The sequence below is a fragment of the Simochromis diagramma genome, unplaced genomic scaffold (genome assembly GCF_900408965.1).
Source record: "Simochromis diagramma unplaced genomic scaffold, fSimDia1.1 OVJJ01000325.1, whole genome shotgun sequence".
Lineage (NCBI taxonomy): Eukaryota > Metazoa > Chordata > Actinopteri > Cichliformes > Cichlidae > Simochromis > Simochromis diagramma.
In genome coordinates, this window is record NW_024387291.1 from 1380129 (window position 1) to 1524307 (window position 144179).

Sequence of the window (144179 nt, forward strand, 5' to 3'; positions counted from 1 at the left end):
TAGCAATTTTGACAAGATCCCCACAGCTCTGGTTGAAATGCTGCCCCCCCAAAAGGACAGAGCGTCCACTGGGTTTTACAGGTGGCTGTAGACACTCACTGTGATACCTGTAGGCACTGATTTACAGTCCAATCGTTTTTTTCTTTTCTCTTCCCTTCCTTAAAAATGGTTTCTTGTCAGCCACCCGTTCACTGAAACAGTTTCTGATGAGGTTTCGTTCGAACAGCAGATGGATCAACGAAATGACTTACAGATCGTATTCATCTTGTGTAGATATTTTTTTAGGCCTGTTACTTCACATCTTGTCCTCCTCTTATCCAGTGTCCTCACATTTTCTAAGGACACACTAAACATATTGCTGGGATATGCCAGCAACAGGTCTTTGCAAATTATTTTACATGTTTTATTTCTATCATTCACGGGCTTAGTGGCTTAACAATGACACGAAACAAAAAACATTTCTGTGAAAATAGTCGTGCACAAAGACTGGACGGAAAATGAGGTTTATAAAAAAATAAATTAATTAATTAATTAAAAAAAAAAAAAATCACTCAATGGCAAAAGAAATACTTTGAAAGACTGTCAGACAGCATGGAGAACTATTGCTGATGTGGGGGTGGCTCAAGATTTAACTTCTAAATGTTGTATCTCTCTTAGACCTTTATAGAGAATGCTGAAAAACATCAACTTTTCACCTGGGGTGAGCTTACTTATGCAGGAAACGTTTATCCATTTATTTTTCAAAGCTGTAAATGGTCACAAGCAGGCTGGTTAGTCCACTATTTATAAGACACAGCTCCCCCTGCTGGCAGGTGTTTTACCCGCGAGTTCAACTGCAAGACAGCTTTTAATTTAGTGCAGTTATTCAGCTTTTTGCTTTTTTTTTTTTTTTTTTTTTTTTAAACTTGCTCTTTCTTTTGTTTTATTTCACACTGTTAATGTACTTTTAAAATTGTTAATTCGGGAAGAGTAAAGCTGCTAAGTGCATGTGTGGCTAATTTTATAATATGGAAAAATAGATAGTCCAAGCACAAAATACTAAATTAAGAATGTGTGCTACTTTTTGGAAGGGCGATTGAATATATAGAAGTTTAGTATGGTAGTTTAAGAAATTACAATCACAATAAACATAAAAAGTGTAAAGCAAAAAGTGGTAGGGAGAGGTAGTTTATGGTAAACACATGGTGGCGGTATTGTCAAAGAAATCCGGTTCAGCAAAAAAGCAGAAGTCGGGAGTTTTTCCTTCCTTTCTTTTTGTCGTTTTATTATTTATTTAAACAGTTTTTTTCCAGTTTATTATTATTTACTTATCTTTTCCACTTTATAAATGAGGCAAATCAAAAATGTATTATGGAAATACAAAGCACGCTTAGAAAGAGATTTTAAAAAAGCCCAAACAAACAAACGAGCTTGACGTTATATGCTGCCTTCAAATACCATCAGAATTGCTGAAGCAATTTAGCATACGAGTGTAAATCTTACCGTCTCCGATATCCTTCAAAGGACGCAGCCCCTGAATTTGGATCATGGCTCACAGACTTGCATGTGGAAGAATTAGGAAAGACGGGTATAAGAAAGCAAGACGTGTATGCAGTTCCTGTTGTTAAAACGCGATAACAATAATTTTAATATGTGAATACGTTTCATATCCGTATACTACCTGGTAATGGTGAATTTAGCTGTCGGTTTAGATATATATTTTTAGTTCACTTTTACTCTCGCATAGCTTGCCTTCCAACTTCAGACTTTGAAGCTGAGATTTTCTACCTCTGTGCTGAATCGTGAACGTAACGAGTTCCGTTCAACATGGCGGCCCAGCGTAGGAATTTGATGCAGAGCGTAAGTGAAAGGCCTGCCGTTTGTTACTCTCAGTAACTCAATATGTGCAAAGTTCCTCTGCTTTTGAAGACTGGCGTCTTACAGTCTTTTTCTCGGTGTTCATCGCTGGTTGTTTGGTCCAATGCTTCCTGTGTAGCTAATTTAGTTGAGCTCATGGAGTGTTTGGCTAACAGTTAGCTAGGCACCTTAATTGAAAAAAAATGGACTAATACGATTGATTAGCGTCTGTATTCAGCACCGAGAAACGCTATCACTTGAAGCAGGAGGAGACAATAACACGACCGATGCTATTGTTGCAGTTGCAGTGCCTGGGATATGGTCCATATAACCTGTGTGAATTAGCTAAACTTGAGAGTCACAAACTGGTAATTAGCCATATTGTGAACAACACAAACCACTTTTTCCGAGCGACTAACTTTTCTCAGTCGTTTTGTGAGTATGTAGATATCTTATGACACTTTTAATTTTACATAGACTGCTTCCCATTTGCCCTACGCGGAGATGCTATCGGTCTCTGCTGGGCGTCAATGATTCACATTAAAACTTTAGGCAAGGTAAGGCAGATACAGGTGTGGTAAAACGGAAGTACACCGTTTATCCTTCTGAGCAGGTAAATACAACCTCAGATGAACAACAACACATGACAGACACACTGTTATTAGTTCTTCTTAAATAAGTTCAAATGTAGAAGCAGTCTGAAAGCGACCACGATTCAGTAGCTTGTTGAACCACCTTAAGCAGCAGTTGTTGAAGTTTTGTGTACGACTTTATCACTACCTCACATCATTGTGATGAACTTTGGCTGACTTTTCTTTGTTTGACTTCATTGTTCGGTTTATTAGTATCTCTTTATGCACATCCCCCACCACAGCATTTCAGTCAGGTTGAAGACTGGACTATTGCAACAAATAAATGGGCTGGCTCTTAGCGCATTTCTGCTGTATTTGAGCACTGAAAATGCTTCTGTTATAAGTGATAGCCACTCCATCTCTCTTTCTCTCACACACACACTTATAAAGTTCTTTTGTCTACACCTAAGTGTTAACACACACTCATCGAAGTCGAGAATTGATCCACCAACCTTCCTATTGGCAGGCAGCCCACTAAAGCAGGGGTGGGCAACTCCAGGCCTCAAGGGCCGGTGTGCTGCAGGTTTTAGATGTGTCCTTGATCCAACACAGCTGATTTAAATGGCTAAATTATGTCCTCCGCATGTCTTGAAGTTCTCCACAGGCCTGGTGAACTGGTCATTTGATTCAGGTGTGTTGACCCAGGGTGATATCTAAAACCTGCAAGACACCGGCCTTGATGCCTGGAGTTGCCCATCCCTGCACTAAACCAACTGAGCCACAGCCCCCACACCTTTTCCACCATTTTCCTGTAGACTTGTTACTTGGATCATTGTCCTCTTGAGTTGCATTTGTGCTGATATGGTGTGTTTGGTTTTGTCCAAACATGTCACTGTGCACTGTGGCAAAACCTCAGAGTATTAACCTGCCCGTGTAGATTATAATCTGCTGTATCGATATCACTATAAAGACATTGGCTTATCTGTAATAGAAAGTGTCGTTCACAGTCACAGTGAAAAGTAAACACACCCTCTTTCAGTCCTAAAGTTGCATGTATCACGGGCGTTAAATGGCATATTATACCACAGTATAATATAATATTGTACCCAGTTTCAAATTGTTTAGAAAAGAACTTCTAACCTTTCCAACCATCCCCAGACTGATTGAGACAGAACTTACTTCTCTAAGATCATCGCTAGCGTCTTTCCTTATGCGTGTCACACACATCTCAACAGCCAAAATGTCTGATGTTATAGAGGTGTTCACTTGGAAGCAGTGTAAGTAACGGTGTGCTTAGTTTATTCACACACAGTTTCTCCATTTTGGCTTAATTTGTGTAAATAATAAAAACTTAACTTTATAATAATAAAACTTTAGAATTGAAAGAGGATGTGCTTTGTTTTCACCACGACTGTGTACGACACTTTCCATTACAAGTATACTGAATGTGTTTATAGTGACTGACACCAGGAACGTCATCTACAATGTTAACAGTGAAATGTGCTTAAGAGTAATTTGCGCCATAATGCAAAATAAATCGTATAGTATAGTATAATAGGAGCACCTAATGATGAATGACCTATTTTTCTGGCTCAGGGAGGCTGCAGTACAAACAAAAGCACCATCGGTGCTGAGTGTGTTGCTGCATCTGACAGAAGTGTTTGTAATTTCCTGTTGGACCATTTAATAAATTCAAATGTCAATGAAACCTCATCATATCAAAGCTGGTTGTCTTCATTATGGCAACTTTATAGGATAAAGGTGTAGGGAAAATATCTGTGATGACAGTTTAATTAATTTCTGTGTCGGTTTAAATCTTTTATTTTAAACAAATATTGCTTTCAAACTTGAGTTTAGCACGTAGGCCAAGTATTTGTTTGATTTTTCTTTTTTGATTTCTTTTTTTTTTTATTAGCAGCATCAAAGCTGGACAGATGACCTGCCTCTGTGTCAGATGTGTGGGGTCGGAACAGCACCCAACTGTGTGTACGGCCCTGATGGCAAAGGAACTCAGAGCCACCCCAACGAGGATGGACACCTCAGGTTCAGGTACACGATTCGTCCAGTGTGAGACAAATAAGGGTTCATCGTTTTGAACTGTGACTTGTTCAGAGCTGCTTTAGTAAAGTGCAAGAATTAAACTAATACTGAGCAGGGAACATGCATAATGCATCCACTTTGAGTTTGTCTGTTTACTTGGGCCAGTCCTTGCTAATGTTGTAAGGAAACTTGCTGACTCATTCACTTAAAACTGTACTGAGATTTATGATCAAACTTGTTGGTAGCAGTGTTTCTTACCAGTAAAATCCTGAATAGTTTCTTATTTAATCTCACAGAAAAACAAAGATCTTGGACTTAGCAGGAAAACACAGCAATGCCTGGGCAGAGCACATAAACATGTAGCTTTAAATGTGCACTGGTAATGTCTGAGTCACTGAAGCGGTAAAGAAATAGGTAGTTGGTATTTGTCCCTTTTTATAGAGGTTCAGGCTCTGCCAGAGAAATGTGTTTCATCGTTGTGACTTTGCTCGTCTAATTATTTGTAAATGGATCATTTTTATACAAATGTTCTTACATCTACAGTTGTTACTGCAACAAACACAGCGAGAACGTGAAAAGATAGCACGGCTCTGAGAGTAATTCATAGTTTTTTCAAACATAGGTGCCATGTTTGTTGAGCTTTTCTTTTTTTTCCCACAGAGGTGACGATGGCTGTTTCCTGTACGGGGTTTTTAATGGTTACGATGGCAGCAGAGTGGCCAACTTTGCTTCCCAGTGTCTGACAGCGGAACTGCTCCTGGGGCAGCTAAACTCCGGTCACACAGACAACGACGTCCGCAGGATCCTCACACAGGTCTGTTAAGTTAACTGCTGTAACTGTTGAGGAAAGAAACTAGAAACATTTTCTTACTTTTGCAGTCTGTTAAGGCAGAGCTTGTGACAAAACACTGCACACACAAAATGAATCTTTAAGCCTCTTTAGCCCAGTCTGTGTCAGCCCTGCTTCTGGTCCCAAGCTCTTACTGCGTTTAATAACCAAATATATGAGCGATCCATGAAAGAATCATTCTGAGGCTTTCAGTTGGAACATGTAGCTTAAGATCAGGAATTTTTTCACAGCGAGTCATCAAAACCGTGCACAATGACTAACCTTGTGTTGGTGGCAGGTGGATCAAAGTAGAGCTGGTAGAGCTCCTGGTAGAGCAGCCACACTGATCATTTTATTGACGATGACAGAATTTGGGTCATTTTTATTTTTATTTTTGTACATTTGATCATCTCTTTGTCACCCTCCTCTTCTTCATCTGCCTCCTCCAGCTCCATGCTCACCTGAAGCCCCATGTCCTGAACTGAAGACAGGGATCTTACACGCAAAAATGTTTATGAACGTTCTTATTTATTCCTAGTATTGTTGTAGTTGCTGATTTTCAGCAGATCAGACATGTGACCCCTCATGTCTCCCGACAGCAGACAAGAGCCAGCTGTGACGGCAGTTGCTAATTATAAGCTAACGTTATGCCAGAAAACATTAGGCTAGAGTGTCCTAAAACAGCACGCTTTCCCTCTGCTAAACAGTTTGATTACATTCTCAGGTTGTATGGGAGTTTATTCACTAAAAGTCCAAGTCCAGCCTTGTACTTCCACTTTGAAGGAGGTTTCAGTAACACAGGCTAACAGCAGCTAACAGTGCCAAAAACAGCAGCACACACTTACGGAAAAGTTCTGGAAATCCTCAACAACTCAGTTCAGTATTGCTGTGTTCAGGAAGAAGTGAGGTTCACTGACTCAGCGACTTGTATCGCTTTCCTTTCACAAGCAGCCTCCTCCAGAGTAAATAGTTGTGGACGCTCCACACCTGGTATTACGAGGTAACCGGTGATCTGAGAGCCTCTAGAAGAAACACTGACCGCAGTGTTTGAGGTGCCTCAGGGGTAAAACTGTGAAAGATCACAAAATATTTCATCTTCACGTTTTTATTTTTAGTCCTGATCCTTTGCTAAGTGTTGATATTATTCAAAAATGCTAAAATACAGGGTGTTTTATACAAAATCATAGAAACGCACTGGCCCACCGTGGTCGCTATGTGAGGGTTAAATGTTTAAACTACCCTCAGATATGTTTATAATAAAGCTACATTGAAGTTATTACCTTTTAGTATATAAATAATACTAATACATTATAAACAAGGCTTTATTTTCATATGGAAAAAAATATACTCAGACATGCTGTATAAAACTTTTCTGAAACATGTCATTAATAAGCTAATCTGGAGAAACGCCAGCCTTATCATTTATTAAAATAATCAGCGCAGTTCCTTGAGGCAGAAACTGCGCTGATTATTTTAATAAATGAATAAAAGTGTAAAATCTCATTCTTGCCTCGAAGACATTGCTTGCGTTTGCTGCCGCTACATATTTTGATTTAATACTTAAGCCAGCGGTTTTATTTCCCCCCACATTACAAAAACATTTATGGATATTAATTAAATCATAGTTAATGTGAAATGCCTGTTTCACTTTTTAACGATCGTTTAATGCGACTTAAAGCTTTTTGCGTTAAACAAAAAACGAAACATAACCGCGCAGTGCATGTAAGGGCTAGTCAGATTATAGACATTTATGCACTACTGTGGCATAAATGAACCGTATTCATACACTGTGCTTCCCTCACATAGCAGGTCTCCCAGGTGTTTTTCACTTTTCACTACTCAGTCAGTAAAAATTCTCTGTTGTAGTTTACAGATTATAGATTTTCTGTGCACATATGTAATAAGTATTTTTTTGTGTGAACGCGGGCTGCATGTGTGTTCTTATCTTATGTTTCCCGACCGTGGCTCAGGGGGTTGGGAATCGCATCTGTAACCGGAAGGTCGCCGGTTCGATCCCTGGGCTCTCTGTCCTGGTCGTTGTGTCCTTGGGCAAGACACTTTACCCTACCGCCTACTGGTGTTGGCCAGAGGGGCCGATGGCGCGATATGGCAGCCTCGCTTCTGTCAGTCTGCCCCAGGGCAGCTGTGGCTACAACTGTAGCTGCCTCCACCAGTGTATGAATGTGAGAGTGAATGAATAGTGGTATTGTAAAGCGCTTTGGGTGCCTTGAAAAGCGCTATATAAATCCAATCCATTATTATTATTATGTCTTCAGTGCCATCTGTAATTCATTCAGTAGCAGACAATCCCCTCGTTGCTGTTCTGAAAGTTCATTCTCTACTTCCTCTACCTGCTGATCTCGTGGTCCTTGTTTTCATTCATTGAATCTCCAATTGTAGCTTCTTGGCCTGCAGCTGGCAGTGATGGTCCTTGTTCTGCTCTGATCACAAGCAAAACAAGGACCATCACTGCCAGCTGCAGTCCAGGCCCATTAAGCCTGAAGTTGACATTTCAGTAGCATTAAGTGTTCAGTAGTGACGCTCGCTCTCACGCGTGTTGACACTTGACATTATACACGCTGTTGTTGCTGCACTGCAGGCCTTTGATGTGGTGGAGAAGAGCTACTTTGAAACCATAGATGATGCTCTGGCTGAGAAGGCTAACCTGAGCAACTACCTCCTACCGCACAATGAGGTAGGAACACTTTTCTTTTCTCTTTTGGTTTCCATAACAACCACAGATTTAGGCTTTGATGTGAGCTAGTATTTAGCCACGGGAGAATGAGCTTGTTATTCTTTTATTTGGGCTCATCACTCTCTTTCGTCAGATAAGATACTCAGCTCTTATTCTTTTCTTGCTTTTTTATCATTTGTCTAATTCTCTCTTTTTTCCCTTCATTTCCTATCATCTGTCCTGCTCCTACTTGCTTCATTTTCCTCTTCCTTTCCATCTTTTACTCTGTGCCTTCACCTCTCGGCCAATCAGAATGTTCCGTTCCACCAGCTTTCTCCTCAGAGTCAAAAGGTGATGGAGCGGCTGAAGGAGCTAGAGCAGGAGGTGTCAGGAGGCGCCACGGTTGCGGTGGCGCTCATTCTCAATAACAAGCTCTACATTGCAAACGTTGGTAAGTTGACTCTGGTTATGTCAGCAATGACGCTTTGATTTCCTGTTTAATGTGTGATCGCACTCGATCATTTGCAACAGAAACAGTTGGCAGCAAAACCATCAAAAGGCCAGCCAGTAACAGACAGCCATGACACAGTCTGCTTTGCACCAGCAGATGTCAGGCTTCACACAGATTTGTGTTTGGTTACTGGCCACTCTGTGAAAATGACCGAGGCCGCTTTCAGCATGAAAATCCATGTTAGCTCCACAGTGTCAAAACTGGCTCAGTGGGCAGCTGCTGCAACAAGAGACTTTAATGTTCATGACTGTTCATGTTTTATCTCATTAAATAGTGAAGTCTCTATATATACTTATGGAATGCACTTGTTCACTGATGGAGAATAATGCCTTCCTTATTAAAGGTTGGAGAAATGGCTGTATTGCATCCTGATGCAGTTGAGAGCCAATATAGTGTTACATTAGGGAATAATAGTTTGTGTCAAAGGATGAAGCAGTGCAGTGTCTACACATAACAACTTGATAAAGAATTCATTTTAAATTGTATCTTTAGGCACTTTGTTACTAGAAGCTTGGCACTAAAACACAGAATTTGTTCCCATTTCCTAAACTGAACTTGCAAAGAAATGGTGAAGCCTCATCAGAGATGGTCTCAGTGGAAGGCTGGCTGTCAAGAAGGCATTTTTGAGGAAGGGAAACAGGAAGAAAAGGATGAGGCATGCCAAATTACACAATAAAAAACCGTGGCAACACAAAATATGCAGTGATTAATCCATTTGAAATGTAATATCTTTGGTTCAAGTCATCATCAGTATGTACAGAGAAGGTCAGGGGAGAGGTACAACTTCAAATCAGCCAGTGGTGTTGGGGATCTGCTAGATCTGACGTTTGGAAAACTGATCACAGAGGCCTTTCCCACCTGTTGTTCAGACTTTTTTTTCGAGTGAAGCTGATGAGAAGAAAGCTGTCTGAAAGGGTGGTGCTAGGAAATAGCATAATAGTCCCACTTTAAAGTATTCTTATTTAAACAAAGCAAACGAACACAAGCAGGGAACATTTTTGTGTCATTTCATTGCCTATCAACTAGGTAAAGGAGGGGAAAAATGAGTTGTTAATCCACACGCAGAAAGGTTTAGTGAAGACAAAACATACATATAAATCTATGCCAGCTGCCATGGAACTTGATAGCTACCTGACAGCACTGAGAAAAAATCGTAACACTCATAAATAGTAGATTTAAACTTGTGTGGCAGATTCTGCAAACTCCTATGTGACTTCTCTTTCTAAAGAGTGCTGCCAGACTCTCTTTTAAAGCCATGAAACCTCCATCTCTTCATAGAGGGTATTTGGGGTTTTCTTGTTTTTAACCAACTATGTGAGCTAATGCTGAATGCTCAGCATCAGCTGTAGGTACTAGGAGTAGTCCAGCTGAAATGTTCTGCAGTGCAGATGTGTTCTCTGGAGTAACGAATCACACCTCTCCGTCTAGCAGTTCTGATGGACAAGCATGGGTTTGGTGGTTGTCGGGAGAACGTTACTTGTCTGACTGCTTTGTGCCAAGTGTAAAGTTTAGTGGAGGCAGGATTATGGTGTGGGGTTATTGATCAGGAGTTGGGCTTAGTTCCTGTAAAAGGAACTCTTAATGCTTCAGCGTACCAGGACATTTTGGACAATTTCATGTTCCCAACTTCATGGGAACAGTTTGGAGATGGCCCCTTCCTGTTCTAATATGACTGCAAATAGGTACACAAAGCAAGGTCTATGAATAAGCAAATTTTAGTGGGAGAACTTGACTGGCTTCTACAGTTTCCTGACATCAACCCAACAGAACACCTTTGGGATGAATTAGAGCTTAGACTGTGAGCTGGGACTGCTCGTCCAACATCAGTGTCTGACCTCACAAATTTGCATCTGAAGAATGGTCAAAAATTCCCATAATCACTCTGAAACCTTGAGGAAAGCCTTTGCAGAAGAGTTGAAGCTGATATAGTTGCAAAGGGGTCAACATCACGTTAAACGGGAATGGGATGTTACTCGAGTTAGATGCATGTAAAAGCAGTCAAACATAGTTTTGGCAATGTAATATATGCTATATATCAATGCTGAAGCCTCGTCAGAGATGGTGATTTGGTTAGTATATAACCAAATGCCATCACTGAACGTTTATTTCCACGGGAAACGAGGAATGCATTTCCACATGCTGTGTTTCCAGCAGCCCACAGACAGATGGAGTTATGGAATGATATTGACTCTTTTAATTCAAACCATACCAACAGTGTCCATCAATATTTTTAAATCCCAGCTTGCCGACTCGGCTCCCGCGGACAACAGCTGCAGTACTAGCATCATAACAGCTAGTTCTGCCTGCATGATTTATTGTGTGTGTTTATGTGTTCTTTAAGCTTCAGAGTGGAAAACGAGCATCTACTGTTAATATCTGAATACACAAACCCGCAGGCCATTTTAGATCCTTAACTGTAAGAAAGTTCAAACAAGGCAGCAGGGCGCAGTTCTTCCCACACAGACGCACCAACTTTGAAGAGCGACAGCGATTTTCCCCCAGAAGGATTTCAGTTTAATAATCATCAAAGCTGCTGCCAAAGGCTGCTGCATATTGAGCTTTGTTTCAGATAAATGTGAACACTGGATATTTCTATTTTTGGTGGATTTATTCACTAATCCAGGGGATGAATCTTACCTATTGGAAATACCTCAGTTTTGCAAAACCCTTTAAAAGCACTGCTTCACGTTTCTTTCTTTTAGCTTCCTGATTTGATGCTGGGGCACACACAGGAAAAGAGCCCCTCCCTCTCAGTTGGATTTTTCTTTTGTCCTTGAGGACGTGGAACAGGGCACAATATGGGGAGGTGGGTAGTAATTAGTAGATGGTAGAAAGGAGGGACTGTTGTCCCCTCTGGTGCTTTGTGTGAGGGGGGGGTCAAGAGTTCAAAGTTGACAGAACATGAGGCCCAGGGATGTTTAAACATAGGAGTAAGTGTGCTTGAAAATCACTCCCAGCTGTGTGTTGATGTGAAACGCAGTTTGACAGTTAAGGTCATGTGAGTCACAGTTTGAGCTGCAAGTTGGAGTGTTTGGAGAAAGGGGGAAGGGCGCCGATATGTAAACGCTCAATATCAGAAATGGTTGGCTGCTCTTTACAGATTAACAGACGTGCGTTTTCCTGACTATCACATCAGATTTAAACCCAACACTACCTGATTAACACAGAAGGTGACACGGACCCCTCCCTGTGTATTGTGGCTGATCTGGATGCCCTTATGTGCGGATTACATGAATAATGCACACATACACACACAGCCGAACATAAGATTTGGCCGGAGGCGGGGGCAGCATGGAACTGCACCGTGCTTCGGCTCAGCGGCCCCAAACTATTAATATAAAAGTGAATTAATCATTGATCTCTCCCTGCTCAGCTTTTGTGTGGTTGCAGAGGCAAATAATTAATATTTAGCTTTTTAAAAGTACCACAGTGTCTTAGCTCGTTAATTGGTGGAGAGTCGGACCTGTGAGTAACCTCAGAGCAACATCAAAGCCTCTGCATGATTAATGCGTGCAAAAATTAGAAGCCCAAATGTCTCATGAATATGGATAGGGGCTGAGAAAGATGAGACAGTATTTTTTTTTGTAATTAACATTTTTTGTCTTGTTTTTATTTCATAAAACTTTTTTATATAAACTTTTATATGGAAGTTGCACCTTATGGCACCTGTTTATTGACATGTATATAATATTTTAAAAGCAATCCTTTGTTTTTGATGCTAAAATAGACATGTTAGCTCTGTGGTCTTTTTTATAAAAAGCCTACACCAAAGAGCAACCAGCAGGGCTGAAGAATAAAGAAAATACAGATGTGCCAAAAACTGTGCAGCTCCTTTGACTTGTACCGTATTTTTGGACCGTAAGACGCACTGGATTATAAGTCACATTAAGCAGTCAGTAACCCTACAAACATCACTGCTGTTTAGTTTTCCGTCTTCATTTATGTTGGAAGTGATAGCAGAGCTGTACATTTTAATTTTTTCAGAAATCTCTCAGTCAGAACATGCTATATGTTTAGGTGGAAACTAGCGAGCTAACATCCTTCTAACGTCTAACTCTGTTAAATTTAATATATTCTGTTTTCATGGACTCCTGGATGTTAAAATTAATTTTTACACCTGGTAAAGCAGCAGCGCTGATCATTTTATTAAAGATGAAAGAATTTAGACAGTTTTTAACTCACAGTGTGCCGCAGTGTTCGTTTGACTTTGGGACCTGAAGCAGACGGAGTTTTGGACCCAGATTACTCCACAAGGCTCCTGACTACAGTAGCCGTAATGCTCCGACAATCCATCAAGCGGTGCGGCTTCTTGCTTACCAAAGTCGTACTAAAACATTTTTTGACAGATTTTTGAGCGCCGTGTACCACATAAAATCGGTTTGAGGTCAGTAAGCACAACCAGAATTCATACATAAGGCGCACTGTCTATTTTTGAGAAAATTAAAGGACTTTAAGTGCGCCTTATAGTGCAGAAAAAACAGTATGCTAAAAGGCCCAATTTTGCCTCAATATGCTTACAAAGATGCTTTTGGTCATTACAGCTTATTTTACCATTTGATGACTTACCTCTACAACCTTTAAAAAAAACTAGTTTGTCGACCAGATGTTCATTAGTTTGGAGCCAACGCTGAGTAAAATTAATTAAAATTTAACAGGAATTAAGTCAGCATTAGCTTTGGTGAGTAATGAAAACACATAAGTGCTTTTTACAGATAGTAAAAAAATAATAAAGTATTGTTCGTGTGTGTGTGGTGCTGTTCTCCTTGTAAAAGTAACACATACAACCATTCAAAGTTTGGTTTGACAAGAAACACTGAAATTAGTTTTCAATATGATTCAGCCCAGTAACCACAACAACTAAAGTCGAAAAAGGCCTGGAGGTGAATCAGCTCTTAGCTGAGAGCTTCAGTGAAAACATCGGAGGCACAATGGGGCCTTGTTAATAGCAGATATTTAGACTTGTTGAACACAGGGTAAAGTATAACAATAAAGGCTGCTTTCAGTTTCATGATCCAGTAGAGCCTTAATATTTGCATAACATTTAAATGTCTTTAAGCAAAAAAACAACAACATAGGAGCAACTAATACTGTTAATGTTTGCTGTGTTCCAGTTCACTGTTAGCTGATCCACTGATCAAACATACTTTATACCTCGACACATCAGAGGGAAATACAGTCATTTGTATTACTAACTGCACCTGTGATTGAAAGACCTCAGAAAATTTGTCTTCTTCTGTTTGGGAAAACAGATCATCTATACAGTTTAGTGTATCTACTTCAACCAACTCAACTAACAGTTTTACCTCTTGCTGATTTCAAGTTACCTTCAAACATGTTTTCCTTGGGTTCCAGGGACGAACCGAGTCCTGCTGTGCAAGTCCAGCAGTGACGGCCAGAACCAGGTGCTTCAGATCGGCCGACCGCACAGTACTGACAACGAGGATGAGCTGCAGAGACTGGCTGCACTGGGTGAGACACATTATCTGTGGCATAGTGGAGAAAAATCATTATTTGATCCCGAATTTGCTGCTGAACATGTACGTTTACTCACTTACAAAGAAATAAACAGTCTATTTATTTTTTTTAATTTGAGTTTTATTTAGAGAGACAGATTATCAGCCAAAGATCCAGAAAATTAATCATTACATTAAAGTTATAAAGCACATCTCATTAAAGTGAAACAGGTATTTGATTTCCAAGCAATACATGACTCAGTTCTTGATGGAAAAACCCTTGTTGCTAAGCACAGCAATAAAAAAAAATTGTATTTGCACACCAGGTTTTCACACATCTTAGGAGGGATTTTGAACCACTCGTCTTTACAGAAAATCTCTAAATCGTTTAGGTTTCTTGGCTGCTGCTTCACAACTGGAAGCTTCATCTCCCTCCACAGATTTATTATAGGACTGTGGAGACTGGCTAACCACTACATAACCTTAATGTTTTCTTTATCTACTCCTTATCTACCCTCTGGGTCATTGTCATGCTGGAAGACACATCTTCACTTTTGTTCTGGTTAAGAGAAGGAGGCCCTCGTCAAGATTTTTCTTTGTTTGACCCCTCAGTGCACTGAAGTCTTCCTGTACCTCATACATTATTGTTCCCACCTCTGTGCTTGACTGTATGGATGTTCTTTGGGTCTTCCTCTAAACACAGCACTTTGAGTTTATGCCAAATAGCATTATTTTGGTTTCATCTGACCCCAGAACCTTCCCTGCACCCAAGCCTTTCGAGTCCATTAGGTGTCTAAAACTTGTAACCAGTGTGTTACTGAATTTGTTCTTGGTGACTGTGGTCCCAGCTGCCATCAGACCATTAGAAAGGTCCTCACGTGTAGTTTTGAGCTAATCAACCACCTTTCACGTGATTATCCTCCATCTTCGGGCAAGATCTTGCATAAGCTCAGACAGAGTGTGCTTGATGTTCATTTTATATTTCTATTTTCAGATAATCACACCAGCAGTTTGAAGCTTCTCACTAAGCTTCTTGCTGATGGTCTTGTAGTCCATTCCAGCCTGGTGCTGGTTTACAGTTTGGTCCCTGACGTCCTTTGACAGCTCTTGGGTCTTGCACATGTTTGTGATGAGGTGGGAAGAAGCTGCATCTGTGGACAGATGTGCTTTACACACACACACACAAGTTGAGACCAGGAGTATTTGTAAGTGACTGATAGTAATAGTGGCACACAGCCAGGCTGTGGGAGCCAGAAACCTGACTGCATTGTTATACTCATCATCCGTGTTATAACTTTTATGTGATATGTGTTTTTCTAGATTTTTGATTGATATTCTGTCTCTCCATTATGACACTACCATAAAAATGAGAGACTGTTCATTTCTTTGTAAGTGAGCAAACTACAAATAACAACAAATTCCTCACTGTATACATACTTGGATATCCCTAAAACTAAACTGGAAATAACAGCAAAACAAGAAATTTTCCATAAAACAAACACTAGAATTAAAAAAAAGAAGCTACACAATAAATAAAAAGAGTGAAATGCTGATGCTCAGTATGTGAGGTTGAGGGCTTTAAACTGGACCCTGAATACAACTGGGAGCCAGTGAAGGGACGCAAGTAATGAGACCATCTGTAAGACCGAGTTAGCAATGCAGCAGCATCCTGAAGAGCCCGCAAGTGACCTGGGGCTCGCTTACTAAGTGAGAAGAAAAATGCACAGCAGTAGCCAATAGGAAAAGAGAGATGAGCATCTCTAGCTGTTCTCATGAAAACTATAGCTCTCAGTTTACTGGTGTTTATTAGATGGGGGGAAATAAATCTGGAGCGCTGCTCGGTGTGGGTGTATAAACGATGAACTTATCACTCAGAGTTTAAGTACTTTTCAGATACAGTCAGGGGATCTTGACATTTCTTTTTAACTCTTCTTGGTTCTGACTGATGGACAGAAATAGCTTTTTGGCACATTACTATTGGAGGGTTTTGGATTGACAGTGTCAGACACACCTCGTCTTACATTCCCTGCATGTTGTGCTTGATATAACGCTCAGCACAGACACAGCCATTAGAAAAAGCACACAGTTGCTCATCCATGGTGGACAGAGCAGGCTAATGGTCCAGTAATGAGGGTTGTGTATATAACAGAAAATGCATACATCGTAATTAGCTTTGCCAATAGAGCAGTAGGTGCAGCCTGGCCTGTAATGGATGAAATGGGGGAACGGACGCATTTTTGTGTGTTTTTGTTGTGTGTGGGGGTGTTTTCGCCGTTTCACAGCACACCATTAGAGGAGACCGAGCTCTCTGCCTTGCTTTGTTCTCTGGTCTCTTGCTGGGATTCACATTATTATTCCATTGTTCAGGTCCTTCTCTTAATGATTGAAAAAAATGACAGTCGTTCCATTTACCCAGACCAAGGTGACCTCTCCCCCCTCGCATTTTCATCCAGGCTCAAACACACAGATGCACCCCTCTCCCTTCCCGTCCCCACCTCTGCTTCTGCTTATCGGTTGTGTGCTTTTGCTCCATCCTCCCCTTCACCTCTTCTGCTAAATTTTCCTCTCTCTTAAAATCATCTCCTATAAGCATTCACCGTCCATGTGTCCGTTTTCCCTCATCTCCTGCAGGACTGGATTCAGCTCGGATAAGACAAGCGGGCCAGATAGCAGGACAGAGCAGCAGCAGAAGGCTTGGAGACTACAGAGTCAAATTTAACTACAACGAGATTGACCTGCTCAGGTGAAGCCGAAAAAACACAAAATATGCGTTTTCTTTCTTTCAATTTGTCAAATGCAAAAACTTGAAAAGGATACACTAAAACACCAGGCTGTCTAGAAATATTCAACTATCTGTGTCATTGTTTTCTTCTCTTTGTCTTCCTCCATTCTCATTCTTCATCTGCTTAGCTTGTGTGCCTGTGTTTTGAGGTTATGATGAAAGATTAGAAGAAATATCCAGTATCACAAGATAAGATGTGGTACACAATCAACAAAAACTGTGAAGTTTGACCTGTCACCATGTGACTAGTTCAGCTGGCACTGCAGTCCTGAGCAAAGTGTATAAAAAAAATCCCTCAGACTGCTCTAGATGCTCCGTTTTCACCAGTTTTTCAACTCTTGGCTCTGCATGAGGTCACTGAGAGACAGTAACTTGGATTTACTAAGCGTGGTGCGTCTATTTTAACCTGCTTGCTGTCGTTTCCAAAGTCTGTGTTTTGTTCGATTGTGCCCACATGAGATTATTCAGTGACTAATGGACCATTTCCTGTTCTATGTTGCATGTGAAAAAGGGGCAACACTATACAAATTCAAAAGTTTAGAGGTTTTAGCATTCAAGCTTTCAAGAAATGTGCGAGTCATTTCCTACTGCTGCCAGCCTTTGTGTTAAGCTTAGCTTTTGGATATAGTTTGAATTTGTGCAGCGGGACAGTAGTATCGATCTCCTCAAACCCCTCAGGCAGTGAAAAAAAAAAATGACTTTGTGCTTCAAAAGGAAGTCGGCCAGATACTGGAACTTTTTAATGTATCGTACCTTCTCTGTGTGCCGTGATAGCAACAGCTCCGTCTGTCTGACTGTGGAAGTTCCTGTTAAATTTGCTACATTCATTCACTGTGACTCATGATTAACTGATTTAGATTTTAGTGTTTAAAAGATCAAAGCCACAACATCCGCCCAGTTTTTGTGCACACAATAGCTGAAGAACGCCTGGAGGGAATTTCATTAAATGCGTCATAAGCGTTGGCTTGGATTCACAGTTTTCCAGTAAAAGACCGAGGTCAGCATGACCTCCAAAAATCCACTTTTGGACAAATTTAAGGACATATTTCCAGTGGTATAATAGTGAAGCAGTGAGGCTGATCTTGGGTGCCCGTCTTGAAACCTCTGAGCTGAGCTGTGTGTGCGTGTGCGCGCGTGTGTGTGTGTGTGTGTGTGTGTGTGGCATCCTGATTTTAGAGCTGTTTATTGGGGGTTCTTTTGATATTTTTTTAAAATGGGAATTTGCACTCATTGGCCACTTCATTAGTTACATCTGTTCATCTGCTCGTTAATGCAAATCTCTAATGAGCCAATCAACTTGATGTGTTTATGCATGTAGACATGGTCAAGTCTACCTGCTGAAGTCCAAACAGATCATCAGAATGGGGAAGAAAAATGATTTAAGTGACTTTGAATGTGATTTGGTTGTTGGTCTGACTATTTCAGAAACTGTTGATCTACTGGGATTTTCCCCACATGGCCATCTGTAGGGTTTACAGAGAATGGTCTGAAAACCAGAAGATGTGCAGTGAGTGACAGTGAAAATGATTTGTTGATGCAGAGGTCAGAGAAGAAGGACCAGTCTGCTTCGAGCTAACTGAAAGGCTCAATTGTTATAGAAGAGTTAGGCTAAAGAGCGTCTCTGAACGCACAACACTCCTCTCATCTGTGAACGGAAAGAGGCTACAATTCACACAGACTCAACAAAAATGCACAACAGAGGACTGGAAGAAAAGTATGCCTCGATTTCTGCTGTGACATTCAGCTGTAGGGTCAAAGTTTGGTATACATTAAAGCATGGATCCATCCTGTAACAGTCCTCCTCTCTACCTCCTCTCTACCAGTGGAGGATTGTTTAAAAGCCGCAGTCATTGTCACAAAGCTCAGATCATCTTAAACTGGTTTCTTTACCTCAACGATAAGTGTCCTGTACTCGAATGGCCTCCACGGTCTCTGGATCTCAATGCTGAATAGCATCTTTGGGATGTTTAAATGAGGGATTTACATCAAGGACGCGCTGCAAAACCTGTGAGGAATGTTTACAACCATGAAGAATTAAGGCGCTTCTGAAGGAAAAAGGGGAGTTCCAGCTCAGTAGTAGCAAGGTGTAACTAATGAAGGGGCTGGTATCTACGTTTGTTTGTTTTGTTTTGTTTTTGTTTTTTCTTGAGTCCCTTGTTGACATCTCACATGGTGTCAGTTTCCTGTTATGTACAGCAGTGATCATTATGCTTTAGATCACCTTATTTTTGCAAACTTAACAACTTAGAGCTGTTGCTTCACCTTTCAAGGCAGACAGTCAATATTCATTACACGTCCACCAGCTTGAGAACTGAAACACCAGAGATATTTTAATAGCTTTATTCACCCCTACAAAAAATACCTGTCAGACGCTCTGTGTCAGCACTGCTTCACAAACAGAGGCTTCGTTTGTGTCCAGAACTCAGCTCAAATACTGAGATGGTCAGAAAGCTGTGTGCAGGCTCTGCGTAGGACCAACACACCATTTCATTTTAGTTTGATAATTTTATGTGAGAAATCACGTTTATCTCAGGCAGACTACATCCTCTATCCTGTGACCTGTGGTTTGGAGGTGGACTACACTGAATAAATCTCATGAGATTGTAGATGTAAAGCGCAGCTTCACCAGCTGGTGGAGGCATATAACTGCACGGTGGTACTTCTGTATAACTATTATCAGATCAGCCGCTTCCTTACCTTCAGTTCACCGAGACCCTCAGGAAAAGGTGGAGGCGTGGCCTCTGTTTTAAAAACAAACTTAAAGTTCAGCAACTGTCCTCTCCTACTTATTCTAGTTTTGAGGTTCAACTACAGGGAGTGCAGAATTATTAGGCAAGTTGTATTTTTGAGGAATAATTTTATTATTGAACAACAACCATGTTCTCAATGAACCCAAAAAACTCATTAATATCAAAGCTGAATGTTTTTGGAAGTAGTTTTTAGTTTGTTTTTAGTTTTAGCTATTTTAGGGGGATATCTGTGTGTGCAGGTGACTATTACTGTGCATAATTATTAGGCAACTTAACAAAAAACAAATATATACCCATTTCAATTATTTATTTTTATCAGTGAAACCAATATAACATCTCCACATTCACAAATATACATTTCTGACATTCAAAAACAAAACAAAAACAAATCAGCGACCAATATAGCCACCTTTCTTTGCAAGGACACTCAAAAGCCTGCCATCCATGGATTCTGTCAGTGTTTTGATCTGTTCACCATCAACATTGCGTGCAGCAGCAACCACAGCCTCCCAGACACTGTTCAGAGAGGTGTACTGTTTTCCCTCCTTGTAAATCTCACATTTGATGATGGACCACAGGTTCTCAATGGGGTTCAGATCAGGTGAACAAGGTGGCCATGTCATTAGTTTTTCTTCTTTTATACCCTTTCTTGCCAGCCACGCTGTGGAGTACTTGGACGCGTGTGATGGAGCATTGTCCTGCATGGAAATCATGTTTTTCTTGAAGGATGCAGACTTCTTCCTGTACCACTGCTTGAAGAAGGTGTCTTCCAGAAACTGGCAGTAGGACTGGGAGTTGAGCTTGACTCCATCTTCAACCCGAAAAGGCCCCACAAGCTCATCTTTGATGATACCAGTCCAAACCAGTACTCCACCTCCACCTTGCTGGCGTCTGAGTCGGACTGGAGCTCTCTGCCCTTTACCAATCCAGCCACGGGCCCATCCATCTGGCCCATCACGACTCACTCTCATTTCATCAGTCCATAAAACCTTAGAAAAACCAGTCTTGAGATATTTCTTGGCCCAGTCTTGACGTTTCAGCTTGTGTGTCTTGTTCAGTGGTGGTCGTCTTTCAGCCTTTCTTACCTTGGCCATGTCTCTGAGTATTGCACACCTTGTGCTTTTGGGCACTCCAGTGATGTTGCAGCTCTGAAATATGGCCAAACTGGTGGCAAGTGGCATCTTGGCAGCTGCACGCTTGACTTTTCTCAGTTCATGGGCAGTTATTTTGCACCTTGGTTTTTCCACACGCTTCTTGCGACCCTGTTGACTATTTTGAATGAAACGCTTGATTGTTCGATGATCACGCTTCAGAAGCTTTGCAATTTTGAGACTGCTGCATCCCTCTGCAAGATATCTCACTATTTTTGACTTTTCTGAGCCTGTCAAGTCCTTCTTTTGACCCATTTTGCCAAAGGAAAGGACGTTGCCTAATAATTATGCACACCTGATATAGGGTGTTGATGTCATTAGACCACACCCCTTCTCATTACAGAGATGCACATCACCTAATATGCTTAATTGGTAGTAAGCTTTCAAGCCTATACAGCTTGGAGTAAGACAACATGCATGAAGAGGATGATGTGGACAAAATACTCATTTGCCTAATAATTCTGCACTCCCTGTATTGGAGCTTGCTGGACCCCCAACGATTTTATGTGCTGCGATTTATCGACCACCTAAATATAATAGGTCTTTCATTTGTGAATTTGCTGACTCCTTAGGTTCATTTTTATTAAGTTATGACTAAGCTCTTATTACTGGAGATTTTAACATACATATTTGTTGTGCTGATGACCCCCTAGCCAAGGATTTCCTTGCCCTAATTGACTCTTTTAACCTTACACAGTGGGTCAGGAAACCAACTCATCTTAAAGGCCATACCTTGGATTTGGTCCTTGGATATTTGTACTATGGACATTGATAATGCTGGTATTTCTGACCATTTTTTGGTCATGTTTGATGTTGAGCTATTTGCAATTGATTTAAATTCTAAAGGCTGTCATCGCCATGTACGTATCATTAACTCTGAGACTGTGGCTAACTTCATTACGGCCTTTTTAAACTTTGCCTTTTTTGATACTGATACAAATTGTTACACGCCTCCCTTGGTTGGTGATTTTGCCAACGCTATGTTATCCACCTGTTGTTCCATCTTATACTGTGGCCCCTATAAAGATGAAATGTCCCAGAACTTCTCATCAACCATGGCTAAATGACACTATACGAGCCTTACGTCGTGTCTGCCGTCAATCTGAAAGGAGGTGGAAAAAAGACAGGCTTCAGATATCCTATGACATTCTTTGTAGGAGCCGCTTTCTATACCAGAACTCCGCAAAGGCAGCTAAAGCAGCTTTCCTATCAGATATTATTGAGACTAACAGCCACAACCCCCGAATGTTATTCAAAATTTTTAATTCAGTGATAAATCCCTGTCCGGACTCTTCGAGCTCGGCCTCTCAGGCTCTCTGTGAGCAATTTCTTATTCATTTTAGTGGAAAAGTTTTATTACTGAAGGCTTCACACTCTCACTCTCCTGTGTTGAACCCTGTTCCGGTTTTAGGATGCATGTCCACCTTTTCTCACTTCCCACTCTTAAGGGAATAATTGAACAATTGAGAAGCTCAAATTCTGTGCATGATATCCTTCCATCCCGAATTATCAAGGAAGGTTTTGAGGAAACTTGCATCTTATTTTTAATGAATTTATCATTGTTAGTGGGCTGTGTCCCGACTGCCTTTAAACATGCGGTAGTGCACCCTGTTCTGTAAAAAAGTAATTTCGATCAGAAAGACCCTGCCAATTATAGGCCAATCTCGAAACTTCCGTTTTTATCAAAAGTTCTAGAGAAAGCCGTCTTTCTCCAAATACAGGCTTACTTAGTTGCAAATAATATTACTGACAAATACCAGTCTGGCTTTAAGCCACACCATGGCACTGAAACGGCCCTGCTAAGAGTCTATAATGATCTTCTTGTATTTGCTGACTCTGGTCGCCCTGCCGTTTTAGTTATACTGGATCTGTCTTCAGCCTTTGACATGGTTGATCATAATATTCTCTTGAGGAGGCTAGAGAGCATGTTGTAGGCATCAAGGGTTCTGCCTTAACTGGTTTAACTCTTACCTCACAGATAGATCCTTCTCTGTTGTGATGGGAGGATACTCTTCCTCTGTTGCCCCTCTCTGCTGTGGTGTGCCCCAGGGGTCTGTATTGGGCCCTTTATTATTCTCTTTGTATATGCTACTCTTGGGCTTCATATTTGAAAAATATAATATTTCTTATCACTTTTACGCTGATGACATTCAAATCTATTGTCAACTGACTGATGATTTGTCAGCATCACTGAACTCCCTGTACGATTGACTGAGAGAGGTCAAAGATTGGCTGTCAGATAATTCTCTCATTTTAAATGAGAAAAAAAACTGAAGTTATGGTGTTCGACAGCCATATTCCTCGAGACCAGCTTGTTGCCCTGCTGGGGCCCCTAGCTAACTCTCTCTGATTCTATGCGTAACCTGGGTGTCTATTTGGATAGCTCCTTTAAGCTCGATAAGCAAGTATCATCTGTAGTTAGATCTGTTTTTTTTTTTTTTCTTCAACTGCGCCACATCTCTAAAGCTAAGCATTATATACCACACAGGGACCTGGAAAAACTTATCCATGCTTTTGTGACCTCCAGGTTAGATTATTGTAATTCTCTCTACTGTGGTCTCCAAGCCTTCTCTCTTCGAAGGCTGCAACTCGTTCAGAATGCTGCGGCTCGCCTTCTTACTGGAGCTAGGAAATTTGACCCTATTACTTCGGCTCTTGTTGATCTACACTGGTTACCAATCAAATATCGCATTGAGTTTAAAATCTTGCTACTCACTTTTAAAATCCTGAATAACATTGCGCCCAGTTACCTCACTGACCTCCTCAATCTGTACACTCCTTGTCGCCCATTAAGATCATCAGGTCAATTACTCCTGGCCCAACCTAAGTTTAGACTGAAGACCAGAGGTGATCGTGCCTTTGCTTCAGCTGCACCCAACCTTTGGAACAGCCTCCCTGCTTCTATTCGAGCCTTGGACTCTATCCAATCCTTTAAATCAAGATTGAAAGCATATCTATTTGACTTGGCTTTCATGACCAGTTAATACCCTTTTAAATCTTTTAAACTTTAAACTTTTAAATTGTTTACATTTTTTATTAAATGTTATTAAATGTTATTATTTTATTTTTAATTTTACTGCTGTTTTTGTCTTCTTAGTGGATTTTGTATTTATCTAACTCTTCTGGTCTGTTAGTGCCTCTAATCCTGTCTGTGCTAGTGCCTGATCTGTACCCTGTTATTGACTTACGTTGATTTTCCATATTACTGTGAAGCACTTTGGTGTGCCTTCAGGATTTAAATGTGCTATATAAATAAAACTGTATTGTATTGTATGAAATTCTGTTATCCGGGGGCCCCGTGCTCTCTTCTATCTCACACCTCTCTCTTCCTATTGTTGTCGAGGCCAACGGAATAAAAAAAAAAACCCTTGAGTCATTCCAATTATGATCCTCAATAAAACACATAATAGAGTCTGTATAGAATTTCCTCCTTTGTAGCATCAAAGGGAGTGCAGGAAATGTGATGTGAACAATGTAAGCGCTTCTTTGGATCTATAAGATTAGTTTATTATATGGAGGTCAGGGGCTCTTATGTCTGCTTTTCATCCTGGGTTCTCCCTCTGTCGCCTTCCCCCAGCATATCTTGCAGACTTGACCCGTACCGTCTTTCCTTTTATGTGTCTAATATTAATTTAAGTGCTGTCCGTCTCCTACGACAGCGCGGCCAAGTCAAAGCCAGTTGTTGCGGAGCCAGAGATTCACGGCGGCCAGTCTTTGGAAGGCGTCACAGGCTTCTTGTTGCTGATGTCAGAGGGACTGATAAATGCCCTCGAGTCCGCCCATGGTCCCGAACAGGCTAATCAGGTTAGCAGATTCATTCTGATAAGCTACTTTCACCTCATTTATCGTCATTCCTTCCTCTTCTTCCTTACTTTCACTAATATTTTTTTCTTTCGAGTTTTGTTTTCTTGCCTAGTTTGAGTCTATTTCTGTTTCCTTTATTCTCCTAGGCTCCTTTTTCTGTCCTTAGGTCTAATCCTTTTCCTTACTTCTTCCACTCTTACATTAACCTTTTCTTTCTCTGACCCCGCTGTCTATTGTAGGAAATTGTTGCCATGGTAGCAGCAGAGCTAGCCCAGCAGACCAGTCTGGAGGCGGTGGCTCAGTCTGTGGTTGATCGGGTCAAGCGGCTTCACCACGATGTGTTCGTGTCCGGCCGTCAGAGGGCGACTTACTGCTCTCGACACGAAGACATGACCCTGCTCATCCGCACGCTCAACTACCCACTGGCTGATGCAGCGCTCACGCCCACGCAGGGTAGGATCTGGCATTTAGGCATTGATTCATATCTCAAGGAAAGCACGTCTAAGAAGCGGCCTTCTGCTGTAGCTACACCAACACAGTTTCCTCATTTAAAACTTTAGCGAGTTAGTCACATTAGAATGCATTATTCATACTGTACCGTTAAAAAAAGGCTCCTGACTTCAGGCACAAGTGTCAGGCGAAGGATTTTGCATGTTGTTGAGCAAACAGTTGTTTTAATTGTCGTCACAATATAGCTAAAGAAGATTCCCCATACAAGGAATATCTCCGGTTTACTTCCCTGGTTGTCTGCCGCTTTCCCTGTGCGGGTGTCTGTCTTTGTTGCTATAAACATATTAACTTCTGTTTACTTTACCCTCATGTGTTTGAAAAGCAACATCATGGGGTGGTATGAAGTGGCTCATGCCCCAGGCCAGTCTCTTTGAAGCAAGACTATCTAGGGTCCTTGTTTGTGTTTGTGCACTTGGCTTGTCCTTCCTGTGCTTCTGCAGGCGTTCCTTGGTAGGATCTGGTTTCAGCCGCCGTGTAAGGTTGATGCCGGAAATCTTGTTCTTGTTCTTAGGAGGTTCATTGAATGTTAAATAAAATTTTTAACCCAAGATCAGATAAAATTTTTATATTTGACGATTGTGCATTGGCATTTGTATCAGAAGAGGGAGCAGTGTATCAGTGTGATCCCAAAGCACCGGATCACAGATATCAGATACCCAGTTTAAACTCAGACCGGTTTCCTGGAAAATAATCAGAAAATAACATCTGATCCTTGAGTAGAGCTGTTAAAAAGAATATCAAATAGAGCCTAAACAATCAGGCTTTTGAGAAGAATATCGGGTTTACTCCCAGAGCCAGGACCTTTGCTTTTCTAAAGTCCTTGTTGAAATTATTTAGCGGCTCACAAATATACATGACTCAGCTTTCTTCTACTTCTTCTTTCAGGCGGCCGTATCTGTCCCGTGTCTGTGCCCTACTCAAACAGCCAGAGCACCAGCAAAACCAGTGTCACCCTCTCGCTGGTCATGCCCTCACAAAGCACCCTGACCAATGGAACCAACACGGCCTCCACCCTGGAGGAAGGCACCCCGACACCTGGGTAAGCCTGCATTGTGTTGAGTCCCTGCCTGCTCTGGGTCCTCACTCCTTCTCCCCTGCTGGGCATACTTTGAATTAGCCTCTTTTTCACTTTGACTCACCTCTGCCCTGTTTTTGTTTCATAAGCTCAATTTTAACTCCCTTGTTTGCACTGCTGTGGGGCGGATCCTCTGTGCGAGCTTTGTTCTGCCTTCACTCTTCACTCCCTGCTGTTAGGTTTATTTTTGCTGTCTTTTAAATAAGCAGAAAGTCCTCCCTCACATGCTATACTTATTTTGAGTCTTTAGGTCTTATTTTCACACACCCTTGTGTTCCTGCACTGCTATGCTTATTTATGTGTTAGCATGGCTTTCACTCTGCTGCTCTGCTGGTGGGATGGCACGCCATGATTAATTTCACTTGAAATTCAGAAGATAACAAGTGCAGATAAAATGTATTTTAAAACTCCACTTCCTCATTCCACAGCTTGTTTCTTTTGTTTTGCTTTTCTTTCGTTTTAGATGTCAGTGTAGAGATAGAGATAATGCGGGCGCCTGTTAATACTTTTTCCAAGAAATTGAGTGTTGCAGAACAAAAGCTGCTTAAATGTCCTCAGTCCTGCTGCCACTGCTGGCTGACGGGGACAAGCAGTCCCGCACAAGCTGTGCAGCAGAGATGAATGAGATGCAGACGGAAAAGAGTTGTGTTGCACCAGCGCAGAGGGGTTGCACTGCTGAGAGACTGAATACGGGTACAGACTATAGGAATATAGATCTGGATCATGTCAGGTGGAACAGCTGGAACTGCATACCAATTTGGGAATACTGACAGACAGAATTTATAATAATGCTTATATTTATGTTCCAGAGCAGTCTATGTGGGCTTGATCAGCCAACAAAATACCTGTAACCTGTACCTGCACCTCACTGTAACGTAGCATGATGAAGCAGTTTCCTTCTTCTTTTTGGGACGTTAGTACATGTGCTGCACATGCAACAGCGTGCTGAACAGTCTGAATAAGAATTATAGTTTTGTCATTTCAAGTTATATTTACTTTGTTTGGACTTTTTGCTGTTTTTGGTTTTCTTTCAGTTTCAGTTGTTTTCCTGAGGGAGTTTGATAATTTAATGTAGTTTTTACAACTTTTATATAGCGCTTTTTTTATTCTAATTAAGCAAAAACAAAAACAAAAACAAAAAATATATGTGTGTGTGTGTGTGTGTGTGTGTGTGTGTGTGTGTGTGTGTGTGTGTGTGTAAATGTTAGTGAACTAAAATGTTTTTCCCGACATGTAGTTTTATTTTGTAGTTTAGTTTTAGTTAACTCCAATAACTTTGGTCTGACCGCAGCCTTTGTCAGGTTGTAAATTTAAAGGATGTGCTCAGCTTCTTTTGGTCGCTGACTTATTTTTAAAAACCTAGTTAGAACCAAAACACTTGGGGTGGAAAAATCACTCTAGAAGAGCAGAGTTTGATGCCTTTAATTTTAACTGCAATTATTTTCCAATTTTTGTCCAAATCTTTTTCTTTCTTTTTTTAAAGTTGCATATTTAGATGTGCTTACACATATTTACTTGGATCAGGATGTCAGTGCACTAGATCTTGTTTCCTCTACCAAACTTGATGCTTCAGTTCCATCATTTCTTAGCACCTTCTTGGATCCCGTCATCCATCATCAGCACACTCATTCTGACATATTTATAGTCAAGGTCAACATATAGTGTCAGAAACAACAGCCATTTATAACTGACAGTGGTAATACATGTTATTGACGTTTATGACTTAGATCTGCACTCTGCCCTAAAACGTTCTTGTTGAGCCACAGAGGCTATTTTTTCTCCTCATGTAAAACTCTTTTGCTGTGTGCATAGGTGGTAATTGTGCTTTGTTAATTATATATGTGCTTACTGGAATGCATGGATGATTGACAGCCTCTCCTAGCATACCTGAAGTGTGCACTTGCCTTGTCAGACTACTTGCTCAAAACCGCCTGCTTTATAAAGTGAGCGAGCATGAAGAGCTCTCTGTGTGCGAGTGCATTTCCTAAACGTTCCCGCTGCTTTGATTGATACAAGTGCACGTTTTGATTCTTCCCTTTGCATCGTCGTCCTCCAAGATTGTTTCTTCAGCTCTTCTTCCTCTATGATTTCCACTCTGCTCCCGTCTGTCACTCGCCGTCTGACTCACAGCCATATTTCTCTTCCTCTTGGTTCCCAACTTGCCAATATCCATCCTGCGCCCTTCACTGTGTCCTTGCCTCTCCGTTTTCCGCTCCTGCAGCACGTTTCACCCCACTACCAGCCAAGCTTCCGTCAACATCCTACAGCCCATAATTGAACTCCCTCTTTCCCCTCTTTTTCCCCTCTCGCCCCTTCCCCCCCTTCCCTCCTCCACCTCCCTCCTTTCTCTTTCCACCATGCCTCGTCCTGCTCGGCCTCTCCCTTCATCCACCTCTCTCCTTTGTCTCTCCACTCGTGACATGGACCTCTTCCCCTCCTCTTGGTGCTTCTCATCCTCTTCCTCCTCTATTCCAACCCTCATACCTGTGTCTTCCTCTTCCCTCATCCTCTCCAACCACCCACCTTTCTCCTCCTCCTTCTGCTCCTCCACGCTCCCCAGCAGTCAGAGCCCCACAGCCACTCTGCAGTCCACCAACACCCAGACGCAGAGCTCCAGCTCCAGCTCAGGAGATGGAAGCCTGTTCCGCCAGAGAGGGAGTCAAGCGGCGCAGCCTGACGAGACGGGCAGGGTCCCACCCTACGTGGACTTCAGTCAGTTTTACCGACTGTGGGGGAGCGACCATGGCGATGGCCAGAGCATGCAAGGAGGCTTGGGACCGCAGTGAGACCCACTGGAGTTTCCAGCAAAGCTGACACATGGATTTTTAAAGGGACAAAGATTTAGGGACGTGATGGGACGTCTTATAATATGCTGTTAATGTAATGTTACTACATATAAGTGACCTAAAGGTGCATGGGGATGAACTTCTCAACAGAAGTTGAAGACAATGAAATGCTGGGAAAACATTGTCACTTCACTCCAAATTGATGTTTGGTCATTTGTAAAAGACAAAGGTGAGTGAGTGAATCCATGTAATCCAGATTGACAAAATTATTTTCAGATGTAAAGGCACCAAAAGGGGAATCTCATGGACTGGGGAGCTTGTGGAGCTGTGAGTTATTATATACTGTAAGGCCTTAAAACTGAATAAATGAATGCTTTATAAAGTACTGTTTAAGTTGTAATGACAGTATATCTCCAGATTAATTCCCATCAGCTTTCATTTTCCCAAAGAGTTCTTCAATAATTCGTTGCTTTGACGTCCTGACCTTCGTTAAAGACCTCAACGGTCTGCTTATATGGTTGTTATGGCAGCAACTAATGTAACTAGCGGTCACACTGCATCATTGTGTTGTCATTTCCACACAGCCCAGAGGTCTATTCAGGGATTGACAGTTTAGAATATAAACACAACATGTACAGCAGGGCTTATTAGGGATTTCATTATGATATTACAACCAGCTACCAGCTGGGACTGAAGCTGGTAATAAATAACTTGCTTTAAAGTGGATCTATGATGCTTTTTATCTACCACGAGTACTTAAAGTTGTGACGCTGTGTAAGATGTAAATAAAGATGAATGAATTTGGAAATGTCATAGACCCATATTTTATCACAATAGAACACAGTAAAAAATATCAACTGTTTCAACTGAAAAAAGATAATTACCATTTTAGAAAAAATCTTAGCTCAATTTGGATTTGATGGCAGGGCCATGTTCACCACTGTGTAGCATCTGTTCTTTTGACAGCAGACCCTAAATTTTGGAAAACTGAGGAGAGCAGCTGGACTTCTGGCAGACGAATATTTGTCCCATTCTTGTCTGATGGAGGATTCCAGCTCGGGTCTGCTTTGTTCTGTTTTGTTTGATCATGTGCCACTTGATTGCTGATGAAAGGTCAGCACCCAAACTCATCTACTACAAAGCCATAGCGTTCCAATGGCTGCAGTTTTGCATTGTCTTTCTGAACCACACAGTCCTTCCCTGAAAAAGGGGGTCTGGATGGGACCATATGGTGCTCTAGAACTGAGCACTGGTAACAAGTAGATATTGTATCTGACCTCAGAACAGTTGTCTGCTTGGCCTGAGTCCATTTTAAATGAGCTTTGGCCCAGAGAAGACAGCAGTGTTTCTGGATCACGTTCACATATGGCTTCTCTGCCTGACAGAGCTTTAACCTGCATTTGTGGATGGCACAGTGAACTGTGTCCACAGGCAGTGACTTCTGGAAGTGTTCCTCAGCTCGTGCCAGTTTTATTGCAGTGCCAAAGATCAGACATTTGGTATCGTTTTGGCCTTGACCCTTGCACACAGAGATTTCTCAAGGTGTTCTGATTCTTGTGATGATATTATGTACTATAAATCATGAGATACTAAAAATCCTCACAGGTTGACAATCATCTGAAATTTTTTTTCTCAAGATGATGCAAATGCAGGTGAACCTCTGCCTCTCTAAGACTCTTTGTACCAAACCATGTTTCTGACCTGTTGGCAAATAACCAAATTAGCTGTAAAATATTCCTCCAAGCTTTTTACTCTCACTTTGACAACGTTTGTTGCCCAACCTTTTTAACCTTTTTGCTGCAATCAAATTTAAACTAAGCTAATAGAGGTTTTTTTAGATATATATATATATATATAAAAGGTTGTTTTTCCTCAGTTCAAACATTCAATTTGTTTTCTGTGTTCTGTGGTTAATGAAAATACTGGTTTATGAGATTTGCTAAACATTGCTTTCTGTTATTGTTTACATTACAGACAGTATCCCAACTTTTTGGGTTTGTGTGTGTATGTACGCACATTTTTAAAATGCAGGATACACGAGTTTCTAATAATGAGGCCCCTGTATGTGTCAGTTACTGACAACTGTTGCTAACAACCAAAGCTCTTTAGCATCAGCCATGAGCACATTTAGTGGTGATGTATTTTAAGACACGCTTTATGTATGAGAAATAGGTAAGCTGGACCATAATTACAGTTTTGAGTCTCGGATACGAAGTGTGGGCCGCTCCATCAACATGACAAGGAACAGGAAGATCCCTGACTCTCCAGCAGCTTCGTGGGACATTGATAGATGGTGGGCATAGTGACTGTAGAAGCAGCACACTGTGCTCGCAGTGCATTGAAGTAAACACTGATGTGCAGCGGTGTGATAGGTAAGGCTGGGGAGGATCTAGAAGAAGAGCTTAGTGAGATTAGTGGAGTAAATGGAGCCATCCATAAAAGTCAAACTGAGCCATTGCTCTTTGCTTTATTGTCCCGTGTCGCCATGATGTCAGACTAAACAATAAGACGTTGCTTGCAAACCTGAAAGTTTAAAATTAAAATGTTCATCTTAATCCAACACTGTTGGAAATCTTTTTTTTTTTCTCCATCTGCTTTGTATTTCGGGATATGCAGACACTTGGCTGACTGCAACTCTGCGTGCCTCTGATTTCCTGTTTTACAAAATTACTTTCAGAGAGCGGGAGGGGCTCTTCGAGCCGAGAAAAGCTTCACATTCTTTCACATATTCTGTCAGTGTCAGATGTACAAATATGCAAACTGTAACTGCGCGGCACTCTGGGGTACCGAGGCCGTGAACCCTTTCCCAGAGAGTCTTACCTAATAGCTGAAAATTCTCCAGCTAGGAGACTTGAAATGTCTTAACGTTGTGTCGTTGTGCGAGTCTGATAGAATTAAAAACGTTAGTACATTTATCATCATGCAGCTTATTTTGCACAGCCCCCCTTCTTGGAAGTCAGGATGTTATCTCTGCCTAAATTAACTTCACACTGTTATGAAGCTCTAATTGGTTTAATCAGAGAAGTGATTAAAACACGAAGAAGCAATAAATGGAAGAAGAATCGTGTCGCATTAAACCCTCAAGTCACAAGTTCAAACTGTACCGCAGCAGAGTGCTCGGTATCAAAGCCAACGCAGGAATGTTGCTAATTGCTCGTTTAAAAGCTCATTTTCATGGAAATGTAAAAACTTCAAGCTGGCAATGAGACTTCTAAATGATCTTCACTGCACTCTGCTTGAAGCCTCTGTTTGTTCTTATGGATGCACTTTGAAAGCTTTGCTCACATAGCAGTCAACAAATATCTGCTCAGCTTTCCATTCACGTCGATCAAAGCCCCAAAAGTCCTGTAGGAGGGTCCGGTTTTATGTGTATAAAGCCAAATCACATCAACAGTCGCCTCAAGGGCTCAGAGAGGGGCAGCCATGTGCCACGACTGGTTTGGGTCCTCGTCAGAGAGGTGATTCGGACGCTAACATTAAATGAAATCCTGACTGGAGGGGCCATATCAGTGCAAAACTAAGCAGGTGTACACGCCTCGCTAATGAAGTGCTGACTGACTTTAGGAACTCTTTAACAAATATTATTTTCTTCCATGTTAAATATAGTTATACAACTGCCATACCTATTGTATGAAAAGTGTTTTGGCTTTGACTAGTGAGTAGTTAAATATAAACTCACTGGCCAATGTTGGATCAGACCAAGCATCAGAAAAAAAGTGATTTAAGTGATTTTGCATCTGACATGGTTGTTGGTGCCAGAGTAGCTGGTCTGAGTATTTCAGGAACTGGGATTTCCAATCACAGCTGTATCTAGAGTTTACAGAGAATAGTAAATAATTCTGGAAATATGCAGCAAGGGGCATTTCTCTTAGTAAGAATGTTTTGTTGATGGCAGAGGTCAGAGGAGAGTAGCTAGAGAGGAAGGAACAGTAACTCAAATGACCACTCTTTACAACAGCTGAAGACCACAACCCGGTGGCAATTACATAGCATCAACTCAGTGCATTTATACATGTAGAGCAGCAGAAAACTGGTGCTACGATTCACACAGCCTCACCAAAATTGAACAACAGATCAGAAAAATGTCGTCTGGTCTTATGAGTCTCCTGAGCTGCTGCAACACTCAGATATCAGGAGCAGAATTAGGTGTAAATAACATAAAGGCATTAATCCAGCCTGTTTTGTATCAGTGATTCAGGCTGTAATGGTCTGGGGGATATTTTCGTGGTACACTGTGGGCCTCTTAATGCTACATCATTTGAACACCACAGCCTATCTGAGTGTTGCTACTGACCATCTTCTGATGGCTGCTTTCAGCAGGATAACACACCGTTGTCACAAAGCTCAAATCATCTCTGAGTGGTTTCTTAAACATGACGCTGACTTCACTGTGCTCAAATGACCTCGACAATCACCATATCCCAGTACAACAGAGCACCGATGGGAACAGGAGATTCACATCTGCAGCAACTGTGTGATCCTATCATGTCAATATGGATGAAAGTCTCTACGAGATGTTTCCAGGACTGTTTCCAAGAACCGAGGCAGTTCTGAAGGCACTAGTGAGGTGCACCTAATGAAGTGGCCATTTCTTCTTCCTATCATATATCTCTGACAAAAAAAATGGTTTTCTAAATTTATGTATAAGGTTACAACAAAGACCCACTTCATGAATTCATATCTGACTAATGGTCACATGTCAACTTCCTGTAACACAACCTTCTGGTCCGCAGATTTTTACACGCCGTTATAGATTAGAAAACAAGCTTTCCCGATTCACCACTTAAAATTATGAATCAAACCGCAGACATATATTGATTATGTACATTGATTACTTTGCAGCCAACCTTTAAAACTCTTGCTTTGTCTTCCAGATGATTCTTACACTCCCTGTACTTGCACATTTTAATTTGTTAATGCTAATAAAGTTATTGATTTTCTTCGCCGGAGGAGTGCATGCTGATATCTTTGGTGGGAAAAAAAAAACTTGCATGCTTTTTCTGAATAATTTTCCTCTTCTTGGCTCTTGTTTTTCTTCCATCTTCAATCACAATTAGCTCAGCGAATGTAATCCAAACAAATTTCAGTTTCTTTGTGGCCGGGATCTCAATAGATTCCTCGTGTGGACTTTCGGACTCTGGACGAGCTTCATTCTTCATTTCATGCCATGAGTGTTATTGGCATTTTGCTACTTTACTATACAATCAACCATTTTTATTTATTTATTTATTTATTTTGAATGTCAGACCCACATCACAGTGCATACTGTGTCCCTTTTGCTGCCGCTGCTTTGCTGAAGAAGCAACGTACTGTGTCGTGTAAAATATGACCGACTGTGTTGTTTGATGCGGTTGCAGGATGAGCCAGATGTAGGCATGTGTGGCCTTGGAGGATGACAGCTGTTCCTTTCTGAAATAATTCATCCACTTTTTTCTCAGCATATATAAGCAATATTTGTCTGCTTTAGTGACCCAAGGTTAGCTCCTTGTTGTCGAGTTTCTAATGTCTAGGTCTTAGCCCAGCTGTACCTGTGAGTCTTGGGGTGACAGTAGCAGGGTCTTATACACCCATGTTTTATTAATTGTCGACTATAATAGAACAAATTTGTCAAATTTTTCATTTGATGGTGGGCCAAATTGTTGAAAGTTAACCCCAGGACTCTTCTACTCCAAAGCCATGCTTTTATATGAGATGCAGCATGTGGTTTTGTTATTGTCTTACTTAAGACTTCACAAGGCCCACCCTGTAAGAGACATCATCTGGATGGGAGCAAATGTTGCTCTAAAACCTGTTTATGCCTTTCAGCAATGATGGTGCCTTTCCAGATATACAAGCTGATGGAAGCGTTTCAGAAATGACCTCGGATAACAAGCCTAATTTCCATGTTCCCAGGAAATAATTTCACAATTTATTCATCTAACTAGAGTTTTCCCCTTTGCTTCAGTCCATTTTAGATGAGCTTTGGCCCAGAGGAGACAGCGGGGTTACTGCATCGTATTAACATAGGGCTTCTTCTTTGCATCACAGAGCTTTAACCTGCATTTCTGGGTGGCACCACAAACTTTGTCACAGAATAATGCCTGTTTTTACAAAGATCACAGGCAGAGATCGTATTTTGGCACTATTTGTCTCTTTCACAGAGATTTCTCCACATTCTGTGAATCTTTTGATGATATTATGTATTGCAGATGATATTCAGTGTCTTCACTTGCAGAAGAAATATGTTCCACCCTTTGTAGAGAGTTTTGAACAGAGGTGAACCTCTTCCCATCTTTACTTCTGAGAAACTGTCCTTCTCTTAGATGCTCTTTTTATACCCAATCATGTGATTGACTAAGAACCTAATTATGCTTGTGTAGCAACATTAAAGCCAGAGAGCAGCAGAATGTGGGGACGCTTAAGAAAGCGAAGAGAAATCGATGTTTCAAAGCTGAATTCTATTAAAGTTTATAAAAATGCTTTTAAAGGCACAGAAACCTTATTAAGGAAACGCATAACGTGTTAAAACACAGATGTACATGAACAGATTGTGTAACCGGACCTCGTTTTAATCTGTAGTTAAATCAACTTTAAACTATGAAGCAGCAGGTCACAAAAAACAGGAAAAACTTGTAGAACATTGAGCCATGATTCATCAGTCTATTATTGTCAACACCTTGTTTCTATTGAAAGCTCTGTGTGTAAAAAGTGGAGCCATTGAGGAAATGACTTTAGTCTGCATTCTTTTTTATACCAAGAGGGAGGCGATTCCTCTGGATAATAAAGAAAAAGGTTTTATAGACATTTATGGTAAAACAAGCCTTTGACTCCCTTTTTATGAGGTAAGGTAGGCAAGTCAGTCATTTCTGCACTGGCTCCATTTTTCCCTCCATCCTTTACATACAGAGTTTTTGGAGGTTTATTCTTTTTAAACTGTCAGTGTGAACAGGTGTCTGCATACAAGTTTTACTTCAAGTAATCTCAGCAATTCGACATAAAGATATGTGCAGTGCTTACGCCGTTATCTTAAAAACAAACCTTTTCAAGATCATCTGATAAAAGTCAGTCAAAAGTGCTGCAAAAAAAACAAGGTGTTGACATGTTTTTGAGTCAAAATACGTGACAATCGATAGTTTTTTGTGTTATTTTTGTGTTGTTGTTTTTATGATTCCTGCAGCAGTAGCTTAACGTTGATTTAACTACAGATAAAAATGAGGTCAGGCTAGCCCATCTGTTCATGTACGTCAGTGTGCGTTTGCTTAATAAGGTTGCTGTGCTTTTAAAAGCTTTTTTAAAAAAATTCTAGTAGAATTAAAAAAAAATTGCTTTGAAACATAAATTTCTCTTCTCTTAAGCTTCTCCACGTGCTGCTGTTTCTCTGGCTTTAATTTTGCTGTTCCTATCAAAAAGTCCATCAGATGGCAATGTGGAACCAGTTTCCCCAAATCTCACAAGGCTATCGTCGAGTATCTTCAACTTTATACACAATTTCCGTTCAGCAGGATCCATAGTGTGACCTAAAGTTTCTGACAGCCAGTATTAATAGAATAGAATAATCCTTTAATTGTCCCACAAGGGGAAATTTGGTTGTAACAGCAGCAAGAAACATACAAACAAACAGGACACAAGACACAGAACAGAAACATACACAATTTTTACATATTTACATCAAGGTTGCCAAAAACAGAGTACTGTAAAATTAAATGAAGTTAAGAGGCAAACCCTGGTTATAGTGTGAGTCTGTTGATAACCATTAACCATTGTGCAGTAGATCAAATATGTTTTCAACCCTCTTCTTTCTGTAATTCAGCATTTAAAAAAAAAAAATAGAAGAGCAGTAACTGTCACCACAGCTCATCATACTGTGTCCTCAGGTTTTGTTAACATTCTCAGGCATGGTGTTAAACAGTGACTTGATAGATCATCACCACGTGGGTGTGTTTAGGGCGTAAGCAAAACCACTGGAGTGTAATATTTTCTGTACTTTGTGACCAAGGAGATTGCAGAATGCTGTGTTTGTTCAGCCCACGCTCACCTGATACTTCTCACCTTTAATGGAAGAGCTCATTACCTGCCTGGAAAAAAAAAAAGAGAGCACAACAGACAGGACGCTGTCTACCTGATCCTGGACCGCTGACTGTGGCTGCGAGAGGCAGGAGAAAACTGGGAAAGGTAAACATGCACCACTTTAATATTTAAAAACGCCGCAAACTGAAATATCTATGTGGAGGAAAAGCGGAGAGCTGTTAGTCCGTGTGTGTAAAAAGATGCAGCCGTGACAGCACGTCTGCCACTATTTTGATAGCGTGAGAAAGTCCTGTGGTTTTTATTCTGTCAAGCATTTTGAAATGCTTCCTGTGTGCTGTAATGAAGTCTGACACTTTTGTCTCTCAGAGTAAACGACACAGCAAAACCTGCTCGTTCAGAGTGTGCTGATGAACACAAAGGGGGAAAAGTCACTGGAAGTATGGAAGAGCAGAAATTAGACCTCAGTTTCTCTTTCCGCCCTTTTGTCTCCCCACTTGTAACGTTTCCCTCGTAATCAAACACCCCCGAGCAATAGTGATAAGCAAGCGCAGGAAGCGTTTCCCAGTCAGCAGTAATCTCCTACACATTGAACACATTACAAATCCACCTACAGATGACTGACTTCCAGGTTTTACGGGACCCTAACCACACCCCGGCTCCATGAAAAAAACAGAAGCAATTAAATGCTTCTCTTCCTGTCTCATAAAGCATTGATCTTTCCCTTGTATTTGGTTTACACACTATATCCGTCTGGAAAGTCCAGTGCTCTCGCTCTGTCTCCATATCCAGATTCCTGTCGCCCTAAAATTGTATCCAAGGAAAACTTGGAACAAAGGTGTCATCTGAGAAGAGTCTTTTGCTGAATATTTTATCCTGCGTGTGTTGCCTTGGGTGCAGACATTCTAGGAAACTTCTGTGAAAATGAGATGCGTGTTGAGAACTGGATCTTTGTTTGTCCCGTTTCTTTTAAACTGAGGCTTTTCTGGCTTTTCTATATTTACAGAGACTGTTTTGTTCCAGTTTCATGAACCGTTTAAATCTGCTGGTATAAAGGTGTGATTGTGTTCTGGATGTGAGATGGAGATTAAATGACTATCTGGTTCACCCGGTAGATTTTCCTCTGGAAAGGCACGCTGGTGTTTCTCCTGTTCTGTGCTCATGTTAGAGCCCTGAACGCGTTCCGTTACATGCAGAACTTCCTAACATCGACCAGGATAGCAGTGACCTGGTTTGGTTCACACTTCTCACTTATTTTCGGAAAGCTGAAAGGAATTATTAACAACTATAAGGCCAAAAGATAACATCTCATAGTTCCTGAAAACACTTGTTTCATTCATGGCTTAAAACAGAACCTAACCATACCAGCTTTTCCAGCGACTTGCAGAAAGTAACCAGGGTAACACAGTTTTGCTGATGTTACAAGGTAAGGCACAAGGGTCAAGACATATATATGTTTTTCCAGAGACAGTTTTAGTGCAGTGAGCATAAAATAATCCCTGAAACCAGCCAACGTACCCATGATTGACCCAGATGAATCAGAGGGTGTAGCTTTGGGTACTTTAACAGAAGCTATGACCCCGACAGCAGAGTGACAGTATGTGTCAGATCTGATTTGGCTCTAGCTATCATTAAAAGCATCTTCATAATCCTGCTTTGTGAGACAGGACAGACTTCTGGTGTGAGCCATAAAATTATAAAAAAGTGTCGCACTCAGACTGCTGACAGGCTGATATCAATATTTAAAGTGCAGACACAGTGTAGGTCTCTAAGCCCCCTCCCCCCACCCCACCGTGGCTGCTGATTGCTCAGAGGGTGAACAAAGTGAGGCTTTGAGGTTGAAGATCTCAGGCTGTTATGAGGGATGTTACGCTCTAGGGGGCTTAGCATCCAGCTGTATTTACTGTATCACTAATAAGCAGAGATGTTGCCAACTTCACTGGCTTACTGATGCAGACACTTGTTAAAAAGCAATGGATCACAGGCTATTTAAAATCTGAACCATATCACAGCTGCCAAATAATGAGCATCTAGACTCCTTGAGCTCCCTCGAGACCCGAGTCTCAGAAAAAGGGACTCAAGTGTAACCTGAAACTAAAATGGAAACGGGTGAAGTCACACAAAGTTGGGGAGATATGTAAATCCTTTGTTACACCTGCTAGCTCCAGGCAGATGTACAAAGGATGAAATACTAGCTGACTTTAGATCTCTCAGGTGTTCCTTTCAAAACCCCTGGACTAAATTTGTGAAGGACAGCGGGCTTCGTTTATCCACATGAAGTAGAAACCAGAGGGCAGCTTCTGATGCTTGACAGCATCTGTTTGTATAAAAACGTTTGCATGATCAACTCATTGAGCCTCTTATTATTGTAACTCACAGCTTCGATTGCTGTAAGGCATCTACACACCGGACGTGTAAGATTCATGAGAAAATTCATGGGTTCAAAATATTTTTCTGACTCACCTGTTGTTAATGCAGCTGTTTACACCCACTGAGTAAACCTTTCCAATTTTTCACATGCAAATAAAAAGATCTGACCAATCAGATCACTGCAATCTGGCAGTGACTGGCAACAAGTGGACTCGTAGATCAAAGTGCACACTGCTACTTATATAGACATAAAATAATACTGTTTTACCCGTGACGCACAGCCAGGCGCTGCTCTCTGGTCAATCAGCTCTCTACCTGCTCTGGTGCTAACTCTGATAACAACAGCTCAAACTACCTCACTGACATTCTGATTTATGACTCTTTCTAAACACGCTTGGCGTGTGAAGGTCTTTAGGCTACAGATCTACATTGAAGCGATGGCGGTCTCGGGTACTGAGGCAAACTTGTGCAACGTGAGCTTGTAATGTGCACATTAGGTGCATTAGGAATCACTTCCCCTGTTTCTGTCAGTCTTGAAAAGAACAAGCAGAGATGTTCTTTCTTCTTTAAGCAAGAGGCTTTCGGGCCTGGTCTCACTGCATGACTTCAGTGAAACCCTGAGTTAAGTTAAGCAATGTGACAAAGAGTAACATTCACCCCTCAGAGGTTGTTTCCTTTTAAGGGTCGGTGCAGTTTATTGTTCCAGTTTATTCAAGCATGCATAGCCACAAATAGCATGAATAGTCCTCCACCCTTTGCCACAGGCACTAGGAGGACACAAGTCGGTAGACATGTTAGAACAATAACCAGCTTATTACAGATAGCCATTAATTTTTGCTAGATTAACTCTTACGCTTCACGCTGTGTGCATGCAGGAATTTGACTTTTTCTCCAAAAAAACCATTTGTGTTTGTTTGAGATTTACTTTGGTAAGCTAATTAAACCAATGGAAACTTTAGATATATATATTTTTTTTTTATTAGTTTTAATTCTCTCTCTGAATTTTCTTATTTTTTTGGCATGTAATGTGTCTTACTAGAGACGTGGGGATAAGGGAGGGGCTCGACATGCAACGCTTGTCCACACTTGTTCGGTACCAGAGCCACGATGTTAGTAAAGTACAAACTATGAAGACTGTAGCTGACGATAACAATGGAGATACAGACTCACACTTTGTGTGCTTATTCTGACTACATCTGTCATTTCTTGGTGCAGAATAACTGAGGATGAAACAACTTTAGCTTCTGCCTGGACTCTCTTGCGTGGCACAGAGTAATCACAAAACCAGATAGACATGCTTTTGTTACATACTAGCGTAGAACATAATCGTGTCATTTAAAAGAATGTTAATGATACACACCAGTGTTTGCACACTCCAGCTCTCAGCAGATGCTAGACATTGCATTTGTTCGCCTGCTGATAGTCATGGTAGCAGACACTCTCTCCTCCTACCTATGCTCATATCCTGAGTGTAATTCATTTGCCATAAAGGGATAAAGAAACATAATCAGCACACTTACATTAAATCTGACCTGAAGCATTATTATTAAAGGGATTTTCAGAAAAAGAAATACATCACCCCACGCCTTCAGCTCTTCCTCGTTTACTGCAGTTAAAATGGTGGAAACTTATATTTAACATACATCAAATTTGAAGTTTTGAAGTCTGCATATGTGCAAGCTGTGGCGTATAGAGGACGCAGAACACTAAATCAGAAGTGAGCCTTTGTTGTAGCTGATAGATATACCCAAAAAAATACACAAAGTCTACATAATATCTAAACATTGCCAAAACAAAGAAAAAAAACAAGAAGACCAACAGAAATGTGCAATCTACACAGGCAGAATGAGCACAGAGGTAGCGATCAGCCAGAAGAAAGGAAGAGCACGACAAACACATGGGGAAGGGAATTCAGGATGCACGCACACGAAACACAGGTGCATGCAATGAGCAACAGGTGGAAGCAATCAGGGAATCAGGGGCCAGACAGGAAGTACCAGTAACGGTAACCTCCAAAATAAAACAGGAAGCCAACAAAAGTGACTGATAGAATAACTTTGGAGACAAAGAGGGACAATTGGAAGCAATGGGGAGATTGCTGCTACTCCTTCTACTACTACTAATAGTAAACATTATAATAATAAAAGGCAGTAGAATTAGAAATTAAAAGAAAACAAGCCAGGGCGAAGGCAGGGATTCAAAAAACAGAGTAGAAATAGTTACGGGTGAAAATAGCCTCTACGGATTAAAAATGGTGTGTGTGTGTGTGTGTGTGTGTGTGTGTGTGTGTGTGTGTGTGTGTGTGTGTGTGAAGGCAGGTGACACTGGGCAGTGTAGTGTGCAGGTTTACATCCAGCTCTGCACTTAATGGTGCCTAAAGAGCCAAATATGGATTTGTCATAGCAGCAAAGCGGCCGTTCAGCTATCTAAACACATGTGTAATGGATAGTATTATACTGAACTGGGCCAGCATTTTAACCCGCTCGTGACAGAAAATCACATGTTATTACTTTAAAAAAAATACTAAAACTGAGAGAAAAATTCCCTGTGTTCCACTTTTTCCACTATTTACACATAACCAGCTCCTAGTTCAATAACACTGAACGAATATAAGAGCTGCACCGTTTGCGTTTAACTGAAGGGCAGCATTGCCCGAGGTGAGCTCCGAGTTACAACCTGCTATTTCTCTGGCGCCCCCTTCAGGACATACATCACATTGCCTGAGCAGCAGTCGGTGTGTGTGTCTCCTCACACTGTATCCGTGCAACAGGGTCTGGTGTGCCTCACGGGGTCCCTGCTATATGGACATACAGTTTTCTTGCAGTTCTGCAGAAAAAAAAGGGGGTAGTGTCTTAAATACAGGCAGCGTTTACAGGCGAGCTCTGCGTGGATCACAGGTGAGGTCACAGCAATAACAGTCTTATATGTTCCAGCCGCTGCACGGTCATATCTCATTTTTCATATCTCATGATGGCGCCCCCTCCGTCCCGCTGATAAGCAGCATAACGGGGGGAGGAGCTCTCTCCTCACGGGGCTCCTCCTTCCGCTCCCTTAGTTTTCTTCCACTTGCTCCCCCCCAACGCCACCCACCCCCCCTACACACACGCACGCACACTCATCTGCACCTCCTCCTGCTCTTCGCAGCTCCGATCGAGAGGAATAGAGGGCAGATTATGAGAATATACGTGAACGCCGAGGAGTAGCGGGGTTTCTTCTCCTCCTGTGAGCGGAAAAGGCGTCGCGGAGGACGGGAGAGAGAGGGACGCATCGTGGACAGAGACCGAGGAGACGGAGGGAGGAGGCGACAGCGGCTCGTAAACACGACGGAAAACGGCGATCAGCGCGGCAGAAAGCAGCTATCACCCCCTCTATCTCCCGCCTGGCACCACCAGCACCATCGACACTGGTGACACCCCCGAGTCCCTTCGCATCATTCCGTCTCCATCCTATTTTTGTACGTTATTGCTGTTTGGCTTTTGCTTTCCGTGCCTCTGCTGTGAGTATCTGTGGGGCGAACCGCTGCTCGTGTCTGTCGGAGGAGCAGCATCAGGGGCTGAGCTAGGAGAGGAGGCTGTGAGCCATCACCCATAGGATCCCCCCGCCCACCCCCAGTCGGGTCCAGCTTGGGACGATTATCTGCACATCCGATCCGGCGGATAAAGGAAAAAAACAAAAACAGCGAAGGCGAGATGACCGCACAGTAACCCGCCTTCAGCACAGTGAGAGAGAGAGACCCCTGCCCCGGTTATCAGCCAGTCTCCAGCATCACCGATGCGATGGCATAGTGGCTTCTGCAGTGCAACCGACAGGCTCGACTCCGATCAGCAGGGCTCTCATCCACCATGACCCTCTGAAAGACATCCGGCACAGGCACAGATGGGTAAGAGATGCTCCACTCTTTTTTTTTTTTCCTGTTGTCTTTTCCCTTTATGTTGATTCCGGGATGTGGAGGTTGGGCGGGGAGTGTGCAGGGGTGGGGTGGGCAGGGGCGGGTTGTGACGTGTAGAAGACCCCTGCCATTGCACTGAGCCCAGGGTATAAGACTGCAATGTAAGAAGGTGTGTGTGTGCCCGAGTCAGGTTGTGGAAGTTGCTGAAAACAGAAGAAGACAGGAGCAGATGTGTAGACATGATTGTTCCTTACTGGGTTCATTGGAAATGTTTTGTCCTGTGTATGTTAGACTTGATGTTCAAGCACCATGACAGGCTAGTCGGTTGGCCATTCTGGGCACTGGAAGGAGATGCGAAATATGTGCAGAGATGTATCAGCCTCAAAGAAGCAGCGATACAAGATGCTAAAGACTAAAGCTGAGGCTAATCGTGCTCACGTTTCACGTCACTCGTGGTTCTAAGGGGCTCAGTGGGTTGACGGTGCACTGGAACTTTAAGGTTTTGGCATTTGATTCTCATTAAGATACATCCATTAGATTCCCAACAGTACTCTTCTTCAGGCTGTCTAAATTGTGAGGTAAAGATCGGGCAGCATTACGGAAGGAACCAAGTGGCAATCAGCTGGCAACAGAAGAACTCCTCTTAACAGGAAGAATGAGAGCGGAACCTCCGTAGAGGCTAATTTCAGCTGTTTCAAACACCTGAAACGATGGAAGCCGTGAGTCTTGTCACTGCTGCTCACAGCTCAGCGTAAAGTTCTCCCAGCACATGACCTTAGAGGTCTGAATCATCCTTTTCCAAGCAGCTGACTTCTGTTTGCGACAGCTGAGGCCTTCACTGAATAACTCTACTTTCCATGTCTCGTCAAAGTGAAACCAAAACCAGAACACAACCTCTGCTAGCTGAATTCTTTTCTAATTTCCCACAGGAGTGAGTCTGCTGCTCCCTGACTGGTGCTTTGGGATATCCAACCCTGCTGCGGTGGGGGTGCGAGTACTACGGGGTTGAATAAGCCGATCCACCATTGGCCAGGCTTTGCGTGAGCTTGATCGAAGGTTTTGACTATTAGAGTTCTGTGGAAAGAAAACAGTAAACCTCTTCCTGTTTCAATACGTCACCCGTTACTCTGGAGCATAACAATTAATCGGCTTTAGCTCCGTTAGAGACGCTCTGTGGTGCAACAATAGCAGACTGCACTACCTGGCAGATCCCAGGTGTGACTACACGAAGCGATGCGTCAGTGATGAGCACGCTCAGTCTGTTCCCCGAGGATAAAGATGCTTCTTTTGGGCTTTTTTTTTTTTACGATGTCTGTTTAGTAACGACACAAATTTGAGAAGTTCTAAGTTGGTCTAAGCAGGTCTAAGTTGAATCCACAGTGAGATAGTGGGCTAACACTTTGACTTTTCCTGGCGGCTGTTTGGTACCAGATCAGTACCTGGCAGGGTGTAAAGAGAGCAGGCAGGAAATGAATTTGAGCTAGAGAGCAGCAGGAGGTTTCTCACCATGCTTACAGCTTACAGAAGGATTTCTGCTGCTGCGGTTGTCTGCAGTTATCACGACGTGCGTTCAAATGGTCCACCGATGTCCTAACAAACATCCCCCAGCCCCACGTTTCAAACAGCAGCATCAACAAAGACAGTCTCTCACGGGAATGCTGGCCTTTTAACTTCACAGTTGATGCTGATGCTGAGAGACAGGGCCTCGTGCAAGAGTCTGTGAGGTGTGTGTGTGTGTGGTAACGGTGGTAGTGTTTGCAGGAGGAGGAGCAGAAACTGAAAGGGTTTGAAACACACTGCAGTCAGAATGAAGACGTGCAGCGAGCAAGACAGGGAGCGAACGGATGCACTGGATGACTAGTGAGGATGAGGGAATAGTACTCGGTAGGCCTGGGTGGAGAGAGGGGGGCCCTTAAAAACTGCCTGGACTCGGCAGATCCACCTGAGCCCCACAGCTGAAGCTCGCATCATTTGCCAGATTTGATTAAGAGCACACTCAAGAGATTTCTCCCGCTGTCGCTCATACGCTGTCAGTTTCTCTTCAGGTCTGCTTTACTGGCACGTATAAGAGAGAGGAAACCTCGGATAAGGGAGTCGAAAACGTGAAGCGTGCTGCGACCGTTACGGGAAAATCCTAATCTGCCAAATCTCACGTTTTGTTTTTTTTACCCTGCAAATGCAGGAACCCCTGACTTCTGTCTAACTCCTGACAAAGAGGCGAATAAGCGTTGAACCTGTCGTTTAAGGCCGCGAAACGCAGACCGACAGATGATTTGTCCTCTGTTTTTCCCAGCGGCAGCAGAAAACAAACTTCGCTGCTGGTCCCATCATCCGCCCGGTTTCTAATACGAGGAATGCTGAAGCTTTTTCAAAACGTGATCAAATTTTAGGTTATAGTACACACAAAACCTCTTCTCTGTAGTTCAATCAGCATGCATCCTTTCATCCTTTTCTCCTCTCATACAGTTTTTTCATTAATGCGTGCCCTCTATCTTCCCCCGCCACCCCCCCACAGCCTGCGACTCAGGTTGCAAGGCCGAAACAAATGGCTTTGCTGGCACACAGAGAGGCTGTCAGTTAAAATTGCCAGGGGTGATCTGGGTTTACGCGCCCAGATCAGCAGCCTTTTTCCTGTTGCACTAAATCCTGTTTTGCAGGCTCTCCCTTTTCTTTTCTTCTTTGTTCTTCCTTTTTTTGTTAGGAAATCAGCTGTTAGTGCCAACTCGCCCAAGAGTCAAATGTCTTGTAATGATAATATTGCATTGACTGCAGATCAAGTTCGAGAAGGATTTTGATGCTCTCGAATCTCAGAAGGAAACGGCAGCCTCTCCGTTGCTTCTTGAGTCAAATGCGCTGAAATTTGTAATAAGAATTTTTTTTTTTAAAAGCGAGAATGTGTGCAGGAAACGGCCACAAACCAGTCTTGTTGTTATAAGCAGATGGAGGCGGACATCTGATATCCTGCAGTGTGCGAATGCCACTGAAGGACAGCAAAAGGGCAGTGAAGACAGATTTGCATGAACGAAGGAAAATCCCAAACAAAGCAAGAGCTGGCTGACTTTTGTTCACTAGGATTGGCTTTCTAGTATTGCAGTAGAGTGGATGTAAACACGGGTAGTGCAACAACCCACAAAACACACACAAAGGAATACTATTTTCAGAATTAGGGTGGAGCCACCTGCATGTGTTGCTTTAGCTGCTGGCAGTGGGTGTGCCCAACAGGTGTGATCATGTTAGTGGCAATCAGTCGCTCACAACCCAAGCTAACAGAGCTTTGATTAGCACTCAGCATGAACCAGGCCAGCTGCCTGCTGCCAGCTCTGTTCATGCGCTAACTCGCCGCCACCATCGTCACTTCCTGATGCCCAACAGCTGGCTGCACATGCAGCTACTTCGACCTCTTGTTTTGTTTTTTTCACAGATTGCTTGAAAAGTTCCGCTTTTCTTGGGTTTCAGCCTAAGAAGTGAAAGCAAAAAGTGACAAATTCACAGTTCAGCGTGACCGTGTGTGAGGGCACAGAGCGGGTTGAGGTAAGAAGCCTGAAAAATGTTTGTGTGAATCCCTCCTCAGGGCCCCTTTTTAAAGTGGCCTGCAAGGTGGACCTTGGGTCCAGAATGTTGCGCCGTTTAAGCAGAGCTGTTTTCAAAGTGATCTGAAACGGGTCTTGAAGGGATCTTTGAGAAACGTGTGCATGTGCAGTGAGGGATGAAGTGAGAAGTGTCAAAAGTGGTAACCAAAAAGTGTTGCAACTGAAACTAGTTCTGCTTCTGGAGCATGCAGTTTTAGCCCGTGCCACATTTTCTGCACGCTCCTGAAGTGGAACAGTTGTAGCCCGGTTCAGCAGCTGCTGGATGAATGTAAATGGATCCCGGTCGCCATCACTCGTTTGGGGGAAGCAAGTTTCCTGCTGAGCGGGTTTAAAATGGAGAACGATGTTGAAGGGAATGTAAAGGATGACTGGCTCCTGCTTAGAGTAACTCTAGCTCACCTCCACACTGAGGAGTGCTGCTGATGAAACTGGAGCTGAGGGAAGCCGAATTATGCTGGAGGCCACGTTGGTCCCTGCAGTTACTGCTAACATGATCTTTATTCCGTTTGTTGTGAGTGCGTTGTTTTCAGTGCTGAGGCACTAAAGCAGTTAGAAGCCATTGTCTCCTCCAGCCGGGGGGTAAACGACTCAGCAACATGGCAGGAAAAGCTTCAAAATAATCAGTGTAAATGTACCTGGATCATACAATATCTATGTTGCATCATTACCGCCGTGGCTGTAATCTGTGCTGTGCACAAGCTGGGGTCGTCCCAGCTTCCAGGATGTGAAGATCGTACTGAGCTCACCCCACTAGCAGGTTACGTGCACAGCTTGCCTCTGCTGCTGCTGGGGGAATTGAGCTGTGTTCCACCTCTGATCTGGCATCTGTAGACAAACACACACACTCGCTCACTGGGCTGGGCCTGCTGGCTGTGCTCCCACTATTCCTGGAGAGAGTCGGTCTGACAAACACATACATCTCTTTCCTTGTTTGACATCTTATTTCAAGCCGTGTGCATACAGACCCTGCCCTAGAAAAGACTGAGCGTTGCGTGAAACGTGGATAAAAAAGGAGAGCGCTGATTTGGAATCCCTCTCATGTGTTTATCCAGTGTAATCTAATCCAGATCTCCTGCACATACCTGCATCATGATCAGCCCCTTCTGCCCACATGTGCTGCAGGATCAAGTGTTTAAAGACAGCACTCGGGAAGGTGCACCCCCCCCACCTCGCCTTAGGCTTGAGTGTTCCCAGTCCTCATTAGACGGTCGGGGAGTGTTTGATGCCTGGATGAACGAACAGCTACAGAGTTTTCCCGCCACTTACCCGCTGTCACGCGACGAGCTGCGCTGATAAAAATAACATCCCGCAGCTCAGCAGGTGAAAGGTGGCGCTCTGGTGTTCTATGCTGAGAGCTGAGAAGCTATCATGTCAGCTGCACGTGTGTGTGTGTGTGTGTGTGTGTGTGTGTGTGTGTGTTCTTTGGGAGGTGTGCCCTCGAGCAAGCTTTTAACAAGTGTAACTTGTAGGAAGAACTTGTAATTGCATTAAGCAAATTTTCAGTTTGACTTTTGAGTGACAGCAGGCTGAGCTGATGAAAGATCCTGATGTGTGGCGACACAGTTTATTCTTGTAGTTTTGCATATAGTGTGTGTGTGTGTGTGTGTGTGTGTGTGTGTGTGTGTGTGTAATCGAGGCCAGGTCTATCAAATAAAAAAAAAAACAAACGGCGGTTTTAAATTTGTGGAGTTTTTGCTGCATTTGAATACGTTTTACAGCGTTTCCTGTTGATAAAGAGCTGCACTGTGGCCGTTAATGCACACTGACAGGAAATAAATAATGGGCAACAAGCAGCAACGTGACATTTAAATGACGCAGAGGATTCTGTTTTTTCACCGTCTGTTGATGAATCACTAAAAACTTTGTTTCATAAATACAGGACAATCTGGGCGCTGAGCTGCCAGAAGTACTGCTGTAATTTTCTGCATTTGTCATGTAGAAAAAGTGAGATGCGCTGCTGAAATCGCACCTCTATTTTTCTTCTTTAATGTTATCTTAGGGACTCACTGAGTAGCTAAACATCTTTACAATAACAGAAGGAAGCGTTTTCACTCATCGACCCACTTAAGATCAAAGTGGGCTGTGTGTGGCCCACGATGTCAAACGAGTTTGCCATCCCTGATGTAGGCCTGTCGCGCGGCCTTCTTTCAGTGGTCACTTTTATATTAGTAATTCTTACAGGTTCATTCACAGAAACTCTCCACAGTGACAGAGACAGTCATAATACAATATTTGTTCTTCTCTCTTTCTGTTTTTTTGTGTGTTTGCACGCCATATTTGCGCTCATGGCAACGAGTATTGTCAGTATCTAATGACGGATCATGAATGTTCGGTTCTCTGGATCACCCCCAGTGTGTCTGTGTCTGTTTTAATCTCATTGCAAACTAGAAAAAGAGCTCACTCACCACGAAAGACGTGGTGGTTGTTTTGCGTGCCACTGTTAATTTACACGTGCAGTAAATTTGCTGTGCTGAAAGTGACGAGCAAGTGTCAATGTGGTAACTTTCACGCCTCGTACAGAGAAGGCAGGGTTTCCTGATGCTGATCGGTTCATGGTAATGAGTGCAGGATGGGGACGTTCACACATAGCCTTAGTTTGCTTTAGTTGTCATTTTGCGAAAGTTTTATTTTATGTATTGTCAGATGACTTTTGATCACTTGGTTTATTTAGAGTTCATCAAATGCTTTGCAGGCTCTGCAAGTCTTTCTTTTCCAGTTCATTAGATTAGACACCCCACAATTGTTACATACTTCACGATATTATTGCAGTTTTTAATAATCTGTGATTATGCTGTGTATTGCAAAACATATATTACAATTTATCAGCTTTTTTCCAACTACAGATTGTCCACAAAGTTAAACTGAACTTTGTCAACGCGTTAGCATGGGTAGCTCGTTGGCGCCATGCAGCCCCACGCACGGGGCAATCTGCAGTAACTCGCTAACTGAGATTTGCCGTGTTAATGCGGTTATGGTGTTAACGAGATTAACGCTGACAGCACTAATAGAAATATAACCAGAGTACAACCAGCATGCAGACAGTTAAGTAGAGTCCAAGCTGTGCTCATTGACAGACTCATTCACACTGATGGCAACATGTTGGCAATCTGTGTTTACAATTTGGTGGATTATTTGCAAACACTGGACCATCTCTCTGAGAGTGATTGCAATCAGTCCAAATAAGAATGCAACTGTTTGCAGACAGGTTGCTTCCTAGCAGGTAAAACGAGCCCTCTTGTTATCATTAACATTGATATTTGGTGTCCCTGTATCGATACAATGTTACCACACAAAATATCATAATAATATGTTGTATGTATGTACAAAGGTCTCTCAAGCATATAGGATTCTTGCTCACTGGTTATGAAAATTTGAAGGCTTGACTTATCAGCCTTCTGAGCTTTGTGTTTACCGAGACCCGACTATTGCTCGCTGTCGTATGTGCGCTTACTCTGCCTTTGTTTGCTTTGGCTTACAGCAGCATTCAGCAGTCTTTGACTTGTGACATCTGCTAGCCTATAAAGATTGCTGTCGGACTAATTTCCGATGCAAATAGTTTTACGAGAAGCTGAAGGTGCTTTCGTCCTGAACAAATCTTCGGATTAATTAAAAAAAACAACTTGTTCTTCTCAAGTGTGTTAATCAATATTGTACCAACGGGCATCTCTCACAGAGTCTGAGATATTATTCATGCTGTATTTTAAAGCTCAGACTTATAATACAGTGCTGGTTCTAGTTAATAAATCCTCCTTCAAAAGCACACACACACACACACACACACACACACACACACACACACACACACACACACACACACACACACACTCTGTCTCCCAGGCAGGGTCTTTAGGATGCTTGTTGTGATGATTAAATATGGATTTCTGCTCTGGCAGGTCAAACTTGAGTGCGGCTGGGCTGTATGTGTGGGTGTATGAAGAGCACTCCTCGTACCGCTGCTCCTTGTCACGGATGGTACTGACCATCAAAGGAGTAACATTTCCCTTCTCTTGCTTGCTCTCCCTCTCTCCCCTGTCTGTCCCTTCCCTCACACTGTTTGGTTGGTACTCCCCCGTTCTAAAAGAAGGCACTTTCTCCCCTCATGTCCTCACCCCTCCTCTTGCACACAGACACACACGGCAGGCCAAAATAGAAGTTGTCTGTCCCTGAGCATGTATCGCTTCCTTTTTTTTTTTTTTTTTTTTTTTTTTTTTCCTTTCCTTCATCGCCCCATTTTCTCTCTCACCTACTTCTCGCCCTCTCAGTTTTTCTTGTTTTTGTTTTTTTGTTCTTTTTTTTTCCCCCTACCCTCTTCCATGCTCGGTCACCTTAGTGTCACCTTACAGCCACGTCTACGCTGTGGAGACAGGAGACCCACCTAGGTGAAGAAATGGTCCTGACCTGCCCTCAGCCTGGCATGTGTGTTTATTAAGGCTGCAGTGCCGGAATGTACCACTGCCACTGGTTTTATGGGGGTGGGTGTCAGTTGTATGCCAGCTGGAAATGACGCACAGTTCATGCCTGGGTCAGAAATGAATATGCAGATATGTCTCTGTGTGTTTTGCCTGTGCTGTGGACCCAGATGGTTTGCATTTGGCTATGCAGAACAAAAAAAGAGGAAGTTGAGATAATAAAGTATCGAGTTCTCTGCTGGGTAAGCACAGTTTTGGTGGTTTTGCAGATTAAACGACATCCGTGAATTTAGGTGAAAAACTCACTTTGTGTGCAAACACTGTTTCATCATTTCAGTGACTTTATTTTGACCCTTGGGGTCACTTTTGTTCCCTAATGTCATGCAGGTCAAAAATGCATATGTGCACATTTGCGTTACAGAGAAAACCACACATAATAATTGTGTCAAAATTCTTTGAGTGGGTTTCCAATCTTTACGTGTGTCGTTGCGCTGCAGTGTATGCATTCCTACTAGTCCCACTTACCATTTTATATAGAGGAAAATATAGAAAACATAGGCTCAGATACGACTTGGAATGTTTGAGCATGGGTACATGAACAGTAAATTCAACCGAAACATGCCTTAGGTCTGTCAGGGCGAAGCCTCTGACTTTATGCTCCTCATCACTTGCTTTTTGTTTGTAGCTTGCCTTGTCATTATCTACTTTGCAAATTAGCCATTCACTTAACGACTCAGTGATTCAGGAAGTCAGATTTTCATAATATATAAAGATAACCGAGATGCTGCAACAGACTGAGGTTGAAGAGGTTTTTCTGAGGGTGGCGACACCTGCTATTCAGGTGAAGGCCGCAGCCACTCTGACGCGCTTCAGCGCACCTTGACAAATCGTCACAGTGCTGCGATGACGCCACAGTTGTCACATATAACAGTGGATGCGGTGACCACAGATGAGGCTTTAGGCTGGACTTAGGGCTGTTCGATATAACGATATATATCGGATGACGATATAAAAACGTCTATCGTTTCATTTGACGCTATCGTTTGTTTCGTGGTGTCGCAAAATAAACTGTTTACGGCAATATTTTTTCATCTTTTTGATGGTCACTGTAGTGGCTATATTAATTTCTTAAAGTTCTCTCTTTCTCTTATATTTAATATAACCACACTACAGATGGACAAGCGCCTGTTTTTATGCGTTGTTGTCAGCAACAACGATGGTAAAACCACTGCGTTGTCAGCTTGTTTATTAAAATAAACTGAATCGCGTGAAAGTGGATGCAGAGTGTTTACGGATGAGAAGTTAAAAAAAGAGCCGCCAGGTGCTAAAAAATAAACCTTAGACTCAAACGTTAGAACAGGCTTTTCCCCGCAGCACGCCGTGTAATAAATAATCACAAAGAAAACGGCGGCCGTTACAACTTATGTCTAAAAATGTATCGTTTCATGCATCGGTTAAAACACTCGACTCCAGGTACACGAGGCCCAGCTGGAAACAGTTCACGCAAGTCGAGCTGCCCGAGATTCACAGAATTTACAGAAAACGTTACATTTTTGTGATTTATATCGTTGTCGGAACGTCTTATATCGGGATATGAGATTTTGGTCATATCGCACAGCCCTAGCTGGACTGGAAACAAACAAGAAAAAAGGCTATTAGAGCCACAGATATGAGATGGAGGAGGGGATTATGATTCATATTCACCAACAAAGCAGTCCGGTGATTCAATGAGATTTGTAAGGATGACGGTGACGCATGGCTATCACATCACATCATTTTGGCTGTTGAGAGATGCGTACGTCAATGAGGAGGCTGTCACCAGTAATGTGAGGGAGGTGAGACGTGAACACGAGGGTGGGAGAGGAAGATGAAGGCCAACTCTTTGTCTGCGGATGGACGGCCGGCTGAATGGATGGAGAGAATGAGAGGGAGAGGACAAGCAAAGACATTTTCATCAGGATTATCCTCCAGCCCAGAATCTCATCTGGGAAAGTGGCCCAGTGCTTACCGATCACACAAACGCGCAGACACAGACACACACAGACACAATGCCGCAGGAGGCTGCAAAAACTGGAAAAGCTGTACTTCACCTCAGTTTGCCCAGGAAAGCCCCTCTTTAAAGCTGCTTGCTACACGCCCCTCAAGAAATGTTGCTGGATGTTGTGACTGTGTGTGTGCACAGGTCATTTGTTTGTTATCCTCACTGAATCTCAGTGGATTTCCTCCTACCTGATTTTACTGTTTATTCATTGTGTATCTCCAAACTCCTGCCCACCCTCGGTGCACCGCAGCCAGGAGGAAAGCCTTGATAGCAGCTTGCTGCTTTGTATTCTGTAGCTACACGTGGAAGCTCGAGGCCAGGGGCCTCATTAAAAAAGTTCTTAGATCCTGTACTTAAACTTAGTCTTTGGTTAAATCCTGGCAGTGTTCTTACATCCAGTACGGAGCATAAAAACCCCTCTCATGCATGTCTGAAGAATCATGATTCTGTGATGTATAGACCTAATGGCCAAATGTATCTTGTACCATTTAGCAGCACAGTCATTATTGCTTTGTAAGTGGTAGTGACACTACTAGGGTTTGGTACTGTTCACAATTGAACTGATGCCGTTATTTGGTATCGATACCCAGCGGTACCTTTGCTTTTTTGGTACTCTAAGCATTTTTAATGACTATATTCAAAAATTTGTCTTATAAAGTAAATAATTACTTCTCAATTAAAACATGAATTTATGTATTTATAACATTTTCCACATCATAGCACATAGATCAGTGTCTGACAATCTTTGAGACAACAACTTATCCAGTCACCTAATTAATTACCCGAAAAAGAGAAGCTGTCTATGTTTTAATAAAGTTTCATCCGTGGCTTTAACCATAGTATTCACTGCTGACCGCTGGTAGTGACAGCAGCAGGGGTACACAAGGGTTTACAGCATTTAGTGGTACCACCCGGTTGAATGTGGCTTATACGTGTGGTCATTTTTGTTGTAACTCTGGTCATTTATGTTACTGCTACTAGCAAAATATTGGAACTCACTGATGAGTCTACTTTGGTAGCGTTTATGAAGTTGTACAACTGAAACGTGCTTGTTTTGTTTTTTGATAAACTTAAACAAAACTCCTTTTTGTTTTATCAATACTCTCCACCCTGTAAAGATCTTAAAATTCAGAATTGAAAGCCCATTTCACCCTTTACTGTTAAATTTCCCTGTGTTGCTCATAGTTGATGTAATTTAGCCGCTGAGCCTTAGCCTGCTAGTGTTAGCTAGCTATGCAGTCTGAACTTCACTGACATTAGCAGTTCACCATAAACTCTACCTTCATTTTTTTATTAATTTATCATTAATTTCAGCATAAACATACTCTGAAAGTTTTATTATAACCTTGTGTAGCGATATTTTCTTTTTCTTTTTTTTTTTTCTTTTTTTTTTTTTTTCTGAAGGTAGTTGGCTGTGTAGTAGTCGGTATGAGTTTCACTACTGTTGGCTAAAGGTTTCTGTGGTTTTACTGGGAACAAAATCTTTTCTGTTAATATTTTTAATCCACTTCTAGGAAATGTATTTTCTCCCCCCGTACACCCAGGCAGCCTCTCAAGCTGCTCTCAGTTTGTGTATTTCACTTTTTGGGTTTTTCTTATAAATATTGTTGCTGCTCTACACCTGCGGAGAGTTTTCTTGACACTATTTTTAAAAGTAGCATTACGTAGAAATGAAAAGCCTTGTATTCAAATGCACACACGTTACGGAGACTGAGGTTAGTTAACTAAAATTAAAAAGTAATTTGACAAAATTTGCCTTAAGATATTGCATTACCCTTTTAAACCATGTTCTAGGGAGACACTTAAATGAATTCAAAAAGGTGTATTAAGAAACTGTTCTTCTTAGCAGATCCCCAAATTGCATTTAATTTTGGAGTAATTTATAAAACCATAAACTCTGCTGTTTGCTTCCCATTTAGCTGTTTGCTTCCTCCCTAAAGAAAAGTAAAGCTAAAAACTGGAAACTAAGTATTCACAGTTGACTCCTGCCCTTCTGAAACAGTCACTTCAGTAAATTATCAGCCAATATTTGAGCTGCACTATAAAGGCTGCTCCAGATGTTTATATCCATACAAATATTCATACATTTAATTTGAAATGTAATGTTTTTTAAAGTAAGCTTTGGTCTTGACCAGGACTGTTTTTTGTATTTTGGACCAAAATTAAAACACTTCAATGTAAAACTGATCTGGCGTCCATATGTTCAAAATTGGGAAATTTGACAGCACAGACAATCTCAGTGTGACATAATCTTCTGGGAATCCCAACACAGGATACGAGAGAAAACCTTAACAATGGTACATGTTATGCGTGCATAAATAGAGCTTAAATACATTGTTTTATGACCTTATTTTTTGGCTTATGTCAGCTTTGACCTTTGCAGAAGAGCTTTGTCCTGTGATTGTGACATTCTTAACTTAATTTCCTAAGAATTGCAAAAAGAGGAAATGCAGCAAAGTCAGATTAAGTGACATGTACAGCATCAGTCTTACAGTTATGCTAAAAAGTGTACTGATTAAACTTTAAACTTTTTTTGTCCCCTTGGATTTTATACAGTGCGATGCACGTTTCCAGCGAAACAGCAACCCCCGCGCAACAATCCTGCGCTTCCTGTTTCCTTTAAGTTATTTTTTTATAATGCTTCTTAATGCTTACCACACAAAGTGCAGTCAAGGTTGCGTAAACTGACACCACTCCCATTTGCACTGCATTTCACATACCTACAAAGCTGAAATGGGTGTCACAGGACCACAACTATTATCTATCAGCAGCTAAGGGAGGACAGATTGTGCAGAAAGGTTGTGCGAGAGACCCAGTGTGTTCGGGGGTTTGCGTGTCCAGGTCACACACCATGCCTTATGATAAAATATCTATTTTTAAGTTAGGCAAATTTTTTAGCAAATGCTTGTTCTATCAGTCAAACTGAGTTTCAGCCTCGGTGTGACATGCCTGAATGTGCACGTCAACCTATTGTTATTTTAGGATCGTTAAGCTGCACAGAGATTATGTTAGAAAAATCTTACATGTACTGATGCAGTCACATTACTTTTTTTTTTTTTTTTTTTTTTTTTTTTTTAATTGGAGCTGGTTACATTGATGTAATTTAAATTCAAAGATGGCTTTTTAAGTATTCTGTGTATGTGTTTGTGGCTGTTCAGACACACACAGTCCCTCCCCACCAGCAGCTGTGACACAGCACTATTTCAGAGATAGGAGGTGGTTCCAGAGTTGAATGGGCTTTATTGTCTTTGAGTCAAGACACACACACACACACACACACACACACACACACACACACACACACACACACACACACACAGCGTCTGCCTATGTCTAAGATTCTTCATATGACATTTGACACATAAGCACAACGTGGAATGCAGTCAGTTTTCTTGGTGTCCTGGTAGAAGTCTGTTGTTTTGACAGTAGTTTAGCATCAAGAGCTCGCTTAGAGTTGGAGACACGGACTCGTTTTTACTTGTGTTGCTATTTCTGGAGGAAAAATAAATCATGCACAGGAAAAATGTGCTTTGGTTTCTTAGATCAAGTTTAGCTAAATGGCTCTATCTGTGAGTCTACTGAGGAAATCTGACCGAGATTTCACCTTCTTCTCAATGCTCTCCTTTTTTTTTTTCTTTTTTTTTTTTTTTTCTCCCCCCTCTTCCTTTCTTCGTCACCTCACATACACGGTCGACATCTGACCTTCCCTGAGCCTCGTTCTGCTGGAGGCGTCTTCCTGGTTAAAGGGAATTCTTCCTTCTTGCTTTACCCAGGTGTTCGATCATAGAGAATCATCTGATTGTCGGGGTTTCTCTCCAGTATTGGAGGGTCTTTATAGCACCTCGAGGAAACTGTTGTGAATTTGTGCTTGATAAATAAAGCCTCATTTAGAGTGACCTTAGTGTATCTATGGTCCTTATCTCCTCCTAGATTACTGGACCAATCTTCATGAAACTGCCTTTCAGTTTGTCTCAGGCTTGTTAGCATGTGTGTCTATTGGAAAAACGTTAAAAAATATAACTAAGATAAAGATTTTACCAGCGACTGATTGGCTTCATGTGTAGCTGGTAATGTAAACTGCCACTGTTTCTGTCCAGATGAGACCTGAGCGTCTAACTTTAAGAGAACTGTAACACTTTTTAGTTACAAAAAATAGTTTTATCCCAATAAATTAACACTCTGTTATAACATGTACAATTCTATGCTGGCAGCTCCACATAAGTGGCTCACCTGATAGTAAAGTGTCCCAGGCTTATTAGTGCTGATATTAGAATTTAACTTGAAGCTAAAGGGCTGACTGTATTACCCAGTAATGATTGTGTTATCTATTAATGATCTCTCAGCTTGTTGACCTCCTACCTTCCTTTTAAACAGAGGCGTAACTAGCAGCAGTTGCAATATTTGACAAAGGTCACTTGTTTTGTTTTATTGCAGGTATAAAAAGCCTGAATTTTGAAGTACAGTCAATGTTCTACACACATGATAATGTTCAACCGACAAAGTTTTCTTATCATAAATGAAAGCAAGAAGTCAGCACTCGTCTCATTTGGAAGTGACGAATTCTGATGAGGAAGTTGAGCATCTGGAAGTTTTTAAGGTTAAAAATAGTATAAATGTGTTCCAGGGAACTGATTCCTTCCTAGTTTTTGTTGTTTTCATTTCAAACTGGTAAAATAACATCACGCATATCAACTCATTTGTCACAATCTCCTTTACATAAGATTTGTCAAACAAATGTAGTCAAACTAATGCAGCGCCTCACTGCTTGCTTAGATGGCACAAAGGAAAACCGCATGACCTCTGATCATCATAGATATGCTGTACTTGACGTAGATATGACGTACTTTAAATGAAACGAATTAATCCACTGCATGTCGATGTCTTTGTAGCGCTGTTTGAGCATTCTCCTTTAGAAAAGTAAGTGAATAAAGATCATATCAGTAATAAAAGCGACTGATTGGCTTCACGTGTAGCTGGTAATATAAACGTCCATCCTTTCTGAAAAGAATCGTCCGATTTAATATCGGCTGTTCCAAATAAGTGTCTAATCTGATGGTAAAATTGATATTTATTAGTATCTGAGAATCTTTTTTTTTAAAACAACCTTAATTTTGACTGTGTTATTGAAGTGCTGATGGCTGTGAGCAGGAGACATGGAGATATTATGGATCTACGCTGATGGCAAAAAGAGTTAATAGAGGTGTGATGGAAAAAGTACACTGAGGTTGGGGACACACACACACACACACACACACACACACACACACACACACACACACACACACTCTTAAGCAGACACATGCTTTTAGATGTGTTGTTGTTCACACTCACATATGCTCTGACACGTCTATAGTCGTGTCATGCAGAAATGCGACCTCTTTTTGCTGTCGTTCTTCTCTGATACTGTGAAGCACAATCTGTGGGTTTGTGACCCACACGGAAACAACAATATAAATTAGCTTGCAAAACATAAAGCTGCACACAGGTGGTAGAAGTGGTCGTAAATAACTGCATGTATGCAATCATGCTGTGCACAGTTCGCTTAAGAAAATATCTGCTTTTTCTGGTGTTGTACACATGCAACCTGCACGAGATGGACCTGAGCTGGGGTGAAACAGGTGGAAGCTTCCTCTTCAACAAAGGACCCACTACCTGTTTCCCAGTAACACTCACTTTCATGATGTCTTTGCTCTTTATCTGAATATCTAAAAAGAGGCTTCCCAGTACGGAATACCTGAAACAAAAAGTAGGAATAACAGCAGCCGTTCACATCTCTGACATCAACCATAACATCTCAACGAAGCTCACTGAACTTCTTGCAGAGGCTTTTGCTAACATGCAAAGCATTGATTCTTAGTTTCAAGATTACCGCAGTCATTAGCAGATGCTTACTGAGCTGTTTATTCCACTGAGGCTCTGCTATGAAGGATCTTGCTCTGTGGTCGCCTGGTTCAAGCCAACCCGCTCGACTTAATCACACCAGAAACATACAAGCTTGTTTCTTTTTTGAGAAGGATTGCTCGTGACCTGTGAGGACGTTTGGCATATTAAATTGAGAAGCGCATTTGTTCTCCGATCACAGGGCCGCGCGTCTGATCATTAACTTGTTGTGACACATATATTCAAAATTTCCTTTCTCATCTTATTTCCTGTCACAAGCTGCTTCCCCTTTTGTTTGTCCTTTTCTCTGACTGAGGTACAGCTTGTGCTGACTCTGCAGGTCGTCATTATCAAGCTGCCATCACTGGTTTTTTTTTTTTGTGGGGGGGTTGTTTGTTTTTTATGTCAGTGCAGGATTGTATTTTTCATTAATCGGCAAATGATTTCTTGCATCTGCACTTGGCTGTTGAGCTCTTTAATACGCACTCATGCTTTCAGATTACCTCCGAATGTGTTTTAGCATTGTCTTGCTGAAGTAAGCAAGCACTTCCCCGACGAACATTTCCCAATAATAGGATATGTTGGATTAAAAGCTGGAGTGATCATTGCACAACTCTCGCTCCCCAACTCCTGTTCCGCAGTAATAAATCTCTTGCATTAAAACGTGTATGTACTCTTCTGTTTGAATAATGGTCCTTTGACTGATATATTTGGAAGCTAACATTGACTGATATTAGCTATTTGCTATCAGTAAAGATTTGCTAAACGCCTTTCAGCCTGGTCGTGGTGTTGATGATGTTTGCCTACCAGAGGAAACTCTACTCTCCTTCTTGTTGGCAACACATTTAGAAAGCTGAATGTCAACCTCAGTCTGAAGCTTTAGGTCAATCGGACTCGAGTTTTAAGCATAAAATAAAAGATTGTACTGAGATGCCTTATGACAGAGGATGTATTTAAAACATACTTTTAAACCGTTCTTGCTATTGCTGCTTATCTATGAGCAATTTGACTTGATGAGAAACAGGAACTGTGTGTGTTTGTGTATTCAAAGTGATGTGTGTTACATTTGAATGTCCATAATTTGCTCTTAAAGACTCATTGACTGGGCATGAAGTTGGAGGAAAGCCCCCTGACTGTTATGTACCCCTCACTGTTTCAGGCACATAATGCTGCATTTATCCAAAAAGAGAGAGGCTGGCTGTGTGTATAAACGATCCAGTGTGTGTGTGTGTGTGTGGGTGTGTGTGTGTGTTCAGACCGAATTGCAATTCAACCAGATGGACTGTCTCGCCATTGTCAGCTTAATTCAAGAATTTGTTGTCGCGTTGTCAGTTCAAAACTTTCTTTGTGCCTTAACGGGAAACTTCATTTGCAGCGAATCAATGAACACAATGCACACTCACTCAATAACATATACATGAATGCGACACATTAAAATGAACAATGGAGGTGGGTTGACCTTCGTCAAAGCGAGAGTTGCTATATGCAGAAAACTCATCATGTTAAGAATGCACTCATTTCACCCCACTGAATCACGTTTTGTCTCCTACATTGTCCCCCTCCTACTCGCACTAATTAATCTCATTAAAGAAGTCCACCCACCCCTCTTACTTCACTCTTCACACATGAGTCCTTTCTGCCACGAACCTTTTTAAGGTTAAAGGAATGTTGTTTTCCTTCTTGGTTGCTGGGGAGCAGAAGCTTTTCCTTCTGCATTTAATACAGCTGGTTGATTGAAACAGAAGTGATCCAGGAAATGAACCTTATTCTTCTCCTCGTGCCAGAAAATGTAAAATGTAAGCAATGCAAAGGAGCAGGAAATTGAATGAGCAGTGAAGTGGAGGGCTGCTGGTGTGTTTCAGAGGTGAAACTTTGCAGCACACTGTTGTCGGCAAGCATAAGTCACAGGCTTTGGTTTGTGAACTGTTGTCAGCGTATAGAGTTCAGTGGGCTGAGAGTACGTCGACTAAAGAAGGTAATTCAACTTCTCTGATGGTTTTATTTGAATGATTTATCATACAGTGGGTTTCCAACTGGGGTAGCTGTAGAGGTTCTCATATCAGCGAGGCTATAGACTGGCTTTAACTCTAAGTGAGGCTCAGTTCATGAAACCTCCGGGCATAAATAGTCAGATGGGACGCAGATGGCAAACAAAAAAGAACGGGGAGCAACAAATGTTATTATTAAACTAAGAATAGAGTCAGAAGCAGGTGTTTGGTTTTGGGAACAGGTAGCTCGAGCTGATGGATGATTTAGAAATCGCAAATCCCAGAGGACTGTCATCCAGGGTTTAATCAGATTTGGCTGCTTATCCCAGCCCAGCAAATGTACTGAAAAATGATATCTGGTGATGTCACTATAGAAACATCCAGTCCATCCACGGAGAGAGCTGAGAGAAAAAATCTATTTTGTTCATGGTCACCCGTCGGAGAATGTTTCTTTTAAAGGTAAAGTTGGATATTGTGCTTGTAGATATACGCAGAATAGTGTTTAATTACATAATTATATATGTTCCAACAAGCTGATACATTGTAATAAAATTAGAAGTGGGTTTGGGGATTTTCGGAAGCCGCCATGTTCACCCACTGTGTTTCTATACAGTTGCTGGGAATGGCATCTCCCTTCTCACTAACTGCATTTTACATATGTGGCTAGAGACCACCCACACATGTAGTACGTCAAAGTGGAGGAGAAAAGGAATCATGGGTGTTCACGAGCTGTGGAGAGACATCGAAATTCATGCCTGAACCTCCAGTTTCAAGATATGAAAGATCAAGTTGAGGTTTTATCGTCCAATCAGCAAAGGGACGCTACTGGCTTAACTGTATGCCAGCTATCGTTAGGCTCGAGCGTTCTAAAAATCAAACTTTCTGCTGAGCAAAACTACTAATCCTCAGTTTTCAGTTTCAGTGGCTTTTATGTATGCAAAACGGCACACATGCAACTATACAACAGCTCAATTTGCAGGAACTTGGACTTCATTTGTTTATCAGGCGTGAGCAGTGCATCTGTGCCTAAATATAGTTCAGGTGAGTTTTCTGCCGGTCAGTCGAGTATCTCTAATTTATGCTCTCAGTGCTGCCTGCAGCATCCGTCCCAAAGCAGCTACGCCTTCACAGCAACTAGTCTGATGGTTACTTAAGAAAATGACCAAATTTCCAGTGTTATTTTTGTCTGCTTTAGTTGCCTGTGTGTGCGTGATTACATGTTCTCCCATCTTAGCAGGGGTAAGGCGCTAGCTGAGTGTCACATTCACCCACTGCCTGTATCATTAAAAGGTTGTCTTGCAGAGTATAATGAGCTGCCAGTCACCTCTCCCTCCTTTCACTTTTCTCTCCAGAGGCAGGTGGAGAAGCCTGATGGAGCGTTTGCTTATTTGCTAATTTTATTTTATTTATTTTTTAAATTTGTCTCCCATCACTCAGGGTTGTACCCAAGTGACATTCTGCGTCTATCAACGAGGGGCTATATTTACCTCAACAGAAAGGGTTTTCAGATCTTATTAGTGGCAGGTCATCACTTCTGGATTGTGGTGGCTTGTGGGCACAAATTGCACATGTTTGTTTTATTCTCTCAGTAATTTGTCATTAAAAATATAGCACCCAACGTGTGTTGCCAGGATTGGCTGGATATATCATTTGCCTATGTTCTTGCTTCTGCGTGCAATCTATGCAAAGCTGATGTTTCACGGTGGAGTTAGGAACCCAAAAACCCTCAAACAAAACATTTTTTTATGTTGCTCCAGCGAACAGACGCACACTTGCAATTCATGTCACAGTGTCACGAGATTAAAGCTTTCAGTGCACAGTCACGAATAGCAAAATCTATTTTGTAGTTATTAATTAGCCTGTGCTCAAAAAATAACCACAAAACAACAAAAACATTAAAGTTCTTGCGAGACCAGACTTACATGGGTTTGTGAAACTGTCGGTGCTCCTGCACAGGGAATGCTTGAGAGAAGTGAGTTTCATCTTCCCTCTTCTAATGCAATCACTCCATTAAAGCAGAGAGAGAGTGAGATCATTTGCATTTCAAAATAAAATGTTCCACTTGCCTTCAATCAAGCAAAGCAAGGCAGAAGCCTTAAGTGGTTCATCAAACCCCTGACAGCCATCTGCTCCAGTTTGATTTTGTAGAATGAGCCAAAAAAGAAGCAGCAGCCAAGTAGATGTAGAGCTAGTGTTTGTTTTTAATCTGTGTATGTCCTTATATATGACAGGGCTTAGCTTTTTGTTAAGTATATATGTGCTTGTGGGAATGTTGCCATCTCTGCAATGATTCCCCCCTCTCGAGTTCCTTACTAGTCAGCTTTTGGCTACATCGCTGTTGTGACGTTATCCCAGAAGGATCTCATCCTCTGGTCAGACGTGCTCCAAACTCCACCTTCCTGGACTGCAGCAAACCTACAGCAGGTGGAGAAGTCATTCGTGGGCCGGAGAGCAGAACAAAGAGTTGGGGACCGTCCGCAGGGTAAGGGACTCGCTTGAGAGGCGCTGCTGGGTTTTAAATGTGTGGCAAACACTGAGAGTAGAAGCTCATTCAGCACTGTGATGTTTGAAGAATTTAGTTTCTCCAAATGAAGATGTCACAAATGGTGAAAGGGTGGAGACAAACTACGGGAATTTTAAAAGGTCAGCACCGGTCTTTATGTGGACAATAGTTTAAAGAAGGAAAGCTGTGCCACCTCCATCTGCCGACAGAATAAAACTCGATTTCGTTGCCTAGGTGTGATGAGGCCCGAGTCACATGCCGAAATGTTAGTTGACATATTTCGATAAAGATGTGTAAAACAAAGTTATTTCCCTTCGTCATGGCGCTCCGGAGTGCAAACTCGAACCAGGTGACCTGGCTGTTTCCACTGAGCTCATGCACAACAGCTGTATTCATACCTTCATGTTGTGACTTGACCAGGTTTTTCAGTCTTCAATAAGTCATTTCCAGGTTCATGTAGAGGTCTAGAGTGAAAATGTAGCAGAAACTCTTTATGAATTTGGAGCTAATCTGACACATCATCATGATCTGCTGCTACTTGGTTTCAAGCCGATGACTGAACCAGTCATAATTTCCTTCCTTGCACTATATTATTATCATTTGACTTTGTTTGCACATTACCTATTAATAAAATGTGTTCCAGGAGCACTCGCACCTTGGAGTTCATTGTTGTGTTGTCTGGTGATTTGTCAGGGTAACGATAATGAAAAATGTGCCATGTTGAGTTGATGTGCTGAATGGCTTCGCAGGGAGCTCTGAGGATTTAGCTGCTGATGTGTTAAGCTTTGCAAACCTTTTTTTCTCTCTTTTGCCCCGGCCGCCATGGGAAGCAGAAACTAGCGGAGTCAGACTTTATGTTTAAAGGCCTGAAACAGAGCTGAAAGAGGAAGACTGAGAGGTGGTAGAGGATGGAAGGAAGGAGAATGACAATGAGGTATCAGCTGGGGGAACTTTAAAAATGTTCATAGTAGTTGGTATTTGTGTGTGCGCTCATCTCTGGGAAGAGTAGCATGAGCGCTAGCAGGCGAAGGAGCACGGCACAAACACACATCCAGCTGACAAGAAGCTCAGGTTGCCTGACATTTTCCCACACACACACACACACACACACACACACACACACACACACACACACACACACACACACACACACACACACACACACACACACACACCGTTTTCTTCTGCCTCTACATTCCTGACCTTTCCAGTTGGTGCTTTTGGGCTGACGAAAGGGAAGAAGGGGTCGTCAGAGATAAGAGCACTTGAGATGCAAGTCGGTTTGCTCCTCTCTCCAGATGGTCAAGGTGGACACTGGCAGGGAAACATGAGCCAGATGTAGAGCTAAAAGGATTGAATGGATGCTTGTTCTCACATCTGCTGCTACAAGAAAATTGGGGGGGAAAGAGGCATCGAGAAAGAACATGCTTTTTTTTTTTTATTTTTTTTTTTTTTTTTTTTTTTAAATATGATAGAACAACAGCACGACATGAGAAATATCAGTGAGTAAATAATGAAGCGCTCATATTCTAATCTGGTATTATCGTTGCAACAGCAAAGTTTGCAAAAGTGATAACGTGAAAACAAGGTGACGTAGGAGCTTCATATTGATACCAGAGGCTCAACTATTAAAAATCTTGGACCAGGTCCAATCTCGGTGACCTTGACCTCGAGGTCAGAGTACGTTTTCTGAAAATCTTGTCAAAGTGATAACTAGAGAACCAGGTGCTGTGGGATTTTGAAATTGATACCATAGGTATGCCTACTTAGCAGGCTGAGGGGTAGCACTGGCAGTCCACCAGTAATTTTCAGGGCAGGTGACCAGCTCCTTACACACAGAGGTGCCATCCAGCAGAAGTATGTGCAAAACACTTAACTGTTGCTCTGGAGGGTTGGAGCCTGCGCACTTCTTATTCAGGTGAAATCAAATCACCAAAATCCGCTCAAAGAAGAAACTGATGCACCTCAGAGGCCTCGTCGAATGTGACGCTTCTATGGCAACACCGCTGGAGGCGGATCTGAGGTGTCATAAGTGTGGCTCTTGAGTTGCACCAGTGTCTTGCAAGGTCTTTTCTCTTGTTTCACAAGCTTTTCTCGTGGTTTGCTTTCTTTTCTTTTTCCCCTCTTTCCGTTTCCCAGCTCACAGAATGGCAACATGTCAGCAGTATTTTGCAAATGTAAGTACAGTGGCAATAGGTGGGATGTCAATTGTCACTATTCACGAATCAGGAAGTTTCTGGAAGTGGAAATAGATCAAAGGTCAGTGCATTTTTTCAGAAATCTGCCCAACCTTTTAGAGCCACTGTTGAATCGGCATAATTAGGAACAGAGCACAGCGCTCGTGGTGCTGTTGGAAGTATCACAAAAGCCTCAAGCTAGTTCCCTGGCTGTTTTCTTTAAAACGATCCTTTTCATTCTTGGATGGTTCACAGAGAGGTTAAAGCGGGACTTTAATCCACAGGGCGGTCATGGATCAGGGAAAAGGCAGTGGAACTCTGTTTTAAGAACTCATATATGTTGGCTGACATTTTTACTGTGGCGTAGTGCTTCTTCCAGACTCTGCTTCCCTGTGCGGTTCCTAAAATTAACTGCCTAAATGTCAAGCCTGAATATGAAAGAGGGCGTGGCGTTAAGAACGGTGTGTTGGCGAGATAACTGCAATGGACAAAGAGCCGAAGTCTCTTTTAACCAAATCGTGCTCGCTAGTGCAGGAAAGCGGTGTGGGGGTTTTCCTCCTGCCGCGATGATACGCGGTCAACTTTCCAAATACACACACGGAACCCAGAAGCTTTGAATTCCCACTGTGCACGGCGCACTTCCTGAACTGTGCCTGTAACAGATAAGTGAGCTGCGGAGTGCACACACAGGCCTTGTGATTGCAGTTGGCACTGGTCTTGCTACAAGTCTGCACAATGCTACGGTCGCCCAAATTGTGCCAAACTCAATCGGACACTTGCTCTCTCACATGTGCGACAGCAACTGCTGATCAATCTGTCACTCTGCTTGAAAACTGTGCCTCAGGCTGGAAAAAGAACCGTGGTAAGGGTGAGAGACAGGAAACAAAGGTTTTTTTCTTATTTTTACCCCGGGGTTGCACAAGGTGAGGCATCTGGTTATGGTATGAGTCAACAAATGGGTTAAGCTGGTAGGCTTACACTCTCATATGTATCGACAGTTTCATATAAATATGGGGGGATGACTGCACTTTAAAGCAATTTAAAGCTCGTGTCAACTTTTACAAGCAACTTTTTCAAAGCTGCGTATGACAAATGAAAAGCTTTCAAAGAAATCTGGGGCTTTTAATTACAGGTGCCCAGCCGAAGAAGAGAGGGACATTTATTATAATAATAATAATAATAATAATAATAATAATAATAATAATAATAATAATAATAATAATAATAGTCGTCTCAAATGACCAACTGAGTCGAATCTGGGGGGAAAAAATCCTGATGAGGATTTCATTTGGTTTTAAAATGTTGCCAGCTGTTCACCGCTGTGACAGAGCTGTGTCTGTGCAGCACTCTGACAACCATTAGCTGGAAAATTGCTCTGAATGTAAACAAGTCCAGATTTGCAGCTTTGTAGTGGCTCCAGCAACAGTTTAGTTTGTGTGCAGAATTGTGCTTTATCCAGCAGTGAAGATGAGCCCGTATACGTCCAGTGTAGTGTTTAAAGTGACATTTAGACTTAAACTACAGTCCTTTCCTGCAAACTGCTAATATCAGAATCTATTTTGCACTCGTCTTGACTCATTTTTTCCGCTATTTGTTTTTCTCTCTGTATTTGACCATTTATTATTGTGCTTATATCACCGTGGAGATGGATGAGTTTATATTTTCAAAGCATCAACCTCCCACCCTTCATGTGCTCAGGCCTACGTTATAGATGTGGACAGTGCTAATAGCTAAAATACACTTTCACTATGCCGATGCTTAGGTTGGTCAGCCAAGTCGAGCAACATATTAATCACCTTTGAAACCACCTTTGATTATCTGCAGGATTTATGTTGCCAGCAAGGAATTTACTGGCAACATAGAAACAGTTTGGCATACAGACTTTACAGTAAAGTATTGCTAACTGTTGGTTTGCAGTATTACTCATTTCTTACTGTAAAGTGTGTATGTGTGGCTGTCACAGCACTTATTTATACATTAACTCCCTTTTTTCCTGGGGAGTGACAGTATTCTACTTAACTTATTAGCAACTAGCTGATCTATGGGTATTGGTGTGTGTATATATAATGGCTAATAAATGGAAAATTAAGGGAAAAAAAAAACCCATCCTTGAGCCATGTTAGGCATACCAGCAAGAGTGTTTGGATCCCCACAAACACAAAAACGGCTGATTACAGAGCAATCAGAAAGAGGATAAACAAGGAAGCCTAACAAATGATGGCGAATCTGTTTATTTTCCTTGTCCCTAATTTTAAATAATCAGAGATTGCCACTGTATCAGTTTTTAAAGTCCTATATGTAACATTTCTGCCTGTGTGCTAATCACTCACTTGTTGGCTTTTTAGTTGATGAAGGTTAGGAGGCGGCTGTGGGAGCAGATGCTCCTCCTGTTTATCCCAGACAAACTGAATCTCTTATATATGTGCTTTATAACACAAGACAGAATCCACCAAAGCCCTTAAATGAAGAATTTGTGAGTCTGACAGGAAGTCACATCTCATCTATAACCCGTGTCACGCTGCACATCTCACCTTTTTTACACCCTCCTGCGTCCCCCCTTTTCCGGAAATGCTCACGAAGGTTTTAAGTACGTCTGAAGGCACGCGAGGGACCGGTACAGATGCCAAGTGCTCTTCTTTTTTTTTTTTGTAAAGACTTTTTCTCTGCTTGTGCTTTTGAACTGAGCCTGATAGAGCGTAAGGACTGATAGCAGCTTTCTACTTTTTCGTTTTCACACAGCTGACAGTGATCACCTGATCCTCTCTTTCATCTTTGTGGGCATCTCACTTCCTCTCCCCCCCCCCCCCCCCATCTCTTTCTTGCTCCATTTTTCTCATGCACCAGTCTACCTCACCGTCTGCTCCTCCGTCACTCGCTGTGTTTACACATATTTTAATAATTTGATTAGAACCAGCGGGGTAATATTGCAACTGTCAGATAAACCCCTTAAGAGTTATCTTACTCGCATTAAGGTTGTAATCGCAGAAGCAGAACTCGATTAACCCAGCTGGATTACTCAAATTCCTCTTGGCACCTATACAGCTTAGCGAGTTCCTTCTGTGGGGAAAAAAAACTGTCATTGCTAACAGCGATGGGAAAGAAAAACAGTATTTTGCGCGGTGGCAGAAAAACAGGCCTATTTTTAAGGCTGCGAGTGACTGCAGTTGTGTTAACATCTGGTGAGAGAAGCAGCAAAGAAATTACACCATGTTGGACTTTTTTGGTTTAGCTGTTTTATCATCCAGCTGCTGTGATATTATTTTTAAAAAATGCCTATTTTGAACGTGTATATCCACTTTAGCTGATGTATGTGCTTGCAAACGTGCCCACTGTTTCAACTGTGTCCCCCTCAAAAAGAGTTCCTCGACCTGGCTCTCCTCCTCCCTGTGATCTAAATCACACATGGCCTCTGGCTTTATTTTGTTCAGCTCTGCCGTTGCTTTCCTCCCCCACATCTGTCTCTGCTTCTCTCTCTTCCTTCCCTCGCTCACATCTGAAGCCGCATAGCGTCCTGCTGCACCACTTCTAGCGCTAATCTTCCTCTTTCCTCGCCCTCATGCTTTCGCTTCAAACTGCCTCCGTTTCTCCCTCTACGTGCTTCTTTTTTTTTCTTTATCTCATTCCTGTCCCTGATCAGGCTTTCTCAAACGAGTGCTCGGTGATTAAAAGCAGTTGAACGAGCTGCTTTCGTTAGCCTCTGTCATGCAAGACGGGGGGGAAAAGTTTAATTGAGTAACGCCTGCCCCCCCCCCAAAAAAAATTGGTTGTTGATTTGGCTGCTTTTTAAACCGATGTGGCCTTTTTCAGTTATGCAGAACGCAGCAGAACGCTCTCTGGGTCCATCGGGCCTGATTCTTTGCGTTCAGCTATTACCACCTGCCCCGTGGACTAATGCAAAGACCCATCAGGCTTAACTGGAGCTGAAATGGAGGCTTTCTAATGGGCTCCATCTTCCTGTTTCCATAATAACAATGTTAACTGTGCAGACAATAGCAGTGTGTCAGTGAATTCTCCAGCCTTGTTGTTGTTGGGCTTTTTGGGTTTTTTTTTTTCTTTTCCTTTCTTTGGGTGTTGACCTACTTCAGTTAATCCCAGCTCTGTGCACACGCCTGCAATGTTAGGCTCAATTTACAAGTAAGCAATTTTAAAGGCTGCTGTCTTGACGCTTCGCTTTAAGATGGCGGGAAAAAGCTGAAGGCGTGTGGCGCGTAGGAGAGCGAGATGGTGATCGTGGAAAACCCGCTGGTTTTCTCCCACGATGGGACCTGTTGTGTTCTCCGAGTCGAGCCCGTGCACACACAGATCCACTTGCTCTCCAGCATCCACCCCCCAAACAATAATAATCACGTCGGTATTTCAGGCAGAAAGCCGAGCGACAGGCAATGGGTCTCAGACCAGGCTGCGTGGGGACGAGAGGGAGGAGGGAAGGTGGGAAAAACCTGACAGGAGATTTGGTGTTTTAATTCTGTCTCGCCTATAATCACATGCCTTGGGGATAAGCCTTGCTGCAAGCCAGACATCTTTGTTTGTTGTCAAGCTGATTTGCGGAGCCCTGTCGTTATCGCACCGATATTATACAAAAACATTAGCGTGAGTCAGCTTAGCCCGCCCTGCAATCGCGACGCGCGGCGGTAAAGGGGCCGGCAGTAGCCTAGATCTCGCAGTTGGCCTTTTAACCTCTAATAGAATGGAAGAGAGTGGGCGCGGATAACAAAAGACGGGGTGGATGCTGCAAGTGACTAAAGGGGTGAATCACTGCAGCGAGAACTGCTTTTTAAGAGAGCGGCGGTCGTTGGTGACGCCGCACAGTGAAGCACGGCGATGTGGGAGGTTAGAGGAAACTGAGAAGAAGTGACAGATTTAGCAAGTCGGAACTGGTGGGAACTAAGGTGATGGTAATGCCTAGAAATACAACGTTTTTATAGTAAACCTTCTTCTCTGTGCGCCAAGCTGCTCAGACGCTTCAGTGACCTCTTCAGCCCGAGGTTCACACTCTCAATATTCCCCTCACTCCAGCAGGTCATTGTTTTCCTGGGAGAAACCAAACTATTTATCTCCTTTTTAGTGCTTTGAAGCCAGCACTAGCTGTGGCATTGTGTTTGTAGGATTTTGCTTTTATCACAAAGAAAGGTCTAACCTGAAGGTCACAGTGACGTCTGATCTGCCTCCTCGTAAATGTGATATGTCGTCAGTACCTGAAGGGTACATGTAGCTGTCTGTTCTATTCTAATTCTGGATAGACGAACTGTAGAGCGAAATAAAAATAGATTTGATCTTCGAAAAAGTTTTGAAGAGGAAATTCTTTTGATGGACGATTTGTAAACTGCAGTTTTCAGATAACAGGACTTCACAGACAGTCTGCCTGGCTAAAGACCGCCGACACAGTAACACGTGTCCTTGATCCAACACAGCTGATTTAAATGGCTGAATGACCTCCTCAACATGTCCTGAAGTTCTCCAGAGGCTGGTAATGAACTAATCATTTGATTCAGGTGTGTTGACCCAGGGTGAGATCTACAACCTGCAGGACGCCGGCCTTTGAGGCCTGGAGTTCGACACCCCTGCTCTAGGTCACCAATAGGCAGACTGCAGTCCGGATCTGAACCCAAATGCTGTTTGTTACATACTCAGATCTGTTAGTGGGCATTGATGGTCCGTTTGTGTTTTACTCTGAGCAACTTTTCTCATATTTACGGTAAGGTGAGGTTAATCTGCGCATCTGTCTTTACGATAGTCAGTGTATGTACACGGGAGTCACACAGATCCGTCGTCTGTGTGATTCTGATGTTAAATTGTACTTGACAGCCATTAAACGTAACTTGAACACTGCTGATCTAAGCCGTATGAAGTACAGTTGTTACCACGGTCACGTCTGTTACTGAAAATAAATGGCCCCGTATTAAATCAGCGTTTCGCACAGCTTGACAGATTTTCTGACAGCATCTGAATCATTCCAGGCTACAGGAACATGTGACCTTTACAAGTGTGACTGGAGGAAGTGCGAGGAGGACAGAACGCCATTACAGTCAGAGCCACATCCTCGACAGGAGTGAGACGTTTGTAGAAACGGAGGGAAAGAACCTTAAAAACCGAGGAAAATGTTTCAGCATGGCTGAGGGGCTCTGCGAGATCACAACCTGTCTCTGTAAACTGCCGGGGTCGGATGGTCCTAGCTGAGAAATCCGTTAAGAGAAAGCTGAAATGAATAGAAGGAAAGACGTGCGTGAGAAGAGACTGGCTGAATCAGCTGCGAGGGGGAAAAGGGAGAGTTCAGCCGAGCGATGCTTGATTGTCCCTGAGGTGGATTCACTGTGCACTTATTCCAGTTACAAACAGAAAAGAGATCTAAAAGTATACAGAAGTACAACACACATTAATAACACTGAAACAATATACAGTGCCATGTACTTCCTTAGATTAATAATAACAAATTTCTAGTGTAAACTTCCTCCAGTGGTTCAAAACAAAGGAAAGAGCGGTGCAGCTTGGGCTGTGGGGGGCGGGGGAAACACGGCTCTTCTGTTTCTGATGAGCTTTTACTGATGCTATCAACTGAAACCTTAGTTTTGTTTTTTCCAGTCTCCCACATGACAGATCTTTGTTACACATGACTGTATTTGAAGGATGGATGCAACTACCAGGTCCTAAAAGGGCCTTAACACGGAGTTCTTTTTAATGGCCAGCAGGGGGCAAACATCTGGTTTCCAAAAGACAGCTGGTTGTATGGGAAACGTCAACTATGGCTACGCTTTTCCTGATGACTTTGTGATCTTGGTTGTCATGTTCAGGTTTGATTTAACAGACTTTGATGTTTATCACGTTCTGCCAAGGGGGTCGTGTTTCTGGTGGCGTCATTCTGTCTGTAAACATCATAGTTTTGAATGAATGTAGAGCGGAGTCGTGTTAACAATGCCTTCAAATTTAGCTTAGGTCTTCCATCAAGGTCTTCAAGGATCACTTGATGGTTTATTAGTCAGAAATTGACAAATGGCCTTAAAAATAAAGACTTATATATCATGTCACATTTGACCTCTGATGTCTTCACGTTTCTTACTGTTGTTTGTATTCACAACATATAGGAATATAAATAACTATGATTTTGTTACAACCATTTAAATATGTACAGCATAATATGTAAAATGTTCCTTTTTTATACAAAATGAAAAAAAATAACTTTGTTTATTCCTACAAATTTGAACAACTTTTAGTAAACAATGAAATGAAAGCTACACTTCTTGTTGTGTAAGTTATGGTCCCTGTAAAGTTTTGGGGTTTTTTCCACCCATTTCTTCATCATATCTTCTCCTGATTAAGCAAGCGTGGTTTCAAAATCCTAAAATAGCGAAATAGTTTTTTTTTTTTGTTTGTTTTTGTTTTTGTTTTTTTTGGAGGAGCAAGTATTTGGGCAGAGAACGTCTCTCTGAAAGGAACCAATGAGTTATGTTATAGGAAATGTGGGATCCAGCGTTTTCAGATCTTGAACCATACAGTGGAGCCAAAATCGACTTGATTCCTTGTTTCAACTTTAAAGGTAAGGAAGGGACTCAGTTGCTGCATGAAAGTATTGGAAATGTATCTATAACTTAATCGCGATTCATTCAGATTTAGCAGCCGCTTCCTTTTTTAAACAAATTGCGTTTCTTTGTTTTTTACACATGTAGTTGAAAAGCAGGAGGCGGTTTTGTGCTGATTCTCCGTAAGTAAAAACCTCTACTGTGGGGATGGCCACTGCAAAGATGCACAATCGACTGAGCTACCATAACCTCAGGGACACATGCTTTGTTATGATGAACTCAGATTATCCATAAATGTTGAGTCAAGAGCATTTTAGAAATATTCTAGATAAAAGAAGTCATTTTACTTTGTGGGCAAAGTAATGCTCACTTTGATCTTAAGTGGTCCGGACCAGGCCTGAGATATCTTCGTATAAGAAAAAGACATGCACTTTCAACAGTATGTCTCAGATTTTTCCCATCTGTTAAAGAAATGCTGCTGTATTAAAGGAAATAAATGTTTTGCCTGACTGTTTGGGCTTAAATTGTAAGAAATAAATGTGTAAAATTACAGAAAAAGTGGCTCTGTTAGCTCCTTGCCGAGACAGCGCTGTAATTATAAAACAGAAAGTTTCTGTTAATTTGCAGAAAATGGTCTTTTTCATGTGTGGACACATTTGTTTAAAAAGGTGAATAGATAAACAATTAAACAACAGAAAAGTTCCTGGTTTTTTTTTTTTTGTTTTTTTTTGTTTTTTTGTTGTTGTTTTTTTTTTTTTTTCCCCCACTAAGATATAACTGTGGTGTAATATGAATGACTCTGGGTTAACGCTTTATCGCCAGGAAAAACTGCAAAACCTGTTTAAATACATTATTTAAAAAAAAAAAAAAAAAAAAAAAATCCCAAAATTGATGCCCTCCTTCACATTTTTCAAATCTGTCCAGTGGGCCGGATTAGAGTCTTGGCGGGGCCGATTCTGGACCCCGAACCTTATGTTTGACACCCCTGCTCTAGATGGCTTTAAGGCTGAAGCAGGCAGGCCTTACCCAGTTCAACACATTCTCTGGATTCAGAAGGACTTCATTCAGTGAAACGCGCTGAGCTGCTGCTCACAGCTGTATGGCCTCCAGAGAGTTGGCGGTAGATGGGGAGAAATGGTGAGATGTACCGTAGAACACTCGTCTCCACCTTCATTACTGAAGGCAAACAGCAGAGGATCGAGAAAGACCTCACAGACCGCTACAGCGCTGAATTATAGATGAGATCGGAGGAATAGAGGCACTCTGCAGGCTTTTCCCATCCTCTCACCTCAATCCGTGCTCAGTCACGCATGCATGCACGTTCACGTCTGCTGCACCTGAAGCGGTAATTCTTATCACTCACCTATCAGGTCCCCTCAGAGGCAGCACACATTCACACCGCAGCTCGCTTCCCAATATTCATGTCCACCTAAACCCCAGCTCCATCATAACATGCAGTCGGCACATGCACACAACCTTTCTGAGGCTCTCACTGGGCTTGCATTATTGAAATCCATTTAGCACTCTGGCTTTCTCCTGAAGTCTTGCTCACCAAAGCAGTGACCCGTGAGCCGAGAGGAGACGAGTGGGATTTCCTGATTCTGCTGCCAAAGAGACGAGCGAAGAGGGGCTGCATTTAGCTACCTGCCAGCGTGTGTCTATGTAGGAAGTTTGAACGAGGAACGAAGTATAATTTATGGCAATATGGGTGAAGCAGTTCCAAATATTAACCATTTTTAACCACAAGTGTATAAAAGTGGCAAAATCAAGTATGCTGAAAGTCATTTGTGGTGATCGAAACCTGTGTTAAGCTAACCAATGGGAGCTAGCTAGAGCTTCTAAAATCAATTGGCTTATTAAAAATAGTTTTTGGTTTCCATGACGCACATGGATGTTTTCAATACCACGGTCAACCTCAAAACTGATATGGACTCACATAGTGTGATGGTGAAGAACTTCAGGTTTTACGACCTTGTGATAATCTCATGATTGAGTTTTATGATCCCACCTACCCTGAAATGACGCTCCGGATGGCTGTTTAAGCCAGATGGTTTGTTACACAGAACTATGATTCTTGGAAAATGGCAGGCAATTCCACAAAATGATGATTTCATAAGTAACATCTTTGTCCATCGACCGTTAGCTCGGAGCAATTGAATCAAGCAAGAAATCGAGGTAGAGCGCTCTGCGTTTTGGTCCAGGATTCGTGTTTTATTTGTAAATGTAAAAGGAAGTGGCAGAAAGCCGCTTTGTCGGAGAGGTGACTCTACTGGCCAGCAGTCCCTCACTGGTCTAGACAACACTTTTTAAGCACAAAATAACTTGCTTTGCCCCAGTACTCAGAAGCTGTTCAAAGTCAGAGAGGGTCAATATGACTTAACGGGAACAGATTTCTTTAAGAAAAAACAAGATGAGGACAAATATAAAGCAGAGATGTGTTTCTATTAGAGGAGTTAACCTGTGGAATAGTTATGACAGTGATTTAAAAAGGTGTAGTTCATTTTCCTTGTTTAAAAATATGTTTAAAAATAGAGTATTAGAAAAATATATAAATCAAGAATGAAAAGAGCAAAAAAAAACCTCTTGATTCTTTTGCTTTGATGTAGTTACTTATCTAAGGTGGAAAGTTGTTTTTGTTTTTTTGTTGTTGTTTTTTGTTTGTTTGTTTTTGCTTTGTTTTATTATTTGCTTCGAGCCCTGTGTACAGGAGCTGCATGCAAAAAGATCTTTTGTTAAAAGGGTTGGCGTAATAAGCAAATGCTTCAGCCAATACCTTTTTGATTAGCCTTGTCTCATGCTTTCTTGCTTTGTGGTAGATCTTTGTTCTGTCTTCACTGAGATATTTGAATGCTAATCAATAAATCAAATCAAATCAAACCTCAATCTGGAGCTGCAGGTGAGCTGTGTTCTTCAGAGCTCTTTTTTTTTTTTTTTTTGGAGTCGTGGTGCAGAAAGTGCAAAAACTGGTGTTTACAGCACGAGTACAACACGTACTGTTATGCTTCATGTGTAGACTGATATGGATCGAGTTAAGACAAGGGCGTATCTGCACCATCAGATTAACTGCAGCGTGCATTTGAAACAACTTGTGCGAAGAGAAGTACTTTTCTCAGATTCTGCTCTTGCACATGAAAACTGTGCCTTTCATCTAAAATTAGAGACTCAAAGCAACGAAATGACTGAGCAACAGCTTCAGTCATTCCCCGTGCAACAAGTGAGTAAAGAAATGCAAAAGTATTGACTTAAACCTTGGACTTGCTCAGAATCCCTCTAGTGCAGGACACTTGTTTGCTAATGGAGGAGCTACCTGTACGATAGGCGCCTCAGCAGGCATTAAAAGCAGGATCAAGAGGAGCTGTGATCAGCGGTGCGCGGCGACAGATTTACTGCGATACTCTGGGAGTAAGAGTGAGGCCAATAAAACTTTATGGGTGCTGTTTCATTTTAAAACTCTTCCATTTAGGAAGAAGTCGCTGCCTGATGCTTGAAAATCCACATCATTACAAGTATTTTTACTATTCTGTTTCAGTTTTCTGCCATTACTCCCACTGATAATGTGGTCACAAGACTTGAAACAGGACTGTCTTGATAGCTCGAGTATTCCTTATGTGGATCTGCTTGGTGTCATTTTCAGCATCTTGATAATCCCCCGTCCACCCACATGATACTGATGCACTATTTTGATACTGACAGCTCTTCAGCCAATAACTTTGTATTGCAAATATTGCCCAAGGACACAATTAAGAAGTTTGGCAATTTCAGTTCGGCGCAAGTAGGTGTTTGTTTTTTGTGAGAAGCACGTCTGCGGCTGACAGTTGAGACCCTTAACTAAAGACTCTCTGATTGGGCTGTGCTTCTGATTGTTTGGTTGGGAGCTGGTCTCACTAACTGCTGCACCCAAGGTGCTTTGTTTTGTTTTGATGTCTCCCCAGAGAGCTTGTTAGGTGAGGCCAGCAGACTGCTCAGAGACTTAGTGTGGTGCTGAATAAGCTGAGAAATTCTTTGTTGTCCAGATGAGACAATGCGAGAGACTTTCCCATGTGGAAAAATATTTGTGTGCCTGTGCGTCTGTGTGTGTGTGTGTGTGTGTGTGTGTGTGTGTGTGTGTGTGTGTTCATACATAAGAAAAGTGGATTTCGAGGCTGCACACGCACACAACAGAAAGCCTGTGAGCCTTTCAGAGAAACTGTATCTCATTTATCATTCGACTTATGAAATATTTTGCTGATGTGGTAACATTTTCATAGCCGCTTGTCCATGTTTGTTCAGGGTTCACACAAGTACAGCTCTTGATCTGTTTGAGTACGGAAACAATCATGTGTGTAAAATGGTCTTTAAAGTGTGTGATTCATGCAATTTTGTCATTGTTTTTAAGTGGCGATGGGAAGTGTAATGAGCAAGTCTAATGCAAGAATGAGGCGTCTAAATACTGTTTGGACGGGCGAGAATGTTAACAGTTGTTTGAATGGCTTCATTGATGTGCAGAACTGTGGCAGAAGTCTTGAGCCAGCTCACATTTTTTTTATAATTTGCTTCTAAGGAGTCAGACTTTGGGTTTTTGAAGGTCTTTCAAAGTGATTCCTAAAGAGCTATTAACTTAAAAACTTGGCACAGTGTGCAGCATGTCCTTAAAAAAGTAGAGGAAACTGGACGATGCACGAAGACGTCTAAAGCACAGTGGAGGCTCTGTCATGGTTTTTGGCTGTTTTTCAGTCAGTGGTGTTGGGCATCTTTTCTAATTGATGGAATACAGATGCACCGTGCAATTCCATCGGGAAAGCATCTGTTTGGAAACTGCTTTTCAGTATGACGCTGCCAGTAGTGAAACACTCGGTGTCCCATTGTGTGTTTTTCTATCAGTCATGGATTGGCCTCCCATGAGCTCAGCAGTTTAATTTCATGTTGACAAGAACAGAAGAAAGCTTTGAATGTCCTTTGAACAGCCTGCAGAACTATCCTGTTCTCGAAGAACACTTAAGGAAATGAAAAGAAAGCTGCCTAAGAGAGTTCAGACTGTTGAAGAATGAAGATGGTCATAACAAATATTTTCTCAGAGTATAAAGAAATGAGAGGTAGCTCTAGACTTGTGCACAATACTGCATTTTGAGAGGGATTTCAAATATTTACAAAGCCAGAATGCTCAGACAAAAGCGTCTACGGTAATGTTCAAACACAAACAGCACAAAGCGCCTCACTGATCCTCGCTTCGCGTACTACACAAAGGGTGCGTTTGTCATCGGGCAAAATAATTTTGTATACTTGAATTCTCATAAATCAGACTGAGTAACACTGTTGATCTTTAGTTACACTATTGCACTCATGAAGTCTGTCCTCAGACATCCAGACGGGACTGTGTAAACACAGTTCTCCACAGAGCACTTCTGTGGGTCAGTGGGTGTCACAGGACTTTTTTTTACTTTTTTTGCCATGGTGACACGCATACTATGTATAATTAAGATTAGTTTACAGGGGGAATTCCTCCTCCTCCCAGCACACAGACCTCATATCTGCAACTGTTTATCTCTTGGCTTGGCTTTCAAGCAGCACAAACCAAATGTTTGTGCTGCTTTCGTCAGCCGCCAGTTTGGGTTTTTCTAAACCTTTTAGGTTTTACTCTAAAAAAAAAAAAAAAAAAATCCCACAGAGCTCCATTAAAGAGAGAAAATTAGAGATTCCAAAAGTTAAATTTTACAAAGTGTGAAATTTACACAGGCGGTGTTACAGGGAGGAGCTCTCTCCACCTTCACTGTTATCAGATTGTCGTCTGATAAAAGTTTTGGCTGAAGTTTTCCTTCACTTCAGCACGTTCTGGTTGCAGTGAATTCTCCCCAGTTTTCCCAGTGAGCAGTGTTTTCCCACTCACGCCTTAAAGACATTCAGACAGGTTTACCTGAAGCATGTGACTTTTTTTGTTGGCTTTGTTTTTATGCTTTTTTTCTTTGTCTTAACTTCAGCATTTTTTCTGTTGCTACAAGCGTCTTACATTGACAGATATAACCTCTTTAACTAGTCACGAGTGTTATGGTGACCCGCAATAAGATATTTTAATAATATAAGAAATTTACATATATATTAATGAATTGCTTTTATAATATTTAAACCCTCTTATCTTGAGACACCACTGACTATTTAAAAAATATATATTTTTTTGGTCTACTTGTAATTGTAAACACAAACCAGAAAGATTATTTTTCAGGTCATTAAAAGTAGAATTACATGTGTTACAGGTGGACAGACTCTGTGCCCTGTAAGCTTCAACCTTTTGCATTGCACTATCTGACAGGCGGCACCTCCGGGGCAAGGAAGGTTGCAACAGCAGACTGACAGCGAGCGCTGGCATGAGCACACTGGAATAAGTTCTACACTGATGTCTTGGCTTAGAGGCACCAGGGCATCCATGAGTCTGCACAAAATCCCAGCACGATGCGGGCGGTTGCTGTGTTTGTAAGTGCTTTTGTATATGGATTGGTGGTGGGCTGTGCAAACTGGTGATGGGCTAAATCAGTACAAACTTTCTTTCTGTGATTTCTCTGTGAAATGAAATGTAAAATAAAATATCCCTAAAAGCAGAGATGTGATCTCTTAAATGAAGGTAACTGTTAGTCTCTTAGTGAATTAACCTCTCTTCATAGCTCGGATCCAGTGATGTTGCTAGAATCGTACAGTATGGTTGTGCTCACTCTGTTAAAATGAAACCTCGTCAGATTAGTGGAAAGGAGTGCCTGTTGATGTCAGCTCTGTGTTATACGTCTTGTCCTGTTGCAGCACCTTCTTCTCAGACAATGAAAGCCACAGCAGCAGGATGTGAAATCCTCACACTCACGCTGAAAAGCTCAGATAATGGTGCAAAACCATTTTTCTTGTTTTCACTAATACTGCCTGAAGCTCTGGCTTCAGTGCTCCAAACACTTCAGACAGCTTTTGTTTTTCTCTAATGTTTGGGCTTGGTCTGCACACCCCACCCACCGACCTGCCCTTTATATCTTTTGTCTGCGAAGAGCAGCCGGGCTTGCAAAGCGGCCTAAAAGGAAGGTAAAATGGCTTGTGTCAGACGGTGGATAAAAGTAAGAGGAGTAACAGCACGACGTTTATATAGTCTTCATTTCAATTTCTTTTATTTGCAAGTTGAAGCTATGCAAAGGTTGTCATTGTAGGCAAAACTGAAGTCTAGACTCGTGCTGGGACACAAGGTCAACAAGTGCTGGTGCAGAAAAGATTCAAGAGATGCCTTCTTGCCCCTAAACTCTTTAGTCGTTATTGGGATGCTAATTGAATCAGTTCCAAGAGGCCAGAGTGTCTCGGCAAAAAAACCAGAGACACACCTTATCCACACACACTATTAACTTTAATGTTTGCTTCCTGCCTGCACCACAGTCCTCTTGAGTCTTGACTCTGCTGATGCCACCCAGGACGATTAGTGTGTGTTAAGCCGACTCTTTATCTGGTCATCTGCGAATCTTCAAGTGGAATCTGTGCTCATGTGAAACCAAAGTGCTCAAAAAAGGAGGAAAGAAATCATGTTTACTTCCCTCTCTGTAACTGCTTCTTTCAATTTCTCTGCGTGTGTGTGTTTGGTGGGGGGGCTTTCAGTCCTCACTTCCTCCTTTCTTGTATTTCGTTTCATGTCAAGTTGTGTGGGAAACGGAGGCGAGCGGAACGGGGAGAGGGAGTGAATGTGAAGGGGAATTAGAGATGATAAATAAAGTCGGGAATTGAAAGGGTTTGGAGGGAGGATGTGGAGCGGCGGCGCTTCAGTAATAAACCAAGCAGCACCAGCTTCGACCTCATGCTTTGCCTGCTTTACCTTTGACCTCTTCCCCCTTTCTCCACCCGTAGGCCCAATTCACTGAGATCTTTTGTGCCGTCATCTAAAATGGGAAAAGACAGTATTCAGTAGTTGCGTATTTCTCCAAGTTTCTGCAGTATCGGGGCTCGTTAACGGCGCGATGTGCCGGAGGATGCCTTCTCACAGCATTCCCCCAAAACGGCACCGACGTCTTATTTGAGGATCGCTTTTATCTTCTTGTTGTTGGGCTGGAAGTTGCTCGTTACAGTCTCATGTGACCTTTTAGTTAGCAGCGTATTTCATTAACCTGGTGTCGCTGCGATTAAGTTTGAGGAGAATTGTGTTCATTAGCATGCAAATTGAAAAGGTGCGGCGCTTGTTATCTGTTATTTACTATTAAATTATGATTTTTTTTTTTTAACTTTTGCGGCTCTGCATTCAGTTACTTGAATTAAATAATCCTTTTTTGTGTTCTCTCATGTACACTTAAACTGGTATGTGGCAGGTGGAAAGGCTGTTTGCCTGTAAATGTGCTCTGTTTGTACCTGGTATTAACCCGCGATCCGTAGATGCTTATCTGCACTCTAATATCCAATTCGTGGAGATAACTTGTTGCGATAATTTTGTGCTTCTTGTTGTGAAACAGTGGTGCAGACTGCAATTGAGCTCTATTGTTGTTTGAGCCCTTCGCAAACCTCACAATGACGAGCTCTTTGTTTGTGTCGCTTGCTTTATTTCATATTTAATGATTATTCCAGTCATTTATAATCTCACCCACTTAAGATCGAAGTGGGCTGTGTGTGGCCTGCGGTGTCACACCCAGAGGTTTAAGAAACCTTCTAGAAATGCAGAAGCTCTGTTTGTGCCGTAGACAGCGACAACATAACCTGCTCTGCAACAGGTTAGAGCTGCAGCATGGGTTACCATGGTGATGCACCCTGGTAACAAACTCGGGTTAATGCAGAAGTTACCTGGAAATTTTTTTTTTTTTATTTAATGCTAAGCTGCTTGCAAACACCTTAGCAGCTTTTTGAAACACAAAGTTTCCAAGTTTAACCTGACTGTTGGAAAAAAGTTCTTCAATCATTGTCCTCCTCATTTGAGTAAAACAAATCCGCATCCCACAACATCACATCCTCTCGTCCGCCCAGCTGGACCTCACTTCTTCCTGCTCCTCTTCACGTTCGTTTCACATCCAGTGGAAGAGCTGTGCTGAGCAAGCTTAAAGTTCATTTCATGCACTGCTGGGAAATGTCTTTCTTTTCCTTCCTCAGTACTTTATCCCTTATTCATCTGAGCTTAACATTTTGTGGCCAACACTTTTTTTTTTTTTTTTTTTTTTTAAAGACGGGCTTACATGTAAGAATAAATTTTGCCGTGTAAGCACGGCCGTCACCGTTACTCGACTGAGAAATCCTGCTTCAGAGCTGCTTTTTTGGCTCAAACATGAAAATCTGGGTGAAATGCTCAATATCAAGTGGACGCGGACATAAAGAAGTGTGTTTGAACTTGAATGCAACTGTTCTGTTATGCTTTGTAGCTTTGGATGTCATTATCATCCATTAGTAGGGACACTTCCTTATTTTTGTTCTCATCTCATCCATATTAAGAAAATCGTCCATTAGCAGCTACGTCAGGATTATTAATGATGCACACTGGATGCCTGGTTGTTTGTGTGTGTTAATTAAAAAAGAAGAGGGAAAAAAGCTACAGGATTGAAATTAATTCACGTTAACTCTGCACGATTATCAGCATGAATTATCCACAGTTCACTGGACTGAGTGAGGCCAAAGTGCTGCCGTGAAGAAGCCTGTTGGGGTTTGTTTTTTTTTTTTTAAAGTTTGAGCTCCACTTTGGTCTTTGTTGATATTTATGGCTCTTTAGCTGCTAAATAAGCAGTTTTTATTTCCGCTATTTTCTGTTATGTTTGAAAAAAAGTGTTTTGTTTTTGTTTTTTTTCTCTCCCATATTTTACTCTTTGGAAACGCATCTCGTCAAATCATGCACAATCCTTTTAAGCGAACCTCAGTGTACAAAGACCACGGATCCCCAAGATTGTTTGGGTTTTTTTCTATATCTTTATACTACAAGCATTCAGCTAAGGGAAGAAAGGGCTCTAAGAAGACTCCACAAAGTGAACATTGGCAAGTGTGTGTAATATTAGAGGGAGAAAAGGCAGATTTGTGGCTCTGTTTTTATCTTGAAAGGCTGTTGCTTCTCATGACTTGTGCCTCACCGGTGGAGGTAAATGGTGCACTGATGTCTCTTCCTTTTCCATTTGTTCCAGGATGAAAATGCGGCGGCACAGGGTGTTCTTGCTGTGCACGGTGGGCCTGTGTGTCATCTCCTTCCTCCACTACTACAAGGCCCTCCATTACGTCTCCCTGCTGCGGGAGCTCTCGGCTCCATACCCAAACATCAAGTCCTTCATCATGGTGACCGGCTTCTTCTGGAGGGAGAAGGGTATGGTCACCACCCCGCTCAGCCCAGCTTCTCCTGAAGAGGCCCCCCCTCTACCCGGTCTCCGGCAGTCAGATGCCAAAGCTAGAGGCGTGCCGGGTCTCGGGGGAGGAGGCGGAGAGGAAGGATTTGGCCCAGGGATCCCAGAGGCCATAGCTGGAGGTGGAGATGAGGAGATGAGGCAACGAGAGGAGCCAGCACCACCACATCCCTGGGAGAAACCAAAGGAAAACCAGCTGGGAGACGCAGCAAATGAGGTAAGATGGGTAAACCCGAACGCAACAGCGCGGTGTCGAACGCCTCACAATTTACACCTTCAGACAAATTTATGTTTATGTATTTCAAGCTTTCAGCTCAAACTCTCACACAGATCCCTGGATCTGAGCCCTGTTTCTCATCCATTTCCAGGACTGTTGTTTTGCTTTCTCTCTAAAGCCACCAAACGTGCGTTATTAAAAATGCAAATTTTACCTCACAGCGCACCTGGATTTGTTTTTCTAGACCTGGGTGACTCTGTTTCTTTTAAGATGTTAGTTTGCATCACAACTGTTGTGTTAAAACGTCAGAGTCACATGGCAAGGCAAGCAAGCAACCAGCCAAGGCAGCAGTATTTGACTTTTCTCCAAGACTGATGGTGATGCATTGTGCAACCAGATGAGATTTCCCCAGACCTCCAGTATATTAAAATGTGTTGGTGTAATCCTGTGCTTCTTTACCTGGGGATCTTAACCCTTTAAAGCTGGTCGGAGCGGGCACGCTCCGTTTTGGGTAACTATCTTTTTTTAAATCCCGGTAGCACTGCAACCACGTGAGCTAGCGCAATAATTTTTTTTGCATATGAAACCGGAGGAGTTGTACTTATATCTTATGCCATCAGCTTGTCCTACGTCACGGTTTCCTTCCACATATAGCTTTGCAAAATCTGCACAAAAGCACTTGCAGCAATAAATATATAATTATATATATATATATAAACATAATATTCCAGAAACACGCTTATCCAATCAGCTGTTTGTAACACTTCCTACGTCCATCAGCGCGAACTATCGCATGTCTGCCATGTCCTGCCCGAAACGGGAAGTGACATCATTTTGCGGAAATGTAGTTTTTTACCATCAGGGCCTTATGAGCCTATATTTGTGTTTTTAAAAGTTATCTTTGACTTTATGACTTTCTGTGTCATTTCTGGGATGCTTAGGACACATATTGCACTGCTGGAAATAGTTTGTTTTGATGCATATGCTGTTTTTTTGGAAATTTGCATTATAATATTTATTTTTGTTTTTCCTGCAGTATATAAAAATTTGTGTATTTCAAAAATAAAACTATGAAGACACTCAAAATAAATTTCCTGTGGTAGGAAACTATTTTGTGGAACTTTTTTGTATTTACAGTTTTGAGGGATACGCCTCTTAAATTTCTCTAACTAGAAATATATGTTAAAAAAACCAAAACGATTTTCAATATTTTTGTAGTTTATTGCACTTTTTTGCAAGTTATGTAATTACTATGCACTTAATGTATACATATTATTAAAATCTGGGCTATAATGGTTGTATTGATGTATATCAACTTGAAATGCTCCCAAACATGGCACTACAACATGTAAAAATATAATATAAGCTCTGGCAGACTTGGTTCTATGGTAGGTCTTAAAGGGTTAAAGGGGGGATTGCACTTAGGTACCTAAAATAATTTAATGTGAAATGAAATCTTGCAGAGCATGCTGTGAGCTAATAACATCACTTAAATCCAGACTCAAGAGTGGTGATTCACTACACACACGCACGCACATAGAGCTGACTCAAATCAACAAAATCTATTTAAAGCCATACATGCAACATGTTTCTCCAGCAGCTGCTGAACAAGTTGAAGCATAAGCATCTCTAAATGTTTCTGCTCATGTTTACCTTGCTTGCCTACTGCGCCAGCATGTCTTAACAGCATTACAGTATCACTTGTGCCATAAACAAATTGCAGCATGTCTGGTGCTTCACTGAGTGTGTGCTCATGCAATTTATCCTCAAAAAATGTAATGTGAGGTTAGTACTTTCAAAGCTGCTTGTCTCAACACTGTCTTTATAGTGTTACCTCTATATACCCCCACGGAGGGTTTTAAACCAAACAATCAAGATGTAAATGAAGTGCAGACTTTTAGCTTTGATTCAGGCAGACTGCCTGAAGTCTAGAGCTCGTGGAGAGCAGCAAATGTTGCGTTTCCTTCCTTGAGATGCTCTTCCAGACCTTTACTGCTGCCACCTACAGTTGCTGCCTGTTTTTCTGACTCTCTGCCTTCAGTTTTTCGTTCAATTACTGAATAACATGCTCTATTGCACTAATGTAACTGACTTGGCCACCCAAGAATATCTTATTTCTTTGCCTTGAGAAACTCTTGGGTTGCTTTTGCAGTATGCTGCGGGTCATTATCTGTTTCCACTGTGCAGTGTCATCTGATCATTGCAGCATTTGGCTGAATCTGAGCAGGAGGTATAGCCATGTACACTTCAGTTCATCTGACCGTCTCGCCCTTGAGTGTTCCCAGGGGTGTGCACCTCGTTGGAAACTCTCTGTACGTGACTCTGATTACATGTTGCGAAGGGTTTTTTTTCTTAACCATGTTTTTTGCTGTCACTCATGGCATTCTTCATAACGAGAGTTCAGGTGAACAGCTACCAAATGCATGCTCAACATCACCAAATCCATTTGTTTTGTAATAACGAGGGAATATTTAGTGTTCATGCAGTGATTTACTGCAAGAAACAGTAAAAAGAATTCAATGCTAAACATTAATATTAATTTGCCCTAATTTATATTGGCTAACCGTTGTGCTTAGACTTTAAGACTTGGGTCTCTGAAGTATAAATTGTGCCTGCTGTTCCCAGGCACCTGGACACAAATGGTGCTGTCAAAAAAGAATGACTCATATTAGTCTTTGAGTTTTCCTAGATGCTATGGAGAGCATGTAATTCGGACTCACTATCACTGTGGATCTTTTTTGGTTGCCAAAATGGACAGACTGGGTGTAAATCAGGCCAAAAAATCTGAAATACACCGCACTACACAATTTGCGTAACCACCAAAATTAGAAGAAACTAATTAGTCTCCTGCTTGTACCTGACAGGACACGGGTTTGTCGCAAGTGTTTGTTAAATAGAATTTCGCTTTAATGTGAATCTTACAGTGAAGAGTATAATGAGTAAAGCTGGTGTTTTTATTTCAAGGCAGAGTTGTGTAACTGTTTCCCGTTACTCTCTTTTATCCAGATTAGAGCTGAGGACCGCTTAAAGCGGTGGAATCCCGCCCACCCTGCACAGCCCGAGAGGCTAGACCCTCCACAGGAACCAGCAAGAAAAGAGCATCATTTCAGGGATCCCATAGAATCCATGGGAGACCTCCATACTCGCACTTTCCAGCTTCAAGATGACAAAACCCCTTACTTTGTGCGCACCAAAGCTGGAGCCCTTTGCTTCAGGCAGGGGACAGAGGTAGCTACTCCTAAAGAGTACTATGGAAAATCAGGGGGGTCTGCGGCTAACGGAGCAGTTGGTCGGGCTGTTGCTGCCGGGCAACGGAAACCTCTGGAGCTCCAGCAGCAGCCCACCATTGTGCCAAAGGTCAAAGCTCGGGCCAAGGGCAACGGGAAGCGGCTGGTCAAGTGCGTTTGTCGGCCTGGGTGGCACGGACCTTACTGCGGGGTTCCCACAATGGTGTACCACTCCAATCTGCCAACTAAGGAGCGGCTGACGCCCAGAGAAACCCCGCGGAGGGTGATCAACGCCATCAACGTCAACCACGAGTTTGATCTGCTGCACGCACGCTTTCATGAGCTCTCAGAGGCCGTGGATTTGTTCCTCGTGTGCGAATCGAACTTCACCGCCTACGGAGAGAAACGGCCTCTCAGGTATGATTCAGTTGTTTTTCGGACAGGTGCATGTGAAGGGATTATAAAAACCGCCCAACCCCCCGCGGTCAAGGTGTATTTGTGTGAGATGTGTAATCCTCTGTGGCCTTCAGTTTATGACTCTGTAGTGCCCGACAGTACGCATTGTAAAATAAAGTGCAAACTCGGCAAACTTTAAACTGGATTAAGTCACAAGAACAGTGTGTATATATTATAAAGGCCATGTTATGTCATCTTTATGTCTTTATATGGATAAATGAGCTCACATGAGGACACACTGTTAAACAATAGAAGCTCCATTTGTGCTCTTTTTTTTTTTTTTTTTTTTTTTTTTTTTTTTTTTTTTTTTTTTTAATCCAGCTGCTTGGTTACAAACACACACACATACTCCCCCTTTTTTTTCTCCTTTATCCAAGTTGTGACGGCGCCGTTTCAATGAGTCGTTATTGTTTCCAGCTTACCCTCTTTCTTTACAGCCAGCCCTACTCGTGCTCCTCGAGTATCCGCGGAATAACAATTACAGTTAGCTTCCTGTGGCGACGACATGAAACGCCTCGAGGGCAAATTTTACAGCAGATTATGACAAGAGCAGCATGATTGACTCTGCGTGTAGCCTTGAAGGGAGAGATCGGTGTGTTCAATCATCGGATGTGACACTGCATGAAAGCGGCTATGTTCTGCGATCGCCGTCTTTCGCTATGCATATCAACAGGTTAATTGAGTTGTTCTTCTGGACAGTTTGGCGTGAGGAGAACGGCTTTTCTCTGCTGAAAGGTGCCATTTGTCAAACAAGTGCCTTTCTGAACTGTTTCTTTATCTCTTCTGCCACATTTTGACAACCTTTTATAAATGGGCCACAGCTGGAATGTATTTTGTTGACCGTTTAATGCAATATTGGTTTGCAATTTTTTTTCTTTTTTTTTTTTTCTTTAGAGGGGCAAAAAATTATAATTATAAGCCTTTTAAATTTGTGAAATCCATTACAGGGAACGTCACATTATGGATGCATGATACTGCAGTTCTGTTGGTGTGTCTCCCACCAGAAGGCATCGTGTAATAAATGCAGTGAATCAGTTTCCTTCATTAATTTTGTTTCTTGGCACAGTCACCTAATGCCACTCAGAGATGGGGAAACTCGGCACAACTGTAGACTGTGTCAGCAACATGCTAATACACAAATGATTAGTCCCCCTATGAAATTTAAAGTTTTTGTCCAAATCTTCCCAAGAATTTTTTTTTTTTTTTTTTTTTTTTTAAGCTGTAGCATATTTATTTTTAATGTTCGTAGCTTGTAAAATCTAAAACTGAGGACAACCTTACAATTTACAAACCGTGAAAACTCTTTAGCTGTCACTGGAGAAAGCATCACACTAAAAGAACCATCTGTTTAGAGTAGAGAATAACGGTTTTCAATCACAAAAACAGGAGATGGATATACAAATTTAAAATAGTGTTTCAAGTGTCAATAACTGGAGTAAGAAGTATCATCAAGAAATTTAAAACTGCTATTCACTTCTCAGTTCAACAATAGTTTTAAAAGGGAAGTTTTCACAGGGGGGACTAATTGTTGAATAATTATTAATAATTCTAAATAATAAGCATTTGTGTTACCCTTTAACACAATCCTAACGTCACAGACGGACATGTCTTGTAACTTTTGCTGCTCTTGTGAATAACATTACCGACATTGTTAGCCTTATTAATATTAGCCATAGCTAATAATAGCTACCCTTATAATAGCAGATTGGCTAATGTGGCTAACGGGTAACTGCTAATAGTCAAGCTAACTTTGGTGTGCACTTGCTAGCTCAAAATGTAGAAAGTGTAAGTAGGTGTTATTGAAACTGAAAATTCTCAGTGTTAGAAGTTTAGGAAAACTAAAATTGCAAGTGGCAGCCTTACTTTGACAAGAAGAATCTACGCTCTTGCTAACTAATGACTGCTACATGTCAGTAAAGGAAAGCAATGTCTGCCTGGAACAGTAGGTAAAATTCATCTAAATGCAACTGTGTTACTTAAAATGCTGAGCTTAAAAAAAAATCCTGTTCATTTTCGTTTGGATCAAAGAATCCACATAATTACATTTTTGTAATCCCTCCCTCAGTTTCCTGCGGCTCCTTCTAAACGGTACCTATGACTACATACGTCACAAGATCCTGTACGTGTTCCTCAACCACTTTCCGGATGGGGGTCGGCAGGACGGCTGGATCGCCGATGACTACCTGCGTACCTTCCTGACGCGCAATGGCATGGCCAGGGTGGTCGGTGCGCGATCAGACGATGTTTTCGTCATCAACGATGCCGACGAAATCCCAGCGCACGAAGGACTACTTTTCCTCAAGCTGTTCGACGGGTGGACAGAGCCTTTCGCCATCCACATGCGCAAGGTAACAGAAGTATCTCAGCTTTCGTGTGTTTTCTACAAGCAGCCAGTTTGTTACGTGAAATTAAGATCTTTTTTTTTTTTTTTTTTTTCACCATGTAAGATTAAGGGAAGAATAAATGTGGTAATTGAACAGTATCTCATTCTCTTTGCAATTCTCCTGTACTCTTTTCTCTGTGTGCAGTCGTTGTATGGCTTTTTCTGGAAGCAGTTCGGGTCTCTGGAGGTGGTGTCGGGCTGCACATTGAGGATGCTGCACGACGTGTACGATGGCGACGGCATCAAACTGCGTCGTCGCGAATATTACACTATGCCGGGTTTCCGCAAATACGAGAATGACACCGGCCACATCCTGGTGCAGTGGTCGGTGGGAAGCCCGTTCCACTTCGCAGGGTGGCACTGCTCCTGGTGCTTCACACCCGAGGGGATCTACTTTAAGCTGGTGTCGGCGCAGAACGGAGACTTCCCGCGGTGGGGCGACTACGAGGACAAACGCGACCTCAACTACATCCGCGATCTCATCCGGACTGGCGGCTGGTTTGACGGCTCGCTGCAGGAGTATCCCCCAGTGGACCCCAAAGAGCACATGTACGCCCCCAAGTACATGCTGGAGAACTACGACAGGTATCGCTACCTCTTGGAGAACCCTTACAGAAAAGAGTCCAGAGCGAATGAAGGCTAGGTGTCAGGTGGCCAAAAAAATTAAAATGAAAAACACATGTGGGGGGGGGGGAAAAAAAAAAAAAAAAAAAAAAAAAACGCTCGTAGGGCCCAAGTGATTTTGGGGGGTGGAACGATACTGATGAACTGCTTCTCTCATTGGAGTGAAACTAAATGTATCTCCACCAGGCAGCACTGATGCTGCTCTTTAAAGTCATTACATTGGGGTCAGAAAAAAGGGAACACTGAATCACATCCATGGATTTTGAGAGAGAGCTTTGAGATGAGAGGATAATAACCACTGAATCTTAGATTTCCTCATTCCTCCCCTTTTCCGGGAGGCCCCGAGCTATCTCTCTATTTGTCACCCGTCCTTCCTTCTGTCACCCACCGATTCGACGCGCCTGTTCTCTGAGAGAAAATGGCTGCAAGAAAAAGCCAGGGGTCTATCGCCGGCAGGTGGAACCCCTCCATGGATCTGACAAACTCTGAAGGGAAGGACCGTTTTGGTTTTGTCTGTGTTTACTGAAGTTTACAGATTGACCGATGTTCCCACTTCACTCTCCACCTCCAGATGTCTTCCTGTCATATTTGGTGACCTCCTTCCAGACAAACTCCTGCTCAGATACTTTCATTGCTCCCGAGTGTCGGTAGGACATTACAGACCCCCCCCCCCCCCCCCCCCCCCCTTACTGCAGCACCGACAGCCAAATGAAAGGGAATGACTCAGTAGAGATGTTTCAGCTCATACATATGCTCACGTTCATCTACATGCGCCTTAGAGTTGTCTGTGTGTGCTTGTAAAAGGAAAAAGGAAGCGCGGGATTGGGGGTGGGCTATATGTGGTTTTTATTTGTATCATATTTTGAGAAAATGGAAAGGAAGAAAGAAACTGATGGGAACAGGAAAGGAGGATGAAACTGGGATGAGAAAACCTGAGAGAGAAGGCAGGAGAGAGTGTGAGGGGAGTATAATGAGTGAGGAGGAGAACGTGTGTGTGTGTGTGTGTGTGTGAGCAAGAGAGTGCGTTTCCCAGAGCTTACAGGCAGCTCTGAATAAATCATGCCCCGTCTATGGCATCTACGGCAGTTACTGCCATTATTGTTCGTCCAGTCCGATAGCAGCTGGAAGAATATCACCCTTCAGTTTTTCATCTCTCTCTCTCCCTCTCTTTCTCTCTCCATCTAGCGCCTCAGATAACTTTGTTTCCTTGGAAACTATGTGGAAAAGAGGAAATGGGATGGGTGTTGTTAAGACGAGTGGGTGGGTTCATATCAGGCAAGGAGCTGCAGCATTCGGATGAGGTCGACCCCGACGTTGAGTCCCTTCGGTTAGATACTCAGCTTTCTGCTCAGCTGCCAATCACAGATTGTCTTTTTCTTTCACTTATCATCCTGATTTTTTTTTTTCCCTCCCCCTCCTCAAGTCTGTGTTTTCAGCTTTCTCTATTTTGCAAAATCTCCCAAGTCATCCTCCAAAACACACACACACACACACACACACACACACACACACACACACACACACACACACACACACACACACACACACTGTGGATCCTATCTATTCTGTGTGTTTTCTGTTATCCTCACAGGAATGCACCATTTCAATAACAGGGGTCTGTTTATCTTCTCTCTGCCTCGTTTCTTTCCCTTTGTTTTGGGGCAGCAGTTGCCATGGCGATGGCTTTTCTGATGCCCTACAGATGATTATCATCATAAACATTTAGGCAGGAGCGCTCATGCCTCTTGCCTTCTCTCTGTCGTAAACAGCTGTCGATGTGGAATGGATGCCTAGATCACCCCCCACCCTCACCCCAACACACACAGACACCCACCCATCTGCCCAAGTTGTCTGGCAGAAGTTGATGATGATGTAGAGCTTTGGTATGAGTACATGGGTAGCCCAGTGGGACAAGGATTAGTTCTTGTTGAGGGCGTGGAAGTCGTAGCTGGAATATTTACCGTGCTGCGGAGCAGTTAAGAAAGATGTGCGCCGGGCAGACGAGCAGCGATCAAGAAATTATGAGCCCATTGATTTTTGTTTTAACTGCAGATTGACCATATCCACCATCTACTCTTCAATGCCTGTCTGGGCTTTACTTTAGCTTCTGGCTCCTTTCGAGGTTAAGACCTCCTCTAGAGGTATAAAAACCACTTTTCTTGTAGTAAACACGGCCTGTCGCTGACGCCGCCTAAGAATATATCAAACATTATTTTGTAGCTTTAATTTCATCAGACGCTGACACAGCCATGCATCGAATGCCTCAAATGCTTTTTTTTTTTTTTTCTTTTTTTTTTCTTCCCATTATTTTCACCTCCAAACTCCTCGATCATTAAAACGCTGCTCTTTCCTTACAGTTCCAAGGCCATTAATATGTTTTTGGGGACTTGTATCCGTCAATTGGTTCCCTTCTCAGAGCTGGGAGACCACTTGGTGGGGAAAATTAGATTAGCCAGCAGGCCGCCGACAGTTGTGTCAGGGCCCGTGTCGCTGCCTCGATGGCAGCGCGGTCTGTGCCGGCATCTGTTAGGGTTTTGGTTTTGATGCTGGGAGCCAAATCCTGATCCAAACCCAGAGGGGCTGCGGCGAAAAAAAGAGCTTTAAGCAGGATTTGATGGGAGAGGAAGCGACGATAATGCGAGATTCAACGCCCTTTGTCTCAAAATGAGATTTATTTATTTTTATTTATTTTTTAAATAGAACGTGGGTAACATACTCATGGTACGACTCTAGGTCAAGTAATGAATGAGGTGTCACATTTTTGTACTAACGCTCTCATTTTCTTCAGTCTTCTTGCAAAAAGCACTGATGTTTTCACTTGAGACCAGATCTGACTAAAGTTTCTAATGTGACTCGCTTTAAACAAACAAAACCTGCCAGCCTCTGATTTCAGGGCCTCAGACTGCACTCATTGGAAGACTCACTGCTGCAATCACTTTGCACATCTTGCATATCTGCGTGTCGGCTGACAGATAAGAATGTGTGGACTGCTGAAAGACGAGTCAGGTTTACCTCGCTTGGCCTGTTGCCCTGTTATCACTTAGGTCGCCACGACACGTTCCTGAGATCTACAGCAGGCTGAGGTCACCGGCCAAGATGGCTGGCCAGTGTAATAACAGGTGAGGGAATGCGCATGCAGTTTTCCCCTTAATTCCTCATGCAGAACCAGACATGAGTAAGAAAGAAAAATGCAGAGCCTCTCATCACTCAATCCTTATCAGTAAATGTCACAGCGCTGCAGAGCTGGGCACAGTGTCTCACACACACACCATTACCCAGCACACACCCGTGGGTTTTCTTTTATATCTTTTGTGTTTTCCCTGGTTCATCAAAGTATGCCAGTTTGCATGAGAGGCAGAAATGTCCCTAAATTAATCAGTTTGTGTTTTTTGTAAGTACAAGCCAGAGAAGAACCAAGAAGGGAAACATATTTCAGACTGAGCAGAAACAGGAAAATATAAAAAAGACAAAGAAACGAAGAAGCAGCAGCAGTGGAGTTTTGTTTTTTGTTTTTTTTTTTCTTTCCCAGTATACAAAGTCGAAGCTTGATGAATGGAGACTGGAATCCAGAAAGAGACATTTTAGAAATAATCCTTCCGCTGCTGTTCCCAGTGACGGACTCATTGGATGAGTGCGGAGGAGGGAGGTAATACGCTTGACGGAACGGCTTCGGTTTTTCCACTTTGATGAGGGAGAGGGAGTCATCATGGCGATGAAATAAAAACCATTCCAAATGAAGGGAGCGCCTCATCCTCCCCGTAAAAAGACAAATCTATAAAGCAGTGACAGTTTAAGTGAAGATGAGGCTGACTGGCTCGTGTGTTGTCCACGCTGCCTCCCGGGACTTGCGGTGATTTTTAAAGAGGCTGGCAGGAGTGCCAAATAGGGGTGTCTTTCTTGCTCAAGGACACTTGATTGTGACCACTCAGCAGGCATTAAAGCACTGAGGCACTTATGTTTTTGGACAGCTCTGGCCTGTTGCTTTCTCTTGGGTTTTTTTTAGACACCGTCAAACGTAAAGCCTTTTAAAGCAGTAACAGTGGCTGTAGTTGAAGTGCAGACTCGTATAAAAGAACGAGCACAGCCATTGTGGCCTCAGCCTTTGACGTAGCGTGCTTTTGAAGCCATCTTTTTAGACATATTTAACTAACAAAGTAACAACTAACTGCACAGCAAGCTTATTTCTCTGGAAATGACATTTAAAAATGTTCCCACAGAAACCTCCAATATAAATACAGTGGAGGTCCAGTTCATTTGCTTGGATTAGATGAGATGAAGCCCAGTCAGCACTCACCTTTCCACTCAAAGCAGCTACACTTAAAAGCCTTAATGATAAATTTATGTGTCACACTTGTTTATTTTGGCTCTAAAGTTTTTAACCATCAACCCCTCCCTCAGTTTTTCTTTTTTTTTTTTTCCCTATAAATGAGAGAACTGGATCCTTGCCATTTGTTTTTTCTTTTCCATTGTTGTTAGCTTGTTCTTGGCCCACAGGCTGCCCTTTTCCTGCCTTGGATGTTGTGCGCTTACGTTATTATTTTTTGAATAGCCGATCTATAACTCCCAATCTCGCCTGACCTTAAGAATGTGAACATTTTCAATATTTGTGACGGGCGTTTTACCAAAGATAAAGTTTGAATTTCACTCTGATCAGGTTTTTGTTTTTTGGCAGTCTGACAACAAATAACCTGCAGTAACACAGCAGCACTGTCCAGTCTGCTTTGGAGTTATTAGTAGGAAAGAGCTCGGTGTCATCTCTTTTTGTGCTTTCAGTTATTGATATTAATGACAGGAAATAACCACTGAGAAAAATTCTGTTTTGAACTGGAGAAGTCTGAACATTGGCTGTAAGTGCTGTCAGGGCTGTTTGCTGAGGGTGTGTGTGTGCTGTGCTCCCCACTTCCACCGCTTCCTTTCCCGTACACACGACTGCTGTTGGAGGTGTTGGGATAGCCTCCAAGCTCACAGATCCTACATTTCCCATAACGCACCTCTGTGACTTCTTTTTGCTTCCCTGTTAAATATTCATGTCTTTCACATTCAGTGCTGCCAGTTTACACCACAACCTTGTTAAAAGACATCTCCAAGGCCCGGGTTAAGAGAGGTGATGATCCTGTTACCGTGACATCGCCAGAGTAAACATGTGAGACAACTTAAAGAAATCAGAAACATGAGCCCAACCCCCGGTTATCAGCTCCGCCCTCTTTTCAGTGCGTGTATGCTAATCATCCACATATGTTTTGTAGCATTTGGCTTTCGTGTGTATCGTGCACAGATGTGTTTCTGCGCCACCCACACCCATCTGCTGTTGTGCTCACAGAGTAGCCGACCGACTGCCCGACCGGGCTATCATGCCATCATGGCTCTGGCCCCCCGCCAGGCCCGTGGCCCCCACCGATTGATGTTTTCCGAGAAACATTAGCAGGAAGTAGGCCAGAAAGAGAGGAGGGGTAAGTGGGGAAAGTAGTGCTCCTTTTAGAGAGGTCTTTTTTTTTTTTTTTTTTTTAAGTCAAACTTTATTCATGTCTCATTAATACCTCCTACACAAATCTGGGAAGTGTGGATGGAATGTATGGAAACACGTGTGCTCTGTAGAGAGAGGAACACGCCTGCCATCGAGCTGCTGTTGTCTCGGCCGTAAACACATAATTATTCTCCCCATGTAATAGATGGGAAGCGTTCACATTCCACAAACTGAGCAATCGGATTCACTCTGGCAGCTGCACTTCGATGTGTCGCTAATTGGAAAGAACTCTGTGTTAAACCACAAGCGCTACAGGGAAACCAGTCTCTACCCCAGTCTTTCTGCAGTTAGCTTTGATTTGTCAGTGATGCACCAATTTGTAATCCAAACCAATAAATGGCCGGCTCACTCAAACAAGAAAAAAAGGAGCTCTTTCCACTTCTATGTGACGATGCTGTGTTTTAAATATGGTTTTATTTGCCCACATTTCGTGACGTGAGATTTCTGCCGCCCCCTTAATGCGGGATTAGCTGTGAATGGGATTTCATGTATCGTTTTTGGTGCTTACAGCATTTAAAGATTAGTGTCACTTCAGTTTTGCTTGGAAATACCAAAGAACCGGTCCTTACGACAACTATTGACAGTGAGTCCTGTGGATTAGCTGGAGCAAGCACTGATTTCTGATGGAGAATCAACAGCAATCTCTATTTTTACGATATCCCACACACGCAACGACAACGGAAACTAGTTGCAAGCAAGAATATTTCAGTGAACGAGTCCTTTAAAGCATTCAAATGTTGCATTCACTGTCAAGTAAAAGCTCCCTTTTTTTGTTTACAGTTCATCAAGTGGACGCACTCGCTGCAGTTAAGCAGAGCAGCCGACTGGTGTAAAAGAAAATAAATTGCTCTGTCACACAATGTCACATCAACAAAGAAGCACATTAACATATTAACCAGCAGTTTAGAAGCTCTGTTGAATGTGAAATAGTGGAATTGGCTGGCAAATTCAACCTCTGTAAACATAACTGGCTTTATCAAAGGAATGTGCCTGGAATTTATAGGACAGGTGCGCGTGTCTGGGTGTGTGTATGTGCGGGTGCGCGAGTGTACATGCTTGTAAGTCAGGAGTCATAACACTTGTGAATGTGTTCCAGGACAGATTGTTGGCAAGTCCAGGCGTCCATATGTTGTGACACTGCAGATCAAAAAGATGAAAGTCAGCGGAGCACCGCGGAGACAGATGGACGCGGTGACACATACTGTACGTGCGAGAAAAGTCGGGCAAGCAGACAGGCCGACACCTGGCTGCAGATCAAACGCCGTCAGAAACTGAGGCGGAGGTTGGCGCGTACGCGTTTGTGTGCCATTGACGACACTCTGTGGCCAAAAGTATGACGACATCCCCCGTCAGTGCGTTTATGCGTTTATGCTTGCTGCTCGCAGGGAGGTTTTTCTCGCAGCCTGGTCTGGGAAATAAATAAATTAAATACCTGGGACTAGAATACTAAAATTAAAAGCACTATTTATTCAGAGGTTACAACAAAAATAACTCTGGGTTTGGTTTAACTGGAGTCTGTCTTAAAAGAGCCTCTTTGCTTTTCAGCAATGCTGCCACGCTGAAAATGGCTGCAGTTCACCTCGAGGGCGCTCATGGGAGCTTTGATGGAGTAGCGGTGTATGCCGCTAAAACAAGAACGAGGGAAAGAGAGAGCGATCCTTACAATCAGACACATCATTTCCACATTAACACACACCCCCACCCCCCCTCATTTGAAGTCAATCAGTGTGTTTGTCCTTGTGGAGTTTTTGCTTTTTAAGTTTTTGGGGTTTTGTGAACATCTGAGAAATGCAGAAATGACGAGTGTCTCTGTTTTTTCTATTTCACTTTGTTTCTGTACTTTTTTTTTTTTTTTTTTTTTTTTTTTTTGTAATTTCATCCTCTTGGCAGCTTGATATTTAATGTCTTTTAAAGGCTGTGTGTGTGTGTGTGTGTGTGTGTGTGTGTGTGTGTGTGTGTGTGTGTGTGTGTGTGTGTGTGTCTGCTCAATAGCACTGTCTTAGTCTACTGTTAGATTAACTTCCCTCTCAACCTCACAGATCTTTTACCTCTTTTGATGCCGTAAAGGGGACGTCGCACTGTGGCGGCCATCTTTTTTTTTTTTTTTTTTTTTTTTTTTTTTTTGTTCTCTCTGGGATTTTTTGTTTATTTTTTGGGCTTTTTTAAATTTTATGACATCATCCTTTCCTTCTGACAGCACAACATAACCACCTGATTCATGTATGTGTGTTTAAATCTTTTTTCCTTACTATGTTGATTTATGTTCCCATAGTAGGACCGACACACACACACACTCAGTCTATGTACATGCTCACAGAGACCCACACAGTCCAGCCTCTGTTTTTTGTTGTATTCTTACTGTGCTCTGATTGTGTCAGAGTCCTCTGCTGGTCGAACAGTCAGACTACTGTAGGCGCTCTGTTTGTGCCCTCGCTTTTATGCGATCGCTATGAAGGCTCGCCATTGTGTGACCAAAAAACATTTTTGTCGTTGCTCAGCCACTCAGAACCGGTTTGGGCCAGAGTCTTGACCCAAGAACAACCCAAATGCCATTTATCTCTCATGTTTGGTGTTCCTGTGTCTGTCACACAGCAGTGTGGTGCTGATTTGATGCTTTCCTTCCTGCTTTGTGTGTGGTGTTTGCTTTTTTTTCCCTTTAAGCAGACAAAGATGTCAAAAATGATCAAAACATATTTGGGAAAAATAGCTTCTTTTTTTTTTTTATTTTGAATTGCATGCTGAAACACAGACTACTTCTGCCTACAAAACTATGAATTGCACCTTAACTGGAGGGATGTGTTTTTCTTTTAGGTGTTTTTTGGTTTTTTTGGGGTTTTTTTTTTTTTTTTTTTTTTTTTGCATACACACAAATAAATGCATGGGGGAGGAGCGTGAACTGTTTGTGTACTTCTGAGATAAAACACGTAATTGTCAGCGTGTCAGGAAATCTGTATATCGTAAAACAGGGTTGTTTTGTTGTGCTTATCAATGCCAGATTTCACTGTAATTGATTCAGTCACCGGTGTTTGGGGCACGATGGCTTCAATAAGCAGCTTCAGAACATGCTTTTTTCAAACAAAACAATAATCAGCGTTTACGGGTTTTTTATAAAAATTGATTTTATTCAAAAACACAGACTGTATTTAAAAGATGATTCTTTTTGCTGCCGGATGGTTCGCCCCCTGCTGGCCATCAGAAGAAATGTGGCTATCCATTTTCTATATACAGTCAGTGGCCTAAAAACTTAACACAGCATTAATCCAACAAGTTATCAACAAAGTAACATCTGCATCTGCTTTCATTGGCCTGGCCTCACACGGTGACCGCTAAGAGGTTTTCTGCTCATCCCTGTCATAAAGCACATCTACCTGCCGTCCATCTTGTCCTTGTGAAAACTTACAAATGACGCTAGCATACATAACACACACGTGCACATATCTACAGTGGAGCCTCAGCAGATGATTGGCACTCACCACGGCGTTGCCACCCGGCCTCGTGTCCCCAGGGGCAGAGTCATGTCTGCAGCCAATTAATCAACAGGGCAGTCAGCCACATCCATACCCATCTGATGCTCACCAACCTCCTGCCAGTGTGCCAGATTTAGCTTTCCCCTGTTTACACAGACTGCGTTTGGTTAATAAGAAAGGAATTTAAAACGCTACATGACGGGGATACTGAAAATGTTTTCGAGGGGTGTTTTTTGTTGGAAAGATCCCAGTGAAATGTCTGGGTTTCAGCACTTTGTTTTGTTTTTGTTTGTTTTTTTTTTGTTTCTTTTTTTTAATATTATTAGTTTTTTGCTAAATGATTGCATTGTTTAAGAACTCAAAACATGTATGCAGAGACTGTCGTAAGGTTTTTCTTTGCTGTGCAGTGGCATCATATGACTCTACCACCTGCGACGTATGTAATATAATTACAGAATTACTGCCGCCCCTGCCTCTTCCTGTCCCCGAGCACTGATGATGATTGTAAATGTTCACATAGTTTTATTTTTTATATCATTGTTGGGGCTTAAATTTAGTTAGTTCTTTTTATCTTTTTGTTTTAGAACAGTTAATGGGTGTCTGTGGGGAAAGTGTGTGTGTGTGTGTGTGTGTGTGCGCGCAGTTACGTGTCTTACTGTATACGTGCGAGGGATGATGCAGGCTGTACGTTGTTTCGTGGCTCCCGCTGCACATTGGCCCCTTTGCCCGTGTTCATCATCGTTCCAGTGTGTTCAGGTGTTCCCACGCCTCTGCGTCCATTCATCCAAAAGAAGAGCGAGGGAGAGAACAGGAGATGGAGGAAGAGGAGAGTGCAGAGGGGCTTTTCCCCTCAGAAAGGGGGGAAAAAACAACCAAGAGAACATACTTTTGAGAAAAAAAGATATTTTTCTCCTCTGCTGGGTCACAATGAAGAGTGTAAATTTTTAAATTAACTGAAAATGATGAATAAAAAAAAAATCATTTGTTCTCTATATGAATGACTATGTTAACCATGAACAAAAAGTAATGACTTCTATGACAAAGACATATAATAAATTAATTTTAAAATTTTAACTCTGAGTTCTTCGAGGCCTCGGTTGAAGGTGTTTGGCTGATGGGAAGTGTGTTTTAATAGATTACGGCGACTTGCATCATCTCACTAGAGGGCAGCACTGCAACACACATCATTACATCTCATTAGGATGCATCACTTTGAAAAGCTCTGGACACATTTTAATAGCAAACTTTTAATGATGAGAAATTCTAAGTGCTGCAGAATGAACATTTGTGCACCTCTGCATTGATCGTTAACAAATCTATCATTTAAAGTGTTCCAGTTACTTTTAACTAGAAGTCTTAAATCACAAAGATTTTGACAGAGTAAACACTTTAAGGTTGGAGCTCAAGGAACAATGCAGGTTATTTGGCACCTTTTAGTTTAAATGTGCAAATGATTGCATCATAACATGTAATAAATAGGGAGCTCTGATCAGACATAACATTATGACCACCTGCCTAATATTGTGTTGCCCCCCTTTTGCTGCCAAAACAGCCCGGACCTGCTGAAGGCTCCGCTGGACCCCTGAAGGTGTGCTGTGGTATCTGCACCAAGACACTAGCAGAAGATCCTATATGTAGTGGACGTTTTGAAGTGGGGCCTCCATGCATTGGAATTGTTTGTCCAGCACATCCCACAGATCCACAACTAGGTTGATATATGGGGAATTTCACCAAGTCAACACCTCAAACTTGTTGTGATCCTCAAATGATTCCTGAACCTTTGTTTTCTTCAGCATTATCCTGCTGAAAGAGGCCACAGCCATCAGGGAATACGGTTTCCATGACAGGGAAAGCTGCAGGTTTGGAGATGACCCAGTCATCTAGCCATCACAGACTGGCCCTCATCAAACTAGCTGTTATCCTCATGCTTGCCCAGTTTTCTGCTTCTAACTCATCAACTTTAAAGACAAAATGTTCTTTTTTTTCCCTAATATATCCCACCCACTAACAGGTGCCATGATGAAGAGATACTGTTAGTACCTGACAGATGAAGTAGTCACTTCACCAAGTTATTGATGGGTTACTGCCAGCTCCCTTTTATAGCGGGGTGAGGGTCGTTTGCTAGTTTCTATAAATGCAGAGAGGCCTGACAGTTTTAAGGAGAGGGATTAACCTGTGCTACGCTGCAACATAGTCGTTTGGCACTATATTTATATTTGTATCACCTGTTGGTTCATTTTTGCTCCACTTTTAATAGTCTCACACCTCCACTGGGATTATGACCTGCTCCGAAAACAGAACATCATACCCACAAAACTCATTTTCATGTGTAAAAAGTTCAAAGTTATAAAACAAAAACAACAGCAATAAAAGGCTGGCAAACTACTCAAAGCCCTAAACCTCTACCACATCAGTTAAGGGCTTTCATTTTTGAAAACAAAAGCGACAAAAACAAAAAGCTTTGAGGTCATGATGCATTCAGCTGGACAGAGGGAGCCACTTTATGTCTAAATTTTTGGTTAATGTTGAGTTTAAGTGCCAGATCAGCCACAGTGGACCAGGGTGTAACGGCTCCCAGCCCAACCACACACACCAAGGAATGTACTGCTGCTGTTTTTCTCAATCTGAAGTGGAGGCAACCACAAACAAAAGGTCTTTAAATATCTGAAGACACTCACGCACACGCAGGCACACTGACGCCAACAGCTGCAGGCACAGTACAGACGTAAAATAAACATTAATACTTTCAGCCAGCAGGATGCATGAAAACACACACTGACATCAACAACTGTGGATGTGCTGCACGAGAGTAATCGAGAACAACAAATGTCACTGTAAAACAAATAGGACGTTCAAATTAAAGGCACAAACCACTGGCTCCAACAACATATCCACAGTTTCTAATATGGTGCTATGAACTTTTCCCTCCTTAAAGCTTATATATATATATATATATATATTAGGGGTGCAACGATATTCGTATCGATATTGAACCGTTCGATACAGTGCTTTCGGTTCGGTACGCATATGTATCGAACAATACAACATTTGTAATTTATTTTATCAACTTTCCTTCTGACGATGCTGTCTGTGTTGAGCGCTCAGTGAATCTGCGTTCGACTACTCCGCCTAGGCTGCACTGTCGAGCGCAGATCCACTGAGCGCTCAACACAGACAGCATCGTCAGAAGGAAGAGCACAGGGCAAGCTAGCAAGACAGAAGTTAAGCTCTCCTTGCAACATTCAGATCTGGCGTTTGGAATTATTTTGGTTTTCATGTGACGTATGACCCTGAAGGTAAGCGAGTCATGGACTAAAGTAAAACAGTATGTTGGATGTGCCACGCAATGCTCAATTACATGGGTGGGAACTAGTGTGTTAGCGCAGTTAGCTCGTTAACGTGTTGGCCGTCTAGCCCCATGCACGGGGCGATCGGCGGTAGCTCGTTAACGGAGATTTGCCGTGTTGTGGCGTTAAGGTCATTTCAACGAGATCAACCTGAAAGCACTAGTGGGAACACAACGAATATGACTGCACATTTAGGCCGACATCATCCTAGTGCAAAGACAAAAACAACAAGCATGCTACTAACTTTAGCCGAGTCATTTAGACAGCTGTTAGCACATGATTCTCCTTATGCTGCTGAGAATATAGCCCAGAAGAAGCGGATAGTATAGCTTTTATTTTGGAAAGAGACATTTCTCTGTAATAAACTCTCTTTTCCAAAGATGAGTGATTCCTCAATCAGATACAGGGCTTGCAATATCGCTAGCCCGACGTCCCGGGGCTAGCGATTTTTTTCAGTCGGGCTACCAAAATCTATCTCTGCCCTGCCCGTCGGGCTATTGTAGGAAGGAAAAATATATGTCAATGCTTTTGCATTCTTTCAGAAATGTAGCTGGGTAATTATGTCATTGGCATCGGTGAGCCACTGTCAATATGTGACATATTGAAATCGCGTTTGAATTTGCGCTTGTTTTTTTGCTTTCACTTTGCAATCGTGCGAAGTGTGTATAGAGAGCGACAGTACTGATTGGTGAGTGATGATAATTTGTGCACCAATTCCTCTGACATCGTCTTATTAATCGTTAGCTTACTATGCAAACATGACAAGTGAAATCTCCCGCAGCTTAAACATGTGAGAGGTTGATCGCGCAGAGAATCGCTGAGCTTATGTGAGTGCGTGTGTAAAAGCAGCAGGATATATATTTTAGTTCTGCTGAGCCAAATAAGACAGGTCAGGGTGAAGAAGTGACAGCCAAAGAAAAGCTTACCACAAAACGGAGAAGTTATGACAAATCAGACTATAAGGCAAAAAGAAAGTGCAGCTTTATGGTTTCATGGACAAAAGAATTTCTGTGGCTGCAATATCACGAGCTAAATAACCAGGGCTGCACATAAGTGGTCCGCAGGTGCGCATTCGCTGTCAAAATAAAAAACACGCACAAGGGTTAGGGTTAAATTTAAAAACTGTACTTTTGAGTTAAAATATATATTTATAATTTTAATAAATGACAAATTAAAAAGGCATGAACATTTTTTTTGTATCGAAAAAATATCGAACCGTGACACCAAAGTATCGAACCGAACCGAACCGTGAATTTTGTGTATCGTTGCACCCCTAATATATATATATATATATACATACATACATACATACATACATACTGTGAGGTAAAGGCCCTACAATAATAATAAGCAAGCACTTGACAACAGTGGAAAGGAACAACTCTCGTTTAACAGGAAGAAATCTCTGGCAGAACCAGGGTTGGGGGTAAATATGTGATTTTTTTTTATGTGTAATATGATAGAAGTCAGAGGATGAGTCAGCTTTGTGTTTCTCTTTCAGCTTTCTGAAGGGGCAAGAACAGCCGCTGATCTATCAGCTATTATATTTATCATGTTAATGTGGACGAGACACAGAGGTGAAAGGGCAGCACATGCTGGCCTTACTTTTTTCATCTGGACTTTAAACAGTTTACTTGATATCTAGTGTTGTGTTTGCAGCCTGTTTCCACTAAAACATTACGTAAACTGTTTGTAGTAGTATTATCTTATACCAACCGTATTCTCTACATCCCAAATGAATACATCAGTTCAAAGCTGAAGAAGGTAACATATTTTTCTGTATTATTACACATTTAGAACTGTCAGCGTGTTGTATTTAAAGTGGTCTGACAGAAGCTGACCTCACCAGGGATTTTTCCAGTCCCATCAGGAATCTCTATAGATAGGTATCTGTATATGAATATGCAGCATTATTCAGAAAGCTTTCCTATTTCCACTTGTAGTCTTTGTAGCTTAAGTAGTAAAATGGTAAATGGCCTGCATTTGTATAGCGCTTTACTCAGTCCCTAAGGACCCCAAAGCGCTTTACACTACATTCAGTCATTCACCCATTCACACACACATTCACACACTGGCAATTGCAAGCTACGTTGTAGCCACAGCTGCCCTGGGGCGCACTGACAGAGGCGAGTACACTGTAGCCCTGAGAATTCAAAATATCAAGTGATTCAAACACTTTCTTGATGTTACCAAGATTTACACTTTCAGACAAACGTTCTGACAACCTGAACTTTCCTTTTTGGCCAATTAAAATATTCATCCGAGGCCAACAATGCACTTCTGGCTTCAGTTGCATGTATTTCTTTCTTCAGAAATCACAGAAGTTCTTGTTGAATGAAGTAATAATATTTAAAAAATATTACACAGGACCTTTTAAATTGGGAAGTAAGTCCACCAATGCTGATTACACAAATGAAGCTGAGAGAACCCACACAGACCCAGGATAACATGCAAACACATTAATAATGCCATTAATTTGTTTTTCAAATGCAAAGACAGCTTCAGTTTTCTCTAGTCTTCTTGTATGTAACTCAGATATATACAGCTTTGAATGGCTGTATTAGGGTAACTACTGATGAGCTTTTTCTTGTTTCTGGGTTTTTAATACCTGCACTGATTTTCCCAAATCTTGCCTCGGACACTTTCCCTCCATATAGCAATAAAAGATAATCATTATAAAGACAGAAAGTAACACTGAAACTAATAAAAAAAAAAACTAAAACTGAACTAAGAAAACCCACTCTGAAGTCTAGTAAAAGAACCCAAAACAAACTAAAGTTAAAAAAAAAACAAAGTCAAAGTAAAATGATAATAAAAACTAACTCGAAATATGAAGAACATTAACTCTATTTTTGAGTGAGATAAATTTGAAAACTTTACTGAGGTCAAAAACTGATATTTGTCATTTTTCCAGAAGGAAATTAGATTTGAGGGGGTTTTATCAGCAGGTTAGCAGTCTGTGAAGGAACAAATGAGGGAACAGATTCATGAAGCACAAACTCAAAACCATCAGCTATCAGTTGACAAGGACTTTTATTAGGTTTATAGAGAAAAACATTTTTTTAAGCAGCACAGGATACAAATATCTGTTAGGGTGTATAATAATTTTCTGAGTCATCACCCAAAACATCCGTCCAAGATCGCCAGTTTTACTGTAGGCAGAGTTTAGGTACCTGTATGCAGGGTTGGCTGAACACTGTATAAGCTTGATGGGGGTGTTTGGCTCCAATCACGAAAAACTGCACTTGCACTCACATAAGTTATATTACAACTGTACACGCACAGCACACTCAGTGCCCTGGATTTTCATATGCGTATGTTTATTTCTTGACCTGTTGTTTCAAGTGAAGCAAAATGATTGTAAAATAACTCAATTTAGACAATATGGTCCAGTGAGGAACCAAAAGTCAGCAGGGAGTTTAATTTGTTTTTAATCCATTTAAGAGGCATATAGCATGGTTTGCTTAGTGGGCGGGGCTAAGAACTGCAGGAGAGGCAGACCCAGGCTTTCCTGGATTTTTGCCTGCTGTAGGCCTAAGTGATGAAGATCAAAAAGATGCACGAGGAGACACAGAGCTCAGCCTCAGGGGAGTCACAAGCTACTGTGATAACACTCAGAGCCCAGATAAATAAGAGGAGCGCCAAATCAAATATGTGAATCCATCCACTGTGGTGAGCCCTAAGAAATAAGGGAGCCCTACCTGGGCCAACACAACTGATGAAACCTTCATTTTTATTTCATATTTTAACAATCTTCTCAATTAAGGTTTGGTATTTGATTAGAGGTCTGAGTTTTCTCTTTACTTCTGCACGTAACAGATCTCTGTTTGCGCAGCATGTCAGGTGTACTGTATAAACAAAAGTCAGATTGCAGTCTTTAAATCTAAGCTGGACCTTTATTGTGAAACCCCCTCCTCCACATCTGGTCTCCTGACAGACATGGTCATCGGTCCAAAGCTGTAATCCATCTTCCATTATTGATACGGGCTACATGCTGAGGTGGTGTTCCTGTCAGGGGAGAACTTCTCTGCGGTTTCCTTCACAGGTTGCATTTGAATAATAGCAGAAATCAGAAGAGGTACATTATTAAAATTGAAATCTGAATAATAACTCACAGAGGTAATTCACATCTGAATAGCCATAGGCACAGCGCTGTGTCATAACTCACACAAAGCACAGCTCTGCTCCCATTTTGCCTTCAAATCATTAGTGATCCACAGTTAAAGCTCTTAATCTTTGACTATCAGAGAGAAACAATGGACGCCACACTTCACTAAACATAAAAACACAGGATTTGAGTCATATCCTTACAAGCTTTGCGTTTCTGTTTATTGGTCCTTTGTTGTCTTTATTCACCACATCCCTCATTTTCCAAGCGATAAAGTTCCACTCATCATCTTGTAATATCCTTTTGTGTTTTCCCTAATTGCTAATGACTTGCACTTCTGTCCCAGCACTTAATGACCTTTCAATTAAATAGCTCTTTCTCCAGAATTACAGTAGACACGCTATATATCTGGAGCCAAGATGGATAATTAAATGTGCTGTAGTGCGAAAATGAATTATGAAGCAGGAAATGCACGGCCCCAAGTGCAAGAAAAAAGAAGGTAAAAAAATCAACAGGAAAAACTGTGATTTTTCCCACAGAAACGATGAAGCAGAACAGCAAATATTTAAAAGCCTTGTTAGATTCTACATCGTTTATCTGTTATGTGTGTTTTGCTTTGCAATACCAAGCACCGGATAATCACAGAAATGAACGTTTTAAAGGAATGAAAACAATTTACAAGGAAATGCATTATGACTCAAGTCTGCTGCCTCACAGTGTTTACATGTAGAGAATAGGAAAGGAAAAAAATGACACATAGAAACCAGCTTTGCTGAAAACAATACAGAATTATAACCAGGATACTTAAAACTAGAGTACGTGCACATGTTCTGCTTAATAATCAGGCTGCTTCATAGGCTCTATTGTTTAGTGGCAATTGCACATTGCCTTTGTTCTACTTAAGGACCAAAGCACAAACAGTGTAAGTACACACGGTTAGACACCACACAATTACCAAAAAGTAACATGTCAAAATATGCAGAAAACACGATGAATATTTCAATCATATTTCTTGCGAAAGAAACTCAAGACATGTCTGAAAAGAGTAGCTGAGTAACTGAAGATATTTGCAGGAACAGCAGAAGAAAAGCCCCACTAGCAGAGGTGGGAAGTAACTGTAATCCGATGACTTTTTTCAAGTAACGAGTAAAGTAAGCGATTACTGTTGCAAAAAAGTAATTAGATTACTGCTACTTTCCCGTAAGCACGCTGCGTTACTGTGTTACTAAACAGTCATGTTGTTTGTGAGAGTGTCTCATGACAACTGATGTACGAGCATGCGACGTCCGTGGCAGCAACAGACGTGTGTGGATCAACAATGGATAATAAGGAATGCCGGGAGAGAGTGCGACCATGCAGCGTTTAAAGCTTGGAAGTAATGACATTACTTTGAGTTTGATTCTGTAAAAAGTGACAAAAACATTAGCGTCCGCTGTTCACTCTGTATGGGAAATAACTTCTTTCCACAGCGAAAATTACACTTCAAATCTGAAATTCACAGAGAAACCCCCGGAGCCCCCCACTGACGTGACTGCTGTGGCAAACCTCCCCCTGCCCCACTCCTGCTAAACAGGTAAAAATAGATTTAAGAGCGACAGGACTCTTTGATTTTATTTATTTTTTGTTGTGTTTTACTTGCAACTATTTGAAAGAGTGAGTGTAAACACTAAAAAAATGTTTTATTTGATATGCTGGAATATGCAGTAAATAGGTTTAAATTTTAAATAAATTTCTTCAAGTCAAAGACTGTTGCACTTTTGCTTAATGCAATGTGCATAAAGTTAAAAGATTAAAACTAATAAAGTAAATAAGTGAGGCAACTAATCCTAACTCCAGTTCAGTTGTGGTTTTAGAACAGAATCTGAACAGAATCTCAAAAAGCTCCCTAATGTTCACATCTTACTGCAGATCAGGTGCAGGAACAAGTTTATCATGATCCCACAAATTGTACGCGAGCAGGACCAAAGTGTGCTTGACTGGCAAAGCTCACTGTGCAAGTGACTCCAAGCAAATCCCCACTTGTCCAGATTCTGCAGTTCTACCCATAAAAACCAAAACCCTGATTTGTTCACATCTTAACCACACTTGCAACATTCACAGAGCTCCTGATTCATTTCCGAAGGACTTTGGGACTCCATACAGTTTTTGTGGTTTTCAGCAACTCTCAAAAATGTATCAACAATATCAACAATCAATCTCTTCACAGTCACCTTTGGGATGATTTCTCTGTGTGGAACCCCATAAATGCTTAGAAAGCACCTGGTTAGACTCCTGACCTGATGTGCTGCTTTTCAAACTTGGACTGAGTGAACTTGTTGACTAGTCGTCTCTGCAGTTTGCTCTCTGGCTTGTGCTGCAGATGGAGATCCAGGTGTCATCACCTATGATCATCCTGATGCTAGTCCTTTCTGTCTAATCAAGTCAGAGAAATCCTAAATGTGCACCTACAAATCAGAAGCCAGAATTAGAGGTTGTGGTCCAAAAATTGTACAGACATGATGAAACTGAAGGTCATTCTTTTTGCTTTTTATGGGTGGATCTTCAGGAATCTAATATTTCTTGTTTTTTTCTAACAACAAAGCACAAATTCCTTTTGAAATTTTAGTTTTTCACCAAGTTAAAATTAGAACAAATATTTCTGTTGCTTCAATATATCACTCAGCCACAGTTTCACTTGTTGCTAGGTTTAGAAACATGTAGTATGTATCCCTTCAGCGATGGACCCACGCACACATCCTCCACAGCATTCAGCGGGTTACATTTAGTGTATATTATGTAGTCCCTCAGTCCTGCAGTACTTTTCCTGAAATTCTCGACAGTGTACTACATTAAGTGGAAAAGTCACAATAATTACAGGAAAATCAAGCAGACTAGAGCCAGAGGGCCCTGTGTGTGTCAGCATTTATGACAGTAACTTCTATAAACCTCCTGCAGATGGAAGACTCTAGATAGCTGCTGCAGCACCGGATGACAGAAATTACAGAAGGCCTGAGGCTGAATGAATCTGTATTGCGCCTGTATTGCATGGTGGTGGCAGTGGAGGCATGTTTGTGTATGTGTGTGTGTGTGTGTGTGTGTGTGCAGCTTCTCAGAAAAGAACAGGGTGGAGTCAGGCAAGTAGGGCAAGCGAAAGTCTGTAATTCGGAACCCAAAACTGAAGCCAGACAGCCCGTCATTTTGTGTGAGCGTGTGTGTGTGTGTGTGTGTGTGCGCGCGCGCACATGCATGACTGAGGGAGTACCTGCAGACTAGTGTGTATACGTGTACTGTATGTGTTTGTGTCTTTGCTGACTTCGTATGCAGCTGTTGTTATGGTTGTTCAGGTTTGTAAGATTTTGAGGACATTTTGAGCACATTATTAGGTTTTCAGAGAAACTTTGCATGGATATTTTATCCAATTCAGGGTCATGTGGGGGCCTATCCCAGCTGCTATTAGAGAAGAGGCTGGATACATCGTGGGTAGGTCAGTCATACGGCGAACTAGAGAGACAGACATCCATTCACAATCACATTTACACCTACTGGTAATCTGGAATCCCCAATTAACCTAGCCCTGCTAACTCCATGTCTTTGGAATGTGGGAGGAAGTCAGAGTACCTCGAGAGAGTCAATACAGACACATGCAGAACAAGGCTTAGGGTCAGCCTTCCATACAACTCAACAACAGGATAGATGTACGGTGGCTCTGAAAGGTCAAATGAACTGCATCTTAAGAAAACACCGGGAAAATGGGGGAAAAAAGCACACAAAGCACAACTGAAGTTGAAAAAAACAAAATCGCACGAAACGTGATGCAGCACGTGATGCTGCGGAAATAATGTGGAGATTTCATGAGTGTTTTGAGGCAGACAACGATGCAGGTTAGTGTCCGTGTTAATCACCTTTGTAACTATTTTTTTATTTGCTGGTGTTTTCTTGAGCTGATAGTGCTATCTGTCTTCTAGGGCAGGTCTACAGTTGATCCTTCTTTGTGTGTCTGTGTTTCTGTTCATCTGTGTTTTTGTTTAGTAATTCAGAGCAACAAATAACATTTATTTCATTGTTCACATAACTGTATCTGTATCATGGCGAAATCAGAAATCTGGTAGTTGTCAGCACGTCGCTGACTGATCTCTACACTTCTGTAAATGAGGACTACAAAAGCAAACAAACTTTATCTAAAATGCACATGTAATTGCAGGTGGTGCTGCAGAAAGAAGGAGCTACAACGGCAGCTGCAGCCACAAAACCTATTTAAAAAAAACAACAACATAAAATGGTAGTTAAGACTGCACTACTGACATGTTTTAAATGTTGGTATAAAAATAAACTATTACTGAAGATGCCAAGTCTGTTTTGGTAAGCTGATCCAGTATCTGGGAGGTGAAGCTGTCAGTACTGATGGAGACCTGGGGAAAAACCAGGTGTCATCTTACAGATGACAAGTTCCAACTGCAAACTGCCTTTTAAGTTTGCATCAGAACTTTAAAATCAAAGCAGCTGTTGGGGCGTGTCTCAGGCATCAAGGATTTATGGCCAAAGTCAGACGTTGATATTGTGTCGTCCGTTTTAAGCTGTTCTTTATACTCCACACCAGCCTCCAGCCCTCAAGCAACAGCAGCAGGGAGATGGTTTGTTAGCGGCCTGTCATGGTTGCAAATTGCTCGGCTGCGATCGACATGTAGCCGCCTGAGGCTCACTGGGCTACCTGAAAGAGAAAAGCTGCTTATTATTGTTTTTACTATGAAACCTTTAGTTTGCATTCAGTATTTAGATGAATGCACACGAGAGTAATCAACACAGAAACTTAATGAGTAGCCTACTTTAAAGCAGAACCTGAGATTTCATTTGACTTACCTCTAATAAAGACTGTTTGTTATATTTACCCCCTCGTTACAGCTATGAACCAAACTATTTATTGCTGCAGAAATAGCATTCAGGAGAAGCTGCTCTATTGCTCCTTCATGTATAGCCTGCTGAGACAGTTCAGGCATCTGATCATTCCTTTAAACATAGGGGAAGACCCAAAACATGCCAGGGCCTCAGAAGACCTCAGGATGTTCTCAGATGAATAAAATCTGTGATTGAAAGGGAGTTCTTGACTTCAAATGAACACCTGGTTAAGACCTTCCTGTGTAAAGCATTCTTTTAGTCTTTGACAAATGAGACATATCTTCTTTTCAAGCATAGATAACCTTTACATGCACTGGAGCTCTTTGGCAGCGCAACATACACATACCTCCCAAATGCACTGACACAGAAGTATCTATACTGACCCGGAGAATCTGTTTTCTCTTTCCCAGCTCAACACCAGACACTGTGTAGGTAGCAGATAAGAGCTCTGACCTGGGGCAGATGTTTAGGACAAGAGAGATGGATCTGGATCAGAAGGGGAACCTTATCTGTCGCCTCTAGGATCCCCCTGTCAGTTGGCTTCCCTGGCTTAGACAACCAAACGATTAAATTAGCCTCTGATAAAGAGATGAGTCAAACACAGACGCACTTTTTCTGCCTCTACAAATGCAGCAGAGAAAGCACTGTTGGTTTTACTGGGATGATATTTTACAAACTTCAGAAACTCAGAGTGTGGGATTGTGAAAAAGTAAAAGATTTTTAGTAGAAATCGTACTTGTAGGATCATACCCTAACATACAAAAAAGTATTTACATAAATATGTTTTAAAAAAATCCAGGTATGTCTTAAAAACTACAGCTGCTGAATGTGTTTTGTTGTCAGAGGACACAAAACATTTTAACATGTTGCGATTGAACAACATGTGAGGCTTTAGAGCATCAAGCCTACAATCACAGGCCTTTTGAATCCTACATGACGTTAGCATTGATCAATATTTAGCAATGCCTATGCACCACTTGTAACACTTTATAACTCAGGGTGTGATTCCACTATAATTAAATTGAGTTTATTTTAAGTTACAATGTAATTATATTTACTTACAAATTCAGCAAGAAGGTCCTGAGTTCAATCCCACCATCAGGCCGAGGTCTTGCTATGTGGAGTTTGCCTGTTCTCCCTCTGTGGGTACTCCGACTTCCTCCCACAGTCCAACGACATGTGGTTGGTGGGGTAAGTCTAAATTGGTGTGAATGTCTGTCTCTATGTGTTGGCCCTGCGACAGACTGGTGACCTGTCCAGGGTGTACCGTACCCTGCCTCTCGCCCTAAGACAGCTGGCATAGGCTCCAGCACCCCCCCCCCCCCCCCTCTCAAGGCCCTGAAAAGGATAAGTGGAAGAGAATGGATGGATCCTTGAAAGTTATTTCTAAAACCTCGCCACATACCAAGGTTTGTGAGGTAATGAAAAAACTAATATTTTTGCATACAAAATACAAAAAAGGTATAGAATTTCAGACAAACTCTAGAGTTCTACCTGGTGAAGCATTTTCTTTGCTGTAAGCACTGATCAGTGTTGCCTTTTTAGCTATAACACTTTACTTCCTAGTAAATGTTCAAAGGAAAACATTAAAATTTACAAGGACTGAAAACAAATGTTATTTCAGCTCCGGTACTGTGCTTTTCCTGATGATACCATTAGTATTCTACACATGCAACCCACCAGCAGTTGGAAAAGGGAACTTACAGAAGCCTATTTTCATCAACAAAAACATGCACACAGTCAAATGGCTCTGTTGACTTCCTCGCAATCTTTTTGCTAAATGTCCCCCACATGAACCGAATGGCACCAACTTCTCAGACTTAAACTGAGTGTGCATAGACGCTGGAGTTTGTCATTAAAAGTTTAAATGGCGTTTTGAAGAACTCCTGCTGCCGCTGTCCTCACTTGACTCGCCAGCTCAGTTGAACAAGACTTTACCTCATTTGCACAGACCTGAATCTGCTTGTCTTTGCTCAACTCATGACCTTCACAGCAAGATAAAATAAAGCCAGCGGAGCCTGTCTGGCAGTGCCATATACCCCCTCCCTTGTCTCGTATCTGACTCATGCAGCAGCGCTCTGACAGTGCTCTCCTAAGAGCCATTACCCAATTATTAAGAAGTGAGGCTTTTACAAGCTGAATGGAGAGGAGTGAGGGATGATGGAAGGACAGATAGAAAATATATAATGGAGACAGCGAGACGGCAGTTAGAGCCTGAAAAACTTTAGTCAGTCTTGCGTCTTAATGGCTAAATTCACTTTAAGTTAAATGTAAGTGGACGCTTGTTTGATTAGTCAGAAACAATAATGCAGTTTGACTGCAGTCTTTCTTTTAAACAAAACCAATAAACTACAGAAAGAGGCCATCTTTAAAAGACTAGAGAATCAGTGGAACTGTAGCCTCTACAGTCATTTCCTATAACGCTTGAACGATTAATGTTTATTCCTGACAACACTTGGAAAATCCCAACATCAACTAATATTCCAAACTTTACCTTAACTGTGTAAGAATCCAGACTCTGTAGCTGGAACAATTTCGCATGCATTATGCATTGAGTATAATGCATATCAAGAGTTTCTGTGAACCCTCACAGTGCACTGTGGTGTCTCTTGATAACAATCAAGTATGATCAACATCCATAAAAGTTTGAAACCATGAGCTCAAGCATCACTCAACCCACTACCTTAAAGCGTCTTTAATATTTTCACATAAAAGGTTACAAGGTGCTCGAGCTTCCAGACTTCCACTTTTAATGCTTTTGTTTTCAAGGCTCTGAATTTTATTGTGGTTTTACTACCAGTAAACACTGTGATGGTCTTATCCTTCTCTGTCATACAATAACACAAGAAGCCAAGTCATAGCAGTGAATAACAAACTGGGAACCACTGAAGGGAAGCAAATACATGACTGTAAGGCTTAAACATTAGGCTAGTGACAGATGATCTTCTTTATTATTCTTTCTGAATATGTTACCATGTGTTATTGTCACAGTACAGTGTTCTGCCTCCATGTTTAGTCTAGTTGGTTCCCAAGATCTAACTGTCCTGTTATTACAGGCCCTGTCGCTCCCACCCTCCTCGCTAGTAACATCACGTGGGGCACATTCAGTCTGAAACCTCAGGGCAATTTGTTGCATTTTATAGTCGAACAGCATATTTCCAAGAAACTGTGTCCATTAGGGTTTGAAATGCATTTTCTCTCATTTGGCAGGTATGTCAGAAGAGTTATCCTGTCTGCAGTGATGTGTATATAAGCCCTGCTGTATTAAAAAGCCAGTGCACTCAATAAATGAGCTGTCAGAGGGGTGAGCCTTGGTTAACACAACTGGGTGTGCAGTACGTCACTGTTTCTATTTTTGAAGGGGGAAAAAATCTGCTATATTTTACTGCAGCTGAGCAAAGCAACGATCCTTCTCCATTCAGCTGCATCCATCACTCTCAATTTCTTGCCAACATTTTTCCCTTTATTATCACTACTTTCTTGATTTGAGATTTTATGGAGTTTCTCAGAAGTTAGCTGACAGTATTTAGGTCTGTGCTGTAGAGAGCAATACATTTGAGAATTGTGGAAGCTTTCTGCTAGATCAACACTGAGCAGGCCATTTGCAAACAATTGCTTGCTCAAACTGCGGCTCTAGTGAGGATGACTGTCATCTCATTCCAGGGTGTTGAATACTGTTCTGGGAGATCAGTCATCAGTTTCAATCACTGACAAGTTTTCTTGTTTTCTTAATCAAGTTCGTCTTGCGCCGAACTTGATTAATGTTCGTGTTAATTATTTGATTTGAAATCTGCTCTGTTGGTTGCCAAAGTTGGAACAAAAGCTGGTGAAATGACTCCTGTTTCCATGTACATGCCCTGCAAATCTGGGGTGATCGTGGCTCAAGAGTTGGGAGTTCGCCTTGTAATCGGAAGGTTGCCGATTCGAGCCCCGGTTCGGACCGTCTTGGTCGTTGTGTCCTTGGGCAAGACACTTCGCCTACTGGTGTTGGCCAGAAGGGCCGATGGCACGATATGGCAGCCTCGCTTCTGTCAGTCTGCCCCAGGGCAGCTGTGGCTTGCCTCCACCTGTGTGTGAGTGGGTGGATGACTGGGTGTGTAAAGCGCTTTGGGGTCCCTAGGGGGACTAGTAAAAGCGCTATACAAATACAGGTCATTTACATGTAATGTTAAAAATTCATTTTAGAGTAAAAATTGGATCTATGTATGACTGCTTACTGAAGTGTCGTGCATGGTGAGAAGAGGGAAGGAGATTGGACCCAAAATCCAGACTCATCAGGCAGAACTGAACTCAAAACTCAGCTTGAGTGATGGATGGAGGAATAGAAAACTACACTGGGAATACTAACTAAGACTAGAAACACTGGATGAACACAAGAGTGTAAGCAAACTAAACTGGGAAATATAAGATACACAGAGAACAAAATGAATAAACAAGACACCAAAACACAGTAAACACAAAACACTGGAACCCTGACATGAAGTCATCTCAGTGTTTACATTATATATATAAAAATTATAAAATGTTTTTGAAAGCAATTTTGACAGCAAATTAAACCGCATGTTATTCAAAGGTTGCAGTGTTGTGGTTCAGTTTCCATCCATCCATCCATCCATCCATTCGCTTCCGCTTATCCTTTTCAGGGTCGCGGGGGGCGCTGGAGCCTATGCCAGCTGTCATAGGGCGAAAGGCGGGGTACACCCTGGACAGGTCGCCAGTCTGTCGCAGGGCTAACACATAGGGACAGACAACCATTCACACTCACATTCACTCGCACATTCACACCTAGTGGCAATTTGGATTATCCAATTAACCTATCCCCACAAGCTGCATGTCTTTGGACGGTGGGAGGAAGCCGGAGTACCCGGAGAGAACATGCAAACTCCACACAGAAAGACCCCGGCCTGATGTTGGAATTGAACTCAGGACCTTCTTGCTAACAGTGCTAACCACCGTGCCACCGTGCTGCCCCGGTTCAGTTTCCTGATTTCTTATTTTTTTGTATGTTTTTCACAGATCATCGAACAAACGTAAATATTCAACAAACAATAACACAAGTAAACACAAAATGCAGTTTCTAACTGAAGGTGTTTATTATTAATGTGGTGTATCGCATCTTTGGAAAGCTGAGTTCAATTTCTGCAGCCACATCCCGGACTGATTACTGCCACACCTGTTCTCAGTCAAGAAATCACTTAAATGCGACCTGCCTGACAAGGTAGAGTAGACCAAAAGATCCTCCAAAGCCAGACATCATGCCGTCAGCCAAGGAAATTCAGGTACAAATGAGAAAGAAGGTAATTGAGATCTCTCAGTCTGGAAAAGGTTATAGAGCCATTTCTAAAGCTGTGGGACTCCAGCGAACCACCGTGAGAGACATTACCACAAAGAAAACATGGAACAGTCTCCCATGGACAGGAGTGGCTGGCCGACTGAAATTACCCCAAAAGCCCAGCCATGACTCACCGAAGAGGTCACAAAAGACCCCAGAACAACAGCCAAAGAACTGCAAACCTCATTTGTCTCTTCATGACTCCACCATAAGAAAGAGACTCAGCTAAGATGGCCTGTATCCAAGATGAAAACCACTGCTGAGCAAGAGGAACATGAAGGCTCGTCTCAGTTTTGCCAGAAAACATCACAGAGACTTTTAGGAAAATCCTCTGTGGACTGATGTGACAAAAGTTTAATTTCTTTGAAAGGTTGATGTGTCCCATTGCATCTGGCACAAAACTACCACAGCATTTCAGAATAGAGACATGATACCAACAGTAAAACATGGTTGTGGTAGTGTGATGGTCCGGGGCTGTTTTGCTGCCTCGAGACCTGGATGACTTGCTGTGGTCAATGGAACGGTGAATTCTGCTGTTTACCAAAACATCCTGAAGGAAAATGTTCGGCTATCTGTTTGTGACCTCAAGCTGAAGTGCACTTGGGTTCTGCAGCAGGACAAGGATCTAAAACACGCCAGCAAGGCCACCTCTGAATGGCTTAAGGAAAACAAATGAAGCTTTGGAGATGCTGTGGCATGACAAAAGGTGGTTCATGCTCGAAAACCCTAACATTTTGAAAAGATGAGTGCGACAAATTCCTCCACTGCACTCTAAAAGACTAATTGCCAGTTACTGCAAATGCTCGATTACAGTTGTTGCTGCAGAATCAGTTTTTAGGCCTAGAGGCCAATCGCTTTTTTACACAGGGCCATGTAGGTTTGGATTTTTTCCCCCTTATATAATAATAAATAACTTCATTTAGAAACTGCATTTTGTGTTTGCTTACCTTATATCTGAAACATTTAAGTGTGAAAAACATATTAAAACATTGGAGGAGCACAAACACTTTTTCACATCACTGTATGTCAGACTGTGAGGACTGTTATATCCTGGGTCACTGCTAGCTTAGGTCCTAGGTCAGGGGTGGGCAACTCCAGGGCTCGAGGGCCGGTGTCCTGCAGGTTTTAGATGTCACCCTGGGTCAGCACACCTGAATTAAACGATTAGTTCATTACCAGGCCTCTGGGGAACTTCAGGACATGTTGAGGAGGTAATTTAGCCATTTAAACCAGCTGTGTTGGATCAAGGACGCATCTAAACACTGCAGGACACCGGCCCTCGAGGCCAACCCTGACCTAGGTAGAAGTCGAAACCTTTAAAAGAGAGATATGGCACTCATTCAACAGAAATGTATGAGAATTTTAGATGAAACGATAGTGGAGAAATGTTTAAATCGTCTTTGTGTGCAAATCCAATAAACTTTGGCAGAATATTCTGTACATAAAGTTTTTACATCCTGTTGGTCTTTGAAATGAAAGACAATTTATATAATGCTTCAAAAATAATTGTAACTATAAATGCTCAGATGCTTTTCAATATCACAGGATCTCCTTCTAGAAGATGTGATTAGTTTTCATTTAAAATTGTGTTGTTTAGTAACAGCTGCCAAATTTTTGCTTCACACTGATGTGGAGTTGGGACGAAACCATAATTACAAATGCAAAATGTAGCTGACTGCACTGCCCTGCTACATCTGAAATCCCACTTTACACACTGGCCACACCTGCTGACGACGAGGTCAATAAAGTGCATTCGATTAGCAGCGTCTGGCTGCTACTTTCTGTATTTTTGATTTCATTTCTGAGGTCGTGTTTACCTCATTTTAAACCTGCCAAGGACCAGGCTATTGTCATCCATTCCTGATAGGTAAAACCTTGTAAGTAAACTTCTTTTTTACCATAACTATTAAAATAAACTCTTGTAGGTTACACTAATATAAAAAGATCTGCTTTTGAAATCCAAGAAGAAATGAAGAACTGATGGGAATAAATACCAAAACAAATCGAAACAAAACAAAATTAGCAAGAAGATTATTATAATCCAGTAAACAACAGACTACTGTCAGCCTGAATATACAACGAGTATGCAGAGCTCCTGACAGCAGTGCAAAATCACTCCGATAAACGTTCAGCGAGATACAAACAGTACAAACATTCAGTTACTGTTAATTATAGTGTCATCCTCAGGTCCAAATTTCTACTTTCTTCAATGCTTCTGAGATGTTTGAGATTAAACATTAAACAGGATGATTTGCTGTAAAAGTAACTCTATAACAGTACAGATGTAAAACAGTTTGTCAGTATGTTGGTTATCTGACTGCAGGAGGACTGACAGCCCTCTGACTTAAGCCATCACAGCTGGTACTGTGGTCTAAACCTGTACTTTGGAGAAAGCAGAAGTACAGACTTTTTATTTGAACTTTAACTTTCACCTTAACAGAATTAGCTACATTTCCAAATAATCTCATGTTTTTTGTTTATTTCAGTGAACATACCTAAACCTTTCATGCTAGTGTTGATGTTATTGCAACTCTGATCAAACTGTCATGGGCAGAAAGCTGTCAAGCATTTGTAATGTCCTACATAATTTTATATGTCGCACTTTCCCCCCCTTTTTGCAGTCTTTGTACATTATTATTGAAAAAAAAGTTTACCCCCTATGACTGTAACCATGACTGTAAAGCAAAACAAGCACCAACCAGCTAGCAAACAGTGGAAAGTTTGTAAATTATTGTTTCTTTCTGTATTTATTCTCACGTGTTTATGTTAAAGCCCACCAACATAAACCTGCTGAGGCACTTGTTTTTTGGGTGATTCCTTTACTTCCATCTGTCAGTAACAAAAAGCAAATGCAGCTGCAGACTGTTGCCAACATGAGACTCTGAATGACCTCAATGTGTCTCCGTTAAGGAGCACACGCACACACTGACACTCTGTAGCTCACTGGTATTGCGTGCACACTCCATCTAGAAGGGGCATAACTCTCGGCCACTCTGAAATTATGTTGCTTACTTTGGAGTGAGTATGAAAGGGCAGTTGGCTCTGTCAGCATGCCTTCCTGTCTGCTCTATTTATGCTGCAGTGGTGGATTGTAGAGCTAGAAATTCTACATTTTCGAGATTTATGTCCTGGGGTTTTCTGTTTCAGTGAGCTGTAATTTTGTGATTTCAAGAATCTGTCAGGAACTGGGCTGTCTTTTGATCCATACTTATTTTTATTCAACGTCCAGTTAATTATTATTATTTTCTTTCCATGAGGCTCCTTGCTTCTGCCTTGTTTCCTTTTCCTCTTTCCAGCTCCTCTTTCTTTCCCATCTCCTTGTGACAGATGAGTGTGGTCAGAGGTCATGTGTTTGTAATTAGGTGAGCCCTGCCTCAGCACTCGGCCCTGTTTCCTGTTTCTAATCTACAGGGGGAACAGACTGCAGTTCAATCAGCCCTGAAAACAGCTGTTAGCCTCAGGCTCAGCCTTCAAATGCCACAACTTAAATAAAACTGTCTTTAACCTGTCTTCACAGTCTCATAACATTTATCAAAACCTTGTCCTCCACCACAGCGGCTCCACACACTGACTTCCTTTTGCTTTGCCTGTTACATAACTGCAGAACGACTAAGACACAGGAATGCTCAAGGCTTCAGAAATGATACACTCATACTGATAACAAGCCCCATTTTTTATGTCCTTTGCTTTTTTTTTTTTTTTTTAAAGATTAACTATTTCCAGCATCTTTGGGCCTGGTTCCAACTCACTTTGCTCTTCAGGTGGTTCTTATTACGCTGGTTTAGTCTTTGTGGATTTTTCCAGCCTTCAGTGGTTTATTTCTTCTAAGTCTGTCAGCATAAAAAAAAGTTTAATCTAGGGAACCAACATCAGCTATGACAGAAGCAGTTCATCAATGGATTTACATTATATGGAAAAATATTTCTTTTTGATTATTATTTGAGCGCAAACAAATAAAAATGGACGACGATATCTAATGAGTAGCTCTCTTCTTTGTCTTTTTTTTACAACTTTACACAAAATGGTACTATTTTCCTCTCCACTGAGGACTGGTGTAATTCTTGTATGCAATAAATGAAGTCATTGATGTCATTAAATGACTCAAATTTAGCTGAAGCAGTTAGCATCATCTACAACTGCCAAAACACACAAAGATCCATCCTCCAAATTGCTCACAGGTGTGGAAATTAGAAGCCACTGCTGCTTTTTCATGGATTTTCACAACACAGGGTGTTTTTAGCATCATCTGTTTATTTTGAATGTCTCTCATGGTACCAGCACATTCAGCCCAAGGTCAGGCTGTGCAGTGCTCACAGAAACTGAAAAAACAAACAAACCAAGAGTTACGTCTCAGCTCTACGGTCTTTAGTTTGCAAAGTTCTTCTAGAAGAACAAGGTCTTTTGCATGTCTCCACTTTGGACATTGGGCCAAGTGGCGATATTTGGCCATAATGCACACACTTGATGAAATCTAAACACCACAGATCAACGCAAACACCTCACACCAACTATCAGCACAATGGTGGAGAGGTGATGGTTTGGGCTTGTTTTGCAGTCACAGGACCTGGGCACCTTGGAGTCACTGAGTCAACCAAAAACTCTGTTTACAAAAAATGTAGAAATGTAGAATTGCATCATCGTCCGTGTTGGCAGGTTGAATTTCTTCAGCTGCCTCAGGAAGTACATCCTCTGCTGGGCTTTCTTTACGACGGAGGTGATGCTGGGCTCCCACTTGACGTTCTGTGTGATGGTGGTACCATGGAAGTGGAATGAGTCCACAGTGGTGATGATGGGGGGGAGTGGGGCTGCGTGCTTCCTGAAGTCCACAGTAATCTCCACTGTCTTCTGGGCATTCAGCACCAGGTTGTTGCGGCTGCACCAGCGGCTGCACCAGCACACCAGACGTTCAGCCTCCATCCTGTTGGGCCACAGGTGTCAAACTCCAGGCCTCGAGGGCCGGTGTCCTGCAGCTTTTAGATGCGTCCTTGATCCAACACAGCTGATTTAAACGGCTAAATTACCTCCTCAACATGTCCTGAAGTTCCCCAGAGGCCTGGTAATGAACTAATCATTTGATTCAGGTGTGTTGACCCAGGGTGACATCTAAAACCTGCAGGACGCCGGCCCTCGAGGCCTGGAGTTCGACACCCCTGCTGTGGGCAGACTCAACCCCGTCCGAGATGAGTCCGATAACGGACGATAACTGGTTAGTTTGTAATAGTCTTCAGGTGCTTCAAAGAGCAGGGAGTAAAGTGGAGTTCGTACTGTGTGCGATGATTATTATAGATCATCTAAATGAATCTGTAGCCCACCTTTCTACCTGAAGAATGCTGCCAGACGCAAAATGAGAATTTCATTACTGCAGTGATAGCTGGTGTTTTTCACTCATCGGGGATAATTGGAAGGAAAATGTGTCTCAGTTGCTTGTTCATTGTTTAAGTTTAATGGGATTAGTTGAAACAGCCTGAACCGGACGGTTGTTTTCATGAATCCTGTAAACTTGAAGTTAATTGAGCTTATCGCTTTAACCGACTGTGAGAGTACTTATTTTAAGTGCTGTTGTTGTTAATGGGCAACATAGTGAGCCAGTTTACACACTATGTGTAAAGCTTTTCCCATAAGACTTCTTATTGCCAATAGTTTTGCTGGTTTTGTCACTGGTTCACTGCTGATTTATTTCTCTCTCTAATGGTGCATTTAATTGCCTTTGATGTAAAGAGTATCTTTTACTCAAATATATATTTTGACCCATTTATTTGCACGTAAATATTCTGTCTGTAATAGCAAAACATAGTAGAAAAAGCTAAACCAAACCAAATTAAACCCCTAAAGTACTCATTTGAACTAACAGCTTGCCTGCTGTGCATGTTGGAACAGCCTCCACTAGTCTGGGCTGATGATCCAGGAAAGCTGTCCTGCTTTGTTTCCCATCACAGTTTTCAGATCTCCATCGAAGGCTTAAAGTATTTACAGTGCTGCAGTCTGCCTTTCCTCCCCGAGCCTCCCTGAGGACGGCATTACAGCTAATGGGAGATATATGGCCAAACAGATGGAGCTGGCATGCTGTGGACTCATCCGCTGTCTCTCAGAGTTTGAGATGGGTTTTTGTTTGCTAGTTTGTTTGTTTATTTTGGAAATCTGGAGAGTTTTCAGACTTGATCACAAGTGTCATTCCCCTCATAAGGTTGAGTGGCCAAGCACTAATCTGGAGGGTGCAACATGAAGAGAATTAGACAGGTGAGGAAAATCTTCCAGAATTGTTAACACACAAAAAAGCTATTTTGAATCTTGACACAGTATAGAGCTCTTCATTTGATATAAAACTACAAGCCCTTTTGTTGCTCACTAATACAAATGAGGAGAGACTTGGTTTGTGAAGGGAATACTGTTTTTATATGTTATATAAACAAACACACGTAGACATACACAGTCCAGACCCAACAGCTTAAGTGGTAAAACATATTAAAGCTATTATAGAAAGCTCATTTACAGACATTTACATAAACTGCTCTGCAGCCTCAAGTCCCTAAAACAATAAACAATAACTGTCAAATACATTCCTGCATTTGATAAAAGCACCGTATGTATTTTCATATGCTGGGAAAGTGGTCAGCTCACCAAAATTACAAAAAGACAATAATGTAAATCCAGTTGTGCAATATTTTCCTGCCACGTCACTGCAAATATAAGCACTCGAGTTGGATTAGGATTTTCGTTATGTATGAGAGCAGATATGGAGTATGCTCACAGCCATTGTGATCCACTTGAAAAAAAATGGGCTGGAGTTCACTAGCAAAGAAGAAATGTGAAGGAGTGCGAATGAGAATGACTCGACCTCAACGATCTTACTGCCGTTAAGTATTTGTAGGTAAATATAATTACAACTGCTTGTTTTGTTTTGACAAACAAATTATGATGTATGCAAATATTTATCTGTATTATTTTTCTTCTTCTTTTGAGATTGAACGACCCACTCGGATTTCTTTTGTATTTTTTTTTATTATTGCTCATCTTCCCTGTGCCTTGTCCCCGATGTTCGTATTTTGCATTCTCATGCATGACCTCTGAACTGCTCCATGATCTTTGCCTTTTCCCTGCACCTCATTTGGATCGTTTGCTGTGCTGTCTGATTCCCCGTGTGTGATCTCTGACAGTGTTTTGCATTAAAGATTGGGATATTTGGACTTTTACCTGATGTCTTGTGTTTGGGTGCATCCCTGTAGAATTTGTTCCACAAAAATTCTGCAAATATTTGGTAGCATTTTTGTAATAAAACTCACAACTAAGGGCGTAATTCAATGTATTTTATATGAAATTACAATGTAATTATATTTACCGGCAGGTACATAAGAGGGTAACAAGTCAGGCTTTTGCAAGAAACCTGTAAAGTAATTTTAAGTATTCGGTTACTTGCAGTGAGTAAATTATACTTTGAGTAAATTACAGTATAATGTGTAAAGCCTGGAAGTCAAATGTGTTTAAGTCCCTCCATAATGTAATCATTTCCTGTAAAGCACCTGAAGATATGCAATGCTTAAAATCGACCCTGTGTCTGTTAGCTGGTGTTTCGTGGAGTTGCCTAATGTGTATGCAATCATTTTATATTAGGACAGTGGATCTTTTAGATTCAGCATTTCCATTTCTGCATGGCTCCATACAGATGGTGGAATGGTGGTGGCTGTGGGACATTTTTGTAATTTGGATGAACTGACATTTTAAATTGCTTCTGTGAAAGAGGACATTTGTTTAATGAATAGCCGACTGCCACAATACATTTCATTCTGACAGATTCTATGTTGCTAAGAGGCATCGCACCATAAATGTCACATAAAACTGATTGCACAGATTTTAAACTCCTGAAAAATTGGTGTGACGTCTGATTAAAAAGTACCTGAAAGCAGGTGATCATGGGAAATGGCACAAAAAGTATGATCTTTGTACGATAAAGTATTTCTAGTGCAAAGTAATTATTTTAACTTTTTTCCCCTATGCTGTACCAGTTGTGCCTCCTATTTTCTTTTTCTTTTTAAGGTTTAGATTTAAGCATTTTGGGCCGTCTTTATTTAACAAAACAGCATTTTCCTCTCTGGGTTGAAAGGAATATTTAAGCACCTAAATTGTTTTGTGCGCTAATAAGTACCTGTTTCTTGGCACAAAGTAATATCCCTGGGAAAAAGACTTAGTAATTGGACCCACACAGCCTCTCCATCCTGCCTTCTCCTCACTGGATGCTGGGAGCCACCAGGTATCCGTTGAAGGTGATGTAAACATCCACGTCGTCGCTGTAAATGGCGTTCTCCCGCTCCCTTTTGTAGAGCCGCACCCAGACCTCGTCATTCAGAGCCAGATCCAGCATGACGCTCTGACTCTGCATGATGGACCGCTCGCTGGGCTGAGCGTACAGGATCACCTGCTCCTTGTCGTTGTGCATCAGGTGGAGGTATGTCTCCTTAAAGTTCCACGTGTGGATATTGACGTTGAAGAAGTAGATCCCGGGCACGTAGCAGTAGAACTTGCCTTTGAACATGTTAAAGTGCTCGTAGAGGTTGACAAACACAGTGTCAAACACCAGCGCCTGGTAGTAGTCCAGGCTGTGCAGGGATTTGCGGCGTCCCACAGAGAAAGAAGAGTGAGGGATCTTGCAGGCGTCTCCGGGTGCGCCTGCTTGGCCTTTGCTGCCTTTAGGGCCCATGGGGCCTCGGTAGCCAGGAGGGCCCTCCAGACCTGGTTTTCCGGGTGTACCTTTGTCTCCTTTGTCTCCTTTATCACCTAAAGGGACAAAATGAAACGTGAACAGGGAGGAAGACAGAAAACCCACAAGCGTGACTTGCATGTTTGAATATTTTAACCCTTTAAAGCCTGAACCATGAAATAATTGCCAGAAAATTCTATATTCTTGAAAATATAGTGTTTAGTAAACCTGATGAAATCTTTCATTTTTAAATTTCATAAATGATTTTATATGAGTGGAAGTCTCAAAAACTCACAGACTCAACACATGTATCAAATGTGACACACTTGGCTTAACAGGGTTAAAAGTAAAGCTCTTAACAGACATTTTAATAAAGAAGAGGGTAGCTTTTGCAAAGTGAGATATACTAGTGTTCACTGTACCCATTAATAGCAAAGGCATGTCAAGACCACATTAATTTATTCCCAGCTGGCTGCACCAGATGTTTCTTTCTTCCAAGAACTCAAAGTGATCTTGTCATTTAGCAAAGTGCAGCATTTAGTTGGATTCAAAGATTTTCTCTCAACTCTTCCATTTTCAGGTCTCCGTTTTATTGTGCGCACAGTACCTGCCTGAACTTTTTCATAGTGGCTACAAATCTAGAAGCAGCAACAAATTCCAGTAAACCTTTTATATCTGACATTTCAAATCCTGCTTATAAATCTAAAGGAACTCTTTCATTCAAAGTAGTGCTTAATTTTAAACTTGACCTCCTCGTGGACTTTCAGACGAAATGTTCGGGTAGACCTTGTGAGGACAGCATGTCTGTAAAAAGCAGTTTGTTTCCAGAATCTACTGCCTCATTAAATTTGAAGTAATCACAGCCAAAAAACCAGAAGGAACTGTAATAATTTCAATTAAACACATTTATTTCTCCTTTTTCTGCTGCTGTTCTAGGCATCTGAAGGTGAACTACTACTGCTGACACCCTGAGACAGCACATGAGCTCTACTGGAGGAATGAGCATCATTCTTCTAAAACTGACTTGGAGCTTTCGTGATGACGCACTATTTCATAAAATCTCCCTTAAAAGAACAAATAGGGGTTGGTGCAATCCAAAGGTATCAAAATGGTCATCTAGCCTTGCTTCCTTTAAATTGCCTCCCTTTTGGCCATACAAACTGATTGGTGAATGAATTAAATGCACCAATCAGTCATAACATAACAACACCACCTGTCTAATATTGTGTTGGTTCCCCTTTTGCTGCTAAATCTTCCCTGACCCATCAAGGCACGGACTCCACTAGACTCCTGAAGGTGTGCTGTGGTATCTGGCGCCATAATGTTAGCAGCAGACACTTTATGTCCTGGAAGTTGCTAGGTGCGACCTCCATGGATTGGCCTTGTTTGTCCAGCACATCACACAGTCGCTCAATTAAATTGAGATCTGGGGAATTTGGAGTTCAAGCCAACACCCCAAACTCGTTGTTGTGCTCCTCAAACCATTCATGAAGAACTTTTGCTTTGTGGCAGGGAGCATTATCCTGCTGGATGAGCCTCCAGTCATCAGGGAACACCATTTCCATGAAAGGGTGTACATGGTCTGTAGCAGTGCTTAGGTAGGTGGTACAAGGTTTCTCAGCAGAACATGGCCCGGAGCATCACACTGCCTCTGCCAGCTTGTCTTCTTCCCATAGTGCATCACTCTCACACTGCCATCTGCTTGATTTAAAAGAAAACGTGATTCATGAGACCAGGTCATCTTCTTCCATTGCTCTGTGATCCAGTTCTGTTGCTCACATACCCATTGTTTCCAGGAGTCAGCATGGTCACCCTGATTGGTGGCTATACAGTCTTCTACATAACAGCCTGCGATGCACTGACATCTTTCTATCAAAAACAGCATTACATTTTTAAGCTACAGTAGCTCATCGGTTGGATTGGATCAAAAGGACCAGCCTTCGCTCCCCACATGCATCAGTGAGCCTTGGCTGCCCACGACCGTGTCGCTGGTTCACCACTGGAACACTTTTGATAGATTGATAGACTGACCACTGCAGACCAGGAACACCACACAAAAGCTGCAATTTTGAAGATGCTCTGACCAAGTCATCGCAGTATGGCCCTTCTATCAAACACATGAACTGTGAGAACACAATGTTTTCTTGCTCCCTAATACAGGGAGTGCAGAATTATTAGGCAAATGAGTATTTTGTCCACATCAACCTCTTCATGCATGTTGTCTTACTCCAAGCTGTATAGGCTCGAAAGCCTACTACCAATTAAGCATATTAGGTGATGTGCATCTCTGTAATGAGAAGGGGTGTGGTCTAATGACATCAACACCCTATATCAGGTGTGCATAATTATTAGGCAACGTCCTTTCCTTTGGCAAAATGGGTCAAAAGAAGGGCTTGACAGGCTCAGAAAAGTCAAAAACAGTGAGATATCTTGCAGAGGGATGCAGCAGTCTCAAAATTGCAAAGCTTCTGAAGCGTGATCATCGAACAATCAAGCGTTTCATTCAAAATAGTCAACAGGGTCGCAAGAAGCGTGTGGAAAAACCAAGGCGCAAAATAACTGCCCATGAACTGAGAAAAGTCAAGCGTGCAGCTGCCAAGATGCCACTTGCCACCAGTTTGGCCATATTTCAGAGCTGCAACATCACTGGAGTGCCCAAAAGCACAAGGTGTGCAATACTCAGAGACATGGCCAAGGTAAGAAAGGCTGAAAGACGACCACCACTGAACAAGACACACAAGCTGAAATGTCAAGACTGGGCCAAGAAATATCTCAAGACTGATTTTTCTAAGGTTCTATGGACTGATGAAATGAGAGTGAGTCTTGATGGGCCAGATGGATGGGCCCGTGGCTGGATTGGTAAAGGGCAGAGAGCTCCAGTCCGACTCAGACGCCAGCAAGGTGGAGGTGGAGTACTGGTTTGGGCTGGTATCATCAAAGATGAGCTTGTGGGGCCTTTTCGGGTTGAGGATGGAGTCAAGCTCAACTCCCAGTCCTACTGCCAGTTTCTGGAAGACACCTTCTTCAAGCAGTGGTACAGGAAGAAGTCTGCATCCTTCAAGAAAAACATGATTTTCATGCAGGACAATGCTCCATCACACGCGTCCAAGTACTCCACAGCGTGGCTGGCAAGAAAGGGTATAAAAGAAGAAAAACTAATGACATGGCCACCTTGTTCACCTGATCTGGACCCCATTGAGAACCTGTGGTCCGTCATTAAATGTGAGATTTACAAGGAGGGAAAACAGTACACCTCTCTGAACAGTGTCTGGGAGGCTGTGGTTGCTGCTGCACGCAATGTTGATGGTGAACAGATCAAAACACTGACAGAATCCATGGATGGCAGGCTTTTGAGTGTCCTTGCAAAGAAAGGTGGCTATATTGGTCGCTGATTTGTTTTTGTTTTGTTTTTGAATGTCAGAAATGTATATTTGTGAATGTGGAGATGTTATATTGGTTTCACTGGTAAAAATAAATAATTGAAATGGGTATATATTTGTTTTTTGTTAAGTTGCCTAATAATTATGCACAGTAATAGTCACCTGCACACACAGATATCCCCCTAAAATAGCTAAAACTAAAAACAAACTAAAAACTACTTCCAAAAATATTCAGCTTTGATATTAATGAGTTTTTTGGGTTCATTGAGAACATGGTTGTTGTTCAATAATAAAATTATTCCTCAAAAATACAACTTGCCTAATAATTCTGCACTCCCTGTATATCCCAGCCACTAGCAGGTGAAAAGATAATCAGTTTTATTCACTTCATCACTTCACCTGATTGGTGCATGTTCAGCTTAAAATATAATGTTTTTTTTAAAAAATTACTTGGATATGTTTTCCTAGTTTTTATTTGCTCATTTCTTGTTTATATCTGTCTTCCCTGGTGGATTCTGCTAAGCTGCCACCACACGCCACCAAATCGTCCTCTTGATTTTAAATTTAAATGCGATGTGACAACAAGCTCTAAAAATGATTAATGAGATTTTGTGACTACTGACTGAAATGTCTCTATTTAAGCGAACATTTTGAGTGGTGCTATTATTCCCAAAACACAAGAGAATACTTTTGAGCTGATTGTACATTTGCATGTCAAGTGACACTGCTTATTCGGTAAGCCTTCCTACATGCCATCACCATATCGCTGTGGAACAGCTGTAAAAAGATGTGAGCCAAGAAAAGGCTCAGGCATACATAAACAGAAGCTAATTTAGGAGCAGTGCAGCTTACTGAAATTATGGGATGTAAAGTGGGTAACCATTTTCACTTTCAGCTGACAGCAGAGTTGGCTCAAATCTATCTATCATCAAGGATCTATATGCAACTTTATTACAGCAATATTCTAGGCCAATTCGAAGATGGCTTGACAAGTCTAAAGGCAAGCACTTGTGCTCCCTATTTTCTGCCATACATACTGACTGGGCGCTTCATTACACCTATTCAACTGCTCGTTAATGCAAATATCTAATCAGCCTGTCACATGGAGGAAGCCTAGTGCATTTAGGAATGTAGACGTGGTCGAGACAACCTGCTGAGTTTAAAACTGAGAATCAGAATGGAGAAGAAAGATGATTTACGTGACTCTAAAACTGGCATTATTTCTAGATGGGCTGATTATTGCAGAAACTGATGATCTTCTGGGATTTTCCAAAACAACCATCTGTAGGGTTTACAGAGAATGGTCCAAAACAGAGAAAATATCCAGTGAACAGCAGTTCTCTGGGCGAAACTGACTTGTTGATGTCAGAGGTCAGCGGGAAATGGCCAGACAGCTTTGAGCTGATAAGAAGGCAACAGTAACTCAAAAAAACATTAATCGCAACCAAGGAATGCAGAGATGCTTCTCTGAATGCACAACAGACATGTTGTGCATTCCCTTGCAGCAGAATGGCTACAGCAGCAAAGGAGCACAGTGTGGGCTTTTGGCTACAATTTTTGACACAGGCTCACCAAAATTGGTCAATAGAAGATTGAAAAAATGTTGCCTGGTCTGATGAACCTCAATCTCAATTTCTGATGCAACTTTCAGATGGTCAGAACTTGGCGTAAACAACATGAAACTATGGCTCCATCCTGCCTTGTACTGTCCCAATCAAAAATTTAAGACCACTTGAAAAATGGCAGAAAATCATATTTTGCATTGTTGGATCTTGACAAGGTTGGAAGCAGAGCTTCAACATGCAACAAGAAGAAATGGGAGTGAGACAAAACATTTTTTGAGCATGCAATTTATTAGAAACAACGTTTAAACGGAAACAGGCTGTTTATCAAAAGTTTAGGACCACATGCCAAGAGTTCATGATCAAGAGTTCAGGCTAGCGGTGTTAATTGTTTGGAAGATACTGGGGATCATATTATTGGTTGGGTTTTCTCCTAAATACTGTAGTGCCTGTACAAAGAGATTACACTATAGCTTTTAGAAAAAAAAAAAACTGGTGTATGATAGTTTCGTCAGTTTTGAGAGGCTCTGAGGTTATAGGGTGATAAAATGAAACCTGTAAATATGACTTTCTTGCGAAGTCTTTCTGAGCTTGCTCTGGATTATTTTAGGCAACTAAAACTGTGGTTATGAGTTAAACACCTCTGGGATCGCTAAACCCCACAGGAAGAAGCCACAGTGCTTCCCTCTTTAACCATGACCAACACTTCCTGTAGAGGTAAACACTGCTCATCCTCTCCACAGAGCCACAGTGACGTCTCCAGCTGTGACCAGCGTCCAAACAAAAAAGTCCCGAGCAGAGTTACAGCAGTTTCCACAAACAGTAGCTTAGCAGCACATCTGGTCACAATGACCTACAGTGAGTGACTTATCCGGCAATAATACACAGTTACTGTTACATGTTGCAAAATACTTAGATGAGAAAAAAACCCATTGTTTCTTTGGTTTGGAAACCTTTACATGTTTTTAACCTATTTTTAACCAAAAAAAAAATACATAAAAAAAATATAATGGCAAACAAGGAAATGGTTCTAAGTGTGAAATATACACTTTTACGTCATGAGTTTTAATTTGATTACTAACTTTCATGTGCTCATTTTAGTACATACTATTCTATGTTGTCTATAGTGTATTTTAAATATCACTAAAACTTCTAAAATAAATGAACCATCTGTTGCTCTTCTTGTAGGCAAATATAGGTTAGGGGTTAGGGTTAGGGTTAGGCAAATATAGGTCTATGACACTGTAGGTTTAGGATATTACAATCAGATGGTTATGAGTCACTGAATGTCTGGAAAAAGATCACAGACGGTGCTCCTTTCCCAGGCCCGAGGCCTCAAAAGTAGTATACATGGCGGTATGGGCGGAGATTGTAACAGCAGTTACAAGTGGAAAGTTAAAGAGATGAGAATTGCTGCACAGATTCAGGAATGACTGCAACAATAAACTTGTTATCAAAGAGAGTCACATGCACTTAAAAAAGCACCAATTAGCCAATGGTATTGTTGCTTTTCTTTACAACTATGCAGCTGGAATGTGGACACTGCTGTTCCATGTATCAAGTACATCAAGCAACACTTCTTTTTATTTGCTTTTGATTTACTTGGGATGAATCTAGAGTCCGAAAGTGGATCAAGACCCACAAGTTGAGCAACTTAAAAGATAAATTTTAGATAAACATGTTAATTTGGGAACTGAAAGTACACTGACACTGAAAGCAGCAAACGTTAAACTGCAGGGTTTCATAGAAACAAACATAAGATCCTATTACTAAAATTAAGCAACATTGCACGACACCAAGACTTAACTCCAAAGTCATGCATTTTGGAATCAACTTGACAGAAAGGCAGACATGAAAGGTCAGAGGTCAAATGTGACCCTATAATTGGATGGAAACTATAACGTGTATTTAGACAATACCTAAATGTTGCAAATACAAACTAAGGCAACAGATTTTTAAGCATAGTTTTAGAGATAAAAGACATTTTATGAAAGTTTGGTCTTATTTGACCTTGAAGAAGCCGTCAGAGGCACAAAGTAATTATTATGATGGCTAATATGTTAGGATGAGTGACAAGCCCTGATCAGAAGACCTGTGAGTCCTGCTGGTGACATATGGATACAAACGTTTGCTAATATAGGTGGGCGATTCACCATGCACAGCCCTAAAGGTGAACAACAGAACTTTTTCCCAGAGTGCAGTCAACTGACACTGAAGAAATCACCTGAATGTTGCATTTTCAGTCAGTCATCCAGGTGATTTCTTCAGTGTCAGTTGACTGCAGGTTTCCCCAACCTTATAAAAAGTACATTATAGGCCGTGAGTTCAGTTTTATGATCATTAATATGCAAATTGTCATGACCTTTGATGAATGGCCATGAGTACCATTCACAGAGAACTGGTTAAATGCTGCAGTTGTAAGATGTTTCAAAATGCACCATTAGGCCCCCTCCTTGTTTCTACCAATAAAAACACAATGTCCAGATGAACAGAATCAGGTTTCTGGGATTTTGAGGATGGATCAAGACACCAAATTAACTTTTCAATGTAATGCTACTAAAGAAAAATGTGTGGGTGTAAATTCTGATTTGCCCGTGACTGAAGGTTCGTGTTTCTTTTGAGAAATTTGGCAAACTGAGATTGACTTACTGACTATGGTTACACTGTTTGAGTAAAACCAACAGCACATACTGCTGCATTTTTGATCATGCACTTAGTTCAGTTTGCTTGCTGTGCAACGCAAAGTTGCTTCACATTTTGACTCCCCACTGGGTCCATGAAATTACAGTTGGACTTCGATGAGGAAAGTTGTGACATGGCACAAAAACACTTGAACTGTGTTTGCATGCGAGTAGCTTAATGATAGACCAGCAGAGACATTTTTGTGGTTCAATGGTTGGACTGGTTTACGGGCTGATCGTGGGTCAGAACAGACTTGGCATGTCCGGTAATCAAAGAACCAACAGATAAAACAACAGAGTGATGACACATCATCTGGATCGCTCTGGCTGAGTTGGCTGACTGACTTATCATATTAAACACACATGTTCTTGCAAATCCCTCTCCAACTCCATCTCTTGCATTGGGAAATCCCACTGATTCCCACTTTTTAACCCCACTGATTCTCTCACAACACTTCCCCCTCTTTCTCTTACCTTCATTGTATATATATGTACTAGTATGTGCACGCACAGATAAAGCCACACAGATGCACAAACACTGACACTCAAAGTCTTCACTGTTGGCCTTCCTCACTGCCTGCAGTAACAGTAACTCAAACAAGCTGTCATGGATTTGACTGTGTAATCAGGTGTAGTAAGCACAGGATCCACAGTGTTTATAGGAGGGCAGATTAAGGAGTCAAACTGGACCACTTCCAAGTTTTATTTAATCTGCTTCTTTTTAATTTAAAGTGGGCCTGAGGTTAGTAGGACATGTTTTGTTGGTCCTTTTCCCCCACGTTCTGCTTGATGTGTGTCTATAGCTGTGTAACCGAGCCCACGTTTACTGGTGTTAATTTGTGGTTATTGAAGTAACCACGTTTTTGGTTTTTTAAAGAAAACACACAATGTAGGAACAATTTGCTCGGAAATATTTGTGATATTGAAAGTGGGTTGTGATAAAGAGCTTTAAGATCAGGTAAGCTTTAAGGTTTCTCACATTTATTTTAATATTGCCCTGTAATTGGTAAGTATTAGTAGAAGCTATTGCAACAAGACAACCTAGGACTTTTTGGACCACTGAAAATCTGGGACACCAAAGTAACTGCCTGCTTATTTGGCAATGCAGTCTAGAGCCTGGTGAATTATACTGTGGCAAGCATTGTTTTTCTCTCTCTAAATGGGTCATTTTTTAGTGTAATTATCTTTGAGTTTAGTTTAGACCAAGTCTGAGTATCCTGCAGCCCATTTCAAATGAAGTTGCCCATTCTCTTAAAACTCATTGCACGAATATCAGGTTCAGGTTAGATGCAGTCCAGAATTGGATGTATGGTCAACCTGCCATTGGTTCAAACTCTGAACCCCATGAAGACTCTTAGTAACCTCCAGTAACACAGTACCATGTAAGTCAGAGGTAACAGACAGGTAACAGTCTGTTTATGTAGACTCCAAGTTAAAATGTCAAACTTTACTGCAGAAACAAACATGTTTAGAGAAAGATACATAAAAAATACTAGCAGCCACCAGTGCTGGTCCTCAGTAGATACGAAGTCGGGTGTTCATGCTACCCACCCATCCAGCTGGCACGCTGACAACAATACCCCTCGGTCTGTTTAAATCAGTGAACTGGACCTCTTTGATGTTTGTGGTGTTGGTGCTTTTATTAAATATTTGCAACTGTATTAAAAGTAATATTATTTGCCCAGTTACCGAACAGAATATCCAAGAAGTCTGTGATGGTCAGTATGTTGCCTGGATTCCTGACTATCTATCAGAGAGGCCTCTATGTGGCAGAAGACAGGAGACTTTTCTATACAGTTTATAGCTGTATATATTATTGTGACAAGCTTTTTAACAAACTGCAAACTTCCCTTCTGTGAGCTTTGGCTTGTTGACTGATGCATTTATTATAACAAAATGTCATTCCACCTTAATGAAATCCTAGCATACATTCATATTTTGATGCTGATATACATTTCCTACCACAGATACTGTGAAAAGCCACCATTGTCACTAGTATTTGGCTGCCTGCTGCTTTACAAAATGTTAAAAAGCGGCTGATTTTTGAAGTGGTTCCAGGTTCCTTCTGTTGCGCGAGTATCTAATTTCCTTTTCACTGACAATCTCTCATTTTACTCTCAGTTCCACTTAGCCATCACTGCATGGCTACACTTAGTAGCTCTATTCCATTATTATAGATATGTGATTACTCTCCTGATTAAGGAGTACACACACACACACACACACACACACACACACACACACCTGGAAAAGGAAAAGCGCAGACTTTGTAAATGCAGCTTAAAATAGAGCCCTCGTAGTACACACTTTGAAGAGTGAATGATTTTTTTAGGAAATTAACAAGCAACGATTCTCCAGTCATGGCATCATTTGCATGATTGACCATCAAAGTGAAGCTGCAATTATCAACTGAACGCAGTCTGTAATCAGCAGTGTTTCAGAGCTTAACAGATGCTTTTCAAGTCCCTGGTACCTTTGAGGATGGTCATGTTAATGACAGTTCGGACTTCAGGCATTTGATACTGAGCCGTGGCTGCGGGAGAATCTTGCTGGTCGCAGCATCGTCTGCAGAGTCTGGAAGGAGACCTGGAAGGGGAGGGAACACAGCAAACCAAGGGAAGGAGCAACAGCAGCCCAAAACACCCCGACAACATGGCTGTCTCAACCTGAGGATGGAAGGAAAGAAAAGAAATAAAAATCAAAAATAATGGTAATGCTCCAGGACAATGTTAAACTGTATGTCCATATGAGGCCACAGTGATGGCAGATGTTTACAGATACATGCAACTTTATGGCTCATATAATAATAATGGTGTTTTTATTCTCTGATCAAGAGGAATTTGAAAGTGAAAAAAGATCAGCCCCCAAACCAACATTTTTTGGTTAGTTATGTTGTTTGTTAATGTGCCGTATTTTTCACATTCCTGTGGAAATCTGGTCTATAACTCTGGACTGTAACTGCATCTTCTCAGGAGACAATGATATTGACAGTATTTCTCAGGTTTCTCTTGCAGCCCTTATTAGCCATTGTGTACTTACATTTAGTGATCTATACAAGATGTAATATACTACAATGCAATTTTACCATGACATTGTGGTTTTAGAGTTGCAGCAAGAAGTATTCAAAAACAAAGGCTTGAAAAAACCGTACTACTTCTTAAAAGTATGTTTGGCATTTTGAAATGTAAGAACTTAAGGTCAACTTGACAGACCAGATTATGTTATTTTAGGATTATCGTATAGTATCCAGAGGATCAAGAAGTGAAATATAAGATTTTCTATAGACTAAAAACAAGAGTGAGAAAGTTTTCTGAGGCTGGAACTTTGATCACAATATAAAACAAAATTAATATTTTGGTTGAGAATCTTTTCAAAGCTGTTCATTACAAATGAAACTTGACTACATAATTGAAGGTTATGAAGAAAAAGACCCAAATGTGTCCATCATTATGTGCCTGTGTAACAGTAACCATAGCACAGACAATATGATACTTGATTGATGCTTTACCCAGAGTGCTTTATGGTAACGTGAGTACATATGTTTCCAAGATGCACAACCCAGAGTCAGCCAGACCTTCCCACCCCGAAACTGTAACCACTGAGAAACACAAGACCATAAAATCCATCTGGTTAAAAGGGGAATGCTACAATCTTTTCCTTTGAGCTTCCTTACACAACTAGAGACACAAACTTTGATGTTATATTAAATAAAAATCTCAAGATTAGTCTACATTGGGTTCTACAGTGAGCCCTAAGGAGCAGGGGATGTAACACTGACCAACTGACTGGTGGACAGTGAGCACCCCTCATGATGGATCTCAGCACATTTTGTTTTCTGCTGCCCCAACCGGTCATGGCAGATTGTGCCCCTCCCTCAGCCTGGTTCTGCTCAAGGTTTCTTCCTGTTAAAAGGGAGATTTTCCTTCCCACCATCACCAAGTGCTAGCTCATAGGGGGTCATCTGGCTTTTGTCTTTATTATTGTATTATCTTTGCTTTGCTCGAGGCGGCTGTTGTTGTGATTTGCCACTATAAAAAATTTAATTGAACTGGAAACAATTGCCCAGTTTGTTGTTAACTACATATTGGTGCCTGTGGCTCAGGAATTAGAGCAGGCCATCTACATACTTAAAGGTTGGTTGATTGATCCCTGGCTGTTCCAGTCTGCATGCCAAAGTATCCTTGATACTGAACCCTGATTTGCTTCTGAATGACACATGTTGTATAAAGTGCTTTGAGTGCTCGTTTTCCCTAACATGACCAGCAACAGAAAATAGTCCATCAACAATTAATCAATAAAAATCTGAATATTGATCTAATATTTTTCCATTTACATGTGTTGTAATTTTCTGTTTTCTCAGAGAAGCATCTAAGTCTCTGAAAACAGTCTTAATGAAAAACTTTATTTGATAGAATTAGAGGCCTGCTGGTGCAGGAAATGAAGCCCATGAGAGTGGTATTCTTAGGCCATAAAAACAAAACTGCATGTGTTTGTCTGGTCTGCATTTTTCACCTTTTCCTCTCATTCGCTCTTATCTATTTCATTTTCATCCTCAAATGCAACGCCTCTGAAAAGGAAAAGCATAACAGAACGAGAGGAAATGTTTGTGTGAGAAAGGAGAAAACTGAGGAAATGAAATAAACAGGGAAGAGACAGATGAGAGATTCCCTGAGGTTTTTACAGTGATGGATGAATGTTAAAAGGATTTGAGATGACAGATGGCGCATGACTGTGAGAAAAATGAAATAACTGGAGCGCTGCCCCAGCGTTTTTATCTGACTACTGATAGTAAAATATAACAGTTATTATCTGCCTCACTATTACAGCCTGTCAGATGTCACGCAATGCATCTCTGCTCTGTTCTCCAACATGTCTGAAAAATTAGGCTCAGATTTATCATATGAATTTGTATTTCTGTCATTTTGGCAATATTCTGCAGCAAATGCAACAAGAAGTGGCCTTCGGTTCCTTTTAAAGACAATCCAGACTAAAGCTGTATTTCTGTCACAAAGCAGTAACCATAAGAAGAGGATGAGTGGTGCAGCTTGAAAGTGCTTACGTTGGAACGTTGAGCTGGTGTGGAAAATCTAAGTGATTATTTGGATTTTTTTCTTGGAAAGCTGTCAACTGTGGATTCACTGCAGTTGACACACAAAAAATATATATTTTGCAGACTTCAAAGAATCCCACATGCTACTGTATACTTGCTCTCCAGTTACCAGAGTGTCCCCGAATGGGTGGCTTATTTTTACAGTGTCACAGGAACGCAGTGCACAGGACAGGGAAGCGCTCAGCAGGCACTCTGCTTGACTGACTGGCAACCTGTCAGCTTATAAAAATCCAACCCTTTGTGACAGGAAGTAATATTTCTACAGTCCCAACATAGGAAACACTTGTTGAAATTATAGGTTTTGGTCAGTGGAGGCAGCAACATTATTTGATGCATGAGTGCATTTAAAGGTATTGTTTAGGATTTGCCCCTAAAAGTACCACTTGAGGTCCTCCACGTTGGTCTAACCTGGTATATCCCATCCACTACTCACCCGATTGGCAAGAATATTTATTTATTTACTGATTGATTGATTTTTAATAATTAATATCATGGTCTCCAAAAAATGAAGTGACATTTCCTCCAGCACCATGTGTTATCCTTTTGTGGCTTTTGGCAACACGTCTTGGCATGACCGTAACATTTGTCACAGATCTCCGTGGCAGAGGATGCAGCCAGTTCTTACTAAATTGCTTGTTACAGTTTTAGAATCAAATCTCCACCTGTCTTTAATAAGTTCTACATTTACATGCTTAGGTTTTTGAAAACTAATGACCACATTAATGACCTGCCTTACTGAAGACATTGTGGTAACCTTCCATTCAGTGTGTTTTCTGTATTTTGGCAAAATTTGAAAATACTGCAGAAATGTTAAGGGGGATAAACAGAAACATGAGTTACACTTGAAGATTTCGGGCAAGCACACAGCAGGCTGACACACCCTTGGCCTTATTTTATTATGCAACATGCTGTCAAATTGATTAGGCCCCACGTTCAGCTTGCTTTAAGGCAGGGAAAGAAAGTGTGCAACAGACGTTTTAAAGTTACTGAAAGCTGTGCAACTACAAAGGCAATAACAATTAGTCAGATTTTATAGCTGGTTTAATATCATCAAACAGGAACAAAAATTAATCTCTTACATCATACTCTACCAACAAACATCACCCCAATGCGTGCCTGCGTGTGTGTGTGCGCGTGTGTGTCTGTGAATCATAACAAGTAACAACTAATCAGCTGATCAACACACACTGCACTCATGCAGCTGTTATAATGAATTGGTTTAAGAAGCCACGTCTACAACGCCAGAGCATCAACTTGGCATGCATCTGCACTCCGGATAAAGCACATACGCGCGCACACGCACGCAATGTCGGGCAGTAGGCCGGCGCGTGCGTGTGCGGTGATATAGCTGCCGGGGTAAGTTTGCAAAAGAAAAAAAAAAAGCTACTGCTGAGTTGGCGACTTGTGAATAACTTCTTCAGCCTCTGCACGTCTCTGCAAGCGCACCGCCGGCTGCTTTTTTCTTTACCTTCATTCACCGTTTCTTTTCCTTTTTTTTGTACAGCATTACGATGCAGAGTCGGTCGATTGTCATAAAGTCGCTGTCACATCTTGTCAGAGTGTCTGGTCGCTTTTCTTACCTGCAGGAGTCTCAGACGAGGAGGAAAAGCAGACTGCTGGTGTCAGACTGAGAGGAGGAACAACTGAGAAGAAACCTCTCTCTCTCTCTCTCTCTCTCTCTCTCCCTCTCTCTCCTATACACACACATTCCTCCCTCCCACTCCTGTATATAACCTACCCTCACACACACAGCACAACAAATCCTCCTCTTTCATCAAATAACATAAAGTCAGTGTTACTCCCTTCTCCCTGGTGTGTTCATTTCCTGCAGCCCCTCCTCCACACAATCTCCCTCTCCTTAAACTCCAGATCCATCATTCTTACTTAACAGAGAGTCAAGATAGCTGCGTTTCCATCCAGGAGTTTTATAACAGGGAGCTCAAAGTGGCACGAGCAGCTGTCACCACCCAAACTCTAATATAGGTCATCGCTCTCCTCTGTCCAGGCAGCGCAGATGCCCATGACTCAGATTCTGGACTGCAGCAACATACTTTCATTTAATTTGTTCCATTTCAAAACTATCACCGTCATAAAGTCCTGCTGTAGCTGCTGTTAAGACTGTGAAAATGCATAACCAGCATTTTCTTTTCTAAAACATATGCTGCAGAATATCAGAATGAATTCAGCAGGCATGGGAGTATCTATCATCTGGGTGTCCTGGTGGTCCAAGCGCATGTGTGCACAAAATAAATAATTTAGCCAATTTAGATTCTGTTTATTTTGTTTTATTGGTATATCAAATTGTTCTAGTTCTTAACAAAAAGGTTATTGACATTTTCTTGGTGTCTTTAAAAAACAACATTACTAAAAGTGGCAGGCAGCCATGAAAATCGTAGGTCAGACAGCTCGTCAAAGCCCTCAGTCCCTTTATGGACAGTGTGTTACAATAAGCCTGGGGAATTTCGTGTGACCCAACTCACATCCTGTTCTCACAATATGAACTTTGTACTTTCTGGCAGAAGATACAAAGTTCCACACTGTAAGTTTGAGAGACTAAAAGTCATCAGTTGCTTGTTCAATTGATGCTCTGAACAGCAACTGTGTAGTGTGGAGGTCATTGGGTGAGTGCAACCTAACAGTTACACGTACAGTTATTGTTCATGTTGATTAGTGTTATTAAAATGTGATTTGTTGTGCTTTGTATTCTTGGTAGTTTTAAAGGCTGTACTGTCAACTTGCATTTGAAGTCCAAAAGTCCAAAACTCCTCCTTAGGGATCATAAAGTAAACACATTCTGAAACACCAAATGGGTGGCTTTCATGCCCAGTGAGAAACCACTGTTCTCAGAGATTTCAGACAGCTGATATTGCAGTGCAAAGACTGGAAAAAGAGCTGATAGCAGTGAAAGTGAGCTCTTAACTAAGCAGCAACCTGAATGGCAGAAAAATGAAGCCAGCGCAGACCTACCAAAAACTATAGTTCCTCCAAAAGCCAGCTGAGGCTGGCTGCACACACAGGACTCTGTCCCCATCTCACGTCTTTAGCTATGAAAATAACGTATTTACATCCTGGTACAAAATGCTGGTCTCTGTAGTTCAAATCGCTATTGCTATCATTAGCTAATAATTTAGCTCTTCACCTGTACAAACAAGGTCATTCCTGTTTCTCAAAAGAACATTTTGCTCATGCTGAGGCCATGGATGGTGTTGTGTAGATTTCTACAAACTGAGAGCTAAGTTCATTGGATGCCAAACTATCGATCCATCTCTTTTGTAAACTGGAAGCTGTGACCAGATGTCACAGAGCGAGAGGCGGGTTACAGCATGGACAGGTCGCCAGTCTATCACAGGGGCCACAGTGGACATCTGTATCCTCCGTGTCTTCCCTCACTTTAACTGTTAATAATGTTCACCTTCCAGATATGATCTTTGTGTGTGCCTTATCAGTTACTGCCATGACAGTGGTCTCAGATGAGCTTTCTTCTCTTGAGATAGGTATAAACTGGTGTTTCAAATCCATCAGGGGTGAAGCACAGTGACTCTGGTAAAGGGAAGATAGATACCCTGCAGCTTTTTTGTCCAAGGCCTCAAATTACCTTTCTCCTGGAGGAAAGGGTGACAGAGTTTGGTTAAATGGTGATTCTAAATTAGCCATAGGATTGAATGTGAGTGTTAAGGGTTGGCTGTCTCCTTGTCTTAGCCCTACAGACTGGCAACCTGTTCAGGGTGTACCTCTTGCCCCATACAACCCAGAACTGGCTAAGTGGAAGAAAATGGATGGAAGGATGGATGAGTATTAACTAGGAACCATGACGCAAACCATGCCAAAAAATTGATTCTGTTCATCTGGATGCAGACGTCACTCATCCAAGTGACTTCTTCAAACTTCTTAAGTCTCTGGAGACTGGAGAAGTCACTTGGATGAGTGACAAAACGTTTCTTTCACTGAAAACGCTGCATCCAGATCAACAGAATCAACTTTTTGGGATTTCCTCAAATAAGTCCATTTGAATGAATCCACTGCCCCACCATTTAGGCCACCTGATTAGGCACCTTCCTTCAAGCCAAATACATGAAAGCATTATGGAGCTTTTATTTCCCCAGGTCTACTCTACAGTTTTCTGTTTGTCAGTTATCTTGATTTCATTCTCAAGTGGTAACACCTTTACTTTGGAAAAAAGATCCTCTGCCTTTGCTAGTCTGGCTAGAATCATTAACAGACATGATTAGCTTGGGTGTTTTTGTTTTTGGGTGAAATAAATTAGCCTAGTGCATCTGTGCTCAGAGAAGCATTCATTTAGGCTATCTCTGTAAGATCAACAGAGGGGAAATTCCCTGCTATTAGCACTGATTAGAGCCAAAAGTGAAAGTAAGTAAGTAATAAAGTCACTTTTTAGTTGCCTCTACCTGAAGCCAGCTAGTACTTAGCACACTCTTTGGATAACACCCACACAAAAGGATAGCTGTGATGGTAAAAACAGCTAATTATAAAGCAAGCGTACCCAGGTGCTGTTTTATAAAGATCCTTTGCCTTTGATCCTTTCTCTTTTACCAGGTCCCTGCTTCACTGAACTCCTTCATGACGCTTCAGCAGGAAACGCGGTCAGAGGCTTTTAAAACCCTAAGTACACCCAGCTTACAGGCTTAGTGATGATGTCATGGGTTTTGGGGTTTAGACACTAATTTGGTCATTTTTTTTACTTTTCTAGTCTAGAAGCAAGACAGCAACAGGGTTTAGAAAAATAAAACTGTGTTTCGTTAGAGTTACCTCCCAAAACTTCCCATGATCTATCTTTGTCTAAACTCACAGCCCTGCTTCCTCCCCCTCCTCCTCCTTCTAGCATTCCATCACACGGGCTTTCGTCTATTCTCCGGGGTTTTTGATTGGGTCCTTCATGTTTTGCTTCCTGTCCAGGTCAGTGCTGAGCCCTCAGCCAACCAGACGCCACAGAAGTGAAAGTAGAAAACAAAGCAAAAACACAGAGAATACTCATGAAATCTGTGTCAAGAGCTTCTGACTGACCCAAACGGTGATGGCCTTGAGCATGTAGGACCGTGCTGTATGCTGGGAGAAAGGAGTGGAAGTCGGGTTCCCTACCAATAAATTACTCTCTATCATATGTTTATTTTACAAGTGTTTATTTTAAAACTGTAACACAGCCATCAGCACTTCTGAGGAAAAAAAAGTATTTCTGAAAAACGTCATTTAGACATGTTTATTTTGGCAGCTCTGCAGAGCACACTAGTTCAGAAGTTCAAGACTGTAAATGTGAACGCATAAAGATACATAAAGATGTAAAACCTCACACTGCAGTCACGTAAACAAGAGTCACGGTTTTACGTCTCAGTATTCATTTTGTTTTGGTTGCCTGGGTTACATTTTCTCAGTCAAGACATTCAAACAGATGATCACGTGCAATGTTCTCTTTATAATATAAAATAATAAAAAATGATGTGAAACGTTTATGTGGCCACATTTATGTCACTTACTGATTTATGGAATTGACTGAAATAAAAGTGATCCATTTAGACCAAAACTAGTTTTATGCAGGCTGTAGAAATGCTTTTTATTGCAGTTATATTGGTCATTTGAACATGTATGGGCGCCGACTTTGTTTTGAAGTCAGTCTCAAGTGACGCCTCCAGGAAATGCACACTTTGGCTCTGTTGTGTTGGTGCCAGCCAACAGGCTGCTGCTTGGTTGTTACAGTAAGAATGTGCAACAGGAGTGGGGAGTGGTCTTTGAGAAACCTGTTCTCTCTCAGAAGTGTTAT

General features: G+C 41.8%; 3 protein-coding genes and 1 long non-coding RNA gene across 6 annotated transcripts; 3 read left to right on the top strand and 1 right to left on the bottom strand.

Moving 5' to 3' along the window:
• Positions 1-1699: 1699 nt before the first annotated feature.
• Positions 1700-42783, top strand: tab1 (TGF-beta activated kinase 1/MAP3K7 binding protein 1). The gene is made up of 12 exons (XM_040003908.1): positions 1700-1839; positions 4324-4457; positions 5109-5262; positions 7877-7972; positions 8264-8402; positions 13815-13931; positions 16547-16658; positions 24258-24402; positions 24642-24855; positions 25798-25951; positions 28548-36924; positions 42292-42783. Exons 1-11 carry the CDS (start codon positions 1807-1809, stop codon positions 28771-28773), a joined length of 1524 nt encoding a protein of 507 aa, XP_039859842.1. The 5' UTR covers positions 1700-1806; the 3' UTR covers positions 28774-36924; positions 42292-42783.
• Positions 42784-42899: 116 nt separating this feature from the next.
• On the top strand, positions 42900-96213 carry mgat3b (beta-1,4-mannosyl-glycoprotein 4-beta-N-acetylglucosaminyltransferase b). 2 transcript variants are annotated; one of them, XM_040003907.1, is made up of 5 exons: positions 42900-43027; positions 83212-83641; positions 86648-87285; positions 89390-89672; positions 89853-96213. In XM_040003907.1, exons 2-5 carry the CDS (start codon positions 83213-83215, stop codon positions 90348-90350), a joined length of 1848 nt encoding a protein of 615 aa, XP_039859841.1. In that variant the 5' UTR covers positions 42900-43027; position 83212; the 3' UTR covers positions 90351-96213. The 2 variants fall into 2 exon arrangements, with proteins under 2 accessions (XP_039859841.1, XP_039859840.1); XM_040003906.1 differs by lacking the exon at positions 42900-43027 and adding an exon at positions 79366-79582.
• On the top strand, positions 68777-97000 carry LOC120716386. Its single transcript, XR_005691885.1, has 4 exons — positions 68777-68790; positions 75567-75575; positions 77822-77826; positions 91442-97000. It is a non-coding gene; the product is annotated as an uncharacterized LOC120716386 (long non-coding RNA).
• A 26351-nt stretch (positions 97001-123351) lies between these two features.
• Positions 123352-140254, bottom strand: c1qtnf6b (C1q and TNF related 6b). Of its 2 annotated transcripts, none has more exons than XM_040003956.1 (3): positions 139987-140254; positions 135770-135962; positions 123352-125750 (listed from the first exon to the last, which is right to left on the bottom strand). In XM_040003956.1, the coding sequence occupies exons 2-3, from the start codon at positions 135948-135950 to the stop codon at positions 125203-125205; spliced, it is 729 nt and encodes a 242-aa protein (XP_039859890.1). In that variant the 5' UTR covers positions 135951-135962; positions 139987-140254; the 3' UTR covers positions 123352-125202. The 2 variants fall into 2 exon arrangements, with proteins under 2 accessions (XP_039859890.1, XP_039859889.1); XM_040003955.1 differs by lacking the exon at positions 139987-140254 and adding an exon at positions 139875-139979.
• Between the last annotated feature and the right edge of the window lie 3925 nt (positions 140255-144179).

Excerpts from the sequence above, each read along its gene's own strand:
- mgat3b (XM_040003906.1), top strand. The coding sequence starts at position 79,506 with ATGTCTTGGCTTAGAGGCACCAGGGCATCCATGAGTCTGCACAAAATC. Across the intron at positions 83,642-86,647 it reads TGGGAGACGCAGCAAATGAG|ATTAGAGCTGAGGACCGCTT; the intron begins GTAAGATGGGTA and ends TCTTTTATCCAG. Across the intron at positions 89,673-89,852 it reads TCGCCATCCACATGCGCAAG|TCGTTGTATGGCTTTTTCTG; the intron begins GTAACAGAAGTA and ends CTCTGTGTGCAG.
- tab1 (XM_040003908.1), top strand. The coding sequence starts at position 1,807 with ATGGCGGCCCAGCGTAGGAATTTGATGCAGAGC. Across the intron at positions 7,973-8,263 it reads ACCTCCTACCGCACAATGAG|AATGTTCCGTTCCACCAGCT; the intron begins GTAGGAACACTT and ends TCGGCCAATCAG. Across the intron at positions 24,856-25,797 it reads AGCGCTCACGCCCACGCAGG|GCGGCCGTATCTGTCCCGTG; the intron begins GTAGGATCTGGC and ends TTCTTCTTTCAG.
- c1qtnf6b (XM_040003955.1), bottom strand. Across the intron at positions 125,751-135,769 it reads TAACATGACCATCCTCAAAG|GTGATAAAGGAGACAAAGGA; the intron begins GTACCAGGGACT and ends TTGTCCCTTTAG.